A 144,179-nucleotide genomic window follows, 5' to 3' on the forward strand; every position below is an offset into this window, starting at 1 on the left:
TCTTCTGTTTCACCTTCCATTTTTCTGTCTCAGTTATTCTGCTATTGATTCCTTCTAGAGAATATTTAATTTCATTTATTGTGCCATTCATCATTATTTGTTTATTCTGTAGTTCTTCTAGGTGCTTGTTAAACATTTATTTTCTGCATTCTGTTTCCAAGATTTAGGATCATCTTTACTATCATTCTGAATTCTTTTTCAGGTAAACTGCCTATATCCTCTTTATTATTATTTTTTAACATCTTTATTGGAGTATAATTGCTTTACAGTGGTGTATTAGTTACTGCTTTATAACAAAGTGAATCAGTTAAACATATACACATGTTCCCATATCTCTTCCCTCCTGTATCTCCCTCCCTCCCACCCTCCCTGTCCCACCCCTCTAGGTGGTCACAAACCACCTAGCTGATCTCCGTGTGCTACGTGTCTGCTTCCTACTAGCTATCCACTTTATGCTTGGTAGTGTATATATGTCCATGCCACTCTCACACCTCGTCACAGCCTCCCCCTCCCCCTCCCCATATCCTCAAGTCCATGCTGTAGTAGGTCTGTGTCTTTTTTCCCGTCTTAGCCCTAGGTTTTTCATGACCTTTTTCTTAGATTCCATATATATGTGTTAGCATACGGTATTTGTTTTTCTCTTTCTGACTTACTTCACTATGTATGACAGACTCTAGGTCCATCCACCTCACTACAAATAACTCAATTTCGTTTCTTTCTATGGCTGAGTAATATTCCATTGTATATATGTACCACATCTTCTTTATCCATTCATCCGTTGATGGACACTTAGGTTGCTTCCATGTCCTGGCTATTGTAAATAGAGCTTCGATGAACATTTTGGTACATGACTCTTTTTGAATTATGGTTTCTCAGGGTATATGCCGAGTAGTGGGATTGCTGGGTCGTATGGTAGTTCTCTTTGTAGTTTTTAAAGGAACCTCCATACTTTTCTCCATAGTGGCTGTATCAATTTACATTCCCACCAACAGTGCAAGAGTGTTCCCTTTTCTCCACACCCTCTCCAGCATTTATTGTTTGTAGATTTTTTTGATGATGGCCATTCTGACTGGTGTGAGATGATATCTCATTGTAGTTTTGATTTGTATTTCTCTAATGATTAATGATGTTGAGCATTCTTTCATGTGTTTGTTGGCAATCTGTGTATCTTCTTTGGAGAAATGTCTATTTAGGTCTTCTGCCCATTTTTGGATTGGGTTGTTTTTTTTATTATTGAGCTGCATGAGCTGCTTGTAAATTTGGGAGATTAATCCTTTTTCAGTTGCTTCGTTTTCAAATATTTTCTCCCATTCTGAGGGTTGTCTTTTTGTCTTGTTTATGGTTTCCTTTGCTGTGCAAAAGCTTTGAAGTTTCATTAGGTCCCATTTGTTTATTTTTGTGTTTATTTCCATTTCTCTAGGAGGTGGGTCAAAAAGGATTTTGCTGTGATTTATGTCATAGAGTGTCCTGCCTATGTTTTCTTCTAAGAGTTTGAGAGTTTCTGGCCTTACATTTAGGTCTTTAATCCATTTTGAGTTTATTTTTGTGTATGGTGTTAGGGAGTGTTCTAATTTCATACATTTATATGTATCTGTCTAGTTTTCCCAGCAGCACTTATTAAAGAGGCTGTCTTTTCTCCACTGTATATTCTTGCTTCCTTTATCAAAGATAAGGTGACCATATGTGCGTTGTTTTATCTCTGGGCTTTCTATCCTGTTTCATTGATCTGTATTTCTGTTTTTGTTCCAATACCATACTGTCTTGATTACTGTAGCTTTGTAGTATAGTCTGAAGTCAGGGAGCCTGATTCCTCCAGCTCCATTTTTCGTTCTCAAGATTGCTTTGGCTATTCCAGGTCTTTAGTGTTTCCATACAAATTGTGAAATTTTTTGTTGTAGTTCTGTGAAAAATGCCAGTGGTAGTTTGATAGGGATTGCATTGAATCTGTAGATTGCTTTGGGTAGTAGAGTCATTTTCACAGTATTGATTCCAATCCAAGGTATATCTCTCCTTCTGTTTGTATCATCTTTAATTTATTTCATCAGTGTTTTATAATTTTCTGTATACAGGTCTTTCGTCTCCTTAGGTAGGTTTATTCCTAGATATTTTATTCTTTTTGTTGCAATGGTAAATGGGAGTGTTTTCTTGATTTCACTTTCAGATTTTTCATCATTAGTGTATAGGAATGCCAGAGATTTCTGTGCATTAATTTTGTATCCTGCTACTTTACCCAATTCATTGATCAGCTTTAGTAGTTTTCTGGTAGCATCTTTAGGATTCTCTATGTATAGTATCATGTCATCTGCAAACAGTGACAGCTTGACTTCTTTTCTGATTTGGATTCCTTTTATTTCTTTTTCTTCTCTGATTGCTGTTGCTAGAACTTCCAAAACTATGTTGAATAAGAGTGGTGAGAGTGGGCAACCTTGTCTTGTTCCTGATCTTAGTGGAAATGGTTTCAGTTTTTCACCATTGAGGATGATGTTGGCTGTGGGTTTGTCATATATGGCGTTTATTATGTTGAGGAAAGTTCCCTCTGTGCCTACTTTCTGCAAGGTTTTTATCATAAATGGGTGTTGAATTTTGTCGAAAGCTCTCTCTGCATCTATTGAGATGATCATATGGTTTTTCTCTTTCAGTTTGTTAATATGGTATATCACGTTGATTGATTTGTGTGTATTGAAGAACCCTTGCATTCCTGGAATAAACCCCACTTGATCATGGTGTATGATCCTTTTAATGCGCTGTTGGATTCTGTTTGCTAGTATTTTGTTGTGGATATTTGCATCTAGGTTCATCAGTGATATTGGCCTGTAGTTTTCTGTCTTTGTGACATCTTTGGCTGGTTTTGTTATCAGGGTGATGCTTGCCTCGTAGAATGAGTTTGGGACTGTTCCTCCCTCTGGTATATGTTGTCCCTCTGGTATATGTTGGAAGAGTTTGAGAAGGATAGGTGTTAGGTGTTCTCTAAAAGTTTGATAGAATTCACCTGTGAAGCCATCTGTCCTGGGCTTATCCTCTTCATTTGTTTAGTGTGGGAGGTTTTTTCCTTGCTCCTTCATCTGCTGCGTATTTCTTGTCTTCTCATTTTGCTTACCGTACTGTGTTTGGATTCTTCTTTTATCAGGGTGCAGATTTGTTGTTTCCATTGTTTTTGGTGTCTGCCCCCATTGGCTAAGGTTGGTTCAGTGGGTTGTGTAGGCTTCCTAGTGGAACGGACTGGTGACTCTTCTGGTGGGTGGGGCTTGATCATGTCATTTTGGTGGGCAGGGCCATTTCCAGTGGTGTGTTTTGGGGTGTCTGTGATTAGTATGATTTTAGGCAGCTTCTGCTAATGGGCGTGGTTGTGTTTCTGTCTTGCTAGTTGTTTGGCATGGGCCATCCAGCACTGGAGCTTGCTTGCCATTGCTTGGAGCTGGGTCTTCGCATTGAGATGGAGGTCTCTGGCAGAGCTTTTGCTGATTGATGTTACATGGGGCTGCGAGGTGTCTTGTGGTCCAATGTCCTGAACTCGGCTCTCCCACCTCAGAGGCTCAGGCCAACACCGGGCCAGAGCACCAAGACTGTGTCAGCCCCATGGCTCATAAAGGAGAAAACAAGAAAGAAAAAAAATTATAAATAAGGAAAAACTAAACTTAAATAAAATTATTAAAATAAAGAATAATCATAAAAAATAGAAGAGAGCAACGAAAACAATAAACCAATCCACCAATGATAACAAGCACTAAAAACTATGCTAAGATAAACATAAAAATCAGAAACATGTGAGGCTCACACAGCAAACCAAAGTCTATAGTTGCTCCCAAAGTCCACTGCCTCTATTTTGGGATGATTCACTGTCTATTCAGGTATTCCACAGATGCAGCGTACATCAAGTTGTTTGTGGGGATTTAATCCGCTGCTTTTGAGGCTGCACAGAGGAATTTCCCTTTCTCTTCTTTGTTCGCACAGCTCTTGGTGTTCCACTTTGATTTTGGCCCCACCTCTGTGTGTAGGTCGCCCTCAGGCATCTGTTACCCACCCAGACAGGACAGGGTTAAAACAGTGGCTGATTAGGGGGCTCTGGCTCACTGAGGCCAGGGGGAGGGGGGTCAGCAATGCAGGTCGAGCCTGTGGCGGCAGAGGCAGGCATGACTTTGCAACAGCTGAGGCGCACTGTGTGTTCTCTCGGGGAACTTGTCCCTGCATCACGGGACCCTGGCATTTGCATGCTGCACTGGTTCCTGGGGGTGTGTGGATAGTGACCTGTGCTCGCACACAGGATTCTTGGTGGCTGCAGCAGCAGCATTAGCATTTCATACTTGTGTCTATGGTCCCAGCTGATAGCTGCGGCTTGTGCCCGTCTCTGGAGCTCGTTTAGGCAGTGCTCTGCCTCCTGTGGGCAGATAGGGAAGGAATCCCCTCTCCTCGCGCACCCGGAAACAATGGTCTCTTGCCTCTTAGGCAGTTCCAGACCTTTTCTTGACTGCCTCCCGACTAGCTGTGGTGCGTTAGTCCCCTGCAGTCTGTGTTCATGCATCCAACCCCAGTCCTCTCCCTGGGATCCGACTGAAGCCCAAGCCTAAGCTCACAGCCCCCACCTGCCCAGGTGGGTGAGCAGACAAGCCTCTCAGGCTGGTGAGTGCTGGTTGGCACCGATCCTCTGTGCTGGAATCTCTCCACTTTGCCCTCTGCACCCCTGTTTCTGTGCTCTCCTCCATGGTTCTGAACCTTCCCCCCCCCCGCCCATTCCCCCACTGTCTCTGCCAGTAAAGGGGCTTCCTAGTGTGTGGAAACCTTTCCTCCTTCACAGCTCCCTCCCACTGGTGCAGGTCCCGTCCCTATTCTTTTGTCTCTGTTTTTTCTTCTTTCTTTTGCCCTACCCAGGTACATGGGGTTTTTCTTGCCTTTTGGGAAGTCTGAGGTCTTCTGCCAGCATTCAGTAGGTGTTCTGTAGGAGTTGTTCCACCCATAGATGTATTTTTGATGTATTTGTGGGGAGGATGGTGATCTCCACGTTTTATTCCTCCGCCACCTTGAAGGGTCCCCCGTTACTTGCCTTATTGACTTTTGCTATTGTTTTTCTCTCAGTTGTTGGCTATTTTTAAAACAAAGAAATAACATATTTTAATCTAGGAGAGTTTAATGTTTACTTAGTTAAGGAAAACATTGCACATATGAAGATACTGATGCTGCATTACTGATGAGATTAGCTCCCTAGCTCTGCGATTCACTCTTCATCTTTCAACTTCACACAATTAAAAACTGCTACATATCATAGGCCTTTGGGATTGCTTGAAAACAGTTAAAACCATAAATATGAACCCTACCAATGCCAAAGGGTTCTATTTTCAGTTTTGTATTAAGATTTGTATTTTAATAATGATTTCTCATGTAATTATTACAAATTCATTCGCCAGTTGGAGAATGTCTTCAAGTAACTTTTTCAAAGAAGTATTAGTTACAGCAGAAACTAATGCAACATTGTAAAGCAGTTATGCTCCAATAAGGAAGTATTAAAAAAAAAAGATTAGTGGGTACTATCTTTACTAGTTCTGTAGGAAAGTGTTTTGAATAACTGTTTGATTGGGTATAAAATTTGGGCTAACAATCTTTATTCTCATAGTACCAAAATTCCAAAGGTTGCTCCATTGTGTTCTAGCATTTATTGTTGAAGGAAATTAATTGTCACCAGTCTAATATTAATGCCTCTGTACATAAGCTCTGCATTTTTCTTCCTCTTGTCAGTGGTACTCATAGGATATTTTCCCCCTTTATAGTTCAAAAATTTTGCCTGACTATATCTAGGTGTAGAGATCATTTTATTAATTTTACCTATATATGTAAGAATTTTTGGTCATCCCGATGTGAGATCTTTTCTTAAATCCAGAAACATTTTCAATAATATTTTTTCTAATTTAATCTGGTTCCCATAGTTTGGGTTCCCTTTTCAGAAGCACTTTTAAGTATCTGGTAAAGCTGCTGCCTTCTATTATGGACGTTCATAGTCTTCTTTCTCATTTTCCCTATTTCCTCTGCATATCTGAAGAGCTTCTCATGTTACACTTGCAAACTGTGATTCACTTTTTTTCCCTTCAGCATCAATTCTATTCCTAGGTGCCTCTGATGCAAACTCAAATTCTTCTACAGGAAACCTTGATTTATAGTTACTAGACTTGTACTTCCCCATTACCACAATTTTTATGATATTTCTTTTAATGATCACAGTAATGATCTAAACTAGTATTAAAGATCATCTAATGACTGTGAATGACACCATCACTAATGCTGTTGCCATGCCAACTCAGTTATCACACTTGGTTAGCTAGTGAAGTATATCCTGCAAACACGCTTGAGCTGTGAGAATCTCATTCACATAAGCTCTATAATGAGACTCTTATTGAAATAAAAGAGCAAAGAATGAGCAGAGGAGAGATAGAATATGGGCATCTCCTCTGAGGGAACCACTTAGAGGAATGCACTGCCTCTGAGAAGACCTAGCCCTGAAGATGAGCAGAAGGTACCTTTGGTTGGACATAAACTCATGCCAAAGAGCATAGCTTGGGGAATGGAGCTAGATACCAGCTGGATACCAGCTCCTGGATACCAGCTCCTATTTGCCCCCTTGGCTGGGTACCTGTGCTGTGTACATAATGTGCAAATGCACATAACAACTCTGGTTCCAGTTTCTCCTAAGGCCAGAGCTGTCATTTCATGATATGGTTGTATGAGTAAATAGATCCATTGTTTGTTTGCTTAAAAGAATTCTGTCACTTGCAACTAAATAAAATTGATTTGTCTGTACATATGATATATTTATTCCTTCAAAAGCTAACAAATAAGGTGCAAAAAGTTTTGGAGTCAGCGATTGGATGAGGCAGAATAGGAAGTGTGAGAATTGCCATTGTTGGTACAGCCTTAGGTAGTCTTACTAATGGGCACAGAACATGTTGAGGTGTAACCTGTGAGCTGAGTATACACACATCAGTCAAGGAACCTGCTGTCAAGACAATGAGTCCCTGAGATACCATCTCACAGTATCTTAAGTTTGAGAATGAGGGCTACTTCCTTGATTATAGGGGCCAAGTTGATAACACAGAGTACAGTGTATTTATACCACCTTGAACATTCAGAAGGGAAAGGACTTAAAAACAGATCTTGCAGTTCACAATGAAGACATTCTTGGTGACTACCTAGACCCAGTGAATCAGTCTAATCACTGGGCCCCCCTGCCTTTCCCCAGTGTGGGGGGGTGGGCATCCTGAAACAGTCCAGTCTGACCCTTTCTGTCAACAATTGAAAGGAAGAAAGGAGGAAGGAAGGAACTGAAACACAATAAGGTTTAATTATTGATATCAGATTAAAGTGCAACTTCTCTCAGAGATAGCTATGTATTAAATAAGGTGGGGGGGAATGCTAAGCTACTGGAATTAAGCTAAAAAGGCAAACTCCTTGAAGGAACCGAGTATGTCATGCCTAGCAAAGCACATAGCATAGAGTACATTTCCTGAGTAGGAAAATCCATGTTGAATGCACCAGCATGAGCTCAGGAATAACTGTGGCAGTGCCTACTTGATAATCCTGAGTCCACACCTCTTCAGTGAAGCTACCGATGCCTATGTCTCAGAGGTTTGTGATTTACCCTTTGTGTTCTCAACAGATGCACACACCTCTATTAGCACTTATATCTACTGTAATATTTTCCTCTATGTATGTCCTCAAGAGTTTGAGTTTTTCTCTTTGCTCAGTACCTGTCTGCTAAAAGTGAGTTTTTAAATTTTTTATCTTTTTAATAAAACAATTTTAATTTAATTAGTGTATATATGTCAATCCCAATCTCCCAATTCATAACACCACCACCACCACCCCTGCCGCTTTCCCCCCTTGGTGTGCATATGTTTGTTCCCTACGTCTGTGTCTCTATTTCTGCCCTGCAAACTGGTTCATCTGTACCATTTTTCTGGGTTCCACATTTATGCGTTAATATATGATATTTGTTTTTCTCTTTTTGCCTTACTTCACTCTGTATGACAGTTTCTAGATCCATCCACGTCTCTACAAATGACCCAATTTTGTTCCTTTTTATGGCTGAGTAATATTCCATTGTATATGTGTGCCACATCTTCTTTATCCACTCGTCTGTTGATGGGCATTTAGGTTGCTTCCATGACCTGGCTATTGTAAATAGTGCTGCAGTGAATATTGGGGTGCATGTGTCTCTTTGAATTATGATTTTCTCTGGGTATATGCCCAGTAGTGGGATTGCTGGGTCATATGGTAATTCTATTTTTAGTTTTTTAAGGAACCTGCATACTGTTCTCCACAGTGGCTGTATCAATTTACATTCCCACCAGCAGTGCACGAGGGTTCCCTTTTCTCCACACCCTCTCCAGCATTTGTTGTTTGTAGATTTTCTGATGATGTCCATTCTAACTGGTGTGAGGTGATACCTCATTGTAGTTTTGATTTGCATTTCTCTAATAATTAGTGATGTTGAACAGCTTTTCATGTGCTTCTTGGCCATCGGTATGTCTTCTTTGGAGAAATGTCTGTTTAGGTCTTCTGCCCACTTTTTAATTGGGTTTGTTTTTTTAATATTGAGCTGCATGAGCTGTTTATATATTTTGGAGATTAATCCTTTGTCCGTTGATTCGTTTGCAAATACTTTCTCTCATTCTGAGGGTTGTCTTTTTGTCTTGTTTGTAGTTTCCTTTGCTTTGCGAAAGCTTTCTAGGTCCCATTTGTTTATTTTTGTTTTTATTTCCATTACTCTAGGAGGTGGATCAAAAAATATCTTGCTGTGATTTGTGTCAAAGAGTGTTCTTCCTATGTTCTCTTCTAATAGTTTTATAGTGTCCAGTCTTACATTTAGGTCTCTAATCCATTTTGAGTTTATTTTTGTGTATGGTGTTAGAGAGTGTTCTAATTTCATTCTTTTACATGTAGTTGTCCAGTTTTCCCAGCACCACTTATTGAAGAGTGTCTTTTCTCCATTGTATATCCTTGCTTCCTTTGTCATAGATTAGTTGACCATAGGTGCGTGGGTTTATCTCTGGGCTTTTTCAGTTTATTAATCTTTAATAAATTAACCGACAAATGAAAGAAGGGAGGGAAGGAAGGAAGGAAACCTCCTAGTCTGTCCATATAAAACATATAAACAGTTAGCAGAGTTCATGTAGCTCTGAGAGTTGAGATGTGCAGTTTGGAGCTCCAGCAGCTAACTCTGAGCACCCTTCTCCTAAGTCTGTGAAAATAAAAAAATAAAAATCTATTCAGTTGGGAAGCTGTGAGAATTAGTTTTTTTCTGTGTAATAAACTATCACCAAAATTAATGACGTAAGACAACAAAACAGCCATTTACTTAGCTGTCAAGTTTGATTGATCTAGATGGGCCTTAGCAGAGATGTTTGGCTAGTCTTGGCTTGTACCTTCACATGCCTTTGGCTACCTAGGGGTCAGCTGGCCTAGGCTATCTAAGGCTGGGACAGTGTCTACTCCATGTGCCTCTAATTATCATCCTAGAATTAGCAGGCTTGCTCATCTCATGGTAATGGCAGAATACAAGGGGAAGCCTAATCACGCAAGCATTTTTAAGGCTCTGCTTGAGTTACACTTGCTAATATCTCACTGACCAAAGGGTTGAAGAACTGTGGCCATTAATGCAATCCACCTAATTGCATTAATCTAGTTGACCAATGAAGAGGCTCTTCATTGTTGTGAGAGCAAATAATTATTTTAAAAGCACATTGTAAACATACCATTGTTTGGCACAGACATAAATACTTCTGGGGAAAAAAACAACTTCTAAACTTCCCTAGAAAGTCAAATTACCAATCAAGAAGTTAAATCTCCTTTCATAAATCCAGAAGTGGTAATATATTGGTTAATAGCTTGACAGGCCTAAGATTTTACCCTACTTGCACACTAACAAGTAACAAGTTAGCCTGCCATAGTTTCATGGATGCTGGCAGAAGACATGAGACTGCTGGCTCAGAAACAAAGGATGTTTTATTACTCACAGCAACAGCAGCTACCAGAGTATCAACTTTTTTTGCATCAGTTCCCTGAGCCCAATTCCCATAAGGCAATGCTGAGAGGGCCAAGTGACATCTGTGTACTCAGTATTTTGCATTTCTGGAGAGGAAAACTGAGCTTACGAAACCCAAACCTTGTATAATAGATAATAAGCATGCCTACCCCTGCTAGGAGGGAAAGCAACACTATATCCATTCTCCAAGGCTTTGACTATACAACATCACTAAAAAGATAGGTAGGAATAAAGGCAGTCAGTGCTTCTTTTCACAATACTTATGGAAATACAAGAGATCCATGGAGAATTGCATCCTGACCAACTAAAATAATCCTGGCTCTTCTGTATGGACCTCGGCCACAGCCAGGATTCCATGCATTACATTCCATGCTTTAATTTCTGGTTTTGGTACATACCCTAGCTGTGGACCCAGGGACACATGCATAGACAGAATAGTAGAGGCAAATACCAATCAACCTCTATCCTATGATCTATGTTCACTAACTCCATTTAAGTCTGTGCTCTGCCACTGACTGGTGGGATAGCTGAAAGCAGAAGCTTCACTTTGAGTCTCAGGTTTCCCCATCTGAAAATAGAGGGTAGGGTCAACACCTCTGTTTACCTGCTAGATCCTCTATCCTGGGTTATAATACTCTTTCCCAGCAGCTGTGAGTGTTGGCTGGTGATCTTCTCTGGGTAATTGTCCACAGCCAGACCGAAGCTGCTTCACCCAAGATGTTAAGCCTTGCCCACCCCTGCCCTAAGGGAAGTCAAAGACTGTTTGAAGGGAGAGCAATGTACAAAAAAGCAACCCCTTCACTTCAAGGTAGAACAACTCCATGGTGTAATTTATGTTGCAGAGCTCCCATGGGATCAAACTGAGACCAAATGCTTGCTTACTTCTTTCCCTCACTGTGTGACTTTCCCTCACTGAGTGACTTCCCTCACTCACTTTCTCCTGAGAACATCCCTTCTATAAATCATATGCACTCAGATCCCTGACTTGGGCTCTGATTTTAGGAGACCTAACCTAAGACAGAGAATAATAGCTGCCCCAGAGCACCATGATGAAATATAACTTGGTATAGTTCAGAGGTACAAGAGTTGTAGTAGTTTTCCTACCACTTCTGACCGTAGCTCACAAAATTATATTGTACCCTAACTGTCCTGGTTTATGCAGCTGATCTTGCCATTTAAGTTGACTTTTCTTGGTCCACCAGGCTCAAAAGTATCTCAGACCCCTGCTCCCTATTTAGATGGTCCTGATCTATTCTAAAATAGGCCATATCGTGTCTATTCTAAAATAGGCCATATCGTGTTCTGTGGTGACCTGTATCAGCAAAATTCTGGGTCATCAGATAAGTTTTATAGCCTCCAAACAAAGTCATGTGACCTGCAGGGGTCTGTATGTGTGTACAACAGAGAAAGAGAGAGAGAAAGAGAACCTGAAACCTGTCCTGCCACAGCAGTGCATATAACTGCAGTAGATAAACTAAAGGAAAAAATAATTTACCAGGTTGAGCCTGGGAATAATGTCAGGAAAGACTAGTTGTTCATTGAGACTGCTCTTAGTGTTCCGGTCACTGCCCTTATCTGCTGCTACTACAACTTATACAGAAATCTATGCAGATACTTACTAACAATGCCCCTGGCAATGGCAGTTCCCAGAAAGCTGATTTCCATCTTCATTGGCACCAATGCCACCATTAATGCTAGGCTGCTGCTTCTGGATGAATCAGCTTCTGCTTTGGTTGCGGAGTCAGCCATTTCTTAACCTATGTAGTTGAATGCTTGGATGTAAGTACCAAACGAGATAGATTCTACCCAACTTTGAGTCATTTTTAATGGTTTTTAAATTTCTATTTCCATCACCATTCTGAACTCCAAAATAAGTTCATATGACCTTCTTTTTGCCATGATAAATGGCTGGTCCATCCCCAGAACTCATCTTGACTGCCACATTTCTGCCTAAAACCTGCTCTTTTGCCCTCTCTCTACCTTCTTCCAGTTAGCTACCTCTCTCTTGAGTTCAGTAAGCCCATCAGACTCATTAGAATTTTTTTCTGACACTTTTGCCATCTAAATAAAGACTATTCTGGGCACAATATACTGAAACTTTCAGTGTGACACTCCAACTAGCATTTTTTATTAGTACAGAAGCCATGTCCCCAAAGCCAAACTAGCCAGTGGTGAGCCATGAGAATCTAGCTCACATCAGCAACTTCCTTCCACCCCCCACATCCCCCACATCCCCCACATGTGCAAGGGCTGTGTTCAGTCTTCACTAGTCAAAGAAGGCAGAGAACTGGCATAATCATCTAGATATTTGGGTCAAGGCCCGTCTCTCATACACAGCCATATATTTCCAATAGGGTCTCAATTCAAGCACAAGTAAAATAGCAGAAAAATGGGCGTGGAATCACATCCCTTCCATCCTGATAGATTCAGGAAGCATATCTGACTCTTCAGTAGAGTCCAATTTTAGAAGTGCAGAAGCTAGTCACGAAAATGCAAATGCTTCTACTTAGAATGTTCTTTGACTCAACAAGGCAGCATGTGCATATTAGGAGACTTGCTAGCACAAATTTATTTCAGAAGAGAAGAAGAAATTTGTGAGCAATTGGTGCTCAGAGTCTTCTTACTTCCCAGGGCCTCAAATGGAATCAGAGCTGTGGCAAGGAGACAAGTACAGATGCCGCTCCAGTGCTTCCTCATTTAGAACGTTCAGATCATCAGAACACTGAGATGCATTTAGTTGCTGCTCTGAATTGTTGGGTTTTTTTTTTAATCTAAAAATATTTACTCTTTTGTCAGGCCTCAGAGAATCAAGTTTTGAAAGCCCCTCCTTTCCCCCACCCCCATTTCTATAAACATTCACAACAATTCATGAACAGACAGGGATGAAGAGACAAATGGACTATTCTGTGGAAAACAATGCAGTGACAAAGGTTTCAGATTCTAGTTCTTGTAGTCAAGGAACAGAATTAAATGTAAAACAACCGCCTGCACATCTAGTAACAAGGCAAGGAATTGTCACCAGGGAAGCTGCCTCAGAGGCATCAACATAGAGCAGAAGAGCTTTTCTTTAATCTCATTTTACTTGGGTGTATGAGCATGGCTAATACCCAATTTAAGACATCTATTTATGCCATCGAGAAGAAGACATTTGTCCATATCATCCTGAAAACTAGAATGGTTCATGAAATATTGATGAGATTGTAATATTAGAAGGTGAGAGTCTGTAGAGTTCAGAAAGCAGAAATAGTTGAAGAGTCTGTCCACCACTGTCCAAGAAAAAAATGATACTGTAAATGTTGAACACCATATTCAGTTCCTGGAGAGCTGTGCTCTAGAGGAAAGCAAGAGCAGTGTACAGTCCTTGCACATTTCATGTGTAATTTCACCCACTCTTGTTACTTCATTTACAGATATATGCTGATGACTCTCAAAGCAAGCTCCAGACCTGCTGGACATTGCCATTTGGATAGCCCATAGACGTTATACAATTCATAAATCTAAAACTAAATTCAGTGCCTTCTCTTCCATGACCAAAATTTGGAGTTTCTTCTCCCTCAACTACCACAGCCAATCAGTCAAATTCTGTTAGTTCTTCCTCTGTAATATGGTTCAAACTCCATCTCCAATATAAATCTTTCCATCATAAATGCTACTACCTTTAAGTCTATCTCATGAATTATTTCAACAATTTTCTAAATGGTTTCCCTGCCTCCAACTTAGTTTCCATTAGTTTATTCTTCTTCAAACCTCTCTCCTCCCACCCACCCAAATGATGATGCCTTTGCCGGCAATGATTCATTATTTCCTTCAGACTAACTCCCAAATGCTTTATAAACTGTCTCCCCATCATGTCTATCCAAACTGACATCTTACCATTCCCCTCCTTGTAGTATATATTCCACCATGCTGGACAATTTGTGGTTCCCTGGAGAAACTACTCATTCTTTTTCTCACCACCTGCTCTGGCCCCTCCTCTTCTCTTTTACCTAACTGCATCTCACTCATCTTTCAAGAGTCAACTCAGGCACACCTGATTTGCAACATCTAGCATTATTTAATATTAAATATCACATATTGTAAAGGTCCTCTCTGACTAGGCTAAGCTCCTGAAAATAGGTATCATGTCTTGGGTGGTGCATAACAATTGCTCAATAGCAATATGCAAAAATTCTGTCTTTTGTAGAGTATGTGACTTCTCTTCTAAAACTTTTCCACTCCTTTTTAGTCTGTACTCTCTGAGAAACTTCAAATTACTATTCCTGTACCCCGTTACCTTGATACTGGGAAGAAATCTACAGGGTAAAAACATCCCTAATACTATTAATGCATATTTTCAGTATGAAAAATAATCTGAGTTATCAACAAAATCTATGCTTAATCTCTCACCCTATATCAATTCTAGAATTGCTTCCCTGAGAAGAACGAATGAAGGTGAGAGGCTGAAACATCAAAGGAAAAGTCACACTCTGTACTATGGTATACATCCCTAGGACATAGGTCATGTGACCTTGCCAGACTGTTTTACTGTTTTGACCTGTGTCCTATGGCTAACTAGCTTTAGGTGGCTGGTATCACAAAAGGTGAGACAACAGAGCAAGCTCTGCTTAAAGTCAAGCAGTGAGGGAAATGGTGGCTGGAAGGGGGAATGAGGCAACAGACTTGCAGAGCCTTCTACCTTTACCTCTGGAAACCATTCAGAGGTTTACATTTGATTTCCTGCCGCTACAAATGGGATCTCAAAGTAAACACCTCCCATTCCTCTCACAGATGTTCAGTCAGTGGGAATCTGTCAGATACAAAGGAAGCCATCTGTCTTTTCCACACATGGCTATTGTTAGGAAATCTTGAGGGTCCTCTTAGCATTTGGCCCACTATGCCCACAACAACATGACAGGGGTAGTTTTTCTGGATCTGACCCTGAGCTCTTGGAGAAGGCATTGAAGAAAACCACACAAATAATAAAGACACAAGCTTACATGTGTCAAAAAAGATAATGTCTGCAAAAGTAGCAAATTACCTCACCTACCAATGCCAAGTCTCAGCCAGGGAATGTAGGTATATACAGACAAGAAACCAAGAGTTTCCAAATCTACCTCTTAGAGAGGCTAAAAGAACATCTTATATTGAGGATTATTAAATTTTAGAATGATTCATCCAGTGTAAGAAATACAGTCTCTTATTTCTGAAAAGCTATAAAAAGAGAAGAGAGCCAGTCTACTTGGGATGCCAATTGTTGACCTGCCTGAGTCATGGGAATGGACTTTATGAGCTCTTAGGTTCCCTCCTGCCCCCATGGTTCTATAAAACCTTCTAATAGAAGATTTTCAGATATACCAAATGATTTGTTTTTACATTATCCTCTAAGGAAAAAAATGCTAAAAATCACTGGCAGGTGGTTCCTCTGAAAGCCAAGTTTTCAGGAGAAAGGAGGCTTTTCCTTATCTGTATAATATCCAGTGACCATCCTGAAGACTTGACTGACACCTGCAAATGAGAGCCTAGAATAGAATTATAAATCAGGAGAACATATATGGAGCAGCCATTCTTCCTAACAGTGACTAGGAACACACTCATGCCATCAGGCAACCTGACTGGGTTGGTGCATGATCATAACAATAATGTATTTGTTGCTAAAAATTAAACACTAAGACTTTGGAAGTTGAACAGAACCAAATATGAAAGACAATGGGAAAATCAGTAAAAATGCCCAGACTCATAGAAGGAGAAAGGATTATGCCAGATTCTTCTACTCTTAGGGGAAAACATAAAAGATATTTCCAAGAGAAATCCATTGTGTGAAAGTGTGACTTTCTCATTCTAAAGCTTCATGAGGTAGGCTGTAAAAGACCAATAAAACATAAAATTCCTAGGGAGAGGGTTCATGATGACAGTGTAGGAAGATCCTGAATTTACCTCCTCCCACAGACACAACAAATCTACAACTACATATGGAATAATTTCCTCAGAAAGGGAATGAAAACTGGATGAACAGAGCCTCCACAGCAAAGGGTAAAAAGATAGCATCAAGATGGGTAGGAGAGGCAGAGATACGGGCTTCCCAAGGAAAAGCCCACACCCTAGCTGCAGGGATCCACAAAGGTAAAGATCTTTTCCCTGAAGAGTAAGAGATGTGTCCCACATCAAGCATCTCAACCTTTTGATCCTTTATTGGATAGACGAGCCCCTAGAACATCTGACTCTGGAAGCCAACAGAGAATATGCCCAGGAAAACTACAGAAATTCAGGGAAGAGAAAACCTGCTCTTAAAGGGTTCACATGCAGACTGAACCCCAAAACCAGTGCAAAACACCAGATTGAAAAGCACAGAGACCATAGGTGAAGGGGACACACTTATAATTTTGAAGTGTCTGCCAAAGAGGCAGGAGCCATGTGGGTCACTCCCCAGGGAATGAGTCAGTGGTGGGGACCACTTATGCACTCTCAGGCTACTTGTTAATACTGGCACTAACAGGAGCCATTTTGGAATTCTCCATCTAAACTACTATGCCAGTGGGGGCACCCTGCTGAGAGCCCTGCCCACCAGCACTCTGTGGCAGCTGCTGCTGGACCCCACAGCTGGTCTGGGCCAGCCCCATCCACCAGTGCTCCATGACAGCTGCAGCTTCATAACAACAGGAGGGCACATGAAGCCCACATAGGGGACAGACCTTGAGTGCCTGGCTGTGGTGGATAAGCAGGATTGAGCTTCTGAGCCCTACAGGTCATCTCCTAATAAGGCCACTCTTTCAAGATTGGAAGATAGTTGATATACCTAATAATAGAAAAAAAACCCTTGAGAATTAAGCAAAATGAGGAGACAGAGGAATATGTTCCAATCAAAAGAACAAGACAAAACTTGTCTCCAAAATGGAGACAAGCAGTCCCTCTGATACAGAGTTCAAAGTGATGGTCATAAAGATGCTCACTGAACTCAGGAGAAGAATGAATGAATATAGTGAGCACTTCAACAAAGAGACAAAAAATATGAGAAAGTACCAAACATAAGTTGTAACGAAACTGAAAAACACACTAGAGGGGTTCAGTAGCAGACTGGATGAGATAGAAGAATAAGTCAGTGAGCTGGAAGACAAAACAATGGAACCCATCCATGCAGAGCAGCAAATTTTTATCAGTTTTTAAAAAGTGAAGAAAACTTAAGGGACCTTTGGGACAACATCAGGTAGAATAACATTCACATTATAGGAGTCCCAGAAGGAGAAGAAGGGAATGGCCATAAAAATTATTTGAAATGATGTTGGCTGAAAACTTACCTAATCTGGGGAAAGAAACAAACATCCAGGTCCAGGAAGCCAAGAGAGTTCCAATAAAAAGAACCCAAAGAAACAGACAACGAGACATATTATAATTAAGATATTAAAAGTTAAGGTTAAAGAGAGAATCCTAAAAGAAGCAAGAGAAAAACAACTTGTTATGTACAAAGGAAATGCTGTAATGCTACCAGCAGATTTTCATCAGAAACTTTACAGGCCAGAAGGGAGTGCATGATGTATTCAAAGTGCCAAAAGAAAAAAAAAAAACTTCAAACCAAGAATTCTCTACCAAGCAAGGTTATCATTCAGAATTGAAGGAGAGAGCGAGAGTTTCCCAAATAACAAAAGCTAGAGTTCATCAGCACTAAACCAGCTCTACATGAAATATTAGAGACTTCTTTAAGCTAAAAATAAATGTCACTAATTAATAGTAAGAAAACACAAAAATAAAAATCTTACTGGGAAAGGTAAATATATGATAATGGTAGTTGATCAGTCACTTATAAGACAAGCAGGGTGGTTAAAAGACAAAAGTAGTAAAGATAACATTTACAACAATCAGTTAAGAGATGTATAAAATAAAAAGAAGTAAAATGTGTCATCAAAAGCATAAAACATAAGTATAGAGCTTTAGAATGTGTTCATATTTAAGTTGCAAGAAACTTAAAACAGGCTGCTACTTACATAGGATATCATATGTGAACCTCACAGTAACCACAATGAAAAAATTTATAGTAAATACACAAAAGAAAATAAGAAAGGAATCTAAACATAACAATAAAAACTGCCAAAACACAAGGAAAGTGAGAAAAAGAAGAAAGAAACAGAGAGGAACTACAAAAATAACAAAATGTCAATAAGTACATACCTACTAATAATTACTTTAAGAGTGAATGGACTAAACTCACCAATTAAAAGACATAGAATGGCCAAATAGATTTAAAAAAATTAAGATCCATCTATATGCTGCTCATAAGAGACTTCAGAAGAAAAAACACAGACTGAAAGTGAAGGGATGGAAAAAGATATTCCATAAGCAAATAGAATGAAAAGAAAGTTGGAGTAGCAATACTTACATCAGACTTAATAGACTTTAAAAATAAGACTGTAATAAAAGACAAAGAAGAGCTTTACATAATGAGAAAGGGGTCAATCCAGCAAAAGATACAACATTTATATATATATATATATATATATATATATATATATATATATATATATATATATATATACACACCCAAGAGATGATCATCAAGATATAGAAAGCAAATATTAATAGACTTAAAATTGAAAGCAATACAATAACAGTAGGGGACTTTAACATCCCACACATCAATGGACAGATAATTCTAGACAGAAAATAAGAAAACACTGGCTGTAACTAACATATTAGATCAGATAGACATAGTAGATCTATACAGAACATTTCATCCAAAAGCAGCATAACATGTTCTTCTCCAGTGCATATGGGACATTCTCCAGGATAGATCATGTGTTAGGTTGCAAAACAAGTCTTAATAAATCCAAGAAAACTGAAATCATATCAAGAATTTTCTCCCACCACAATGGTATGAAATCAGAATCACAAGGGAAAAAAAAAACCCAGGAAAAACCACAAAAAACATAGAGATTATACAACATGCTACTGAATAACCAATGGATCATCTAAAAAATCAAAGGAGAAATCAGAAAATGCCTACAGGAACTTCCCTGGTGGCACAGTGGTTAAGAATCCAGCTGCCAGTGCAGGGGACACGGGTTTGATCGATGGCCCGGGAAGAACCCGCATGCCATGGAACAGCTAAGCCCATGTGCCACAGCTACTGAGCCTGCACTCTAGAGACCACGAGCCACAACTACTGAAGCCTGTGTGCCCTAGAGCCCATGTGGTGCAACTACCAAAGCCTGCATGCTCCAGGGCCCGAGTGCCGCAACTACTGAGCCCATGGGCTTTGATTGCATGCCTAGAGCCTGTGCTCTGCAACAAGAGAAGCCACTGCAATGAGAAGCCTGTGCACCACACTGCAACGAAGAGTAGCCCCTACTTGCTGCAACTAGAGAAAGCCTGCACGCAGCAATGAAGACCCAACGCAGCCAAAAACAAAAACACAAAAATACATACAAATGAAAACAGAAATTTTACATACCAAAATCTAAGAAGGAAGTTTATAGCAATACAGGCCTACCTCAAGAAATAAAAATTCTAAATAAACAATCTAACTTTATATCTAAAAAATAGAAATAAAAGCTCAAAATTAGTAGAAGAAAATAACAAAGGTCAGCATAAGTAAAGACTTACAAAAGATCAGTGAAACTAAGAACTGTTTTTTTTGAAAAGAAAAACAAAATTGATAAATCTTTAGCCAGACTCATCAAGAAAAAAAGAGGACTCAAATAAAATCAGAGATGAAAGAGAAGTTCAACTGATACCACAAAAAATACAAATGATCATGAGACTACTACAAATTATATGCCAATATATTGGACACTAAAGAAATGGATAAATTCCTGGAAATATGTTATCTTCTAAGACTGAATCATGAAGAAATAGAAAATCTGAATTGACTGATTACTAGTAAGGACATTGAAACAGTAATAAAAATCCCCCAAAAAAGAAAAGCCCAGGACCAGATGGCTTCATTGGTGAATTCTACAAAACACTCAAAGAAGATATACTTCCTGTCCTTCAAAAACTCTTTAAAAACTGAAGAGACGAGAGACCTACCAAACTTTTATGAAGCCAGTATTACCCTGATACCAAAACCAGATGAGGATACTACAAAAAAAGAAAATGGCAGGTTAATATTCTTGATGAACATAGATGCAAAAATCCTCAATAAAATATTAGCAAACCAAATCCAATAAGCCATTAAAAGGATCATATACAACAACAGAGTAGAATTTATTCCAAGGATGCAAGTATGGTTCAACATCCACAAATCAGTCAACATAATACATCACATTAACAAAATGAAGGAAAAAATCATACGATCATCTTAATAGAAGCAGAAAAAGCATTTGACAAAATTCAACCTCCATTTATGATAAAAACTCTCAACAAAGTGGGTATAGATGAAACCTACCTCAACATAATAAAGGCCATGTATAAAAACCCCACAGAGATTTACTACAAAAATTAACTCAAAATGTATGAAAGACTCGAATGTAGGACCTGAAACAATAAAATTTCTATGAGAAAACGTAAGTGATGACTTCTTTGACTTTGGTCTTAGTGATGCTTTTGTGGAACTGACTCCAACCTACTAAATGGGAGAAGATATTTATAAATTGTATATCCAATAAGGGGTTAATATCAAAAATATATAAAGAATTCCTACAACTCAACAACAACAAAAAGACAAAAAATGATTAAAAATGGGCAGAGGATCTAAAAAGACATGCCAAGTGATATAAGTCAGATAAAAAACCAGATTATTATTTCACTCATATGTGGAATCTGAAAAAACAAGACAAACAAAATAAAACAAATAAACTCAGAGAACAGATTAGTGGTTACTAATCTTAGTTGGAAGGGGGTTAGAGTATGGGCAAAATGAATGAAGGGGGTCAACTGTATGGTGATGGATAGCAACTAGACTTGTGGTGTATACAGATGCCAATTTATAATGCTGTACCACCTGGAATCTCTATTTTAAAATTCTTAGAATTAGGAGGAGGAGCTCACTAAATTTTAAGGTATATTTATAGATGTTTGACCATGATGACTAAAGTCCTACAAAATGTGAAATCATTAATGTATTCTGTACTAAGCATTTTTAATATGTATTTTTAATATTGCATGTAGTTATTTGGATACCCTTACATCTATTCAGTAATTACTGGCAATGAGGCAAAGCATCACCAGAAAAATATCCAGCTATTATGAAGATGTATTACTTTAAAAACATAAATTAGAGGTTAACATATATGTATCTGACAAATATACATGAAATATTATGTCTAACTGGTAAGGGAATTTGTTTTAATAAATCCTTGAGGGACTTCCCTGGTGGCGCAGTGGTTAAGAATCCACCTGCCAATGCAGGGGACACGGGTTCGAGCCCTGGTCCGGGAAGATCCCACATGCTGTGGAGCAACTAAGCCCGTGCACCACAGCTACTGACTCTGCGCTCTAGAGCCCGCAAGCCACAACCACTGAGCTCATGTGCCACAACTACTGAAGCCCGCGTGCCTAGAGCCCATGCTCCGCAACAAGAGAAGCCACTGCAATGAGAAGACCACGCATGGCAATGAAGAGGAGCTCCCGCTTGCTGCAACTAGAGAAAGCCTGTACAGCAACGAAGACCCAATGCAGCCAAAAATAAATAAATTTAAAATAAATCCTTCAGTTTGTAGTAAATCTCCGTTTCAAGATTTTTGAAGTACTTTTCTAACATTACTGGTTAATTGCCACAAAACCAAAATTTGGAAGAAGGAAAGAATTCACTTCAGTTTTTAGGTGAGAAAACAGTGTTGATCTGAATTCACTGGCTTTGTTCTACCTCAGTAAAATGGGGCTTTGAAGAAAAATTAATTAGAGGTTGAAGAAGACAACAATCCCCCTAGGGAACCTGTTCTGCCACTCTCCCCCGTCTCCGTGTACTTACAACCCAGTCTTGGAGTGCACCAGGGGTTCAGAAATTCTGGATAAGTTCTTAATTGGTCCAGAAGGCATAGCCCTATTTTAGAGAGCTGTGCCAAACCTTGCCATCCTCACAGTCTAACTGAGCCCAATCATCATGCTATTCCACAGCCGCTGAAAACCCGTCAGCCACAGAAGGGCTAAACAAATTCTAGGAACGCTGGACTGTGGAAGTCTATGCAGCAGTTATAAATAAACAAATCGAAGTGTATTGACATACAAAGATCTCTTGAGACATTGCTGGGTGAGAAAAAGCAAGTTACAGTATGATATATATATTATGACATTAGTAATGTTAAAAACAATACAAGATCCTTCTGCACATAGCTGGTTTATTGAAAAATCCAATTCATTGGGATACAAATATGGGATTGCTTTATGTTTTTCAATAACTATCTTTAATGATGTTGAATCTCTGTGTTCCAACCTTTAATGATACGCAGGATAGAACACATAGCTTTCTGATTGTTTTCACATATTAATATTCCAGCTTAGTCTTATACCTGTATCCCAGTTTATATTTTTTAGTTTTTTCTTTTAAGATTCAAACAATTTAATTAGCAATTTTGAACCCCCCAAATAGAGATTATTTCTTGTACTAGTTTGTAAACCTTTGAAGTTGAGTGTATTTTATTATTAAGATTTATATTCCTGAGTGTACCTAGCATGTTTATTTTGATGGGTGGGTGACCTAAATAGACATTCCTCCAAAGAAGACATACAGATGGACAAGAGGCACATGAAAAGATGTTCAACATCGCTAATTATTAGAGAAATGCAAATCAAAACTACAATGAGGTATCACCTCACACCAGTCAGAATGGCTATCATCAAAAAATCCACAAAAATAAATGCTGGAGAGGGTGTAGAGAGAAGGGAACCCTCCTACACTGTTAGTGGGAATGTAAATTGGTGCAGTCACTATGGAGAACAGTATGGAAGTTCCTTAAGAAATTAAAGATAGAGCTACCATATGATCCTGCAATCCCACTCCTGGGCATATACCCAGAGAAAAACATGGTCCAAAAGGATACATGCATCCCAGTGTTCATCGCAGTACTGTGTACAATAGCCATCTTGTCCATTGACAGATGAATGTATAAAGAAGATGTGGTACTAATATACAATGGAATATTACTGAGCCACTAAAAAGAATGAAATAATGCCATTTGCAACAACATGGATGGTCCTAGAGATTGTCATACTGAGTGAAGTGAGAAAGAGAAATATCGTACGATATCGCTTATATGCGGAATCTTAAAAAAAAGATACAAATGAACTTATTTACAAAACAGAAACAGACTTACTTTGAGAATGAACTTATGTATCCCAGTTTAAATCATCAATCTCACACCTTTCCTTCTACCTCATTTAGCTTGACCCTGGCTGGGGAACTTAGAGTGGGGAGGATGCCTGGTCTGTTATTTTGCTTCTTCCCCTCCTCCTCCCTCTTCTAGGTCTCTTATTTCAGCTCCAGTATACAGAAGTAGAGAGCTAGAATTAGAGTTTCTGTGCCTTTGAAATCTTCTCTTGGTTGACACAGGCTGGCCTCTGAGGCCATTGAGCTGACAGGCATCTTTCTTGAGAAACGTGTGACTTTTTCCTGAAAGAGATGAAAGGCTCTGATTTGACCCCTACTGACCCACCTTCCAAGTGGTCCAGACCACCTTCTCTTGTTGACAGGGTCTCCTCTTGTGGAAGTCAGCACCTCAGTCAGAGTAACAACAAGAGTGTTCCAGTAACCTTCCTCCATGTCCACTTGAGGCATAGAAAACTCTTTTATCCTTGCCAAACCAAACAACACGAACTGCTTCCTTTTGCCCTCTCTAGCCAATTTTCTTTTCACCTGGCCCAAATAAGTGCTGAGTGAATATCATCAAGTCCATTCCCTGAGATGTCCAGTCAGGGAATTAGAAGTTAGACTCCTCTTCTTGTAGATACCCTCAAGATATAAAAGTGGTTTTCTTGGAGCTTTCCTCCTTTGACTTAAGGATTAGGCTAAAACACCTCCTCTGATTTCCCATAGAGATGAAAGGGAAAACCCACAGTACTCTCTCTAAACCAACAAATCACAACTCCACTTCCATTCTTAAACATCTTGAGGAGGGACTTACAGGGTGATGGTAGCAGGGTCAGTTCTGCTTCTTAAAAAAGCCTGCACGGAGGTTCCCAGTAACACCTCAGCTGCACGCCCATTTATCATCCTGTAACATACAGCTATATGTTTGTAAAAACTAATTGATTTACAGTGTTCTCTGGATAAGAACATGGGATGATAAGCTGTGGTAAATTGGCTTTAGTTTGTCTGTATTATTTGGGTTTTTGCAAAGAAGAATGTTTTTATGCATGTCATTAAATCATTCAAAAGAAAATTGGCTTGCCTCTAACCATACCATGTATGGTTTAACCAAGGAAGCTGAGGCTGGAGTCTCAAACCTGACCACCATATTATGCTAAGTACTATTGACTCTGCACTGATAAGATTTTCTCAAAGTTTGATGGAGGAGTTGCACTTTCCCCAAGAGTATAAACTGGCAAGTAGAGCCATGGAACACTGCACAGACTCTCTTCACCCACGTTGCTAAAGGGACATAGACTACAAGTCAATGTTTCCCTGCATGTTCCACCTGCTACAATTCTGTGTGATCATCTGCTAGACTCTGGCTAACGAGAGCAGCAGAAACCCTGCAGGATGGAAGGGGCAGTCTGGCAAGAGCATACAGAGGGAGAAGACAGCCTTGTTCTGCCATGCTGAGTGCCACATGGAGTTTTACCACTTGTTAGGGCTTCCTGACAAGCATTTAGAGGAGGGCTGGGAGGGGATTTAGTTAGCATGCAAGAGGCCTGGGATGCTCTCCTGTGTGTTATTCTGCACATCCAAAGTGAGAGAAGGTTCCCAAGGCACCTCTATTGGCAAGGAGAGGAAGTAATACAGCCAGCTTCTACCAGGGTGACAATGGTCACGTGAAAACATTGTTTTTACATCTTTGCGCTTTGACTCTCCAATCTCGGTGTCTGGAATGGAGAGGAGTCTAATATCACTAGCAAGTTTCATTGACATTGGACAGAAGAGAGAGAGAAAAACAGAAATCTGAGAGTTTCAGATAATAGCACAAGTAATGTGATTTTAGTTCAAGACAAGTTTACCCTAGAGAGTACAGATCTCTAAAAACTGTTCCAGAATTTTTCCCATGAACTTGTCCTTTAACATCAGATTACAAGAGAGCTGTGGATGTTTTTGCTTTAGAAATTACAACAGGTGCTCTTTCATCGCTATCTTACTATCTAGGTTTCCATTATGATACCTCTTTGATCTAAGACATACAAAATTTGGTGCTGGAAAGAATCTTAGAGGTAACCCAGTACAGCCATCTCATTCTGCAGATATGAAAAGGGGAGATGTTAAGTTAGCTGCCTGAGGGCTCACTGTGTTATAGCAGGAGAGGCGGCTAATCAAATCCAGCTCCTCAGATTCCCAGGTCCATCATCTTTCACCACAAAAGTCTGCCTCTAGTGGCACAAAGGAGTAGTTCTGAAAGGTATAATTTACCTTCAGGATCACTGTTCAAAATCAATGCAGATGGTAGAGAAATAGTAAGAGTATCTTAAATGTTTACAGATCATCACAATTACAATACTTTCCCATACAAAACCTCATTTGATTGCAACTCTGAGAGTCAAGCAGCACCACCATGATTAGGCCCATTTTACAAATATGGTGACTGAGTTCAAGAGATTATATGGTTTGCCTAAAATGATGCAGAAACTGTCAGTTCTAACTCTTAGTTTAACTTCACTTCCAGATCATCAATCACAAGTCTTTGTATTTTCCACAAATTTTTAACAGCATAATCGACTACTTCACACCTGAACTTGATGTTTTATTCATCTCCACATGGATAAGCATAAGACCAACCATGTGTTTATTTTCCAGTGTGTCTGCTAGGATTTTATTATGAGAATATGGTGTATTGAAATTAACACTCAGAAGCCACACTGACTCAAAGAAGTTCAATATTTTGTACTACTTTTCATTTTCTTAACTTGGGCTGGACATCTTTGGGGAAACATTTCAGTCTATGCAGACTCAGAGATTCGATAGGAAGAGCATCGTCAATGACCCACAGAGGGTACTCCCAGCCCCTCTCCTCCTGCTTCACCCTAAAGGCTTCTGCCTATCTTCCACTCATTGCCCTCAATAAACATCCACAAAAGCACCCTCAATTGGCCCTGTGAACAGTAAAACAGGTGTAGCTATACACCAGGCAGGACTTGACACGTGGCTTGCTCAGCCTCTGGTGCCTCTTGCTTCTTCCCTTCAATATATACCACTTGGCCATATTAATTTCTGTCACGGGGTGGGGGGAGATTGGTCAGTGAAATCTAAATGGGCTTTTTCTATTTACTGATAGAATTTTGTAGCAAGAGCAATTTTCAGAGCTTATTTTCCACTCCATTGAATCCCATGTTACTGCAAATGAATATATTCCTCGGTCAGTGCAATGGCAAAACAGTTGTAAGTGCTTTATGCTTCATTTGGATAAAGAGTTCAGGATATTACCAAATATAAAAGGAAGTTCAGGGCCATATTTCATTAGAAAGCTGTCTCCGCTGTTAATAAAACCTGAGGTTGGTGGTAGATGTGTAAAAAACCAGAGCAGAAACTTGTGGCTCTGACTGGTATTTAGTAAGGCAGTACAGTGGTTGCAAACAACACATGAGGAGCACACCGCATCTCCAGTAAAACCAATATCAATACTCCAGCCCAGGTATCAGGAAGAAACTGGATGGTAAATTGGATGTTTCATAGAAAATTGAAAATCCCACCCCAAGGGCAAGTTATGTTCTTCATCAGGTGATAGCTTTTATTTATTTATTTTTAATATTCAAGAGAATTTAATTATAATAAGAAATGCCACATGAAAACAAAAGACAAACTGATTTCAACCAAAAGCTCTAAATGCATTGTCATTGAATAATCCAGTCATTTTTTTTTTTTACATCTTTATTGGAGTATAATTGCTTTACAATGGTGTGTTAGTTTCTGCTTTATAACAAAGTGAATCAGCTATACATATACATATATCGCCATATCTCCTCCCTCTGGTGTCTCCCTCCCACCCTCCATATCCCACAGAGCTAGGTGGTCACAAAGCACCGAGCTGATATCCCTGTGCTATGCAGCTGCTTCCCACTAGATGTCTATTTTACATTTGGTAATATATATAAGTCCATGCCACTCTCTCACTTCATCCCAGTTTACACTTCATGCTCCCCATGTCCTCAAGTCCATTCTCTACATCTGCGTCTATATTCCTGTCCTGCCCCTAAGTTCTTCAGAACCACTTTTTTTTCTATATTCCATATATATGTGTTAGCATATGGTATTTGTTTTTCTCTTATTTTTAAAAAAATTATTACTTTCTTCATGTCTTTAAAAAAATTATTTTACACCTTTATTGGAATATATTTGCTTTACAGTGGTGTGTTAGTTTCTCCTTTATAACAAAGTGAATCAGTTATACATATGTTCCCATATCTCTTCCCTCTTGCATCGCCCTCCCTCCCACCCTCCCTATCCCACCCCTCTAGGTGGTCACAAAGCACCGAGTTGATCTCCCTGTGCTATGCGGCTGCTTCCCACTAGCTGTCTATTTTACATTTGGTAGTGTATATATGTCCATGCCACTCTCTCCCTTTGTCACAGCTTACCCTTCCCCCTCCCCATATCCTCAAGTCCATTCTCTAGTAGGTCTGTGTCTTTATGCCAGTCTTACCCCTAGGTTCTTCGTGACATTTTTTTCCCCTCAGATTTCATATATATGTGTTAGCATACGGTATTTGTCTTTCTCATTCTGACTTACTTCACTCTGTATGACAGACTCTAGGTCTATCCACCTCACTACAAGAAACACAATTTCGTTTCTTTTTATGGCTGAGTAATATTCCATTGTATGTATGTGCCACATCTTCTTTATCCATTCATCCGATGATGGACACTTAGGTTGTTTCCATCTCCGGGCTGTTGTAAATAGAGCTGCAATGAACATTTTGGTACATGACTCTTTTAGAATTATGGTTTTCTAAGGGTATATGTCCAGTAGTGGGATTGCTGGGTCATATGGTAGTTCTATTTTTAGTTTTTTAAGGAGCCTCCATACTGTTCTCCAAAGTGGCTGTATCAATTCACATTCCCACCAACAGTGCAAGAGAGTCCCCTTTTTCCACACCCTCTCCAGCATTTATTGTTTGTAGATTTTTTTGATGATGGCCATTCTGACTGGTGTGAGATGATATCTCATTATAGTTTCGATTTGCATTTCTCTAATGATTAGTGATGTTGAGCATTCTTTCATGTGTTTGTTGGCAATCTGTATATCTTCTTTGGAGAAATGTCTTTTAGGTCTTCTGCCCATTTTTGGATTGGGTTGTTTTTTTTATTATTGAGCTGCATGAGCTGCTTGTAAATTTGGGAGATTAATCCTTTTTCAGTTGCTTCGTTTTCAAATATTTTCTCCCATTCTGAGGGTTTTCTTTTGGTCTTGTTTATGATTTCCTTTGCTGTGCAAAAGCTTTTAAGTTTCACTAGGTCCCATTTGTTTAGTTTTGTTTTTATTTCCATTTCTCTAGGACGTGGGTCAAAAAGGATCTTGCTGTGATTTATGTCATAGAGTGTTCTGCCTATGTTTTCCTCTAAGAGTTTGAGAGTTTCTGGCCCTATATTTAGATCTTTAATCCATTTTGAGCTTATTTTTGTGTATGGTGTAGGGAGTGGTCTAATCTCATACTTTTACATGTAGCCGTCCAGTTTTCCCAGCACCACTTATTGAAGAGGCTGTCCTTTCTCCACTGTACATTCCTGCCTCCTTTACCAAAGATAAGGTGACCATATGTGCGTGGGTTTATCTCTGGGCTTTCTATCCTGTTCCATTCATCTATATTTCTGTTTTTGTGCCAGTACCATACTGTCTTGATTACTGTAGTTGTAGTAAAGTCTGAAGTCAGGGAGCCTGATTCCTTCAGCTCCGTTTTTCGTTCTCAAGATTGCTTTGGCTATTTGGGGTCTTTTGTGTCTCCATACAAATGTTAAGATTTTTTGTTCTAGTTCTGTAAAAATGCCAGTGGTAGTTTGATAAGGATTGCATTGAATCTATAGATTGCTTTGGGTAGTAGAGTCATTTTCACAATGTTGATTCTTCCAATCCAAGAACATGGTATATATCCCTCCATCTATTTTTATCATCTTTAATTTCTTTCATCAGTGTCTTATAATTTTCTGCATACAGGTCTTTATCTCCTTAGGTAGGTTTATTCCTATATTTTATTCTTTTTGTTGCAATGTTAAATGGGAGTGTTTTCTTAATTTCACTTTCAGATTTTTCATCATTAGTGTATAGGAATGCCAGAGATTTCTGTGCATTAATTTTGTATCCTGCCACTTTACCAAATTCATTGATTAGCTCTAGTAGTTTTCTGGTAGCATATTTAGGATTCTCTGTGTATAGTATCATATCATCTGCAAACAGTGACAGCTTTACTACTTCTTATCTGATTTGGATTCCTTTTATTTCCTTTTCTTCTCTGATTACTGTGGCTAAAACTTGCAAAACTATGTTGAATAGGAGAGTGGTGAGAGTGGGCAACCTTGTCTTGTTCCTGATCTTAGTGGAAATGGTTTCAGTTTTTCACCATTGAGGATGATGTTGGCTGTGGGTTTTTCATATATGGCGTTTATTATGTTGAGGAAAGTTCCCTCTATGCCTACTTTCTGCAAGGTTTTTATCATAAATGGGTGTTGAATTTTGTCGAAAGCTTTCTCTGCATCTATTGAGATGATCATATGGTTTTTCTCATTCAATTTTTTAATATGGTTTATCACATTGATTTGCATATATTGAAGAATCCTTGCATTTCTGGAATAAACCCCACTTGATCATGGTGTATGATCCTTTTAATGTGCTGTTGGATTCTGTTTGCTAGTATTTTGTTGAGAATTTTTGCATCTATGTTCATCAGTGATATTGGCCTGTAGTTTTCTTTGTGACATCCTTGTCTGGTTGTGGTATCAGGGTGATGATGGCCTCGTAGAATGAGTTTGGGAGTGTTCCTCCCTCTGCTATATTTTGGAAGAGTTTGAGAAGGATAGATGTTAGCTCTTCTCTAAAAGTTTGATAGAATTCGCCTGTGAAGCCATCTGGTCCTGGGCTTTTGTTTGTTGGAAGATTTTTAATCACAGTTTCAATTTGAGTGCTTGTGTTTGGTCTGTTCATATTTTCTGTTTCTTCCTGATTCAGTCTTGGCAGGTTGTGCATTTCTAAGAATTTGTCCATTTTATTGGCATAGAGTTGCTTGTAGTAATCTCTCATGATCTTTTGTTTCTCTGAAGTGTCAGTTGTTACTTCTCCTGTTTCATTTCTAATTCTATTGATTTGAGTGTTCTACCTTTTTTTCTTCATGAGTCTGGCTAATGGTTTATCAAATTTGTTTATCTTCTCAAAGAACCAGCTTTTAGTTTTATTGATCTTTGCTATCGTTTTCTTCATTTCTTTTTCATTTATTTCTTATCTGATCTTTATGATTTCCTTTCTTCTGCTAACTTTGGGGTAGTTTTGTTCTTCTTTCTCTAATTGCTTTAGGTGCAAGGTTAGATTGTTTATTCGAGATGTTTCCTGTTTCTTAAGGAAGGATTGTATTGCTATAAACTTCCCTCTTAGAACTGCTTTTGCTGCATCCCATAGGTTTTGGGTCATCGTGTCTCCATTGTCGTTTATTTCTGGGTATTTTTTGATTTCCTCTTTGATTTCTTAGGCAGTCATTTCGTTATTAAGTAGTGTAGTGTTTAGCCTCCATGTGTTTGTATTTTTTACAGATCTTTTCCTGTAATTGATATCTATCTCATAGTGTTGTGGTCAGAAAAGATACTTGATACAATTTCAATTTTCTTAAATTTACCAAGGCTTGATTTGTGACCCAAGATATGATCTATCCTGGAGAATGTTCCATGAGCACTTGAGAAAAATGTGTATTCTGTTGTTTTTGGATGGAATGTCCTATAAATATCAATTAAGTCTATCTTGTTTAATGTATCATTTAAAGCTTGTGTTTCCTTATTTATTTTCATTTTGGATGATCTGTCCATTGGTGAAAGTGGCGTGTTAAAGTCCCCTACTATGAATGTCTTACTGTCAATTTCCCCTTTTATGGCTGTTACTATTTGCCTTATGTATTGAGGTGCTCCTATGTTGGGTGCATAAATATTTACAATTGTTACATCTTCTTCTTGGATCGATCCCTTGATCATTATGTAGTGTCCTTCTTTGTTTCTTGTAATAGTCTTTATTTTAACGTCTATTTTGTCTGATATGAGAATTGCTACTCCAGCTTTCTTTTGGTTTCCATTTGCATGGAATATCTTTTTTCATCCCCTCACTTTCAGTCTATATGTGTCCGTAGGTCTGAAGTGGGTTTCTTGTAGACAGCATATATATGGGTCTTGTTTTTGTATCCATTCAGCCAGTCTGTGTCTTTTGGTGGGAGCATGTAATCCATTTACATTGAGGGTAATTACCGATATTTATGTTCCTATTCCCATTTTCTTAATTGTTTTGGGTTTGTTATTGTAGGTCTTTTCCTCCTCTTGTGTTTCTTGCCTAGACAAGTTCCTTTAGCATTTGTTGTAAAGGTGGTTTGGTGGTGCTGAACTCTTTCAGCTTTTGCTTGTCTGTAAAGGTTTTAATTTCTCCATCAAATCTGAATGACATCCTTGCTGGGTAGAGTAATCTTGGTTGTAGGTTTTTCTCCTTCATCACTTTAAATACGTCCTGCCAGTCCCTTCTGGCTTGCAGTTTCTGCTGAAAGATCAGCTGTTAACCTTATGGGGATTCCCTTGTGTGTTATTTGTTTTTTTTCCTTGCTGCTTTTAATATATTTGCTTTGTATTTAATTTTTGACAGTTTCATTAATATGCATCTTGGCTTGTTTCTCCTTGGATTTATCCTGTATGGGACTCTCTGTGCTTCCTGGACTTCATTAACTATTTCCTTTCCCATATTAGGGAAGTTTTCGAGTATAATCTCTTCAAATATTTTCTCAGTCCCTTTCTTTTTCTCTTCTTCTTATGGAACCCCTATAATTTGAATGTTGGTGCGTTTAATGTTGTCCGAGAGGTCTCTGAGACTGTCCTAATTTCTTTTCATTCTTTTTTCTTTATTCTGCTCTGCAGTAGTTATTTCCACTATTTTATCTTCCAGGTCACTTATCCGTCCTCCTGCCTCAGTTATTCTGCTATTGATCCCTTCTAGAGTTTTTTTAATTTCATTTATTGTGTTGTTCATCGTTGCTTGTGTCCTCTTTAGTTCTTCTAGGTCCTTGTTAAATGTTTCTTTCATTTTCTCTATTCTATTTCCAAGATTTTGGATCATCTTTACTATCATTATTCTGAAATTTTTTTTCAGGTAGACTGCTTATTTCCTCTTCATTTGTTAGGTCTGGTGGGTTTTTACCTTGCTCCTTCATCTGCTGTGTGTTTTTCTGTCTTCTCATTTTGCTTATCTTACTGTATTTGGGGTCGCCTTTTCGCAGGCTGCAGGTTTGTAGATCTCAATGTTTTTGGTGTCTGTCCCCAGTGGCTAAGGTTGGTTCAGTGGGTTGTGTAGGCTTCCTGGTGGAGTGGAATAGTGCCTGTGTTCTGGTGGATGAGGCTGGATCCTGTCTTTCTGGTGGGCAGGTCCACGTCTGGTGTGTTTTGGGTTGTCTGTGGCCTTATTATGATTTTAGGCAGCCTCTCTGCTAATGGGTGGGGTTGTGTTCCTGTCTTGCTAGTTGTTTGGCATAGGGTGTCCAGCACTGTAGCTTGCTGGTCATTGAGTGAAGCTGGGTGTTGGTGTTGAGATGGAGATCTGTGAAGCTGGGAGGTTCCTTGTGGACCAATGTCCTGAAGTTGCCTCTCCCACCTCAGAGAGACAGCAGTGACTCCTGGCTATAGCACCAAGAGCCTTTCATCCACACGGCTCAGAATAAAGGGGAGAAAAAATAGAAAGAAAGAAAGAGGATAAAATAAAATAAAGTAAGATAAAGTAAAATAAAGTTATTAAAATAAAAAATAATTATTAAGAAAAAGTTTTTTTAAAAAAGTAAAAAAAAACGGACGGACAGAACCCTGGGACAAATGGTGAAAGCAAAGCTATACAGGCAAAATCTCACACAGAAGCATAAACATACACACTCACAAAAAGAGGGAAAGGGGAAAAAATCATAAATCTTGCTCTCAAAGTCCACCTCCTCAATTTGGGATGATTCGTTGTCTATTCAGGTATTCCACAGATGCAGGGTATATCAGGTTGATTGTGGAGATTTAATCCGCTGCTCCTGAGGCTGCTGGGAGAGATTTCCCTTTCTCTTCTTTGTTCGCCCAGCTCCCGGGGTTCAGCTTTGGATTTGGCCCCGCCTCTACGTGTAGGTCTCTGGAGGGTGTCTGTTCTTCGCTCAGACAGGACGGGGTTAAAGGAGCAGCTGTTTCGGGGGCTCTGGCTCACTCAGGCTGGAGGGAGGGAGAGGTATGGAGTGCGGGGTGACCCTGCGGTGGCAGAGAGCGGCGTGACGTTGCATCAGCCTGAGGCGCACCGTGCGTTCTCCCGGGGAAGTTGTCCCTGGATCCTGGGACCTTGGCAGTTGCGGGCTGCACATGCTCCCCGGAAGGGAGGTGTGGAGAGTGACCTGTGCTCGCACACAGGCTTCTTGGTGGCGGCAGCAGCAGCCTTAACATCTCATGCCTGCCTCTGGGGTCTGCGCTGTTAGCCATGGCTCGCGCCCATCTCTGGAGCTCCTTTAAGCAGCGCTCTTAATCCCCTCGCCTTGTGCACCAGGAAACAAAGAGGGAAGAAAAAGTCTCTTGCCTCTTCGGCAGGTCCAGACTTTTTCCTTGACTCCCTCCCGGCTAGCCGTGGTGTCCTAACCCCTTCAGGCTGTGTTCACGCCGCCAACCCCAGTCCTCTCGCTGCGCTCCGACCAAAGGCTGAGCCTCATCTCCCAGCCCCGCTCGCCCTGGCGGGTGAGCAGATAAGCCTCTCGGGCTGGTGAGTGCTGGTTGGCACTGATCCTCCGTGCGGGAATCTCCCCGCTTTGCCCTCCGCACCCCTGTTGCTGCACTCTCCTCCGTGGCTCCGAAGCTCCACCACTGTGCCATCCGCAGTCTCCACCCGCGAAGGGCCTTCCTAGTGTGAGAAAACCTTTCCTCCTTCACGGCTCCCTCCCACTCGTGCAGGATCCGTCCCTATTCTTTTGTCTCTGTTTATTCTTTTTTCTTTTGCCCTACCCAGGTACGTGGGGAGCTTCTTGCCTTTTGGGAGGTCTGAGGTCTTCTGCCAGCATTCAGTGGGTGTTCTGTAGGAGTTGTTCCACGTGTAGATGTATTTCTGATGTATCTGTGGGGAGGAAGGTGATCTCCATGTCTTACTCTTCCACCATCTTCCCCCTCCGCTCGTTTTTCTCTTTCTGACGTACTTCACTCATTATGATAGACTCTAGGTCCCTCCACCTCACTACAAATAACTCAGTTTCATTTCTTTTTATGGCTGAGTAATATTCTATTTATATATGTGCCACATCTTCTTTATCCATTCATCCATTGATGGACACTTAGGTTGCTTCCGTGTCCTGGTTATTGTAAATAGTGCTGCAATGAATATTGTGGTACATGACTCTTTTTGAATTATGATTTTCTCAGGGTATATGCCCAGTAGTGGGATTGCTGGGTCATATGGTAGTTCTATTTTTAGTTTTTAAGGAACCTCCATACTGTTCTCCAAAGTGGCTGTATCAATTTACATTCCCACCAGCAGTGCAGGAGGGTTCCCTTTTCTCCACTCCCTCTCCAGCATTTACTGTTTGTAGATGTTTTAATGATGGCCATTCTGACTGGTGTGAGGTGATACCTCATTGTAGTTTAACTTGCACTTTTCTAATGATTACTGATGTTGAGCATCCTTTCATGTGTTTGTTGGCAATATGTATATCTTCTTTGGAGAAATGTCTGTTTAGGTCTTCTGCCCATTTTTGGATTGGGTTGTTTGTTTTCTTGATATTGAGCTGCATGAGCTGCTTGTAAATTTTGGAAATTAACCCTTTGTCAGTTGCTTCATTTGCAAATGCTTTCTCTCATTCTGAGTGTTGTCTTTTGGTCTTGTTTATGTTTTCCTTTGCTGTGCAAAAGCTTTTAAGTTTCATTAGGTCCCATTTGTTTGTTTTTATTTCCATTTCTCTAGGAGGTGGGTCAAAAAGGATCTTGCTGTGATTTATGTCATAGAATGTTCTGCGTATATTTTCCTTTAAGAGTTTTATAGTGTCTGGTCTTGCATTTATAACTTTAAACCATGTTGAGTTTATTTTTGTGTATGGTGTTAGGGAGTATTCTAATTTCATTGTTTTACATGTAGCTGTCCTGTTTTCACAGCACCACTTATTCAAGAGTCTGTCTTTTCTCCATTGTATATTCTTGCCTCCTTTATCAAAAATAAGTTGACCATATATGCGTGGGTTTCTCTCTGGGCTTTCTCTCCTGTTTCATTGATCTATATTTTGGTTTTTGTGCCAGTACCATACTGTCTTGATTACTGTAGCTTTGTAGTATAGTCTGAAGTCCAGGAGCCTGATTCCTCCAGCTCCATTTTTTTTTCTCAAGATTACTTTGGCGATTCGGGGTCTTTTGTGTTTCCATGCAAAGTGTGAAATGTTTTCTTCTAGTTCTGTGAAAAATGCCATTGATAGTTTGATAGGGATTGCATTGAATCTGTAGATTGCTTTGGGTAGTATAGTCATTTTCACAATGTTGATTCTTCCAATCCAAGAATACGGTATATCTCTCCATCTGTTTCTATCATCTTTAATTTCTTTCATTAGTGTCTTATAGTTTTCTGCGTACAGGTCTTTTGTCTCCTTAGGTAGGTTTATTCCTAGGTATTTTATTCCTTTTGTTTCAGTGGTAAATGGGAGTGTTTCCTTAATTTCTCTTCCAGATTTTTCATCATTAGTGTATAGGGATGCAAGAGATTTCTATGCATTAATTTAGTATCCTGCTACTTTACCGAATTCATTGATTAGCTCTAGTAGTTTTCAGGTAGCATGTTTAGGATTCTCTATGTATAGTATCATGTCATCTGCAAACAGTGACAGCTTTACTTCTTCTTTTCTGATTTGGACTTCTTTTACTAAAACTCAAGGGACAATATCACGACAAGCTATCTTACCTATGGAAGGATACAAATTTTCCCAAACATTGGTGTTAAATCTAAATCTGGATGAGATCTAGCTACAAGCTGGTTTTGATGTGAATGCTTCCAAACTACTACACTTTGAATGAAATTCACTAAATCCTGAAGCCGAGAAGATTAATTTCTGGCTGGTTTTTCTCTGGTGAATTGTGACTGTGGGAGGAAATGGCATCAGAGAGTTAGCCTGAGCAACTATGCTTGAACTGTAAGCAAAGACCAGGTTGAATATTCAGGGAAAAGGGAAGGATATAACGTTTATCTGGTCCCTATTAAGAACTGGGCGTCTTAAGTCATGTCCTTCCTAAATAGCTGTATACTATAGGTATTATTATACCATTTTACACATGGGGAAAATAAGGGTCAGAGAGTTGAGAAAACTTGCTCAGAGCTAGGTTTTGCACCTGAGGTCACTGTGTGGAGGGTTTGGACGTGCTGAGAGTCATGGCAAGGGCTGAGATCCTAAATTAGAAGGGCTTGCTTGATGTTCAGACAGCCCAGTTGGACAGTCCTTAACTTGAAGACTCTTTATCTCTGTGGGGGAAACCAAGATGTAAGAGAGAACTTTCATGCCATTCATTAAATGTGACAGGACAGTAAAATGACTCTTTGATGTAGGCATCTGGAGAGTTGTCTGTTTTTCAAGTGAAGCCCCAAGTCACACCTTAGGGGCTGATAGTTTATACTCCCAATCATCAACTATCGTATGTAATGAATCCAGTATTTTCCCGAAGAACTGCAATATGTTGAAAAGCCTAATGAGAAAAGGACATTCATGTGAGTGTCATGAAGGAGACTTGTCATGAAGGAAGGATGGGGCTTGGACCATGATGGGAGTGTGAGCATCAGCAGAGGAGCAGTGGGTACAGTGGCGGATGAATTCCTCCTCAGCAATGGTGAGCAAGATCAGGGAAGAACCATAGACAAAAAATTACCAGGAACAATTTGAGTGCTTGACATTTAGACCTCCTTTCAATTAATTAAGGGAGAGGAAAACATCCTAAACTGACTGAATATTTATTCAAAAAACTTGAGGGGAAGAAGAATGGTGGAAGTGACTTTGTTATCTTACATAGGTCAAATTAAAATTTCTCCCATTGGTAGCATTTGAGATTTATGAACTGAGGTAAATTCAGATATAAGGAAATTAAGTTGCATTTACTTGGTAGAGTCTGTAACCATGAAATTCACGCCATCTACATAATCATAGTGGGGTTTTTTTGGTTGGTTTGTTTGTTTTTTACTGTACTAGACTGAGCTCCTTGGAAGAAAGATTTAGATTTGTTCATCTTTTGAAGAGTGGGCAGAGTATGGACTTTAGGAATAAGTCAGGCATTTGAGGTTTAGCTGTGTCCTGTATTTTCTGTATAAACTTTTGGAGTCTCTGTTTCCTCATCTGAAAACTGCAGAGCATGTAAGTTACCATGTATTAAAGAAGTTGTGAAAATTTAATTAAATAATATGCAGAAGGTACCTGGCACTCAGGTGCTCAATTCATATTTTTTCCCCTGTATCTCCTCTTTCCTCGGCACACAGCAAAGAACATAATACATACCAGACACTCAAGAAACATGTGGCTTTCCCCTGCTTGTAGCACCCTCCCCACTTGCATTGCCCAGCATGATCCTGGAACAGCATCTCTTTTTTTTCTCCCCTAGTACATTTCAAGTGGATCTAAATTAGATTCACTATGTCCTCCCAGCAACTAAATGAAGTTGTTAATGTTAATATCCCCATGTTTCAGTTCCAGAAATTGAGGCACAGGATGGTTCAGTAACATAAGTCACACAGCTATTAAGATAACAGAAACAAGGCATTTCCAACTCTAGAGTCTATACCTCTAATTACTTTCCTCTCCTGATTCCAGGTCCATCCAATTCCAAGCTCATACTCTTCCCCACTACCACAGTCCTCCCTTTCACAGATCAGTTTTTCTTCTTATAAATTCCTCATTTGGTTTAAGACAGCTTTGTTAAAGTTAAACTTTAAACTCCATGGGAAAGAATTTTGTGATTCTGAGCTCCACAGAGCACTCTGGCCTGCAGGCACCCTTTTAAATTTCTGCTAAATCAGCCAGTAAGCTCTTAGTGAGACCCAATATTTGGTCTTAAGTTCTGAAGGCTTCTGGAACTCCAACTGAGGATCTTGAGCCATGAAGACAGATGGGACAATGAAATTAGCCTAATCAATGACATGCAGTTCTTTTAGATTTCTGTTTTCTCCATGGAGAGTGAAGCACCAGCTCAGGTGCTGTGCTGTGATAGTGCTTGGCAGGCCAATTCAAGGAGAGAGAAGCATCCAAAGACAATTCCCTTCTCAGACAAAAACTTCCTTGGATCTTCTCTCTTAGGAGATGACAATCAGCAGTGTTTCCTTGTGTACCTTGAATGTCAAAGTGAGGATCCCTCGTCCACTAGGGCAGCCATTACCAGCACATTGCAAGCTCTAAGAGAGCACGGCCCATTCTCAGGTACCTTAAGTGCCTAGCATAGGGCTTAGCACACTGTAGTTCTCAATATTCATTGGATTAATAGATGAATTAAAATGGCAGCATCTAGTGACTTTGAGCAGAGTGGTCATCAGTGAAGTGATAAAACTTGGTGTGATTAACAACTGTTAAGTCTTTCTTTAAAAATTAAGAAAACTAGTCTATCATCTGAAAATTCCAAACAGTGATTACACTGAGAAGATAAAAAGCACGGCCATATCACCAATTAGTCTGTATATATGAAAGGGTCAGAACTTACCCAATTCAAACCAGTCCAGAATTTGCCAGAGTTACTTCGCTGGTGATGAATGTCTAGGATGTGATGACTTGGTTCAGAGGTACCCTTCACTGCAGTGGCTGGTCTTTGGCAGCCCTTGGGCTGATCCTAGTAGAACATCCAATATAGGTGGGTTTTGGAGAGAAGGTGTAGCAAAGTGTTTAAGAGCTTTGGAGCTGGAATGACACTGCCTAGATATGAAATGTAGATCCACTGCCTATTAGATATATGACTTTAAATAAGTTGTTTGTGCTTGAATTTCCCATTCATTGTCCATAAGATGGGAACAATAATATCACTAACCTCAGAAGGATGTTGAAATAATTAAATATATTAATATATATAAAGCATTAGAACAATGCCTGGTACATAGTAAGTACTAAAAAATGTTACACCTACTGTTAATCATAATTAGATTAAACTGTCTAATAACACAGTTGAAGAGGGAGCAAACCATGAAAATTAGTGTATTAGCCTTCATGAGAACTGTTCCACAAGTACAATGGAAAAATCATTGACTTAGAAATTACTTCCAGCTGTGCTATCTTGGACTCACTACCTTACCTCTGTAAGATCCGGTTTCTTATCTGTAAAACAGAGTGGTAATATCTACCTCATGGAGTTGCTAAGAGGACTAAATAACATCCTGTACAGGAAACACTGTGATTGATACGCAATGACCAATGGATGTCACTTGCCTTCCCCTGCCCAGCCCAATTGAGCCACTATGCTCAAAGTAACTAGATGCTGCCATTTTAAGATACTTCAGAGAGTCAATGATACAGCTCAACCCACTGACATAATGTACTATAAAGTGGCTCAAGATGTGGATCAGACAGAATAGTTAAAATTTCAGATGCATAAAATATGGGAGCAAAATCCTCTGGGTAAATAAGAGAAGACCAGAGTTAGGTGGAGATGAATCAAAGTGCAGAAGAATCTCCATTCAATTTCTTCATCTATGCACCTCCATAAAAACTCTACTCCTGCTGTATCCTCAAAGCTAAAAATGAGAGTAATTCTTAAGTAGGAAACTGAAATTTAATTTTCTGGTGACCTATTATGTGAATACAATAAATAAAATTTTTATTTTTATTGTAACCATCTGATAAACATGAGGAATAGTATTTTTCATTAAATTCTCGAGTGACCTGAAGATTTAACTAAATTATGCTGGGAATGGGTCTAAAAACATTTTTTTCCCATAGAGAGCAGCTGCTTTTTGAAATTAAGGGCACTGACAAGCAGATGAAGTCTCTGCAATTAGCCTGAAATTAAAGAAGATTATCTAGCACATAATAGGCAAGCTTTTCCTTTGAAGCCATCCCTATTCCTGGGTCAGGCCAAACAGGAGCTATAATGAAGGGATTCTTCTTCATGTCTGTTCTTGTAACACAGCTGGAACAAGGAATAGGCATTTTCTGCCACTAAGGGTTAATTCTCCCTGGTCCACAAAGACCTTGCTCTCTTTTCATTTTCTTTTTGCTCCCTCCCTCCCCTCAGCTATCACCACTCCCCCCTCCACCAACCCAAGGCAATGCACTCAGATAACCCGCATTCTAGAATGACAACAAAGACCCTCTAGGTTTCTCAAAGACTCTTAATTCCAGGCAGCTTTGAGGTTGGAGTCAGTGTGAACCACAGTCTCACAAATACTCAGAAAGAAACTTTAGAAATATTGCTCCCAGTGAATAGAACAAGCCAAAACCTGACAAGTCTAAAAAACCAGCCATATGCTCTCTTCTAGCATCCACAAATCAGGTTGAATTGGACATAAAGAAGCACCATTCCTGTGTTAAGTAACCAGATGATCTCGGACAAGCCACTTCACTTCTCTGGGTCTCCACTTCCTGATCTGTAATGAGAGGACATTGGATTATTAGATTAGATGGATGATCATGGATTTATCTTCCTCAAACATACTATGATTCTAAAGATAGGCACATTGCTTCATATTTGTAGATTCAAAAATTCATATTTATTCACAAAACTGGAGGACCCTAAGCCATTTTATTTTTTAGCACAAACATGCCTATATACTCCAACGTATCTAAGCATTAGGGATCATGTTCTTGGTGGCAGATAGGGTTAAATTTAGATTTTGTGTTTTTATACTGGGTGATGAGTAAGATTCTTTAAAAACAACATGATACATTTGGAAACGGGTGGTTTGGAAGGATGGATGAAGGAGATATTCTTGGTGCAAATGTCCAGGAAGGAAGGTTACAGTTGACAGTGGCAGGTGACCTATATTTACAATTTATTATTTACTACTGAGGTTCATCCAACCTGTTGGAAGCAGGTGCGTGCATTCCTATCTTAAGGAGCAGATCAAGGACAGTGATAAATAACATTGACTTATGTCAGTGTCATCAGTTCTAACTAAAACATGAGCACTGGGTCAATTTAACAAGCACATTGACCAACACAGTACAGTGTCTGCACAGAGGGACTTGGTGCGATTATGAAAGGATAGAAAATTTTCCTGAAGCTTTGCTGAGATTTACAAGAGATGGTTTATGGGCAGAGGAGAGAGCTAGCTTTGCTGAATATACAAGATACATGCTACATTGAATACAGGTTTCTTCTTAGCACATTACCAACGTTGCTTACATAAGTTTGGGAAGATTGGAAGGTTCATTGAGTTAATATCAAGAATTATGAAAGTAGTTGAACCCAACAAGTAGACCATAAATATGGCCACAGCTATTCTGAAGTCTAGACTATATTGCTGCAGTGGTCCCTCGTGTGCTATTTGGCATTCCTTTTAATTTCCCTCCAGGTGTAATGAGATAACCAGGGTTTATAATACAGTAAATGTATAATTAAATGCAGATGATACAGTATTCCTGGCAGTACAATTCAAGATGCTGGGTTTATACTACAAAATATCATGATCACTTTGAGCACAGATTTGTTGTTCAAAGAAATAAAATCTCTAGTAAATGGGTCACTTAGAAAAGCCCACGCTATTAACCTTGGTGTTGATTGGGAAATTTAGCCATTTTCAAGCATCTTTTATTGATTAATTCACTTAATATTCACTGGACACCTACTGTGTGTCAGTCACTGTGCTGGGTCCTGAGCATGGAACAATATATACCCACATGCACCTCACATTCTATCAGGGAGACAGACAGTAAACAAATATATTAATACACAAAGAAGTTATATATCAGGATAAGTTCTATACAGAAGATAAGCAAGGAGATACGATAGGAATAATGGAGAAAGGCAGTGTTTCCAACCTGTGCTACCAAACCAAATTGGATGACTAAGGAAATTATCTAAGGAAACTGGTACAAGCCTTTTGGCTCCCTTATCTGAATCACTGAGAATACAGTACTGGTAGATGCCACAATGGCTGCCATGAGGGCTGGGGTAGGGCCTGAAATATAGTCAGGTTTCACAGAGAAGTAGCATGACACCAGGGTTATGAATCAAAATACCTGGACTCAATTTTTTTTTTTTTGCCACACCGTGCAGCATGTGGGATCTTCGTTCCCCTACCAGGGATTGAACCCACGCCCCCTGAAGTGGAAGGGTGGAGGCTTAACCACTGGATTGCCAGGGAAGTCCCCCTGGACTCAATTCTTGGGTCTGCTATTTGTTAACTGTGATTTAGGGCAAGTCGACTGCTTCAGTTATTGCTTTTCTCATACAAGGTGGATAACACCTGTTTCGCTTATTTCTATCATGGTGGAAGAGAGGAGCAAATTAACATGAAACTATAAAGTGGTATACAAATATTAGTTTGCTATTATTAATCAACCCTAGGAGTTTCACATCCTTTCTCATACCTTCCAGATGCCAGAAATGAAGACATTATCCTGTTCTTTTCCTTCTCTCTTTCTACATAAAATGCCGGGAATATAACTTTGCCTTCGGGTAAAATGCACTCTCTGACATACAGTGTGTGCAAACTTCAATCTGCAAGTAAGAGAGGCGTCTTAAGTGCTCTGCACCTCAGGATTTGGGAACATGTTTGTGAGTCAGTTGTTTTAGATCTTGGCGGTAAGTTCTTTTTAGTGATCAAGTTATATAAGGAAATAATCAGTAAACAGAAAGATTGCCTCATTATGCAAAGTGAAATACAATCTGCCTTAGAAAGGAGAATCATGCGGAGAAGCTTGCCGAACAGACTCTGCCTCCAATTAAGCTTCTATTACAGAACTGTACTTTACTTGAAAATCCATTCTCCAGAATGGCTTAGATTTCAAGGGACATGGTCAACATGATAATAATAATAATGATATCATGCCGTTTTCTATAATTCCTTTTCCCAAGGAACTCAGAGTAGCATCCTGACATTGTCTTAGCTTTTATCTTCAAACCCAGTTGGGAGAATGAGGGGCAGAGATTCTTTTCTCTATGCTTCCAGACAGAACCAATGGGGGGAAAACTCCTGTGGGGTTTGCCTGAGGAGCCAGGTTAGGAATTGAGGCCAGGTTCCAGGTGCTTCCTCACCAGTCTTATTGGTTAGTATCTTTGAAGTACTGATGGGTATGTGGTGTTATACCAAAAGTTATAAACAACAGAAAAGCTGGTTTGGTCTTTGAGACAACAAAGATGTTAGTGGGAAAAAAAGCACCTGAATTAACATTGAACAAATACACAAACGAATCCTGGAGCATACAAGAGGCATCACATAAACATTATTGCTGTGTCCTACCAACCATGGTCCAAAAAGCCAACAATATATCAATACCATGTTTCATGAAACTGAAGGTGACAGCCAAGACACACAATTATCTTTCTTTGCCACCAAGGAAAAAAATTCTGCAACTGGAACTTTGACACATTGCTTTCTGAACATCAATTGTAGGACATATATTGATTTTAGAGATGTTAAAACGTGGGGGAAATGTGTCTTAGATTATTTGATAAATTTGTTGATTTTAGCATACCCCTAGAAAGACACACAAGAGCTAGGGAAAAATCTCAGGAAATTGTGTAGGTAATTTGGTAACAAAATTTGAGGGTCTTCTCTATAAGGAAAAACAAGGACTCTTCAGAAAAAATAGGAACTTGAGGGTGGATATGAAAGACACCTGCAAAATCATGCAGGGTACATATAAGGCACACAACCCAAGGACCTACTCACCAAGTCCTAGAAACCCAGAATTAGTGGGAATTCCTATAAGCTTAAAGAAAGAAATTTCAGAAGCAAAAGGATGTGTTATTCCACATATCAGGCAGTCCACGTAAGGAACTCATTACTCCAAGAGATAGTGCAAACTAAAAAAAGATAATTTGGTTCAACATGGTTTTAGGTAAATTCATGGATGATAGATCCATAATGGAGTTCATCCTCTATACACTTAAATACTCTTATTAAGTCATCACTTCAGCTTTTTCTTTCTGTGCTAAATAATAGTGTTTCCTCTAGCTCTCCCAAATAGCTCCCATTTTCCAGTCCTTCAATTTTACCTGTCCTCCTTTAAATAAGTGGTCCCTTTGAATGAGTTTTCCCCCTTTTAATGAGTCCTTGCAAACATCATGGGAAGTTCACGTATCCCAAATCACTATCAGAGTTTAAAGCTCATTGAAGGCAGAGGCATATCATCTTTATCTTCAAAACTTCACAGCACCCAGCACAGTGCCTGGGATAAATTCCCCTTGGATGGATAAGCAAATGAATGAGTGGTTGTGTGTAACTTCAGTTCTCTGGAACCCTTATTGAGACCCAGGTTGCCTAGGTGTCCCCATGCTCTGTGTGGATTGTTTATGTGTGTGACGGCAGATGTCTGGGGTGGGTGTTGTGGGGAGGGGAGGGAAAATAGGTTTAAATTAAGAGGGATTTGAGTCTGCTGCCATATGCCCTGGATTCCCAAGTTTGGTTATAACTTCTACCACAGCCATCTTAAGGGGAGCTTAGGGAATATGGGAGCTCAACCTAAGCCTCATAGTCAGGTGTCTGTTCTTGCCATAGGACTCAAGTTAAAAGAACACAGTAGATAGACAAGGGGTAGATTAGGTGTGAGAAAGGGTTAAAAACACTAGGAGATAATAGACTTAGAAGATTGGCTTCACTTCCTCTTCAAGTAGAGGGTGTCCCTTTTGTTCATGGGCGTGGAGTGTTGATGGAAGTTCTCTTAATTAGAAAGACCATCAGTAACCCAAAGGTGACTTGGTGACCTGGACAAGAGTCTTCCAACAAGCCTGAACTGTATTCCAGTAGTACCCAGGTGTGGCCTGCTATAAGCACATCAGTGACATCATTTAGGACACACATAAAGCACATCAGTGACATCATTTAGGACACACATAACGCTTCTGTGAACTCAAGGATCATGTCCCTTTAGCCTTCTTATTCAACAGTCTAGATTCCTGCTGATGGGGAAAAACTGAAGGAAAAATAATTATTCATGTATATACATGCATATGTGTATATTTATTTCTTCAAAGCAGTTTTGTAATATCCTTTTGAGACAAGTTCTAAAACCTCACCTTGACAACAAAAGCTCCTTTATGAACACAATTTGCCTTTTCCCCAGTGACCTGAGTTAGTACTCATCATTGTTGTCTTTATATACCATATTTATGGAAATGGCATCATGTGAGAATGAAGTGCTTTATGGCTGGTAATCTCTGTCTTGTTACATAGGATTTATGAGACCAGAGAGGCAGCCCTCCTCACTGGCCTCGGAGCCTGAAGTCGATGTTTTATGCATTTTCCTTTCTTCCTTGTTAAGGAATTGATTCATTTTATCTCATGTTATCTATTGATTTTCCTTTCCTTCTGCCATATTTGCTAAATATTTTTTATAATAGATGAATACTGCTTATGCACATCTTTTGTGATGTGTACATGGATCTGTGTGCATGTCTGTCCCTATGCACCTGTGTTGTGTGTGTGCACACACTTGCCTGAGCACTTGCATGTCTGTGTTTCTAAGTGGTTCGGACTACTTGGGGCCACACAAGGGACAAATACTAGTGCCAGATTTAAAAAACAAATCATTTCCTCTAAGCACCCATCCCTTTCATCCACTGTACACCTGAAGCAGGTTTACATTCTTCAGGAAGCACAGAAGAAGCACCTCCTTCTTTATACACTGGCCACATTTGTGAATTTCCTAAACCTTCCCTCACACTGAGTACCATTTATCTTCACAGACATTTTGCCTCCACTATCACTCTTTGAACATCCTTGTTGCTGTCAGTTTCTGCATATTTTATAGGGCAATGCCAGATCATTGGGTGTTCCTGAGCTTCTAGACGTAAGGTTTGTCTTCTGTTAGGGCCAAAGATAGCTAGGGCTCAGTCTAGTAGACCAGAACAAGGAACTGTTCAAGACATTAATATTTATGGAATATCCTTCAAATATAGTGTGAAGAAAGAGGGAAGAGACAGAAAAAATATGGAGACCTGTTGAGTTCCAACCTCTAACTGCTTGCCTTGACAATCTTCATAGGGACAAAACCAAACTTCCTACAGTGTGCAAGGAACTGTTTTACATTCTCAGAGAGCTTCCGTATTTACTACTATACTAATATAAAATGGCATTTTTAGTCCTCAATTTATGCATCTATATTTTCTTACCTACATGTTATAGATGAAGAAACTGAAGTGCAGAAAAGTTGAATGGCTGGCCGAACAGCAATAATGGAGAATAATGGCAGAGTGTGGATTCAGTCCCAGTCAAATCCCAGTCAAAACGATAGCTAGGAGCATGGCACCCAGAATCCAGTGTGCTCAGATGCCACAAGTGCTGTCTACTAACTTCTTCCCTAATGGGAGGTCTCTGAGTCTCAGTTACCTGGTAAGTGGAATCACTAATGAGAATAGTTTCCACCTCATATGAGCTAAAGAAATAACTGAATGAGACAGTGAATGTAGCATCTTAAGCAGAGTGCCCAACCCATATTAAATTTACAGTAATAGTTATTGATATTTTATATTGTTATTCTCAAAGAGAACCTTTGAAAGTTTCACATTATCCCAAGATATCAAATGTTCATTTTGATAAAGTACATAGAATTTGCAGATTATTCGGAAGAAATGGAACGGTAATTTTTCTGTGATAAATAAGCTTAGCATAAGGTGCTTATGAGCTGAAAATGTTTAATAAAGAGGTAATCACCAAGTCAGTTGTTACCTGGGGAAATAAAAAATTGAAGGAATGTCTTTAATTACATCTGTAAGCTTCTAAATTCTAAAGGTTACTGGGGTCTAGCCTTCTTTGCATCCCTTAAAAATTAATCCTGTTGTGTTCTACATTCCAAACAGTAATGGTTTGATCATTTTCCTCTGCTTTCATGAAATTTTCTACTCTGCTCTAATGCATGGAACATTTTTACTTTAAAATTTGGCATCACCCAGCTTCAGGGGAGGCCTAAGGAGGTTTCTAGAAAAATAAAGACCAAAATACTTATCCTTCAGATTTAGATCATGCTTCAGTTAGCTTTCAGTGCACAATCAACCACCCCAAAAATCAGAGGCTTAGAAACATCAACATTTTTCTAACTCATGATCCTCCTAGGTGGTTCTTTTAGCCTGGGCTGGGGTAGGTTCAGTGAATCTGAGCTATGATTGCCACATTATACTCAAATGAATGATCTGTTACCCTGCCTCACCTCTCACAGTGCCTGAGGGATATAAATTGAAAGCTGGTAGATGTTTTTTGAGTTAATAAATTAATGAGTTAATGAATTAATGGATGAATAAGCAAAGTTATCTGCACTTGGCTCTTCTTGGACACTGTGTGGTAGGGCTCTCTCTTGGAGAATTGCAAAGAATTTATTTTCCCCAGCAACTTCCCAATGCTCTTTATCTCCCAGGTTGATCCAGTATATTCTGTCTCCCACTTAGACACATGCCTAGACCTGCCATCCCTGAGTGCTGTGCCAAGTAAATCACAAACTTCTCCCAATCATGACTTCTCCCAAGTATTCCCTTCCTTCTTTCCCTTTAAAATTCCCATTCTTTCAATGCTGTGAGAAAAAGTCTTCCCTGCTTTATGGGAGGAACCACTAGGTCACACTGCAAGGAAATGGATACTAAGAGGACACTGTGGCCATTTCTGTAATCCACCACAGGTCACAATTTATGGATTCCAAAGTGCACCATGCCATCCCAGATCACCAGGTAGCATAGAAATGTTGCTGTGTAAAAGCAGGCATCTCTTTCTGATACTCTTCTTGCTATTAAAAATAATAATAATAAAGTTCTTCTGGATGTCAGCAATTCTCAACCTAACATAGATGCCTCAGCCCCAAACAGCCTTTAAGCTCTTTAAAATGCATTCATCACAGACCGGAGAAGTGACAGACACACTCTGGAAAGGAAATCCCAACACCAAAAGAGTTATCTGTCACTTCTGACAGAGCATGGCATGATGCTGGGAGGGAGAGCATAAGTTGAAGAGGATGACCCTATGGAGAAGTCTGTTCCAGGTCACCGCCCACTGCTCTATGGGGGAAGCAGGGCGGCGAACCTGTGGCCTTGCAGAGAATGTGAGAAATTGGAGACCCTGTTCTTTGAAAGTCTGCTTTAAATGAGCTCAGTTTCTTAGAGTAAATAATGGACTGGGCATGACTGATGGTGAGATTGGTCCTTTATTTAACTGACTGGAACTGGAAATAATGCTTGGTCACCCTCCCAGAACCTGAAAGTAGGTAGACCATCAACAGCTACCTATACTAGGAAGGTTTTAATAGAAGGAGTCAAGTGACCAAGCTCAAATGACCTGTACTTTTCAGCTTCTGAGAGGCATTCTCAGAAGTATGTCACACATACACTTCTATATTCAGTCATGAAGGTCCATACTATCAACTTGTGCAGACTCTGTTAGCTCTGCTCCCTTCTCTGCATCCCCAGTGCTAGCCCACTGCCTTACTTCATGTCCTCATAGCTGCTGTTCACACTTCTAACTGAGCTTCCTGCCTCCAGACCTCTTTCCTATCAATTCAGCACTCTTTCTAAATTGTAGTTCTGACCATGTCACTGTCACCGTTTTCAGGTCCCACATAGCTCTCAGGATCAAGTTCAGATATTTTGGCTATGCCTTCCCCAGTTTCTCTCTACCCCCCACCCCACACTCACCTCTCTTCCTTCCACCCACCCTTCACCACACATTTTCAAAACAGTCATTTGAAACTACTTGTGATTCCTTAAAATACAACAGGCTGCTTCAGGCGTCCAAGTCTTTGCACATATTGTTCCCTCTTCCAGGAAAACACTGTCTCTGCCTCCACGTCATCTAAGACTAACTCATTCTTCTAAATTCAGCTCAGGCGTCACCTCTTCCAAGAAATCTTTCTCGAGATTCCTATTCTGATATAGATACTCCTCCTCTGTGCTCCTTTCATAGCCTTGCTACCTCTGTCACAGCTTTAACACATTATACTGAAATGGATGTTCTGTTGGCCTGTCTCTGCCACCATTCTGGGTGATTTTGCCTTACTCAAGTTTCCTGGGGTGGAACACAAAGTGAAAGCTGGCTAAATGTTTTTTTAATGAATGAATGAATGAATGAATGAGTGAAGTCACTAGCACTTGGATCTTTTAGACACTGTATGTATGGTCTACGGATCTCTCTTGGAGAACTGCAAGGTAATTAATTTACTGTTTCCAGATTCTCCACCACCAATGCACTATCTCTCGAATTTATCCAGTATAATCCCCCTCCCAGTTAGGCACATGTTCAGACTCACCCTTGACGCTAAATCATGTAATTACTCCCAAATTATCCTTTCCTTTCTTTCCTTTAAAACTTTCATTCTTTCAGTATCCCGCAATAAAGAAAGAAAATTGACAGGTAATATTATTAACAATATTTACAATGAGGTGGGAAAAGCTGAAAATAATAACCCTTACAATTATATAGCATTTTATAGTTTATGAAATTTTCATATTCATTGCCCTTATCTTTATTATTTTTATTTAACATCTTCATTGGAGTATAATTGCTTTACAATGTTGCATTAGTTTCTGCTGTATAACAAAGTGAATCAGCTATATGAATACATATATCCCCATATACACTCCCTCTTGCGTCTCCCTCTCACCCTCCCTATCCCACCCCTCTAGGTGGTCACAAAGCACTGAACTGATCTCCCTGTGCTATGCAGCTGCTTCCCACCAACTGTCTATTTTACATTTGGTAGTGTGTATATGTCAGTGTTACTCTCACTTTGTCCCAACTTATCCTTCCCTCTCCCCATGTCCCCAAATCCATTCTCTACGTCTACAAGAGACGTAGAGAATGGATTTTGTTTTTCTCCTGTCCTGCCCCTAGGTTCTTCAGAACCATTTTTTTAATTCCATGTATATGTGTTAGCATACGGTATTTGTTTTTCTCTTTCTGACTTCACTCTGTAGACAGACTCTGCGTCCACCCACCTCTCTACAAATAACTCAATTTTGTTTCTTAGTATGGCTGAGTAATATTCCATTGTATATATGTGCCACATCTTTATCCGTTCATCTGTCGATGGACACTTAGGTTGCTTCCATGTCCTGGCTATTGTAAATAGTACTGCAGTGAACACTGTGGTACATGACTCTTTTTGAATTATGGTTTTCTCAGGGTATGTGCCCAGTAGTGGGATTGCTGGGTGATACAGAAGTTCTGTTTTTAGTTTTTTAAGGAACCTCCATACAGTTCTCCAAAGTGGCCGTATCAGTTTACATCCCCACCAACAGTGCAAGAGGTTTCCCTTTTCTCCACACCCTCTCCAGCATTTATTGTTTGTAGATTTTTTGGTGATGGCCATTCTGACCGGTGTGAGGTGATACCTCACTGTAGTTTTGATTTGCATTTCTCTAATGATTAGTGATGTTGAGCATTCTTTCATGTGTTTGTTGGCAGTCTGTATATCTTCGTTGGAGAAATACGTATTTCTACCTTCTGCCCATTTTTGGATTGGGTTGGTTTTTTTTTCATTTTGAGCTGCATGAGCTACTTGTAAATTTTGGAGAATAATCCTTTGTCAGTTGCTTTGTTTGCAAATATTTTCTCCCATTCTGAGGGCTGTCTTTTCAACTTGTTTATGGTTTCCTTTGCTGTGCAAAAGCTTCTAAGTTTCATTAAGTCCCATTTGTTTATTTTTGTGTTTTTATATCCATTTCTCTAGGAGGTGGGTCAAAAAGGATCTTGCTGTGATTTATGTCATAGAGTGTTCTGCCTATGTTTTCCTCTAAGAGTTTTATAGTATCCAGCCTTACATTTAGGTCTCTAATCCATGTTGAGTTTACTTTTTTTATGCTGTTAGAAAGTGTTCTAATTTCATTCTTTTACATGTAGCTGCCCAGTTTTCGAAGCACCACTTACTGAGGAGGCTGTCTTTTCTCCACTGTATATTCTTGCCTCCTTTATCAAAGATAAGGTGACCATATGTGCGTGGGTTATCTCTGGGCTTTCTATCCTGTTCCACTGATGTATATTTCTGTTTTTGTGTCAGTAACGTACTGTCTTGATTACTGTAGCTTTGTCGTATAGTCTGAAGTCACGGGGCCTGATTCCTCCAGTTTTTTTCCTCAAGATTGCTTTGGCTATTCGGGGTCTTTTGTGTTTCCATACAAATTGTGCAATGTTTTGTTCCAGTTCTGTGAAAAATGCCGTTGGTAGTTTGATAGGGGTTGCATTGAATCTGTAGATTGTTTTGGGTAGTAGAGTCATTTTCACAATGTTGATTCTTCCAATGCAAGAACATGGTATATCTCTCCATCTGTTTCTATCATCTTTAATTTCTTTCAGCAGTGTCTTATAGTTTTCTGCATACAGGTCTTTTGTCTCCTTAGGTAGGTTTATTCCTAGGTATTTTATTCTTTTTGTTGCAGTGGTAAATAGGAGTGTTTCCTTAATTTCTCTTTCAGATTTTTCATCGTTGTATAGGAATGCAAGAGATTTCTGTACATTAATTTTGTATCCTGCTACTTTACCGAATTCATTGATTAGCTCTAGTAGTTTTCTGGTAGCATTTTTAGGATTCTCTATGTATAGTATCATGTCATCTGCAAACTGTGACAGTTTTATTTCTTCTTTTCAGATTTGGATTTATTTCTTTTTCTTCTCTGAGTGCTATGGCTAAAACTCCAAAACTATGTTGAATAATAGGGGTAAGAGTGCACAACCTTGTCTTGTTCCTGATCTTAGTGGAAATGGTTTCAGTTTTTCACCACTGAGAACGCACGATGTTGGCTCTGGGTTTGTCATATATGGCCTTTATTATGTTGAGGTAAGTTTCCTCTATGCCTACTTTCTGGAGGGTTTTTATCATAAATGGGTATTGAACTTTGTCAAAAGCTTTTTCTGCATCTATTGAGACGATCATATGGTTTTCATCCTTCACGTTGTTAATATGGTGTATCACATTGATTGATTTGTGTATATTGAAGAATCCTTGCATTCCTGGAATAAACCACACTTGATCATGGTGTATGATCCTTTTAATGTGCTGTTGGATTCCGTTTGCTAGTGTTTTGTTGAGGATTTTTGCATCTATGTTCATCAGTGATACTGGCCTGTAGTGTTCTGGGGTTTTTGGACATCTTTGTCTGGTTTTGGTATCAGGATGATGGTGGCCCCTTAGAATGAGATTGGGAGTGTTCCTCCCTCTCCTATATTTTGGAAGAGTTTGAGGTTAGGTGTTGGCTCTTCGCTAACTGTTTGATAGAACTTACCTGTGAAGCCATCTGGTCCTGGGCTTTTGTTTGTTGGAAGATTTTTAATCACAGTTTCAATTTCAGTGCTTGTGACTGGTCTTTATATTTTCTATTTCTTCCGGGTTCAGTCTCGGAAGGTTGTGCTTTACTGTGAATTTGTCCATTTCTTCCAGGTTGTCCATTTTGTTGGCCGATAGTTGCTTGTAGTAATCTCATGATACTTTGTATTTCTGCAGTGTCAGTGGTTACTTCTTTTTCATTTTTAATTCCGTTGATTTGAGTTTTCTGCCTTTTTTTCCTGGTGAGTCTGGCTTATCAATTTTGTTTATCTTCTCAAAGAACCAGCTTTTAGTTTTATTGATCATTGCTATTGTTTATCTTATTTCTTTTTCATTTATTTCTGATCTGATTTTTATGATTCCTTTCCTTCTGCTAACTTTGGGGTTTTTTTGTACTTCTTTCTCTAATTGTTTAAGGTGTAAGGTTAGGTTGTTTGTTTGAAATTTTTCTTGTTTCTTGAGGTAGGATTGTATTGGCTATAAACTTCCCTCTTAGAAATGCTTTTGCTGCATCCCATAGGTTTTGGGTTGTCGTGTTTTCACTGTCATTTGTTTCTAGGTATTTTTTGATTTCCTCTTTGATTTCTTCAGTGATCTCTTGATTATTTAGTAGTGTATTGTTTAGCCTCCATGTGTTTGTATTTTTTATAGTTTTTCTTCCTGTAGTTCATATCTCATATCATTGTGGTTGGAAAAGATATGTGATATGATTTCAATTTTCTTAAAGTTACCAGGGCTTGATTTGTGATCAAGACATGATCTATCCTGGAGAATGTTCCATAAGCACTTGAGAAGAAAGTGTATTCTGTTGTTTTTGAATGGAATGTTCTATAAATATCAGTTAAGTCCATCTTGCCTAATGTGTCTTTTAAAGCTTGAGTTTCCTTATTTGTTTTCATTTTGGATGATCTTTCCATTGGTGAAAGTGGGGTGTTAAAATTCCCTACTATTATTGTGTTACTGTTGATTTTCCATTTTAAGGCTGTTAACACTTGCCTTACATATTGAGGTGCTCCTGTGTTGGGTGCAGAAATACTTAGAATTGTTATATCCTCTTCTTGGATTGATCCTTTGACAATTATGTAGTGTCCTTCTTTGTCTCTTGTAATAGTCTTTATTTTATTTATTTATTTTGCGGTACGTGGGCCTCTCACTCTTGTGGCCTCTCCCGTTGCAGAGCACAGGCTCCGGACGCGCAGGCTCAGTGGCCATGGCTCACGGGCCCAGCCGTTCCGCGGCATGTGGGATCTTCCCAGACCGGGGCACGAACCCGTGTCCCCTGCATCAGCAGGCGGACTCTCAACCACTGCGCCACCAGGGAAGCCCAGTTTTTATTTTATAGTTTATTGTATCTGTTATGAGAATTGCTACTCCAGCTTTCTTTTGATTTCCATTTGCATGGAATATCTTTTTCCATCCCCTCACTGTCAGTCTGTATGTGTCTGTAAGTCTGAAGTGGGTCTCTCGTAGACAGCATCTATACAGGTTTTATTTTTGTATCCATTCAAACAGTCTGTGTCTTTTGCTTGGAGCAGTTAATACATTCACATTGAAGGTAATTATCAATAAGTATGTTCCTATTGCCATTTTCTTAATTGTTTTTGGTTTGTTTTTGTAGGTCTTTTCCTTCTCTTGTGTTTCCAGCCTAGAGAATATCCTTTAGCATTTGCTGTAAAGCTGGTTTGGTGGTGCTGAATTCTCTTATCTTTTGCCTTTTTTAAAGGTCTTAATTTCTCCCTGGAATCTGAATGAGATCCTTGCTGGGTAGAGTAATCTTGCTTGTAGGTTTTTCCCTTTTATCCCTTTAAATATGTCCTGCCACTCCCCTTCTGGCTTGCAGAGTTTTTGCTAAAGATCAGCTGTTAACCTTATGGGGATTCCCTTGTATATTATTTGTTGCTTTTCCCTTGCTGCTTTAATAGTTTTTCTTTTTTTCCTTTTTCATCATTTATTTTTCCACCTTTGGAATATAAGCTACACGAAGGCAGTGACCTTATTGGTCTTTTTTTTTTTTTACATCTTTATTGGAGTATAATTGCTTTACAATGGTGTGTTAGTTTCTGCTTTATAACAAAGTGAATCAGTTATACATATACATATGTTCCCATATCTCTTCCCTCTTGCATCTCCCTCCCACCCACCCTCCCTATCCCACCCCTCCAGGCAGTCACAAAGCACCGAGCTGATCTCCCTGTGCTATGCGGCTGCTTCTCACTAGCTATCTACCTTACGTTTGGTAGTGTATATATGTCCATGCCTCTCTCTCGCTTTGTCACAGCTTACCCTTCCCCCTCCCCATATCCTCAAGTCCATTCTCTAGTAGGGCTGTGTCTTTATTCCTGTCTTACCCCTAGGTCCTTCATGACATTTTTTTTTCTTAAATTCCATATATATGTGTTAGCATATGGTATTTGCCTTTCTCTTTCTGACTTACTTCATCCTGTATGACAGACTCTAGGTCTATCCACCTCATTACAAATAGCTCAATTTCGTTTCTTTTTATGGCTGAGTAATATTCCATTGTATATATGTGCCACGTTTTCTTTATCCATTCATCCGATGGTGGGCACTTAGGTTGTTTCCATCTCTGGGCTATTGTAAATAGAGCTGCAATGAACATTTTGGTACACGACTCTTTTTGAATTACGGTTTTCTCAGGGTATATGCCCAGTAGTGGGATTGCTGGGTCATATGGTAGTTCTATTTTTAGTTTTTTAAGGAACCTCCATACTGTTCTCCATACTGGCTGTATCAATTCACATTCCCACCAGCAGTGCAGGAGGGTTCCCTTTTCTCCACACCCTCTCCAGCATTTATTGTTTCTAGATTTTTTGATGACGGCCATTCTGACTGGTATGAGATGATACCTCATTGTAGTTTTGATTTGCATTTCTCTAATGATTAATGATGTTGAACATTCTTTCATGTGTTTGTTGGCAGTCTGTATATCTTCTTTGGAGAAATGTCTATTTAGGTCTTCTGCCCATTTTTTGATTGAATTGTTTGTTTTTTATTGAGCTGCATGAGCTGCTTGTAAATTTTGGAGAATAATCCTTTCTCAGTTGTTTTGTTTGCAAATATTTTCTCCCATTCTGAGGGCTGTCTTTTGGCCTTGTTTATGGTTTCCTTTACTGGGCAAAAGCTTTGAAGTTTCATTAGGTCCCATTTGTTTATTTTTGGTTTTATTTCCATTTCTCTAGGAGGTGGGTCAAAAAGGATCTTGCTGTGATTTATGTCATAGTGTTCTGCCTATGTTTTCCTCTAAGAGTTTGAGAGTTTCTGGCCTTACATTTAGGTTTTTAATCCATTTTGAGCTTATTTTTGTGTATGGTGTTAGGGAGTGGTCTAATCTCATACTTTTACATGTAGCTGTCCAGTGTTCCCAGCACCACTTATTGAAGAGGCTGTCCTTTCTCCACTGTACATTCCTGCCTCCTTTATCAAAGATAAGGTGACCATATGTGTGTGGGTTTATTTCTGGGCTTTCTATCCTGTTCCATTGATCTATCTTTCTGTTTTTGTGCCAATACCATACTGTCTTGATTACTGTAGCTTTGTAGTATATTCTGAAGTCAGGGAGCCTGATTCCTTCAGCTCCGTTTTTCATTCTCAAGATTGCTTTGGCTATTCGGGATCTTTTGTGTTTCCATACAAATTGTGAAATTTTTTGTTCTAGTTCTGTGAAAAATGCCAGTGGTAGTTTGATAAGGATTGCATTGAATCTGTAGATTGCTTTGGGTAGTAGACTCATTTTCACAATGTTGATTCTTCCAATCCAAGAACATGGTATATCTCATCATCTATTTGTATTATCTTTAATTTCTTTCATCAGAGTCTTACTGTTTTCTGCATACAGGTCTTTTGTCTCCTTAGGTAGGTTTATTCCTAAATATTTTATTCTTTTTGTTGCAGTGGTAAATGGCAGTGTTTTCTTGATTTCACTTTCAGATTTTTCATCATTAGTATATAGGAATGCCAGAGATTTCTGTGCATTAATTTTGTATCCTGCTACTTTACCAAATTCATTGATTAGCTCTAGTAGTTTCATGGTAGCATCTTTAGGATTCTCTATGTATAGTATCATGTCATCTGCAAACAGTGACAGCTTTACTTCTTCTTTTCCCATTTGGATTCCTTTTATTTCCTTTTCTTCTCTGATTGCTGTTGCTAAAAATTCCAAAACTATGTTGAATCATAGTGGTGAGAGTAGGCAACCTTGTCTTGTTCCTGATCTTAGTGCAAATGCTTTTAGTTTTTCACCATTGTGGACGATGTTGGCTGTGGGTTTGTCATATATAGCGTTTATTATGTTGAGGAAAGTTCCCTCTATGCCTACTTTCTGCAGGGTTTTTATCATAAATGGGTGTTGAATTTTGTCAAAAGCTTTCTCTGCATCTTTTGAGATGATCATATGGTTTTTTTCATTCAATATTTTAATATGGTTTATCACATTGATTTGCGTATATTGAGGAATCCTTGCATTCCTGGGATAAACCCCACTTGATCATGGTGTATGATCCTTTTAATGTGCTGTTGGATTCTGTTTGCTAGTAGTTTGTTGAGGATTTTTTCATCTATGTTCATCAGTGATACTGGCCTGTAGTTTTCTTTCTTTGTGACATCCTTGTCTGGTTTGGGTATCAAGGTGATGGTGGCCTCATAGAATGAGTTTCGGAGTGTTCCTCCCTCTGCTATACTTTGGAAGAGTTTGAGAAGGATAGGTGTTAGCTCTTCTCTAAATGTTTGATAGAATTGGCCCGTGAAGCCATCTGGTCCTGGACTTTTGTTTGTTGGAAGATTTTTAATCACAGTTTCAATTTGAGTGCTTGTGATTGGTCAGTTCATATTTTCTTTCTTCCTGATTCAGTCTTGGCAGGTTGTGCGTTTCTAAGAATTTGTCCATTTAATATTTTTTCTTCATATTTAATTTTTGATAGTTTTATTAATATGTGCCTTGGCATGCTTCTCCTTGGATTTATCCTGTATGGGACTCTCTGAGCTTCCTGGACTTGACTATTTCCTTTCTCATGTTAGGGCACTTTTCAAGTATAATCTCTTCAAATATCTTCCCAGTTCCTTTCTTTTTCTCCTCTTCTTTTAGGACCCCTATAATTCAGATGTTGGTGTGTTTAATGTTGTCCCAGAGGTCTTTGAGACTGTCCTCATTTCTTTTCTTTCTTTTTCTTTATTCTGCTCTGTGGTAGTTATTTCCACTAAATTTTTATCTTCCAGGTCACTTATCCGTTCTTCTGCCTCAGTTATTCTGCTATTGATTCCTTCTAGAAAATTTTTAATTACATTTATTGTGCTTTTCATCATTGTTTCTTTGCTCTTTAGTTCTTCTGGTTCATTCTTAAACCTTTCTTGTATTTTCTCCATTCTAGTTCCAAAATTTTGGATAATCTTTACTGTCATTACTGTGAATTCTTTTTCACGTAGACTGCCTATTTCTTCTTCATTTGTTAGGTCTGGTGGGTTTTTGCCTTACTCCTTCATCTGCTTCATATTTCTCTGTCTTCTCATTTTGCTTAACTTACTCTGTTTGGGGTCTCCTTTTCTCACGCTGCAGGTTCGTAGTTCCCATTGTTTTTGGTGTCTGCCCCCAGTGGGTAAGGTTGCTTCACTGGGTTTTGTAGGCTTCCTGGTAAAGGGGACTGGTGCCTGTGTTCTGGTGTGTGGGGCTGGATCTTTTCTTTGGTGGGCAGGGTTGCATCTGGCAGTGTGTTTGGGGTGCCTGTGAACTTGGTATGATTTTAGGCAGCCTCTCTCCTAATGGGTGAGGTTGTGTTCCTGCATTGCTAGTTATTTGGCATGGAACATCCAGCACTGGAGCTTGCTGGCCATTGGGTGTAGCTGCGTCTTAGCCCTCAGATGGATCTCTGGGTGAGCTCTTGCTGGTTGATACTACGTGGGGCTGGGAGTTGTCTGGTGGTCCAATGTCCTCTACTTGGCTCTCCCACCTCAGAGTCTCAGGCCTGACACCAGGCCAGAGCACCAAGCCCCTGTCAGCCACACGGCTCAGAAGAAAAGGGAAAAAAAAAGGAAGAAAAATAAATTAAAAAAAAATTAAGTTATTAAAATTAAAAAAATAGAAAAAACATTATTAAAATTAAAAAGTAATAGTAATTAAAAAAAGAAGAGAGCATGTATACTGTTAAACAAATCCACTAATGATAACAGCACTAAAAACTATACTAAGATAAACATAAAAATCAGAAACAAATCAGTTGCAGCCAGCACACCCCAAGTCTACAGTTGTTCCCAAGTCTGCTGCCTTAATTTTGGTATGATTTATTGTCTATTCAGATATTCCACAGATGCAGAGTACATCAAGTAGATTATGGGGATTTAATCCGCTGCTCCTGAGACTGTATGGAGAAACTACCCTCTCTCTTCTTTGTTTGCACAGCTCCTGGGGTTCAGCTTTGGTTTGGGCTCCACCTCTGCATGTATGTCACCCTCAGGCATCTGTTTCCTGCCCAGACAGGATGGGGTTAATGCAGCGACTGTTAGGGAGCTGTTGCTCACTCATTCCTGGGGGCAGGAGTGGTACAGTAGTTACAATTGGAATGCAGGGCGAGCCTGTGGCGGCAGAAGCTGTTGTGACCTTGCAACAACCTGAGGCACTCCATGTGTTCTCTTGGGGAAATTTTCTCTGTATTATGGGACCCTGGCAGTGGTGGGTTGCACAGGCTCCTGGGGTGGGGTGGTTTGGATAGTGACCTGTGCTTGCACGCAGGATTCTTGGTGGCTGCAGCAGCAGTGTTAGCATTTCATGCCCATCTCTGTGGTCTGAGCTGATAGCCACAGTTCGCACCCGTCACTGGAGCTCATTTAGGCAGTGCTCTGCCTTCTGTGGGCAGACGGGAGGAATCCCCTCTCCTCGCACACCTGAAATAATGGTCTTTTGCCTCTCAGGCAGGTCCAGACATTTTCCTGGACTCCCTCTCAGCTAGCTGTGATGCATTATCCCCCTTTAGGCTGTGTTCAAGCAGCCAACCCCAGTCCTCTCCCTGGGATCTGACCTCCGAAGACTGAGCCTCAGCTCCCAGCCCCGCCCGCCCCGGCGGGTGAGCAGACAAGCCTCTCAGGCTGGTGAGTCTTGGTTGGCACCAATCCTCTGTGCAGAAGTCTCTCCACTTTGCCCTCTGCACCCCGATTGCTGCGCTTTCCTCCATGGCTCCGAACCTTTCCCCCCACCCACCCACCTTCTCTGCCAGTGAAGGGGCTTCCTAGTGTATGGAAACTTTTTCTCCTTCACAGCTCCCTCCCAGAGGTGCAGGACCCATCCATATCTTTTGTCTCTGCTTTTTTCTTTTTTCTTCTGCCCTACCCAGGTACGTGGGGAGTTTCTTGCCTTTTGGCAAGTCTGAGGTCTTCTGCCAGCGTTCAGTAGGTGTTCTGTAGGAGTTGTTCCACATGTAGGTGTATTTTTGATGTATTTTGGGGGAGGCAGGTGATCTCCATGTCTTACTCCTCCACCATCTTGAAGGTACCCCCTCCACTGCCTTTATCTTTACAACTATTTTTGTGAGGTGGGCCACTCAGGTACTCTCATTTCATTTTATACCTAAGAAAACTTCAGCTCACAGTTGTTTTGTAACTTTGCCAGAACCATATAGGTAATAAGCAGTAGAACTTCAATTCATACTCTATTTTTCTATTTCATTTTTCAAAAAATGTATATAGTGAGAGTTAGTCTTTAAGCAGTGTTCATGGAATAAGAGATGTTGGAAACGCTGTACAAAACCGCATTAATATGTTGATTAAGCATCTTGGCTGATGCTCTGAGGTCCACGGCCTGCTCATCAAAAACCCACAACTTCTCATCATGCATAGATTTCTCCCAGAGCCTGCATCCATGTCCATGACACAGATATGCTGGGAGGCCACCCTAACCCTCAGGCCAAGTGTATGTGCAGTAAGAACCAGGGGGTCTAGAGTAAGTCAGTGAGTGGAAGAGGATGGAAGGAGAGAAGAAACAGGAATGGGTAGCTGAAAAACTCTAAGAAAACGAATTCCAAACTCTAATCATTAACCCTACACCAAAGGTGATTATAGAGATTATCACCCACATCTATCAAAAGACTGTAAGCCAAGGGGGTGTGTCCTTTCTCAGCCACCTACACCACATCCCTCCCACCATGCTTCACCACCCCTGTCAGCATCTGAGGCTGCACTCAACACGTATCATCATTTACTTACTGAACCCCATTTCATTCTGTAAAGGAATTTAGGTCATTTCTGTGAACGATTGTCGAAAACCTGAGCTGAGATGATTCTCTAACTCTGGGGTGTCGTACCTTTATAGGTGGGTATCACCATTCCTGAAGAGAAAGATACTGGTTAACTGTAATAGATTCTGTGTGCTTGTTGTTCATCTGTTTGTTTGTTTGCTTATAACTTCTGTAGACCCTGTCAAAGATTAGGTAGTCAGGAAAACAAACTTTGAGATGGAGTTTTTAGCAGGCAGAATGTTTATTAGGAGGTGCCTTTGGGATAACAACAGTGGAAAGAAGAGAAGCAAGTTGGATGGGAAGAGGGGGAAATTGGGCTCTAATGGTGGCCTGAACAACCGCCTCAGCCTACTCTACAGGGTAGCTGTGCAGCTCAAGTGACCCGTCAGATTTATCCCACATTGGGCTAAAATGGCTGAGCCTTTATATCATTTCTGCTATCAGTCACTGAGTGTGGAATGCCTCAGAAAGAGCGTTACCTTGAGCAAAGTGGATTTCTGCAGCTCAGGCCATCTCTGAAGAGGCTGGCAGCTGAAGACTGCTCACAGCACTCCCTGCTACTAGTGCAACAAGAAACTCTTCACAAGAAATCTGGAGGGTACATGTCCATGTCCACTATAGTCCACCCCGTGTATCCCTTGAACCAACTTTTACATATCCTTTTGTGGAATAGCTTCTCTAGCATTTCAGTGGGCCTTTCTTCCTGTGGGAAATTTAGAATGTACATTTAGTAGCAGATACAAGAATAGGGTGGGGTAAGAAAGATAACTAGGGCACAAAATTTAAGGGGTTAAAAAAAAGTGCCTCCTTCAGTTCTTCACCCTAGATGCCTCACTCTCTTATGTTTGGACAGTTTTATTTATAATTCACACACCACAAAATTCAAACTTTTAAAGAGTACATCTCAGTGGTTTTTAGTTTTGGTGTTTAGTTTTTAGTTTTTGTGTGGACATATGTTTTAGTTTTTCTTGGATGCCTGAGTAGAATTTCTAGACCATGTGGTAACTCTAAATTTAGCTTTTTGAGGAACTATAAAACTATATTTTAAAGTGGTTGCACCATTTTACATCCCCAAGGGTAATGTACAAGGATTCCAATTTTTCTGCATTCTCACCAAAACTTCTTAATGTCCATCTTTTTTTATTATAGCTATCTTAGTGTGTGTGTATAGTGATCTCTCACTATGTTTTTTTTTTTTAATTTTTTATTTTTGGCTGCGTTGGCTTTTTGTTGTTGCGTGCGGGCTGTCTCTAGTTGCAGAGAGCGGGGGCTACTCTTCCTTGTGGTGTGCGGGCTTCTCATTGCAGTGGCTTCTCTTGATGTGGAGCACAGGCTCTAGGCATGTGAGCTTCAGTAGTTGTGTCACGCAGGCTCAGTAGTTGTGGCGTACGGGCTTAGTTGCTCCATGGCATGTAGGATCTTGCCAGACCGGGGCACGAACCCGTGTCCCCTGCATTGGCAGGTGGACTCTCAACCACTGCGCCTCCAGGGAAGCCCTCTCACTATGGTTTTGATTTGCATTTCCTTAATGACTAATGATGGTGAGCATCATTTCATGTACTTATTGGCCATTTGTTCATCTTTGTTGGTGAAATATCTACCCAAATCCTTTGCCCATTTTAAAACTGTATTGTCTTTTTACTGTTGAATTGTAAAAGTTCTTTGTATATTCTGGAGACTAGATCCATATCAGATATATAATTTGCAAGTATTTTCTCCCATTATATGGATTGTCTTTTCAATTTATTGATGATGTCCTTTAAAGCACAAAAGGGTTTTGTTGTTGTTGTGTTATCATTTTAAATGATATCTAATTTATCTATTTTTTCTTTTGTAGATTTTGTTTTGGTATCATATCTCAGAAACCTTGCCTAATCCAAGGTCATGATTATTTACCTTATGTTTTCTTCTAAGAGTTTTGTATTTTTAGCTTTTACATTTAGGCATCACCTCAGTCTTCAGACAATTTATGTATTGAGTTAATGCTGGCCTCAATGCTGGGTTGAGATGGATACTCTCCACTTCTAATTTATGGAAAGATTTTGTGAAGGTTTGGTGTTAATTCTTTAAACATTTTTCAGAGTTCACCAGTGAAGACACCAGGGCCTGGGGCTTTTTTTAAACCAATTTAATCTCACTACTTGTTTTACATATATTCGTATTTTTATTTCTTGAGTTAGTTTCAGTAATTTTTATAGGAATTTACTCAATTAGTATAGGTTAATTTAATTTGTTGGCATATAATTATTTGTACTATTTTCTTATAATCCTTTTCACTTCTGTGAGACTGTAGTGTTGTCACCTATGTCATTATTGATTTTAGTAAATGAGTCTTCTCCTTTTTTCACTTGATCAGTCTGGCTAAAGATTTGTCAATTTTCGCTACAAGGGCTTAATTTCCAAAATATACAAACAGGTCATACAACTCAATAATAGCAACAGCAACAACAACAACAAAACCAAAACAACCCACTCAAAAAATGGGCAGAAAACCTAAATAGGCATTTCTCCAGAGAAGACATACAGATGGCCAATAGGCATGTGAAAAGATGCTCAACTTTGGTAATTATTAGAGAAATGCAAATCAAAACTACAATGTGGTATTACCTCACACTGGTCAGAATGGTCATCTTTTAAAAGTCTACGAATAAGAAATGCCAGAGAGGATGTGGAGACGAGGGAGCCCTTCTGCACTGTTGGTAGAAATGTAAATTAGTGCAGCCACTGTGAAGTATAGTATGGAGGTTTCTTTTTTTTTTAAAGTATGCATTCAGACATAATGTACAATGTGGTAACTATAGTTAATACCGTATTGCATATTTGAAAGTTGCTAAGAGAATAGATCTTTTTTTAACATCTTTATTGGAGTATAATTGCTTTACAATGCTGTGTTAGTTTCTGCTGTATAACAAAGTGAATCACTTATACGTACACATATATCCCCATATCCCCTCCCTCTTTTATTTATTTATTCATTCATTCACTCCTGGCTGTGTTGGGTCTTCATTTCTGTGCGCGGGCCCTCTCCAGCTGAGGTGAGCGGGGGCCACTCTTCATCGCGGTGCACGGGCCTCTCGTTGTGGACCACAAGCTCCAGATGTGCAGGCTTAGTAGTGGCTCACGGGCCTAGTTGCTCCGCAGCATGTGGGATCTTCCCAGACCAGGGCTCGAACCTGTGTCTGCTGCATTGGCAGGCAAATTCTCAACCACTGCGCCACCAGGGAAGCCCCCCCCCTCCAGTGTCTTCCTCCCACCCTCCCTATCCCACCCCTCTAGGTGGTCACAAAGCAACAAGCTGATCTCCCTGTGCTATGTGGCTACTTCCCACTACCTATTTTACATTTGGTAGTGTATATATGTCAAGGCCACTCTCTCATTTAGTCCCAACTTACCCTTCCCCCTGCCCATGTCCTCAAGTCCATTCTAAGAGAATAGATCTTTTTTATTCATTTATCTTTAATTTTTTGGTTGCACTGCACAGCATGTGGGATCTTAGTTCCTTGACCAGGGATCGAACCCACACCCCCTGCATTGGAAGAATAGAGTCTTTTTTTTTTAACATCTTTATTGTATAATTGCTTTACAATGGTGTGTTAGTTTCTGCTTTACAACAAAATGAATCAGTTATATATATACATATGTTCCCATATCTCTTCCCTCTTATGTCTCCCTCCCTCCCACCCTCCCTATCCCACCCCTCCAGGCGGTCACAAAGCACCGAGCTGATCTCCCTGTGCTATGCGGCTGCTTCCCACTAGCTATCTACCTTACGTTTGGTAGTGTATATATGTCCATGCCTCTCTCTCGCTTTGTCACAGCTTACCCTTCCCGCTCCCCATATCCTCAAGTCCATTCTCTAGTAGGGCTGTGTCTTTATTCCTCTCTTACCCCTAGGTTCTTCATGACACTTTTTTTTCTTAAATTCCATATATGTGTGTTAGCATACGGTATTTGTCTCTCTCTTTCTGACTTACTTCACTCTGTATGACAGACTCTAGGTCTATCCACCTCATTATAAATAGCTCAATTTCATTTCTTTTTATGGCTGAGTAATATTCCATTGTATGTATGTGCCACATCTTCTTTATCCATTCATCCGATGATGGACACCTAGGTTGTTGCCATCTCTGGGCTATAGTAAATAGAGCTGCAAAGAACATTCTGGTACATGACTCTTTTTGAAATATGGTTTTCTCAGGGTATATGCCCAGTAGTGGGAATGCTGGGTCATATGGTAGTTTTATTTGTAGTTTTTTAAGGAACCTGCATACTGTTCTCCAAAGTGGCTGTATCAATTTACATTCCCACCAACAGTGCAAGAGGGTTCCCTTTTCTCCACACCCTCTCCAGCATTAATTGCTTCTAGATTTTTTGATGATGGCCATTCTGACTGGTGTGAGATGATACCTCATTGTAGTTTTGATTCGCATTTCTCTAATGATTAGTGATATTGAGCATTCTTTCATGTATTTGTTGGCAGTCTATATATCTTCTTTGGAGAAATGTCTGTTTAGGTCTTCTGCCCATTTTTGGATTGGGTTGTTTGTTCTTTTTTTATTAAGCTGCATGAGCTGCTTATAAATTTTGGAGATTAATCCTGTGTCAGTTGCTTCATTTGCAAATATTTTCTCCCATTCTGAGGGTTGCTTTTGGTCTTGTTTATGATTTCCTTTGCTGTGCAAAAGCTTTGAAGTTTCATTAGGTCCCATTTGTTTATTTTTGGTTTTATTTCCATTTCTCTAGGAGGTGGGTCAAAAAGGATTTTGCTGTGATTTATGTCATAGAGTGTTCTGCCTATGTTTTCCTCTAAGAGTTTGAGAGTTTCTGGCCCTATATTTAGATCTTTAATCCATTTTGAGCTTATTTTTGTGTATGGTGTTAGGGAGTGATCTAATCTCATACTTTCACATGTACCTGTCCAGTTTTCCCAGCACCACTTATTGAAGAGGCTGTCCTTTCTCCACTGTACATTTTTGCCTCCTTTATCAAAGATAAGGTGACCATTTGTGCGTGGGTTTACCTCTGGGCTTTCTATCCTGTTCCATTGATTTATCTTTCTGTTTTTGTGGCAGTACCTTGCTGTCTTGATTACTGTAGCTTTGTAGTATAGTCTGAAGTCAGGGAGCCTGATTCCTCCAGCTCCGTTTTTTGTTCTCAAGATTGCTTTGGCTATTTGGGATCTTTTGTGTTTCCATACAAATTGTGAAAGTTTTTGTTCTAGTTCTGTGAAAAATGCCAGTGGTAGTTTGATAGGGATTGCATTGAATCTGCAGATTGCTTTGGGTAGTACACTCATTTTCACAATGTTGATTCTTCCAATCCAAGAACATGGTATATCTTTCCATCTGTTTGTATCATCTTTAATTTCTTTCATCAGAGTCTTATAATTTTCTGCATACAGGTCTTTTGTCTCCTTAGGTAGGTTTATTCCTAGATATTTTATTCTTTTTGTTGCAATGGTAAATGGGAGTGTTTTCTTGATTTCACTTTCAGATTTTTCATCATTAGTGTATAGGAATGCCAGAGATTTCTGTGCATTAATTTTGTATCCTGCTACTTTACCAAATTCATTGATTAGCTCTAGTAGTTTTCTGGTGGCATCTTTAGGATTCTCTATGTATAGTATCATGTCATCTGCAAACAGTGACAGCTTTACTACTTCTTTTCCCATTTGGATTCCTTTTATTTCCTTTCCTTCTCTGATTGCTGTGGCTAAAAATTCCAAAACTGTGTTGAATCATAGTGGTGAGAGTGGGCAACCTTGTCTTGTTCCTGATCTTAGTGGAAATGCTTTCAGTGTTTCACCATTGTGGACGATGTTGGCTGTGGGTTTGTCATATATGGCGTTTATTATGTTGAGGAAAGTTCCCTCTATGCCTACTTTCTGCAGGGTTTTTATCATAAATGGGTGTTGAATTTTGTCGAAAGCTCTCTCTGCATCTATTGAGATGATCATATGGTTTTTCTCATTCAATTTTTTAATATGGTTTATCACATTGATTTGCATATATTGAAGAATCCTTGCATTCCTGGAAGAAAGCCCCCTTGATCATGGTGTATGATCCTTTTAATGTGCTGTTGGATTCTGTTTGCTAATATTTTGTTGAGGATTTTTTCATCTATGTTCATCAGTGATATTGGCCTGTAGTATTCTTTCTTTGTGACATCCTTGTCTGGTTTTGGTATCAGGGTGATGGTGGCCTCGTAGAATGAGTTTGGGAGTGTTCTTCCCTCTGCTATATTTTGGAGGAGTTTGAGAAGGATAGGTGTTAGCTCTTCTCTAAAAGTTTGATAGAATTCGCCTGTGAAGCCATCTGGTCCTGGGCTTTTGTTTGTTGGAAGATTTTTAATCACAGTTTCAATTTCAGTGCTTGTGATTGGTCTGTTCATATTTCCTATTTCTTCCTGATTCAGTCTTGGCAGGTTGTGCATTTCTAAGAATTTGTCCATTTCTTCCAGATTGTCCATTTTATTGGCATAGGGTTGCCTGTAGTAATCTCTCATGATCCTTTGTATATCTGCAGTGTCAGTTGTTACTTCTCCTGTTTTCATTTCTAATTCTATTGATTTGAGTCTTCTCCCTTTTTTTCTTGATGAGTCTGGCTAATGGTTTATCAATTTTGTTTATCTTCTCAAAGAACCAGCTTTTAGTTTTATTAATCTTTGCTTTTGTTTCCTTCATTTCTTTTTCATTTATTTCTGATCTGATTTTTATGATTTCTTTCCTTCTACTAACTTTGGGTTTTTTTTCTTCGTTCTCTAATTGCTTTAGGTGCAAGGTTAGGTTGTTTATTCGAGATGTTTCCTGTTTCTTAAGGTGGGCTTGTATTGCTATAAACTTCCCTCTTAGGACTGCTTTTGCTGCATCCCATAGGTTTTGGGTCATTGTGTCTCCATTGTCATTTGTTTCTAGGTATTTTTAAATTTCCTCTTTGATTTCTTCAGTGATCACTTCGTTATTAAGTAGTGTATTGTTTAGCCTCCATGTGTTTGTATTTTTTAAAGATCTTTTCCTGTAATTGATATCTAGTCTCATAGTGTTGTGGTCAGAAAAGATACTTGATACAATTTCAATTTTCTTAAATTTTCCAAGGCTTGATTTGTGACCCAAGATATCTATTCTGGAGAATGTTCCGTGAGCACTTGAGAAAAATGTGTGTTCTGTTGTTTTTGGATGGAATGTCCTATAAACATCAATTAAGTCCATCTTGTTTAATGTGTCATTTAATGCTTGTGTTTCCTTATTTATTTTCATTTTGGATGATCTGTCCATTGGTGAACGTGGGGTGTTGAAGTCCCCTACCATGAATGTGTTACTGTCGATTTCCCCTTTTATGGCTGTTAGTATTTGCCTTATGTATTGAGGTGCTCCTATGTTGGGTGCATAAATATTTACAACTGTTATATCTTCTTCTTGGATCGATCCCTTGATCATTATGTAGTGTCCTTCTTTGTCTCTTTTAATAGTCCTTATTTTAACGTCTATTTTGTCTGATATGACAATTGCTACTCCAGCTTTCTTTTGGTTTCCATTTGCATGGAATATCTTTTTCCATCCCCTTACTTTCAGTCTGTATGTGTCTCTAGGTCTGAAGTGGGTCTCTTGTAGACAGCATATATAAGGGTCTTGTTTTTGTATCCATTCAGCTAATCTGTGTCTTTTGGTGGGAGCATTTAGTCCATTTACATTTAAGGTAATTATCGATATGTATGTTCCTATTCCCATTTTCTAAATTGTTTTGGGTTCGTTATTATAGGTCTTTTCCTTCTCTTGTGTTTCTTGCCTAGAGAAGATCCTTTAGCATTTGTTGTAAAGCTGGTTTGGTGGTGCTGAACTCTCTCAGCTTTTGCTTGTCTGTAAAGGTTAATTTCTCCATCAAATCTGAATGAGATCCTTGCTGGGTAGAGTAGTCTTGGCTGCAGGTTTTTCTCCTTCATCACTTTAAGTATGTCCTGCCAGTCCCTTCTGGCTTGTAGGGTTTCTGCTGAGAGATCAGCTGTTAACCTTATGGGGATTCTGTTATGTGTTATTTTTTGTTTTTCCCTTGCTGCTTTTTATATGCTTTCTTTGTATTTAATTTTTGACAGTTTGATTAGTATGTGTCTTGGCGTATTTCTCCTTGGATTTATCCTGTATGGGACTCTCTGTGCTTCCTGGACTTGATTAACTATTTCCTTTCCCATATTAGGGAAGTTTTCAACTATAATCTCTTCAAATATTTTCTCAGTCCCTTTCTTTTTCTCTTCTTCTTCTGGAACCCCTATAATTCGAATGTTGGTGCATTTAATGTTGTCCCAGAGGTCTCTGAGACTGTCCTGAGTTCTTTTCATTCTTTTTTCTTTATTCTGCTCTGCAGTAGTTATTTCCACTATTTTATCTTCCAGGTCACTTATCCGTTCTTCTGCCTCATTTATTGTTATTGATCCCATCTAGAGTACTTTTAATTTCATTTATTGTGTTGTTCATCGTTGCTTGTTTCATCTTTATTTCTTCCGGGTCCTTGTTAACTGTTTCTTGCATTTTGTCCATTCTATTTCCAAGATTTCGGATCATCCTTACTATCATTATTCTGAATTCTTTTTCAGGTAGACTGGCTATTTCCTCTTCATTTGTTAGGTCTGGTGCATTTTTATCTGGCTCCTTTATCTGCTGTGTGTTTTTCTGTCTTCTCATTTTGCTTATCTTACTGTGTTTGGGGTCTCCTTTTTGCAGACTGCAGGTTTGTAGTTCCCGCTGTTTTTGATGTCTTTCTCCAGTGGCTAAGGTTGGTTCAGTGGGTTGTGTAGGCTTCCTGGTGGAGGGGACTAGTGCCTGTGTTGTAGTGGATGAGGCTGGATCTTGTCTCTCTAGTGGGCATGTTCACGTCTGGTGGTGTGTTTTGGGGTGTCTGTGGCCTTATTATGATTTTAGGCAGCCTCTCTGCTAATGGGTGGGGTTGTGTTCCTGTCTTGCTAGTTGTTTGGCATAGGTTGTCCAGCACTGTGGCTTGCTGGTCGTTGAGTGAAGCTGGGTGCTGGTGTTAAGATGGAGGTCTCTGGGAGATTTTCGCCGTTTGATATTATGTGGAGCTGGGAGGTCTCTTGTGGACCAGTGTCCTGAAGTTGGCTCTCCTACCTCAGAGGCAGAGCCCTGACTCCTGGCTGGAGCACCAAGAGCCTTTCATCCACTCGGCTCAGAATAAAAGGGAGAAAAAGTAGAGGGAATTAGTAGAAGTACGAGGAAAGAAAGAAGGAAAGGAGGGAAGAAGGCAAGAAGGAAAGAAAGGAGGGAGGGAGGAAGGAGGGAAAGATGGAAAAAAGACAAAGAAAGAAGATACAGTAAAAATAAAATAAAGTATAATAAAGTTATTGAATTAAAAAATTCTTATTTAGAAAAAAAAAGGGACGGACAGAACCTTAGGACAAATGTTGGAAGCAAAGCTATACAGACAAAATCTTACACAGAAGCATACACATACACCCTCACTAAAAGAGGTAAAAGGGGAAAAATCATAAATCTTGCTGTCAGAGACCACCTCCTCAATTTGGGATGATCCGTTGTGTAAAGGAGGGAAGGAAGGAAGGAAAGAAAGAAAGAAAGAACGAAGGTAAAGTATAATAACGTTATTAAAATTAAAATTGATTATTAAGAAAAAAATTTTTTTAAAAAACCATGGCCGGATAGAACCCTAGGACAAATGGTGGAAGCAAGACTATACAGAGAAGATGTCACACAGAAGCATACACATTCACAAAAAGAGGAATAGGGAAAAAAATCATAGATCTTGCTCCTAAAGTGCACTTCCTTAATTTGGGATGATTGGTTGTCTATTCAGGTATTCCACAGATGCAGGGTATATCAAGTTGATTGTGGAACTTTAATCCGCTGCTTCTGAGGCTGCTGGGAGAGATTTCCCTTTCTCTTCTTTGTTCTCACAGCTCCCAGGGGCTCAGCTTTGGATTTGGCCCTGCCTCTGCGTGTAGGTCGCTGGAGGGCGTCTGTTTTTTCCTCAGACAGGACGGGGTTAAAGGAGCCGCTGATTCGGGGGCTCTGGCGCATTCAGGCCGGCGGGGAGGGAGGGGCACGGAGTGCGGGGCGGGCCTGCGGTGGCAAAGTCCGGCGTGACTTTGCACCAGCCTGAGGCCCGCCGTGCGTTCTCCCGGGGAGGTTGTCCCTGGATTCTGGGAACCTGGCAGTGGCGGGCTGCACAGGCTCCGCGGAAGAGGGGTGTGGAGAGTGACCTGTGCTCGCACACAGGCCGCTTGGTGACGGCAGCAGCAGCCTTAGCGTCTCCCGCCCGTCTCTGGGTCCGTGCTTTTAGCCGCGGCTTGCGCCTGTCTCTGGGGTCCACGCTTTTAGCCGCGGCTCGCGCCCGTCCCTGGGGTTCCTTTAAACAGTGTTCTTAAACCCCTCTCCTCACGCACCAGGAAACAAAGAGGGAAGAAAAAGTCTCTTGCCTCTTCGGCAGGTGCAGACTTTTACCCGGACTCCCTCCCGGTTAGCCGTGGTGCACTAACCCCTTCAGGCTATGTTCAAGCCGCCAACCCCAGTCCTCTCCCTGCGCTCCGTCCGAAACCGAAACCCGAGCCTCAGAGCCTCAGCTCGCAGCCCCGCCCGCCCCGGCGGGTGAGCAGATAAGCCTCTCGGGCTGTTGAGTGCTGGTCGGCACTGATCCTCTGTGCGGGAGTCTCCCCGCTTTGCCCTCCGCGCCCGTTGCTGTGCACTCCTCCGCAGCTTCGAAGCTCCCCCCTCCGCCACCCGCAGTCTCCGCCCGCGAAGGGGCTTCCTAGTGTGTGGAAACTTTTCCTCCTTCACAGCTCCCTCCCACTGGTGCAGGTGCCGTCCCTATTCTTTTGTCTCTGTTTTCTTTTTTTTTCTTTTGCCCTACCCAGGTACGTGGGGAGTTTTTTGCCTTTTGGGAGGTCTGAGGTCTTCTGCCAGCCTTCAGTAGGTGTTCTGTAGGAGTTGTTCCACGTGCAGATGTATTTCTGGTGTATCCGTGGGGAGGAAGGTGATCTCCGCATCTTACTCTTCCGCCATCTTCAAGGTCCCCCCCTCCATCTAGAGTATTTTTCATTTCATTTATTGTGTTGTTCATCATTGTTTGTTTCATCTTTAGTTCTCTAGGTCCTTGTTAAATGTTTCTTGCATTTTGTCTATTCTATTTCCAAGATTTTGGATCATCTTTACTATCATTATTCTGAATTCTTATTCAGGTAGACTGCCTATTTCCTCTTCATTTGTTAGGTCTGGTGGGTTTTTATCTTGCTCCTTCGTGTGCTGTGTGTTTTTCTGTCTTCTCATTTTGTTTATCTTACTGTGCTTGGGGTCTCCTTTTTGCAGGCTGCAGGTTCGTAGTTCCCGTTGTTTTTGGTTTCTGCCCCCTGTGGCTAAGGTTGGTTTAGTGGGTTCTGTAGGCTTCCTGGTGGAGGGGACTAGTGCCTGTCTTCTGGTGGATGAAGAAGCATAGAGTCTTAACCACTGGATCACTAGGGAAGTCCCAGTATGGAGATTTCTTAAAAAATAAAAATAGAGCTACCATATGATCCAGCAATGCCACTCCTGGGCATATATCCAGACAAAACCAGAATTTGAAAAGATACATGCACCCCGGTGTTCGTAGCAGCACTATTTACAATAGCCAAGATACAGAAGCAACCTAAGTATCCATCAACAGATGGATGGATAAAGAAGATGTACTATATATATACAGTGGAATACTACTCAGCCGTGACACAGAATGAAATAATGCCATTTGCAGCAACATGGATTTATCACACTAAGTGAAGTACATGAGACAGAAAAAGAGAAATATCATATGATATCACTTATATTTAGAATCTCAAAAAATGATACAAATGAACTTATTTAAAAAACAGAAAGAGACTCACAGACATAGAAAACAAACTAATGGTTACCAAAGGGGAAAGGAAGAGGAGGGATAAATTAGGAGTTTGGAATTAGAATATACACACTGCTACATATAAAACAAACAGATAACCAACAAGAACCTACTGTATAGCACAGGGAACTATACTCAATGTCTTGTAATAACGTATAACTGAATCTAAAAAAGAATATATATGTACAACTGAGTCACTTTGCTGTACACCTGAAACTAATACAACATTGTAAATCAACTATATAGTTCAATAAAAATTTTAAAAAATAGGAAAAACTAAAAATAGGTTGCCATATGATCCAGGAATCCTACTTCTGGGCATATATCCGGAGAAAACTCTAATTTGAAAATATACATGAACCCCAGTGTTCATAGCAGCACTATTTACAATAGCCAAGACATGGAAGCACCCTAAGTGCCCATCACCAAATGAATGGATAAAGAAGAAGTGGTATATAAACACAATGGAAGATTACCCAGCCATAAAAAAGAATGAAATAATGCCATTTGCAGCAACATGGATGAACCCAGAGACTATCATACTGAGTGAAGCAAGTCAGGCAGAGAAAGACAAATGTTATATGATATCGCTTATATGTGGAATCTAAAATATACAAACGAACTTATTTATAAAACAGAAACAGACAAAGAAATAGAAAACAAACTTACGGGGAAGTGGTGGGGAGGGAAAAATTAGGAGTTTGGAATTAGCAGATACAGACTACTGTATATAAAATAGATAAACAACAGGATCCTACTGTATAACACAGAGAACTATGTTCAATATCCTGTAATAAACCATACTGGAAAAGAATATGAAAAAGAATACATGTATATATAACTGAATCACTTTGCTCTACACCAGAAACTAACACTACATTGTAAATCAACTATACTTCAATTATCAATAATTTTTTAAAAGAAAATAGAATGGTACATGCACATAGTGAGCATTATAATAATGTTAACTATTTTTATTATTGTAAAAGTAATGTAGAAATTATCAGTCACGATGGCGGAAGAGTAAGACGCAGAGATCACCTTCCTCCCCACAGATACATCAGAAATACATGTACATGTGGAACAACTCCTACAGAACACCTACAGAGTGCTGGCAGAAGACTTCAGACCTCCCAAAAGGCAAGAAACTACCCACGAACCTGGGTAGGGCAAAGAAGAAAGAAAAAACAGAGACAAAAGAATACGGATGGGACGTTCACCAGTGGGAGGGAGCTGTGAAGGAGGAAAGGTTTCCACACACTAGGAAGCCCCTTCGCGGGCAGAGACTGCAGGTGGCGGAGTGGGGAAGCTTCGAAGCCAGAGAGGAGAGTGCAGCCACAGGGGTGAGGCACCCTATGTTCCTTTCTCCTTCTGCTGACTGATACACAGATATTGCATCTGGCTCTCACACTGATTTTCTGCTTTTCTCAGAGTCAAATCCCTCATTAGTAATGATTTGCAGTGTTATCTCTGCTGTACTCCCATTATGTTTCTGAGCATGATGAGTGGGTAAGCACCTATGGGAGGCTTTTAACATTATATTTGTCTTCAAAAGCAAATAATTACAGACTTGGGGTTGGGAACAAAAACCAACAGATAAATAAATTTAAAGCTTTGGTATAAATGGTCAGGAGGTTGACAAAATGGTCTTCTCTTTAGTGGGACCAAGAGAGCCATCCAGAGATAAGTAGGTAGCGCACAACCCAAGCTAATTTGTCTGGTGCCCTGGGTAAGTCTTCATGCTCTAACCCCACCTCCCAACCCCCCATCAGCCCATCTGAATATTGAGGAACAGAGCTTATCACCTCCACTTCTGTCCTTTGGGGGTTTCATGACCATCAAAGATGCATGTTCCTTTGAAAAGGTGATACACAAGTAATATTATTTTGAAGAAATAGAAAATATTGTAGAAGGGGAAGGAAGGATATTCAGGACAAAACTACAGAAGATGAGTTAGGTTTGAAATATGGAGGAAGGAAAAAGTAAATGAAAGATGAAGCTGGAGGAAATAGAATGGACAAAAAATAAAGTATGGACAAGGACACTGAAGAAAGAGAAGGAGAAAGAGAAGGAGGAGAAGCACAACTACGAAGAGGAGAGAGAAGAGGAGAAGGAGAAAAAGGAGGTCAGGGAAGACCAGCATGAGCTGTAAACTTCAAGCAGAGCAACACACTTCCTCTAACCATAGCACATGCAAATTGAGCCCGAATCTCATCACGGAAATGAAATTGGCAATCTAGAAAATGAAGGTAGATGAGGAAGCCAAGATCTTAGAATTTCCTCAGCTACAACTCTGTCTTGCTCCTTATTTATTTGTCTAATACAGCTTGTTGGTGGGGATGCAAGTCTCCCCAGAATTCAGAAGGATAACTTGAAATAGGTTCCTAGAAAAAAGAGAGAAAAAACAAAACACCCAAAACTAAAAACAGAACTCCAGCTTTGAACAAAGAATAGAACTCACAGAGGCAGGAAATTACGCATGTAGATTCAGATCTACATGGTTCTCTGGTTTCCCATCCCACTCACCCCATCATCTGAGCTTACACTGGAAAACTCAACCATTATCAGAAATTATTTTTAAGGTGAGGAGAGAGTTGCACATTACCTTCATCTGAAGATTTAATACTCAACGAATGCCATAAGAAATTTAAGATAACTGGAATTATTTTTTAAATATAGCTTTATTGTGCTCCACTTCCCTGCCAGCAGTGAAGTGGACTCCTTAAATAGGCCTTGTAAACGCAGACTATAAAATCAAAGATCCAAGAGAAACAGACACTTAAGCACCCCACTTGCTGTACCCAGGGCCGCCAAGGACCTCTGAATGTGCACCTTAAGAGCAAGCACAGGTTTTTATATTCACCTTGCCTCCATTATGCAGGTATCACAGTCCCAGTCAATCTCCTTCACCTTTGGCAGTAATTATTCCCCATCTCAGCGTTTACCCTCTTCTTCCCTTTCTTCTTGTATAATACTTTTAGCCCTCCAGGGTGCAATCATTTCTTTGATCCATAGGACAGAATCAAATTTGGTTTTATAAAGAATCTCTCATGGCTGGAGCTCAGAACACTTGAAAAGGCAATGCTGATGCACAATGGTGAGTGGGAGAAGGCTTCTAACACTCACTTCTCTGTGTTTACTTGGGTAGAAAAGATTACCTGACCCATTTTTACCCAGATGTTGGGGGCTGAGCACAGCACTGTAAGATACAGATTAACCCCTGGATGATCCTACACCAAGGAAATGGACTCTCCTTCCCTGGCATTGACTAGAAGGGAGCCAGTTGTATTGACTGTTTTCTCACTTCATTTACAAGGTCTTTGAAGTTCATAAGTTTGTGTAAGGAAATGGGATGGGGTGGAAAGGGGGAGGGGGTGTTTTAAAAGCTCTCTTAAAAGGAGAGAAATAGGATGAGAAAGTCCTGAGGGCAGTATGTATTGGAAAGTAATCTTTAACATTTCCACTTATTAAATGCCTGTTACGTGCCAGGCACTTTATATAAATGATCTCTACTCAAGGTAGAAGATTCAAGCCAAACCTGGGTCTTAATTTTAGCTCCAAATGTTATTAGCTATATGATCTTGACAAATTAGTTTGGCTCTCTGCACCTTGGTTATCTCATCTGTTTAAAGGGATAATAACGCCTACTTCACAAAATAATTGAGGAGGATTAGTGCCGCTTCATGGAAAATGATGGTAACTATCATTATTATCATCTTCAATCCAGCTCTTCTATCTATGCACTTTAAAAATGAGAAACCTGAGGCTCAAGAGAGTTTAAGTAACTTGTTCAAGGATGTAGAGCCAGTGAAGAGCAGACCTGGGATTTGAGCCCAACTCTACATGACTCTTTCCACTCTGTAATAACACCTCAGAGCACCCAAGATAGTATCCATGGCAACTGCAGAGCGACTTCGGTGGAGGTTTTTCTAGTTATCAGCATCATACCAGTTCAACTTCTAGGTGTAAACATCTCTATCCCCTATTCCTGTTTAGAGCTTGACTTAGTTCATTTCACTGACTTCCAGAGGTTTCTTTTGGTCTAGTGAGAAAAATACACCAGTGAAAAATGAGTGATGGATAATTTTCTATCTAATTTTCTTCCTTAAACATGGAAGGAAGATGGATGAAATATATGCCCAGTCACTGTGCTTGACCATTTTCCTCTACCAAGTCTCCTTTCTATTCATTTATTCGACTAATATTCACTGATCACTTACCACACGTCAGTCACTATTCTAATGCTGGGAATATGGCAGTAAACAAGAAGACAGGGTGCTTGCCCTCAAAACTAACAGGCATCATTGTAAAGACATACTAATTGAATATCAAGACAGGAGGGAACCTTTGAGATGTTGAAAAAGAAAAAAATCAGAGAAAGACCAAAAAAAATACCAAAAAACATATTGTTGCAAAAGATGTGACTTACAAATTCTGGAATTCTCAGCAACATCATAGCATCTGACAGTCTTCAATAAAAAATATGTAATTATAATAATTGAAGAAATGCAAAATTGAAGTAATTACAGGAGTTAAATGAGAAAGAAAGAAGGGTCAGAGATTTTAATAGCAGCATGATGGATGGATTCAGTTAATTAGATAAGGCATTCCCTTTACAATAATCCTTCCTAAAATGGGCTTGTCAGTCATGTAGCTTGCTACATTCACCATCCCTTCTAAGGAAAATTGTCTACCCACAGCCTTCTCCTGAGGGAAATTGTCCTGGGGTGTTTTATAAACAAAGATTGGCCACTGATTGAACAACATAGAAATCTGACCCAAGTGTGGTCAGTCTATATACACCGGTCACCAATCATCCCATACTCTTGTAAGAAAAGGTCTATGATATGATTACCGGGGGGAAGGGTGGAGGGGAGGGGTAGATTGGAGTTTGGGATTGACATGTACACACTGCTATATTTAAAATAGATAACCAACAAGGACCTACTATATCGCACAGGGAACGCTGCTCAATATTCTATAATAACCTAAATGGGAAAAGAATCTGAAAAAGAATGGATATATTTATATGTATAACTGATTCACTTTGCTGTACACCTGAAACCAATACAACGTTGTTAATCAGCTATGTTCCGATAGATTTTTTTTTTAATGAAGAAAAAAAGAAAACGAAAAGCTCTACACAATAGAGGTTAATGTAATTTTCCAAAACATTCAGTATCTTTCTCCAGATTTCGAATGGGGGAAACTGATAAAATATATTAGTAATAAGGGCTTTAAATATATGAACTCATTACTAATCAAAACAACCAATGAGGAAAGCACTATTATTATTCCCATTTTACAGATGAGAAGATTGAGGTAAAGTAACATGCACAGTTAGTAAGAAATAGAGATGGTGTTTGAAATCAGGTATTTTAACTCCAGCATCTATGCTGTTAGTCACTTTGAATCTCCAAAGAGTGGGAAGAGGAATGATAAAAGACACAAAAAGAAGAAGAAACAGAGAATAACAGAGCCTTGTTAATGGTGTCAGAGTGTAGATCTAAAAATTCTTGCTCCTAAGGGGACAACAGAGATGACACTAGTGCTCAGGACTATCTGGGAAAATGGGTGGTGGATGTTCCTTGATTCCTGTGAGAATCCTGTCTTCTCTATTGCCTCGTGTGCCCTTTCCAGAAACTTCCACTACTACTAAGATAACTTAAGCAAGTTTCCTGCAGCCCAAGTGCCTAACACTCTTTTCAACCATGAGTTCCCCATGCATAAAATTCTAGAATTCCAGAATTTGTAAGTCATATCTTTGCAACAATATGTTTTTGGGGTTTTTTTTTAGACTTTCTCGTATTTGTTTCTTTGTAGCAACTACAAATTGTGAATCATTCCTGATGAGGAGATCTAGGAAAAGAGTAAACTGGAGGGTAGCTGACTGCCTGGGGTTCTAGCTTTTATGTATTCAGCACATAGAGACCTGGCTGCTGACTACAAATCTGCCTAAGGATACTGGGCATCATTCTGCAGGAAACCTCAGCCAGCCAAACCAGCCACGCGGGCTCACACGTTTGTTACTCTTGGACACAGACTAAGATGTAAATCCTCTGGGCATCTTTCTGCTCTTCATTTCACATTCCCATGTCACTTTGCTTTGCTATCCCATACTCTTGACCCAGACTCTTACTACACTTTATTTTCCTATATTTTTGAGAGTGCCCTCTGAAGTTCATTCCTTATAAGTGAATTGCAGTTAAGTATATCCCTTTCTTCATGTATAAAATAGATCAATTAAATGGCAGTTGCTTCATCTTACTTGTTCTATCTTCTGAGTCTATTTTTTTTGTTAACCTTGCATACACAGTCTATACATACCACCTCCAACTTTCTTCAAAAACTCTTTTCAGATTCTTTATTCATTCTGAGAAGTCCATAGGTAATAACTACCATTTGCCTTTTCACAAAGGTATAGCTATATAGATAAAGGAAGATCTGAAGTTAGAATTTCATTTGTTCTTAAAAGTAGGGGAGGATTTTAGGGTGGAGAGGTAGCTTGAAAACAATCACTTCTTTTACTTATCATAATTGACTTCAATATTAGACCTGGGTACAAATTACTCTAATAGAAGCATTTATTGTTTGCAGGATGAGAACAAGCTTTATACATGACCCCTGATTACAATAGGAATATTTCTTTATCAGCAGGAATGGTGATATTGAAATCTCCTTAGGCAATACTTGATGTTATTAGCAAGGAGAATGAAAACATGTAAATAACAACTCCACGTTATTTTTCAAAATTAACTAACTTAAGAACTACAGTGAAAGGTTTATCCTTCAAATTTTCCATGATTTTTCTTTCTTAGGGAAGATGACAACACTGCCAAGTTTGAAGCTTACAGCTTTAGACCTTTCTGAGTTACACAATCACAAGGAGGAGATTGAAGTATTTTCTGTGAGAGGGGGACTTGAAGGGGGAAAAAAGCCTGTGTGGTCTGACTTAGAGGCAGAGAAATTGGTGGAATTGTATCAGTTCAAACTTTCAAAAGAGAAAAGAAACTCACTTCAGGATAAGCCATGAAGTATGGCCATTTCCAGACCAAGTCTTTTTGTGATGAGGAGGATGAATATCCTGAAATGTGAGAAGAGAAATGGCACATGGTTCATAATTATACAGAGTTTCTCTATTGTTCAAGATCCAAGTCCACAGTTAACTCTAGCTGACTCTAGCTGAAATCACTCACATAAAAAACACTGATTTCTAGGGAATCATTGTCTACAAGGTCTCCAGTATGATCCTCAAATCAACACTTGGATGTGGGTATTATTAAAGCCATTTTATGAATAAGGAAGCAGAAGCTCACCAAGATTAAATGACTTGCCTCAGGACACAGAGGTGTTAATTGGCACAGCTAAGAGTGGAAATCCAAACTTCTGACTTCAAATTCTGGGCTCATTTCATTAGGGCATAAAAGAATGAGTATACTAACCAACTAAGCCAAGTCATTGGATCACCAAAGTAAGATGCTACTCTGCATCTATCTAGCATCATAACTTAGGCTGTAAAACTCAAAGTAGATTTTTGGCCCATTAGAGAAGGACAAGAAAACTAAACGATTCATCTCAATGGTAGCATAACTACCTTTAGTTTGCTCTGCTCCAGATCAGACAAAGGGAGCAATAGTTTTCAAATGGAATACTGCAGCCAATGACTTTAGATTTCCATGACACTTCTTAATTTTTTATGTAAACTTTATAAATCCTAGAAAAACATTTTGCATTCTATCATTAATCAAATGTTAGGAAGTTCCAGCTATGCAACAGGCATTGTCATAAGTCCTAGGAATATAAAGAAGAATAAAAGGTATCCTGGTCTAAGAATACTTCCTAGTATTGTAGAAGAATGAAACCACTGAAACTCGTATTACACCATACAAGTGTAATTAAACAGAATGAATAAAGTACAGAGGAAAGACTCTTCCAGGGGAGTCAGAGAAGTCTTTGCAGAGGTGATATTTGACCTGAAACTTGAAAGATGACTAGGAAAAAGAGGTAAAGGTACATTATAGAAACTAGCTCTTTTATGTTATTTTGAATTATATTCAGGACCAAGTATGAGAAGTGGGGAGGGGTTAATTTCCTGGGTTACATAGCATGTTCATAAGTTTCCAATGGCTATCCCCTGTGTCATGATGTCAGGTTGGCTTCAGATTTATTAATTATTGTAAGTTTTGACCATGGCTTCAGGTTTTAAAGACCCACAGTGAATTTTATTTTATTTTCCAGCTTTACTGATACATAACTGACATAACATTTTGTAAGTTTAAGGTATAAAATGTTTTGATTTGGTATACTTACATACTACAAAATGATTACCACCGAAGCACTAGCTAACACCTTCCTCAGTCACATAATTATCATTTTTGTGGTGAGAACATTTAAGATCTAATACTCTCTTACCAATTTGCAAGAAAATGACACAGTATTATTAACTATAGTTATCATGCTGTACATTAGATCCTCAGAGGGTAGATTTTATTAATGGACATTTTTTAAGCATGGGAGCCCTTATTTTATAAAAGGTACAGTATCTTTTTGGATTAAGGAATTGAAAAAAAATATCAGTGATTTTTGAGTTTCAAAGGCTAAAAAGACCTGTGTCTGGAAGAGTTTCAAGGAATCAAGTTTGCTCAGGAAACAAACTGAATTTGCTTTAAAAATATGCATCACCTTATTATCATATCTGGAGCTCTGGGAGAAATAAGGAAAGCTTTCCTTAGGAGATCTTAGAGGACTGCCTCGACCCATGTGAATGTGAAAATACAATCTTGGGGGCCAACAGACAGATATGACGGGGAAAAAGAGATGTTCCTGGATTAGAAAAGGAGAGGAGAAGTTTTACGTGTTCTGGATGCAAAACAGTTGCTACAGTCCAAAGAAATCCCACAGAACAAAGCCCAGCCTTACCTGTCATTTTTCTCCAAAAGGAGCTTGGATCCAGGAACTGCTCATTTTAAAGCCAAAGATAGTCTTTACTTGTAAAGGGGATTGGGGAAATACTCTTGAAAGTTGGGGTAGTTATAAAAAGGATTTCAGAAGAAAAAAAATAGATAAAAAAGACCAACATAAATACTCATAGCATTACTGGGGTGAGTTTCAAGGCAACACATTTACTGTAGGTGGGGATGCAGTATTGTGATGGTTAATATTTAACAACCCACTCTCTGGAAAAAATAATAAACTTATTTGTAGTGTTTGCCAATTTCTGTGCTATGAATACCGCCTCCATAGCTGATTTCAAGCTTGCAGTACAGTATCACTGCACATGGATATGGGAATAGATGTACACAATCAGCTTTTGTGAGTCTGTGTGAGCCCACTCTGGCACCCCACTGGGGGCATGAGGTTATTGGAGTATGCTCAAATTGTGTGAAATTTGGCCTCAAAGGGAATGTGAGGAACAAATAAAACATACTAACAGGGACCTGAGAAAGACCACAAAAAGTGAGTCCTCGACTGCTTTAGATGCTGACCTTCTGCAACAATACTTCCTGGGTGAGGTTAACCAACTCGGGGTTAGGACGTCAAAGAGGATTTGCTTGAACGATAGATGATGTTATTGATAAGATTGCACTGAATTTGCATGTCTCACTGTAAGGGTTACCATAAGAAAAAAATATACAAGCATAAATTTTTTAAAAGCCAATGTCTGGGGCTGGACTGATATTCAGCTAGAATGCACTGGTATGTGACAACATGCGCACATGCCTTATTTACAGCCAGCACCTCTTTTGATTGGTTGCTGCCTGCACTACACTGAAGGTTAAATATTCGAGTATCATTCCTGTCTAGGCCAGAAGTCAAAGGAGAGAGGAAAGAGAGCACTTAATCTACGTGGTAGAGAAGGAAAGGAACTAATTACAGAAGGAGGTTAAACTGTCAGAACCTCAGCTGAGCCTTTCTAAAAGGCACAGGGGAACTAGCAAGAAAACGCACTAGAGGCCTATCCCATTATTGCAGGAAAGAATTATGGGAAAAAGAAATGTTACTTAAGCCCTGTAACACGCAAATGCAGAGGAAAAATAAGAATCACATGGCAGATGTGCTCAGGGGCACAGACTTCAGAAATGTCAACTGCAACTTCTCTTTAGGCGTTTTCCCAGGATAATGCTCTGGCTAAAAGGGATGTCAGGGCAAGGGTCAAAACCTTCTTAAAAGACGGATTTAGGATAAACAGTGCCAAAGGAAAAGGCAATGGTGGGGCCATGGAGGCACAGGACTGACAAATATCTGCACCTGAAGCTCCAAGAAGGTAATCGCTTTAAAAAGAGCCCACGCCCAATGTGGCTCTCAGGTGGCAGGTGTAAGAACTCCAATGGAAAAGAGCAAAGTAAGAGATTTTATATATGCAGGATGGGTGAAAAAGGAGGTCTCAAGCAAGACATGCTTGTGACTGCCACCATTGCATGTCTGAATTTATAAGAAGAAACCTGTCTTTTCTGAGTAAGGGGACTGCATGTATATTTGAGGTTTCTCTCAGCTCTGATGAATCCATGGCCATGATAGACTCCTTCAAGGGAATTTTTTTTCCCTGCTGGGTTTAAATTCATAGGCCATGGCATAAACTGACTGGCATCCTGGCAGAGTTGCAACCGTGATATTTCCCTTTTTAGTCTAGATTCTTTCAGATATGACTAAGTCTCAACTATAATCGTTAGCAGAAGCCAGCATCATCTGTACAGTTAGTCCATACTCCTTGGTAGTGTGTATCTGAAAGTTTGGCACTCTTGGTAAGGACACATTCCTGGCTCAATTCTAAGCTGGTTATTTAATCTAAGGTGCTACTAGATGTACTAGGTCAGACTTTCACAACCGGGATTCCTTAAAGATATTAAGACCTAATGAAGACCTACTGCCCTAAGGCAGGCAAACTTTATTAAAGGCTCAGAAAGAACATATTTTAGGCTTTGTGGGTGCATTGTATGCATTTTTAATTTTCTGCATATTATAATGTTTTGACATCTCAGAAAAATCTTTCTGGCTGGGGAGAGACTGCCTCTCCCAGGACTAGCCAGTTCTTAGAGAAAGTAAAGGGCCCAGCCAGGAGCAGGCCTTCCATATGTAGACTAAGCACTCCAGAACCTGGCCTCCGTGCACCCCAGGAGGCAATACTCTTCTGCCCTAACCAGAGCCAGGTATCAGACAATTAGAGACTACCTCAGTAGCCCAAAGTCTGCTGAAGCTATGCAGACTCATCAATGCTAAACTGTTCATTCTGCCCTGCTTTGCCTTTCTAGCAGAAATCTTAATAAAGGTGGCAAGTGACCTAAGCAATTCCAACCCCCCACCCCTGCCCCCACTCCTGTCTTCTGCTTCCTGAATACCCTGGTGTCTTTCCCATGTGGCCCTGTGGCGTGTTGTGCCTCTTATTTTTAGGACTTGTGAGTATTCTAAAATTTGTTTCCCCGAACCTCTCCTGTGTCTCCTCTTGTGGCAGCACCTGACTGACCATCTCATAAAAGAATACAAAACATTCTCTGTTCCAGCTACTCAACGCTACCATTGCAGCATGAATGTCGCCATGTGTAATATACAAACAAATGGGAGTAGCCATGTTGCAATAAAACTTTATTTACAAAAACAGGCAGTGGCCTGCCTCTAGTAATAGTTTGTCAACTCTTGCACTGAAGCATCCAATGTATATAAGAATTTAGCTGCTCTTCAGTGCATTTAGAATACTAGTTATACCAACCTGGAGGAAACTGAGAAAATAATTCCTCAAATTATTTTCAGTGCTCTATGCTTCAGACAAGGGTGGGAAAGGCTATACGTGATAGTGTAGATACCTTAATTCAAATAATCCCACACAAACTCTAAAATGTCTCTCAAAACATTTGAGCTGCACCCCCCCCCCACCTGCCATTCCTACAGCTCCCTCTATTTTTGCCTTACCCTGGATGTAGATCTTGGCACCTCTTCAAATTCCACCAGAGGAATTCAATCACCCCAAAATAGGGGCGGGCATCAACAAGTGATGCAGTAGGAGTTTTACATGTGATATCTCACCACAGACTTCTTAAATGTTCCCATTAGAATATATCTATACCTCAAATTCCCTTCTCAGCCATGTCAATCCTGGGGGTTTTGCTGCATGTAATTACACAACTGCCCTTTTGCCTGTTACTTAATCTTTCCCAGACCCCCGAACTTCAACTTTCTTTCTCCTTTATTATGCAAAGCGATTCTGCTTGGCTCCAAGACTGTACCTTCAACTTCGCATAACCAAGTCTATCCTAGACTTCAGAAAAACCAAGGCCTTGCTGTTGATACTATTAACCCTGCTTTGAGGCAGGCTAAGTTAAAGATGGAAAATAAACCTTCTCCTTATACAGATACAGTTTGTCAAGCATTCTAAAATTGTGTGTGTGTGTGTGTGTGTGTGTGAAGGAAAAAAGCAGGTATATTTTTACTACTCATGTTATCTACAGGCCATGCTGTTTGACCTTGGGACTCCAGCTGTATACACCACTCATAGTGTAGTTTGTCCTGACTCCTGGACAGATCTTCCAGGCTGGTGAAGGCCTGATGCACAAGATGTATGACTAGGATGCTGAGGTTGCTAGAGGGAGAGGTGAGCAGGAGATTCTGGTGTGATCTAGAAACGAGAAAATGAATCCTGGGTGAGTAACTAAACATACAGTGGTGTGAAGGAGCATGGGCAAACTATGTGAGAAGAAGCATGTAATCAGGTACCAATGATTCAGGTGCGTGATTATACATCATGTTTAAATTAACCTGAAAGATTTAGACTGGAGAGAAATCTAATTGTTACACCCTTCTGGGATAGTTCCAAAGTTAATGAATCTCTTATCAGAAGAAAATTGGCTGAATTGAAAACAAGATTATTTTGTTCTGTGTCACTTGTTTGTGACTTCAGTGCCTCCTCTTGACACCTGCCTAACTTCTCCAGGTCAATGGGACTTCATACTTTCGGTCTCTGTGTTAACATCACCCCCTTCGTTAGAGCTGCTTCTCTGGTAGAGTGGGTTAGGGTTTTGACCTTTATGGTCAAGGAATAAAGTCTGTACTTGGAGGATTTGGAGATAACTTTAGAGAAAGGGATGGCAAATAACTCAACTTGCATAATAACACGGATTGGTTAGTAGTGGCTATGTAAATGCTGTGTTGAGAGGGATTCTGAAGTCACATCAAGGGTAAACAGGCAAAAGGTTTTTCCCCTTTGATGTTCTAAAGTGCTGCTGGCCTGCCCACACTCTCACGGATTTTCAAGGAAGAGTTTGATAGACTAAAGAAAAAGTGACTGCTTTGGAGAAAGACAAGCCTCGGTTTGAACGCTGACTCTTCCACTTAGTATCTGTGTTTCAGGCAAAGAGCTTAAAAGCCTCTCTGAGTTCATACACCTTTATTTGTGAAACGGGGCAATAGCACCCACCCGTAGAGTTGCTAAAAGTGATTTATCATATGTTAAAATCTAGCACAGACCCTGGCACATGGCTAGTAACTCAAAGTATGCTAGTCCCCCTTCCTGACTACAAAGATACCATGCTCTCTCATCCAGAAATCTCAGATTTATCAACTGGTATCAAAATCATCTGACGGAAGGCTTGATTCAAGACTGTAGATCTTTCCAAGATATATACACCTCTGTGTTCACTGAAGCATTATTTACAAGAGCCAAGAATGGAAGCAACTGAGGTCTCCGTTGATAGATAAGTGGATAAAGAAGAAGTGGTGTATATATATATGAACAGGAAAATTACTCAGCTATCAGCAAGATTGAAATATTGCCATTTGTGACAATATGGATGGACCTAGAGGGTATTGTGCTAAGTGAAATAAGTCAGGCAGACAAAGACAAATGCCACATGATTTCCCTTATATGTGGAATCTAAAAAACAAATGAACAAACATAACAAAGCAGAAACAGACTCACAGACACAGAGAACAAACAGTGCTTGCAAGAGGTTGGGGCGGGTGGCGATGAGTGAAATAGGTGAGGGAGATTAAGAGGCACGAATTTCCAGTTATAAAATAAACAAGGGGATGTAATGTACACCATAGGGAATATAGTCAATAATATTATAATAACTTCATATGGTGACAGATGGTAACTAGACTTATCATGGTGATCATTTTGTAATGTATGAAAATATCAAATCATTATGTTGCACACCTGAAACTAATATAATATTGTAAGTCACTTATACTTCAATAAAAAATAAAATTAAAGATTGAAAAAAGACTGTAGATCTTTTCAGTCTGGGACAAAATGTTACAGAGACCAATGTGACTGTCAACAAGTTTGTCTCTGAGGGATACAAAATCGAGAAGCAAGAACTTGAAGTGAATGAAAATGTAATTTAATTCACAATCAAAGAAAAATTCTACAGCCTGAGAATCAGAATATCCTTGGAATGGACTCTTTTCAGTACCATAAATTTAACCAGCTGAATTCTTTAAGTATCCACCTTGTCAGCCTTTTGAAATGAAGGTTGATTAGGTTCAATGGGAAATCTGTATTTCATCATGAAAATGGAACACAATGTCCTTGGCTTAGTCTCCCAAGGAGTACCAATTTGGGGCACTATGTGCAAAGCATGAAGTAAAAACAGAGGTAGCAGATTTATTTCAGGCATGCCAAACGGAGGCATGCATATGCATAGTCCAAGAAGAATGAAAAGCCATAGCTTCCACTCTCACTGTACAGACGTCTGTAAAAGGAAAACTCCCTTAAGGGGCTTCTCTAGCCTTTCACATTACAAATAATAGTTTACAAAAATGGAGACATTACAAAGAAGGGAGACACTTTAGACTGAGTTGATTTCTTTAAATATTAGGGGAAGAAGAACACAATTATCAAGGGGTAAATGCAGCAATGGTAAGGCTTGTCAAAAGAAACCAAGCCCCATCGGGTGTTTCCCAAATCTTTGCTTCTTTGAAATGGTTTAATGCACAGCCCAAGAGAATTTAACTATCTAATAACCTGAACAGAGTTAAAAAGGTATAGTGGAATAAAAAGTGTGCGTATTACGCATCTCATTTCTAAAACAACAATGAATTGTGTGCTAGATTTATCAGGTTAATTAAGGAGTCTGTTAGCAGTGAAGTAAAAGCTGGCACATTCCCAATTCTGGCTGATACTAACCCAGACATAGACATAACTGATGTTTCTCCAGTACAACCAAGATGCTTCATCTAATCCAGAGACAACACATTATCTATAACAGGCTTAAAGTCAGATTGGAAGCCAAAATGTTGTCAACGTTTTTAGATCAAGTAATACACCTCTGAAAAGCTGAGTAAGCTGTTTGGCTGATGGAACAGTAAAAAAATGAAAGGATAGGAGCACCTTCAGGATGGCAGAGGAGTAAGATGTGGAGATCACCTTCCCCCCCACAAATACATCAGAAATACATCTACATGTGGAACAACACCTACAGGACACCTACTGAACGCTGGCAGAAGACCTCAGACTTCCCAAAAGGCAAGAAACTCCCCATGTACCTGGTTAGGGCAAAAGAAAATAGAAAAAACAAAGACAAAAGAACAGGGATGGGACCTGCACCTTGGGAGGGAGCGGTGAAGGAGGAAAAGTTTCCACACACTAGGAAGCCCCTTCACTGGTGGAGATGGGGTGCCGGGGGTGAAGCTTCAGAGCCACGGAGGAGAACGCAGCAATAGGGGTGCAGAGGGCAAAGCAGAGAGATTCCCACACAGAGGATCAGAGCCTACAAGAACTCACCAGACTGAGAGGCTTGTCTGCTCACCTGCCGGGGAGGGTGGGGGTTGGGAGCTGAGGCTTTGTCTTTGGAGGTCGGCTCCCAGGGAGAGGACTTGGGTTGGCTGCATGAACACAGCCTAAAGAGGACTAGTCTGCCACAGCTAGCTGGGAGGGAGTCCGGGAAAAAGTCTGGAACTGCGTAAGAGGCAAGAGACCATTGTTTCGGGGTGTGCGAGGAAAGGAGATTCAGAGCACTGCCTAAACGAGCTCCAGAGACTGGTGCGAGCTGTGGCTGTTAGCGCAGACACCAGAGACGGGCATGAGACGCTAAGCCTGCTGCTGTACCACCAAGAGCCTGTATACAAGCACAGGTCACTATCCACATCTCCCCTCCTGGGAGTCTGTGCAGCCCGCCACTCCCAAGGTGCCGTGATCCAGGGACAACATCCTCGGGAGATCACACGGCGTGCCTCACGCTGTTGGCAATGTTACACCAGCCTCTGCCACTGCAGGCTCACTCCACATTCCATACCTTTCCCTCTCCCTGGCCTGAGTGACCCAGAGCCCCCTAATCAGCTTCTAATTTAACCCCGTCCTGTATGAGCAAAGAACAGACACCCTCAGGTGATCTAAATGCAGAGGCGGGGCCAAATCCAAAGCAGAACCCCAGGAGCTGTGCAAACAAAGAAAAGGAAATTTCTCCCAGCAGCCTCAGGAGCAGTGGATTAAATCTCCAAAATCAACGTGATGTACCCTGCATCTCTGGAATACCTGAATAGACAACGAATCATCCCAAAATTGAGGTGGTAGAGTGTGTGATTTTGTCTGTATAACTTTGCTTTTACCATTTATCCTAGGGCTCTGTCTGTCCATTTTGTTTGGGTTTTTTTTGTTTCTTTATTTCGTTTTTAGTGCTAGTTTTCATTGGTCGATTTGTTTTTGCTTTAGTTGCTCTTTTTTTACAATGCTTTATAATTTTTTTATTTTTAATAACTTTATTTTATTTTTTTCTCCCTTTTCTTCAGAGCTGTGTGGCTGATAGGGTCTTGGGTGCTCCAGCCAGGTGTCAGGCCTGTGCCTGTGAGGTGGGAGAGCCAAGTTCAGGACATTGGTCTACCAGAGACCTCCCAGCTCCACATAATATCAAATGGCGAAAGCTCTCCCAGAGAGCTCCATCTCAATGCTAAGACCCAGCTCCACTCAATGACCAACAAGCTACAGTCCTGGACCCCCTTTGCCCAACAGCTAGCAAGACAGGAACACAACCCCACCCATTAGCAGAAAGACTGCCTAAAATCATAACAAGGTCACAGACACCACAAAACACACCACTGGATGCAGTCCTGCCCACCAGAAAGAAAAGATCCAGCCTCATCCACCAGAACACAGAAACCAGTCCCCTCCACCAGGAAGCCTACACAACCCACTGAAGCGACATTAGCCACTGGGGGCAGACACCAAAAACTACGGGAACTGCGAACGTGCAGCCTGCGAAAATGAGACCCCAAACACAGTAAGTTAAGCAAAATGAGAAGACAGAGAAACACACAGCAGATGAAGGAGCAAGGTAAAAACCCACCAGAACAAACAAATGAAGAGGAAATAGGCAGTCTTCCTGAAAAAGAATTCAGAGTAAGGAGAGAAAGAAGATCCAAAACCTTGGAAATAGAATGGAGAAAATACAAGAAATGTTTAACAAGGACCTAGAAGAACTAAAGAGCAAACAATGCTGAACAACACAATAAATGAAATTAAGAATTCTCTAGAAGGAATCAATAGCAGAATACCTGAAGCAGAAGAACGGATAAGTGACTTGAAAGATAAAATGGTACAAATAACTACTGCAGAGCAGAATAAAGTAAAAAGAATGAAAAGAATTGAGGACAGTCTCAGAGACCTCTGGGACAACATTACACGCACCAACATTCAAATTATAGGGATCCCAGAAGAAGAAGAGGAAGAGAAAGGGAATGAAAAAATATTTGAAGAGATTTTCGTTGGAAACTTCCCTAATATGGGAAAGGAAATAAAAGTCCAGGAAGCACAAAGTCCCATACAGGATAAATTCAAGGAGAACCACACCAAGAAACATATTAATCAAACTATCAAAAATTAAATACAAGGAAAAAATATTAAAAGCAGCAAGGGAAAAGCAGTACATAACATACAAGGGAATCCTCATAAGTTTAACAGCTGATCATTCAGCAGAAACTGCAAGCCAGAAGGTAATGGCAAGACATATTTAAAGTGATGAAAGGGAAAATCCTACAACCAAGATTATTCTACCCAGCAAGGATATCATTCAGATTCTATGGAGAAATTAAAACCTTTACAGACAAGCAAAAGCGAAGAGAATTCAGCACTACCAAACCAGCTTTATAACAAATGCTAAAGGAACTTCTCTAGGTAGGAAACACAGAAGAAGGAAAAGACCTACAAAACAAACCCAAAACAATTAAGAGAATGGGAATAGGAACATACATATCGATAATAACCTTAAATGTAAATGGATTAAATGCAACAACCAAAAGACACAGACTGGCTGAATGGATACAAAAATAAGACCCATATATATGCTGTCTACAAGAGACCCACTTCAGACCTAGGGACACATACAAGACAAAGTGAGGGGTTGGAAAAAGATATTCCATGCAAATGGAAATCAAAAGAAAGCTGGAGTAGCAATTCTCATATCAGACAAAACAGACTTTAAAGACTATTAGAAGAGACAAAGAAGGATGCTACATATTGATCAAGGGATCAATCCAAGAAGAAGATATAACAATTGTAAATATGTATGCACCCAACATAGGAGGACCTCAATACATAAGGCAAAGGCTAACAGCCATAAAAGGGGTAATCGACAATAATACAATCATAGTAGGGGACTTTAACATCAGCTTTCACCAATGGACAGATCATCCAAAATGAAAATAAATAAGGAAACAAAAACTTCAAAGGTTACATTAAACAAGATGGACGTAATTGATGTTTATAGGACATTCCATCCAAAAACAACATAATATACACTTTTTTCAAGTGCTCATGGAACATTCTCCAGGATAAATCATATCTTGGCTCACAAATCAAGCCATGGTAAATTTAAGAAAATTAAAATTGTATCAAGCATCTTTTCTGACCACAACGCTATGAGACACGATATCCATTACAGGAAAATATCTGTAAAAAATACAAACACATGGAAGCTAAACAATACACTACTTAATAACGAAGTGATCACTGAAGAAATCAAAGAGGAAATCAAAAAAATACCTAGAAACAAATGACAATGGAGACACAACGACCCAAAACCTATGGATGCAGCAAAATCAGTTCTAAGGGGGCAGTTTATAGCTATACAATCCTACCTCAAGAAACAAGAAAAATCTCAAATAAACAACCTAACCTTACACCTAAATCAGTTAGAGAAAGAAGAACAAAAAACCCCAAAGTTAGCAGAAGGAAAGAAATCATAAAAATCAGATCCGAAATAAATGAAAAAGAAATGAAGGAAACGATAGCAAAGATCAGTAAAACTAAAAGCTGGTTCTTTGAGAATAAACAAAATTGATAAACCATTAGCCAGGCTCATCAAGAAAAAAAGGGAGAAGACTCAAATCAGTAGAATTAGAAATGAAAAAGGAGAAGTAACAACTGACACTGCAGAAATACAAAGGATCATGAGAGATTACTACAAGCAACTCTATGCCAATAAAATGGACAACCTGGAAGAAATGGACCAATTCTTAGAAAAGCACAACCTTCTGAGAGAGAACCAGGAAGAAATAGAAAATATGAACAGACCCATCACAAGCACTGAAATTGAGACTGATTAAAAGCTTCCAACAAACAAAAGCCCAGGACCAGATGGCTTCACAGGTGAATCCTTTCAAACATAGAGAAGAGCTAACGTCTATCCTTCTCAAACTCTTCCAAAATATAGCAGAGGGAGGAACAGTCCCAAAGTCATTCTACAATGCCAGCATCACCCTGATACCAAAACCAGACAGAGATGTCACAAAGAAAGAAAACAACAGGCCAGTATCACTGATGAACATAGATGCGAAAATCCTCAAGTAAATTGTAGCAAACAGAATCCAACAGCACATTAGAAGGATCATACACCATGATCAAGGGGGGTTTATCCGAGGAATGCAAGGATTCTTCATTATATGCAAATCAATCAACGTGATAAACCATATTAACAAATTGAAGGATAAAAACCATACGATCATCTCAGTATATGCAGAAAAAGCTTTCGAGAAAATTCAACATTTTGATTAAAATGACAAAAACCCTCCAGAAAGTAGGCATAGAGGGAACTTACCTCTACATAATAAAGGGCATATGTGACAAACCAACAGCCAATATCATTCTCAATGGTGAAAGAATGAAACCATTCCCTCTAAGATCAGGAACAAGACAAGGTTGTCCACTCCTACCACTATTATTCAACAAAGTTTTGGAAGTTTTAGCCACAGCAATCAGAGAAGAAAAAGAAAAGGAATCCAAATTGGAAGAGAAGAAGTAAAGCTGTCACTGTTTGCAGATGACATGATACTATACATAGAGAATCCTAAAGAAGCTACCAGAAAACTACTAGAGCTAATCAATGAAGTTGGTGAAGTAGTAGGATACAAAATTAAAGCACAGAAATCTCTTGCATTCCTATACACTAATGATGAAATATCTGAAAGAGAAATTAAGGAAACACTCCCATTTACCATTGCAACAAAAAGAATAAAATATCTAGGAATAAACCTACCTAAGGAGACAAAAGACCTGTATGCAGAAAATTATAAGACACTCATGAAAGAAATTAAAGATGATACAAATAGATGGAGAGATGTACCATGTTCTTGGATTGGAAGAATCAACATTGTGAAAATGACTCTACTACCCAAAGCAATCTACAGATTCAATGTAATCCCTGTCAAACTACCAATGGCATTTTTCACAGAACTAGAACAAAAAATTTCGCAATTTGTATGGAAACACAAAAGACCCCGAATAGCCAAAGCAATCTTGAGAACGAAAAAAGGAACTGGAGGAATCAGGCTCCTGCACTTCAGACTATACTACAAAGCTTCAGTAATCAAGAAAGTATGGTACTGGCACAAAAACAGAAATATTGATCAACGGAACAGGAGAGAAAACCCAGAGAGAAACCCACGCACAAATGGTCACCTTATTTTTGATAAAGGAGGCAAGAATATACAATGAAGAAAAGACAGCCTCTTCAATAAGTGGTGCTGGGAAACCTGGGCAGCTACATATAAAAGAAAGAAGTTAGAACACTCCCTAACACCATGCACAGAAATATACTCAAAACGGATTAAAGACCTAAATGTGAGGCCAGACACTATCAAACTCTTAGAGGAAAACATAGGCAGAACACTCTCTGACATAAATCACAGCAAGATCCTTTTTGACCCACCTCCTAGAGAAATGGAAATAAAAACAAAAATAAACATATGGGACCAAATGAAACTTAAAAGCTTTTGCACAGCAAAGGAAACCATAAGCAAGACAAAGAATCAAATGGCAAAGGATTAATCTCCAAAATTTACAAGTAGCTCATACAGCTCAATATGAAAAGAAAAACAACCAACCCAATCCAAAAATGGGCAGAAGATCTAAATAGACAGTTCTCCAAAGAAGATATACAGGTTGCCAACAAACAGATGAAAGGATGCTCAACATCACTAATCATTAGAAAAATGCAAATCAAAGCTATAATTAGGTATCACCTCACACCCATCAGAATGGTCATCATCAAAAAATCTACAAAGAATAAATTCTGGAGAGGTTGTGGAGAAAAGGGAACCGTCTTACACTGTTGGTGGGAATGTAAATTGATACAGCTGCTATGCAGAACAGTACTGAGGTTCCTTAAAAATCTAAAAATAGAAGTACCATGTGACCCAGCAATCCCACTACTGGGCATATACCCTGAGAAATCCATAATTCAAAAAGAGTCATGTACCACAGTGTTCACTGTAGCACTATTTACAATAGCCAGGACATGGAAGCAACCTAAGTGTCCATCGACAGATGAATGGATAAAGAAGATGTGGCACATATATACAATGGAATATTACTCAGCCATGAAAGGAAACAAAATTGAGTTATTTGTAGTGAGGTGGATGGACCTAGAGTCTGTTATACAGAGTGAAGTACGTCAGAAAGAGAAAAACAAATACCGTATGCTAACACTTATATATTGAATCTAAAAACAACGACAATAAATAGTTCTGAAGAACCTAGGGGCAGGACAGGAATAAAGACGCAGACATAGAGAATGGACTTGAGGACACGTGGAGGGGGATGGGTAAGCTGGGATGAAATGAGAGAGTGGCATGGACATATGTACACTACGAAATGTAAAATAGCTAGCTAGTGAGAAGCAGCTGCATAGCACAGGGCGTTTAGCTCAGTGCTTTGTGACCACCTACAGGGGTGGGATAGGGAGGATGGGAGGGAGATGCAAGAGGGAGGGTATATGGGGATATATGTATACATTTAGCTGATTTACTTTGTTATACAGGAGAAACTATCAGACCATTGTAAAGCAATTATACTCCAATAAAGATGTTAAAAATAAATAAAATCCATAGGAGTTTTAGATGTAAAAAAAATTTAAAGGATAATTCAGTGTGCTTATACAGTTAGAGAATCATTTATTCAAGTTCATGACATATTCTTCCTCAGTCCTGCACCTTTAAATCAAGTTGACCTCCCTTGGATGAGGTAGCTAAGGCCAGTTACGATGAGAGGTGCAGGTAACCCATTCCCTGCAGTGGTTTTGGCCCTCAGCACCTCTGCAGGACTACTAAGTTTTTGGAACACTAGAGAAAAGTACAACAAGCTGGACACCCAATTTGTACTGTAGCCCACATGTATTAATGAGCACCCAGTATGCATCTGGCTCTATGCTTGGTATTGTGGATACATAGGTAAATGAAACATGACTCTTCCTGCAAAGAGCTTGTTGGTAAGTGGGGAAAACAGATGGGAAACAAACAGTTATGTTGCAAAATGGTAACATTGGATATAAACAACTACAGAAACTGAAATGTGAAAGGATAGCTATTTCTGAATCAAGAGGGCAACGTGAGGGTCAGGGAAGACGATTGAAAAGTGGTGATCTTTGAACAATGACTGAGTTGTCCTGTGGACAAAAAGGAGGGTGCATTTTAAGCAATGCAGACAAGAGCCAATGTGTGGAGGCATGGCTAAGGAATAACAGTCAAGAGTTTTTGGCATGGCCAGAGTGGAGAAGCTGTGTCCTAAATCTGAGATTTTGGCCTTTGGGACAGGGACGGGCATCTTGACCCTTTACACAGTGCTGTGTAACATCCCCACCCCCAGCACCTCACCCAGGTGAGACTCTAGTCCTAAGGAGGTGAAGTCAGTGCTGACAGCATCCTGTGTTCGTCACTCGAGATCTGATGAGATCTAATTTTTATTTTTTTTCCCTTGAGCAAGTATTTCCTTTCAGTAAATATGCATTGAGCATACTGGTATGCTAGTATTATGAAAGGCACAGAGAAAGCAGTATTGTCATTAACTGGAATTAGCATAGGTTAAAAGTGAATGTCTGAAATCAGACTGTCTGGGTTCAGAGTTTGGTTTAACACTCACTAGCTGTGTCATTTTAGATAAAGGACTTCATTTCTGTAAATGAGATAATACTGGTATTTCACTGTAGCATGGCTACAACGGTTAAATGAAACATAGTATGTATAATACTTAAAACACTGCCTGATACAAAATAAGTGTTAGGTAAACGTTGGCTGTATCCATCATCTTTGGGTGCTAGAATGAGTACTGCACAAAGTAACTCGCAACATAACTGTTACCCTGCGTGCCCCTCGGCATCCTCTGTTCCATCCATGTTTCATTCCCTGCAATAGAAGTAACCCTTTTACACAGCTCCAGAGAGTTTCCTCTGGACTTTTGAAGAGCTCACTTTGTTGGCTATTTCTCCTAGGAAATCACATTCATTCCTCACAGAGCATCAAGCCCCCCCCCCCAAATCAAAACATGTCCTTCTCAACTTCATCCCACACTCATATTCCCACTGACAGACAACAAATGCTATCTGCAACCCCTGCAAAACTCATTTATTTCAACATGAAGTCAGCTTGTTCCTGATGAACTGCAACAAGAAAGGTAAGGACCACAGGACTGTTCAGAGGTTGGTGGTTCCCTGAGTGTTACGAAGGACTAGAAAGTTAGGAGAGAGAGGGGAGGGGACAGGAGCTGGGGGACAGAATGAGAAAGGAGTCAGTGAGACCCACAGGGTCAGGCTGCTCATGGCAGAAACCTAGAAATCCTAGGATTAGCCTTCAAGGAGGTGCTGCTTTGATTCCTAAACCTAAGTGATTCAGAAGGAGCCCAATGCGTGGGGAAAGAAAGGAGGAGAGAGAGGAAGATCTGACAACTATCCTTGGCAATAAGGGAAAAATCAGTACAAGCAGCATAATGGTTGAAAATCTGTGCCAGCCTCTATAGTTGCATGCTACCTGCAAGCTGGTCACTGTGACATTGTGAGAACAAAACTACAAGGAAGCGTTCATGGCAACCAGCGGCTGCAGGACTCTGGGATATGGCAACCTGGGCAGAAAGGAACCTGTGTCACCAAACAGCTCTCAGGCACAGCGGTGTGTCTGGGGGTGGCCAGTGTCCCACGGACAATAGATGATTGAGCTACAGCCTTCTGATTAACCTGCCAGAAGGTGAAATATAAGATCAAGGAGACAGACAGGGATGTACTAATGAAGCAGTGATTTAAAAAGAAAACCCCCAGTCAGTCAGTCTTAGACGAGTAATGTGCTTTCCCTGCCACAGTGCAGCCTCATCATTCCCTCACTCCTCCCCTAGGGAGAGGTCACAACAACAAAAAAAGATATGGGAACATATGTATATAACGGATTCACTGTTATAAAGCAGGAACTAACACACCATTGTAAAGCAATTATACTCCAATAAAGATGTTAAAAAAAATTACCTAGCATCCAAGGAGCAGGTCAAATTTCTAGTCACACATAATATAGCTGTTTTTCAAAGGAGGAGGAGGCTAGGAGGGAGGAAGCCAGAGGAGTAGCAGGGAAGGGTGGCATCCTGAGGTAGTTTTGACTATGATTGATGGGCCTGTGCTGTATCCTCACTCATGTAGAAAATTAGAGCGAGATCGTTCCAGATACTGGCCCATCTGAGTTCCTTTTTGGGTCCATCCTCTGCACCCAGTTACTCTCCTGGGAGCCCTCTGTTCCTGCCTGAGGGCCTCATTATTCAAAATCCCTAGCAGAAGAAAGGAAAACCGCTTGTTTCTTTCCTATTCTCTCTCTTTTACTGTGCGAAATAAAATCATCATTTTGAGGAGTTCTTCACTTAGTGAATTAAGGGAAAAGTCATTTCTCTTGGAGCTTCAGGTTATTTTTCTAGGAGGTTCAAAAGCGACAGTGACAATTACTTCTGAGGGTGTCTTCATCAAATTTGCCGTGGTGCCATCTCTGCTGAATTGGCCTGTCTCTCCGCCCCTCCGCTGGACTCCCCCGTGCCCTCCTACACGTAGCCTGCTTTGTACCAGGCAGGGTTTATTGTATAACTCTGCCTCTCCATTTAATTAGTCTGCTACAATTTTAGGCAGATCTTACACGGTTTCAGTTTCTCTCCTAAGGGGCGGAGCAACTGAACATCCATATTTTTCACAGGGTCTATACTGTGACCAAACATGCCCTCAATCCAACCAAGGGCAGACATCTACAAGCTGCTTTCATAAGATGCCTCCAGGAAGAAGTAAGGTAGAATGTTGTAGCATCATTCAATTTTAAAAGGATGTCATTCTATGAATGACATTCAGTTCACTCACATTTATTTTTACAATCTCTGTTAATATATCACCTTTTATAAAAACCCAGTCCACTGCAAAATTTGGAAAGTATGTATATTTAAAGTTATAATTGGCTACCACTTTGTTTCAACATGGAAGGCTGAAACACCTACCCAACCCAGTCAAAAGGGGATTATATTTACCGAAAGTTACATTCGTGCCAACCAGCAGATAAATGAAAAATGCACATCCAATCAGCTACATATTAGTCTGATTTGAGACAACCAAACCATATTTTCACTCTGTTCAGGATAAGTTTTCTTTTTAAAGGAACCTCGTCATGAATTCTGTAGTGAAGCAGGTAAGTTGAGATACCAGTCTTCTGACCTCACTGCCTAAAAACAAGCAATGTGTTTGCAGCACTGCAGGGATTGAACCCATGGGAAGGAAAAGGGGGGATAAGAGTTACCTCTTTACCCCCACCCCCTCCCCAGTGTCCTTTTACCCCACATCGAAAACACCAGCTCTGTTCTCAAATTCAAATCAGCAGAAGGAATATGGTTCCATCCAGCTGGGATGCGCAGTGTTGGGGTGACCTTGGAAAAAATTAGGCTCCACGCTGTTACAACTTTATAGATTAAACCCAGCAACTTGAACTGCATGAGGGAGAGAGGTGAGGCAGTGACGGACAGTGGAGCTAAGACCACCCTGGACTGGACAGGCAGAAATGCCACTGGAAATACCAAGTGTGTCTCCAGTCAACCTTATTTTTAACACAAAGGCCTTTCTCTGTGGGAGGACACTTGCCGAAACGTGATCTAAACTCATATCCAGAAGAAAAGTGCATTCCTGGAATTGAAATTGAGATCTTTCTCTCCCCTCTGGAGGCCCCTGGTCCTCATGGCAGGTGACTACTTTGAGCTTTGTTGGAGGCCAGCACGGGAGGTGATACCTCCCCTAGTTCCTGGCTAATTCTCCTTTCTGCCCTTTCTCCCAGCCCAGACTTTCCCTGCTGTTCACTTCAGTACCTGCTGCCCAACATGGCTTTGGTCTAGCTTCTGGTGACTGTAGCAAGCTTTGGTTTCTCTCACCAAACGGGCCTTGATATTGTTAAGCCTGGAGTCTTTTTTCGGAGTCTGCCTGCCTCCTCTGCTCCCCTTTCTGTTCCTTTCACTGTATGGGTCACTTTTGTGGGTTTTTCCCAAAGATCTGGCAGTAGTGTGGGAGTTAGTCTGTCGAGCTCTCTCCTCTTCCTTGTTTTCTCCAAGGTAACTATAAAGGCCCTTTTGGTTTTAAGGGTTTGCTTTTAATACCTACAGAAAAAAAAAGCAGGCAAAAACCTAATAGTGATAATAAATACAGTGAAGTTACAAGTCTTAAGAAATCCTTCAAAGTCTCTACAGCACTGGTGTCCAGGCTACAGTTGTGGCTCCCCTTAAGATGGTAACTGAAAACTACACTTGATTTCCCCAGGAGTCTGCCTGCTTCCCTCTGCTCCCCATCCCCATCCCATCTCACACACTGATAACCATTTAGTGAAAGCATGGACCACGTTAGTCCCTAAGGACCTTCCACACTGAGGGGCCTTCATGTCTCTCAGCCTCCATCTCATGTAGTCTTTGGTCACAGATATTTAAACAAATCTTTAATCTCTAAGTTCCCATCTTAAACATCCCAATTTAATTTGGTTTATTTACACCAAGGGGCTAATTTTTTAAGCTTATTTACACCAAGGGGCTAATAACTACGTACTATGTTACCTATCTAGGGGTATTTACATTTAAAAAATATAACATTCCAGAGAGAAAGAGAAATAAAAGGAATGACACTCTAGTGGGGGAACTTAAGGCATATATTGTGGAAAGCCAGAGGGAAAACTGACTAATACACTTGAACTGTCACAGTACCTGGGATGGAAGACCCTGGTTCAGCTCTGTCTCTGTCCACTGTTAGAAGCTTTTTTTTAATATTAATGTGGATTGTAGTCAAGAGCTGTTCCAGCACATTCTTCACACCAAGATCAGAAGACTGTGGGTTATAAAATGGGATCTAAATTCCAGTGGATTTGAATTGTGGTTAAATAAACCCGAGAGGAGCCAAATCAAAGAGCTGCCACCTGGGCTCAGTCTGGCTTCCAGTCAGTGTGTGCGGGGCACACCCAGTCTGCTCAGCACCGTTCTAAGCACGGAACAGATCACACAGAGCCTCTTCTCTTTCTGGACTTAACTGAGGATGCACAATGGACAAATATAGAGTCAACGCTTGATTATACATGCTAACGTTGGGAAGCAATGGTGCAGATAATCAAAAGCAGCAGCTCATCGGAAAATTATACATGCCCTGCTCCCTACCAGGGCTGTGGGAAGCAAAAGGAAAGAGAAAAGGTAGCACCAGGCAACACAAGCAGAATAAGCTGGAAGGAAACAGATAGGGGATGTGTTGGGCAATAATTTGCATCACAGCAACTGTCTTGGCAAACTGGTGTGCGGGGATGTTTTGTATGTTTAATTATATGTGTTGGTTAAAGGATATAACTGTTTAATATATATCAGTTGTACTGGGGTTTTTAAAAATTCAGGTGGTAGAGTCACTTGTTCAGAGAAACCCTGAGGGAGACAATGATGATAATAATTACAACAACAACAACAACGAAACAACAGATAAAAGCCAAGGCCTGGAATTTGGGCTACGATGACTTTACTAAAATACTCTCTCCACTTGGTATTTTATGGTTTACAGACTTATTAAAGGAATTGGTTAAAGAATTGTCACCTTGATTTCTCAGTCCATTTCAAACTGAGGGAGTGGACTCAAGCCAAGACCAAGAATTCCCTCGGCTGAAAATGCACTAGTGTCACCACTAGTGGCCTGGGGCTAACCAGGGCCTTACTGTGTCCACTTCCCTCTGTGTGTCAGGGCAACTTAATGAAAGTAGTAAAAGAAGAGTCATGGTCTCCAGACCTTAGTCTCCCTTTACCAAGGCCCTGGCCCACGTCCATACCACCCACATCTCTGCCTTTCCCCACTCAGAGCCTTCCTCCATTCGTTTCTACTGAGGGCGCCTGCGCCTCCTTCCCCAGATGAAAGGAGCTTTTCCCACCCAGGGGGAAAGATGCTCCTGCATCTTGGTTCAGTTGCCAAACGTTTGCGACTCCACTGACCTCTGAGCTGGGCCAGGTAGAGAAGGATTGGTGAAAGCCAGAACTCTTGCTCATCTGCTCCTTACCCTGGGATGTGAGGTCCAGCACAGTCCTCCAGCTTTTCCCACATCAGGATACATTTTCTGACTTCCTGGGATACCTTCCCAAGGGATTGGAGGGCAGACTTTGTCCTCACCTGCCTTCCCATGGTTCTCCAAAGTTCCCATCACTGTGCCTCCCGAGAGACTTGGGACACTTCAAGAAAACAGAACCCCACATAACCTGCTATGGCATCACAGAATTCCTGAGGTAACTATGCAGATTAGACCCCTCTACGATCCTGGGTGACTTTCATTTAAGGCAACATGCTGATTAAATGCTAAAATGAGTGGTACAGGCAGCAAGTGCCCAGGGAGCTCAGAGTAGGGAGAAAGTTCACATCCCTCTCTGTTCAATTTATAAAGAAGGCCAAGGAATTTTCTCCTCTTTGCCTTTGAATTGTCTCCTTATTCCCTTCTTAAACACACCCCCCCACACACAAGCAAACACATACACACACACACACACACACACCACAATTTTTTGCAATAATATGTGACTATAAGCCCCAGGAAGTCCAAGAGAATATTCTCAATCTAAGCCCTGAAACTAGGCAGCCAAAGTAAAATCTAGTCGTTTGGAAAATATGCAATGAACACCTACTATGTGTCAAAGCAGTGTGCTTGACTCAGGGAATTCAAAAATTAATACGATGAACCCGTTGTTTTTATGAAGGCTATAGGTGGGGAAGGGGGTGGTTGAGAATGTCAGCAGGCCACGAGGTTCAGGTTGAGAAGTGCTTCAGTTGTGGCACATACAGGCTGCTGGGGAAGGAGAGGAGAAAAGGAGGGACCAGGAAGGCTGCAGGAGGTAACACTGCACACATCAGGTGCAGATGAACAATACTCTTCCCCAACATTTAAACTCCTGAACCCAGAACACCCTCTGGAAACTCAAAACAGAATGAAAACACAGGTGGGTAAATACACATACCTAGATTTGATGTAAAGGTGGGGGCCAAAAGATCTCAGATTAAAAAGATCCGCTAAAATGGAATTAGTGTGGAGTGATAAAGCAAAATACTTTTCCAACATTTTGTGGCCAGTAAAGACATATGTTGGTGAGCATTTGTACTGAAAAAAGTACGGTAAACTCTAATAGTACACACTTCTCATAAGATCTGTATCCTTCCATTGTGATTTGAGGTGGAAACTTCACATCGTGATGATTTAGAGAAGTAGGATTTTTAGGGCACAATAGCAACAAGCAAATAAATGCCATAATTAAAAGTAACGGTGACTCAAAACCTAAAGATGAAGAATGTGCCACAAAATTATTGTGAACAGCTGCCAACATGAGCGTCAATATCTAAATTCCAGACTGAGACCCTTCTGTGACTCTGGAAACATGACCACAAAGGCCAGCATCTTTTGTATGTGGCTGTAATAAATTATTTGGTTAATGGGGAATAAAAAGGAAACTACCCCAAAATGCTGACATCACAAATATCTGAATGATTTGATCAAGTTATAAACACACACACACAAACACACACATACACTTCCTATCAGGACTTAGTTAACAATTCAATCAAGATATATGGGTGATTGAAACACCCATGTCAGGGACATATAGGGAGGTCCCAGCAATGGGGCAGTGGTCTCTGAAGAACTCACAAAAGCAGCCACATATGAGAAAACCAAAGCCAAAATCAGAACCACTTGGGTTTGAACTGGCTACTTTTTCATCATTTTTCTATGTAACCTCAAAATTCTCTTCTCAAGGTATATTGCTTGACATAATCATAATAAAGAACATATTTTGGAAAATAATGATTTACACTCATCATCCCCTTTACTGCCCTTTGCTCCTCAACAATTTTATTCCTGACATCATCATTCTATTGACACCACCTATTCTATTGACACAATAATTATATCTGCAGTTCTCTTGCCTGACTTGTCCAAGATATTTGACACTGTTGGCTACTTCCTCCTTCCTGAAATTTGTCCTTTGACATCTGTGGCAGATCTTCTGTCCACGCTCTCTTCCTCCGCTTCTGTATTCTCCTGATGGACACTCCTGGATATCCCCTTACTTTAAATGTTGTTGGCACTGGCGTTCTATCCTTGGTTCTATTTTCTTCTATCCTGCATACTCTCTAGTGGTCATTTGTTCCAATCACTACCTTCCTTCTCATTACTTCCTGGCACAGGAGGCAAAATAAATGCATATGTGAAATGGCTTTTCTCTATTTTCCCTAGTGAATCAATCTCTTTTAACCTCTTTCAGTGTAAAGTCCTATTATTAGGATGAAGTGAAAACAGAAGTATTGGCCTAAACACCCATCCCAATGATGGGTTCCAGAGCATGGCCTGGTGAAGCTCTAGTGATAGGTGGGATTTGCAATGGTTCTTCTGAAGGTATACTTTGGCTTCTTCTGGTGCCTTCTTTGACAGCAATTTAGGGGACCAATGCAAAGTGAAACTCATCTAAACAAGCAGTACTCACTCCCATAGCTTGAAACAGGGACTCAGTCTGCTTGTAAGGGACCCAATCCTCCATGATTTGCACCCCCATGATTGCTACAACACTATATAATGCTTGCTAGATCACCTCAGAAGTGGAATCTGGTGATAAAGACAGAGAAAGGACTTAATACAAGTGTGGCAAGATAACAATTTGGGATATTAATTGTGGTTCCCCCCACCACTTCCAATAATCTTATTGCCATTCCCTCCTCCATTTAATACAAATACCCATTTACCTCAAGGAAAGATTGTTACAGCAGAAACACTAAAAGACGGTATAGCTGTTGAGTCTCAAAAGAGTGTTCTGAAATGATTGCCAGAGACAACTGTTACAGTAAAAAGGGCTTTTATGTTCCAAAATCTTGGCTTTTGAGTATCAAAACCAACGTTTTGAAAGGCTCTGAGGCTAAAGTTTGTTCCAAAAAAAACAATAGGATCCTAGAAGTTGTGAGTAATCTTATATGATGACCAAGTCCCTCAGGCAAGTCCAACATACCAATTTCTAAATCGCCAAGCTTTAGACACCCTACCATCAGTATAACTTCCAACATCTACTCTCTTCTCCTGCCCTCTTTCCCCAAAAGGCAATCCAGATGACTTGAAGTATGTGAGAAATGAGGGTAAATGCTGATTAGGTGGGCAGAGTCTGTCCCCCACACCCCCAAATGCCCCCAGAGTCATGGTCTGAATGTAGTAGCTTCTATACTTATTTAATAAAAATCTACTGGGCAGAATGGAAAAAACACTGCACAAAATGAGCAATCACAGATCCCTTTCGGGACACTTGTTCTGTTGCTTTCTGTCTCAGAGCTACTGCTGAGTTGGGAGAAGAGGGCATTGTTAGCTCTGAGCTGTTAGCAATGGCCCTCCCCTGTCAGTCCTGCTGCTATAGCTGCTGTTGTTGGCAGCTCTGCCTGTGGCAACTGCTCCCTTCTCCCACTGTGTGCCCACACTCGCAACCTATCCTCCAGCCTTCTCAGAAAAAGCTGCAGAATCAGGCTCTGTGGCCTTCCACCGGATCAGACCCCTGCTCTTCTGCATCCCCGGATCCCAGGACTTCTAATTGGTCTCTCCTGGGCCATAGGAAGCTAGCCTCAATCTCATGAATTAGACTCTTCTTGTGGCTGAATTCTTCCAACTTTGAAACAGTTTTAACTTTCTCAAAGCACTTGCTAAGACTGAGAAGTCAAAAAGAGTGAAAGAACCCTAAAATGCAGGGTTTAGTATTTGGGGCCAGCTGTAAGCTAAATTCAATTTGAATTTTAAAATCTCAGTCTCTCAGAGCTAAGCAGGAGTTCCATCTCCTTAAAAAAAAAAAAAAAAAGGATATTGTTGGCCAGCTGCATTCCCTTGTGGTATGGTGAGGATTAAGTTAAATTTGATTAATGGAGAAAACAAAAATCTGTTGGTTATAAAGTGATGTTTAAATAGAAGTTGTTTCAACATTAAATCTGAAAGTTGTCCTCTGCTGCTTAAAATAAGTAAGAAATATATGATGTAGTTGGATTAAAGATATATTAATCTTTTCTAAAATAACTAATCACAGCTGGGACAGGTAAAGGGTTTACGGAAAACAAAGACTGCCTTGAATATTTTCCCTCTATCCAAATTTAAATGGAATGTTTGCAAGCTAATTAACTTTAATATTAGCAACTTGCTTGCTTCTGAATTTCTTTCTTCTGTCCCGAATAGGAAAAGAAAACGTTGATGAATTTTGTGGACCGGGAATCCACTTCACTGACATTTAGGGACATTCTCCAGGGGCCAGGCAATGCTAGGGATACAAAGAGGTTTAAAACACAGGCTGAGTCTTTAGAGAACTCAAAACTACAGAAAGGTACACCCCACAAATGTGTATAGTATAATGGAAAGGATGTAGCAGTTATAAGAGTACTTTATAATTGGAATCCAGGGAAAGGTGCAATTAATCCACCCAGGGGTGGGTCAAGGAAGGATAGAGAAAAATATGTGACATTACAAGTGAAGCCTCCCAGGGTATGCAGGGGTTTCTCCAGAAGACAAGCAGAGAAAAGCATACTTGGCAGAAAGAACCACAAGCAAACTCATGATATGAGACATCCTTGGTAAGCTCCATCTCTTCAATTCTTGGGGAATCATGGCTAAAGCCAAAGGTACATGGGACAGAGTGATGATAGTATAAGAGGTTGAAGAAGTAGATTGGCGCCTCCATACAGAAGAGACCTGTATGCCAGACTAAATAGTTTCGTTTTTATTCAGAGGTGTCCTGGATGCTTTTAATGAGGGCAGTGACTTGATTAAAGGGAGGACAGGGGATCAGATAAAGGCAGAGAAATCATATAGGAAGCTATTACAATAGTAGAGGCAATATGAGAAAAGGGGTGATTTTTTTTTCTGGCTTAATCTAGACGCAGCAGAAGAACGCTTCGCCAAATAACTGATTAACAATATTTATTAGTCGGCTAACATAAAATAGTTTGAACCATATGTAATCGCCATTTTTGTAGGTCAACAATGGTTGAGCATGAGCAATTTCATATGATTCAGTCCAATATAAAATGACTGCCCATAGCTCCTCTTAATTCAGGAGAGGTACAAGGAGCACGTACCTTAGTAGAATTAAATGTCTAGTACTGGGGATCATAACTGTATAACTTACTTTGTACATACCTACGACAGTATTGCCTATAACTAGATTTGTAACGCTCTGATAAGGGAAAAATCTGTCAAAAATATTGCTTAATATTTTGCTATTTCTCCTATCTCCCCATTGTTGTTTATTTAGGAGTATGTCATACAAGAAAGAAAAATATCACAATATACGTATAATGAGAAAGAGAAAGGAAAGTGAGATTCAAGGTAGTAGGAACAAGGGCAAAATAAAGAAATTGAGGGCAGAGTTTGCTAACTGCAACTAGAGAAAATGAGAGTTACATTGTGCGGGTAGATTTGCCTGAGGAAATTCAAAGAAGATCTCTCTGGATTTCAGCTAGAGAGAGGAAAGAAATCTGAGACCAGTGATGGGCAAAGGAGGATGACATTCTGAAGGAACTCATGGTGTAGGAAGAGGACTTGGGAAGATTTGGGGTGAATATTTCTTCTACCAGAGATGCAACATGATTTCGTCTGAATCCAGTCTCAGTAACAGCAACCTCCGCCCTGACAAACATTTGTGCACATGCATGCATACACACACACAAACACACACACGCACATCCATACACAAATACACAGCTCCTCTTTGGCTGAAAATTAACATTAAACTGTTCTATTCAAGGAACCAAGGTTTTTCTATCACACCCGAAGAAGTGACAAGTTGCAATTTCCCACCATGTGGTGCTACCCGGATTGGGAAGGAGGGACAGCAATCTGAGGAGGCAGAATGCAAGTGGGCCTGGAGATACTGAGGTTATGTTCTCACTTCCCCCCCCACCGCCCCTCACCCATGCCATATGGCGGGCTACACCTGTTCAGAGAACGAACTTCCACACAGAACACACCCCCTTGGCTCTCCCCTGAAACTGCAAACATTACAACCAACAGAGGGAGTAAGTGGTCCCACATCAAAGAACATTTCCAGATGAAGAGAAAACTTTGAAAAGCCAGCAGAGCTGTTAGCTTTCACAGTGAGGTCCAGTGGTCTGAACTCCTCCACTGACTCACCTGGATCTACCACCAGAGTTAACCGCAAGCCTCCACCATGACCTAGTGTTTAGAAAATTGGGAGTGCAGTGGCAGAAAACATGCAATAGGGTCCTGATGGAGAGCCCATGATAGACTGCACAGCCTGCGGTTACACTGGAGGCTCGTCTGCTCTGTTACACCAAAGAGGTTGCAAAATCGGCAGTAACACTTTGCAGGTCCTCCCAGAAAGAGAGGTCTACTTCCCTAACCCTTGAATCTGCCGGCATTGAGAACTGCTCTGACTAAAAGTGATGTTGTGTGTTCTCTGAGACTCAGCTTCAAAGGCCCTTGGGAACCAGAAACCATCACCCCATGAACCAGGTCAGCTAACCTGCTGGATGACAAGGGACAAATGCCTACCTCAGCCAATAGCCAGATGACCGCCAGACAATGCAAGTGAGGCAATCCCGCCTGCTGAATCTTGGTGCAGGAGTGAGGTCAGCTGAGACCAGCAGAAATTCCCAGCTGATCCTAGCCCAAGTTGTGAACTAAAAAACAGTTGCTGTTTGAAGCCACTAAATTTAAGGTGGACTATTATTATGCAAAACCTAATGATAGAAAGGTGGTTGGAAAATGTGCATAATAAAATCATTATCTAGAATTCCTACAGAAGATCATTTTGAGTTATTATGAGTTTTCTGGTTGGTTTTCCTGTTTTTTGTTTTCTCTTACTGTCTAGGTTTAGCTCCTATATCTCATTTCTCTCTGCTAGCTGCTTCTAGAAATCCTTTTTCTCCCCTTATTAATGCGTTAAATCAGCTGCTGTTTAAGAAATCATATAATCAAGCATAAAATAAAGGGAAATGAGTCCAGAATAAGGGTCTAAGGACTCTTACCAGTAAAGTAAATAAAATGCAATGATTGTACTAATATTATGGTGGACTAGCCACTCTGAAGGCCTTTCCAATATGAGAGAACTATACCATATATAAACTAAAACAAACATTACTTTAAAGGCATTGCTGGACTCTCATAGAAGTAGCTGAGGAGCAGAGAGGGAGCGCTGAAGCTCAAACGGTGAATGGAAGCCAACAGCAAATTTAAGTGTACCCTGGGGACAAATGGCAACAATAGCACTAGAACTAAGAGACCACAGCTGGGGTGTGCTGCAAAGTGCAGAGCTCATCTTGAGACGCCAGCATGAAGACAGGATGCTCTAAGGGGGCTAAGGAAGTCCCAGGACACAGGGTCCTCTAGCATCTGAAGAACTTAAGAAAAGCCCTGCCTGGAAGAAAGCAAATCAAAGTTAGGTACTCTGGGGCAGAGACCTTCAGGAAGGCGGAAGAGTAAGACGTGGAGATCACCTTCCTCTCCACAAACACATCAGAAATACATCTACTGGTGGAACAACTCCTACAGAGCACCTACTGAACGCTGGCAGAAGACCTCAGACCTCCCAAAAGGCAAGAAACTCCCACGTACCTGGGTAGGGCAAAAGAAAATAGACAAAACAGAGACAAAAGAATAGGGATGGGACCTGCACCAGTGGGAGGGAGCTGTGAAGGAAGAAAGGTTTCCACACACTAGGAAGCCCCTTCGCGGGTGGAGACCACAGGTGGCGGAGGGGGAAAGCTTCGGATCCATGGAGGAGAGCACAGCAACAGGGGTGCAGAGGGCAAAGTGGAGAGATTCCAGCACAGAGGATCGGTGCCGACCAGCACTCACCAGCCTGAGAGGCTTGTCTGCTCACCCGCTGGGATGGGTGGGGGCTGGGAGCTGAGGCTCGGGCTTCGGAGGTCAGATCCCAGGGAGAGGACTGGGGTTGGCTGTGTGAACACAGTCTGAAGGGGGTTAGTGCGCCACGGCTAGCCAGGAGGGAGTCCGGGAAAAAGTCTGGACCTGCCTCAGGGAAGAGACCATTGTTTCTGGGTGTGTGAGGAGAGGGGATTCTAAATGAGCTCCAGAGATGGGCATGAGCCACAGCTATCAGCACGGATGCAGGAGACTGGCATGAAACGCTAACACTGCTGCTGCAGCCACTGAAAATCCTGTGTGGAAGCACAGGTCACTATCCACACCACCCCACCCTGGGAGCCTGTGCAGCCCACCACTGCCAGGGTCCCATAATGCAGAGACAATTTCCCCAAGAGAACACATGGTGTGCCTCAGGCTGTTGCAACATCACGCCAGCCTCTGCTGAAACAGGCTCATCCCACATTCCTTACCCCTCGCTCCCCCTGGCCTGAGTGAGGCAAAGCCCCCAAATCAGCTGCTATTTTAACCCCATCCTGTCTGGGTGGGGAACAGATGCCCTCAGGCGACCTACACTCAGAGACAGGGCCAAATCCAAAGCTGAACCCCAGGAGCTGGGCGAACAAAGAAGAGAAAGGGAAATCCCTCCCAGCAGCCTCAGGAGCAGCGGATTAAATCTCCACAATCAGCTTGATGTACCTGCATCTGTGGAATACATGAATAGACAACGAATCATCCCAAAATTGAGGCAGTGGACTTTGGGAGCAACTGTAGACTTGGGGTTTGCTCTCTGCATCTAATTTGTGTCTGGTCTTATGTGTATCTTACTTTAGTATTTAGAGTTTATTCTCAATGGTAGATTTGTTTATTGATTTGGATGCTCTCTTTTTTTGTTGTTTTATATATATATATATATATATATATATATATATATATATTTTTTTTTCCATTTTCTCCTTTTGTGAGTGTGTATGTGTTTGCTTCTTTGTGTGATATTGTCTGTATAGCTTTGCTTTTACCATTTGTCTTAGGGTTCTGAATGTCCATAGTTTTTTCTTTTTCGTATAGTTTTCAGCACTTGCTATTCTTGGTGGTTTTGGTTTTTGGTTTGGTTGCTCTCGTTTTTCTTTTCTTTTTTTAAAATTTTATTTATTTATTATTTTTGGCTGTATTGGGTCTTTGTTTCTGTATGAGGGCTTTCTCTAGTTGCCGTGAGTGGGGGCCCCTCTTCATCGTGGTGTGCGGGCCTCTCACTGTTGCGGCCTCTCTTGTTGTGGAGCACAGGCTCCAGACGCGCAGGCTCCAGACGCGCAGGCTTGGTAGTTGTGGCTCATGGGTCCAGTAGCTCCGCGGCATGTGGGATCTTCCCAGACCAGGGCTCGAACCCATGTCCCCTGTACTGGCAGGCAGAGTCTCAACCACTGCGCCACCAGGGAAGTCCTGTTTCCTTTTTTTATTACTTTAATTTTTTTATTGTTAATAATTTTATTTTATTTTAATAACTTAATTTTATTTTATTATACTTTTTTCTTTCTTTCTTTTTTTCTCCCTTTTCTTCTGAGCTGTGTAGCTAACAGGGTCTTAGTGCTCCAGCCAGTGTCATGCCTGTGCCTCTGAGGTGAGAAAGCTGAGTTCAGGACATTGGTCCACCAGAGACCTCCCGGCTCCACATAATATCAAATGGCGAAAGCTCTCCCAGAGATCTCCATCTCAACATGAAGACCCAGCTCCACTCAATGACCAGCAAGCTACAGTGCTGGACACCCTATGCCAAACAACTAGCAAGACAGGAACAAAACCCCACCCATTAGCAGAGAGGCTGCCTAAAATAATAATAAGGTCACAGACACCCCAAAACACACCACTGGACATGGTCCTGCCCACCAGAAAGACAAGATCCAGCCTCATCCACCAGAACACAGAAACCAGTCCCCTAAACCAGGAAGCCTAACAGCTCACTAAACCAACCTTAGCCACTGGGGGCAGACACCAAAAACAACAGAAATTATGAACCTGCAGACTGAGAAAAGGAGACCCCAAATACAGTAAGTTAAGCATAATGAGAAGACAGAGAAACACACAGCATATGAAGGAGCAAGGTAAAAACCAATGAGACTAAACAAATGAAGAGGGAATAGTCAGTCTACCTGAAAAAGAATTCAGAGTAAGGAGAGAAAAGATGATCCAAAACCTTGGAAATAGAATGGAGAAAATATAAGAAATGTTTAACAAGGACCTAGAAGAACTAAAGAGCAAACAATGATGAACAAGACAATAAAAGAAATTAACAATTCTCTAGAAGGAATCAATAGCAGAATAACGGAGTCAGAAGAAGGAATAAGTGATGTGGAAGATAAAATAGTGGGAACAACTATCACAGAGCAGAAAAAAGCAAAAAGAATGAAAAGAATTGAGGACAGTCTCAGAGAAATCTGGGACAACATTAAACATACCAACATTCGAATTATAGGAGTCCCAGAAGAAGAGAAAAAAAAAAAGGGGTTGAGAAAATATTTGAAGACATTATAGTTGAAAATTTCCTTAATATGGGAAAGGAAATAATCAAGTCCAGGAAGCACAGAAAGTCCCATACAGGATAAATCCAAGGAGAAATATGCCAAGACACATATTAATCAAACTGTCAAAAATTAAATACAAAGAAAACATATTAAAAGCATGAAGGGAAAAGCAACAAATAACATACAAGGGAAACCCCATAAGGTTAACAACTGATCTTTCAGAGCAGAAACTCTACAAGCAAGAAGGGAGTGGCAGGACATATTTAAAGTGATGAAAGGAAAAGACCTTCAACCAAGGTGACTCTACTCATCAAGGATCTCATTCGGATTCAACAGAGAAATTAAAAGCTTTAAAGACAAGCAAAAGCTAAGAGAATTCAGCACCTCTAAACCAGCTCTACAACAAATGCTAAAGGAACTTCCCTAAGCAGGTAACACAAGAGAAGGAAAAGACCTACAATAACAAACCCAAAACAATTAAGAAAATGGTAATAGGAACATACATATTGATAACAACCTTAAATGTAAATGGATTAAATGCTCCAACCAGAAGACACAGATTGGCTGAATGGATACAAAAACAAGACCTGTACATATGCTGTCTACAAAAGACCCACTTCAGACATAAGGACACATACAGACTGAAAGTGAGGGGATGGAATAGGATATTCCATGCAAATGGAAATCAAAACAAACTGGAGTAACAATTCTCATATCAGACAAATAGACTGTAAGATAAAGATTATTACAAAAGGCAAAGGACACTACATAATGATCAAGGGATCAATCCAACAAGAAAATACAACAATGGTAAATATTTATGCACCCGATATAGGACCACCTCAATACAGAAGGCAAATGGTAACAGCCATTAAAGGTGAAATTGACAGTAACACAATCATAGTAGGGGACTTCAACACCCCACTTTCACCAATGGACAGATCATCCAAAATGAAAATAAATAAGGAAACACAAGCTTTAAATGATGCATTTAAAAAGATGGACTCAATTGATATTTATAAGACATTCCATCCAAAAACAACAGAATACACTTTCTTCTCAAGAGCACATGGAACATTCTCCAGGATAGATCATATCTTGGGTCACAAATCAAACCTTGGTAAATTTAAGAAAATTGAAATTATATCAACTATCTTATCCGACCAAAACACTGTGAGATTAGATTTCAATTACAGGAAAAAATCTGTAAAAATACAAATAAATGGAGACTGAACAATACACTACTAAATAACCAAGAGATCACTGAAGAAATCAAAGAGGAAATCAAAAAATACCTTAAAAAAATGACAATGAAAACACGATGACCCAAAACCTATGGGATGCAGGAAAAGCAGTTCTAAGAGAGCAGTTTATAGCAATACAATCCTACTTCAAGAAACAAGAAACATCTCAAATAAACAACCTAACCTTACACCTAAAGCAATTACAGAAAGAACCAAAAAACCCCAAAGTTAGCAGAAGGAAAGAATTCATAAAGATCAGATCAGAAGTAAATGAAAAAGAAATGAAGGAAACAGAGCAAAGATCAATAAAACTAAAAGCTGGTTCTTTGAGAAGATAAACAAAATTGATAAGCCATTAGTCAGACTCATCAAGGAAAAAAGGAAGAAGACTCAGATCAATAGAATTAGAAATGAAAAAGGAGAAGTAACAATTGACACTGCAGAAATATAAACGATCATGAGAGATTACTACAAGCAACTCTATGCCAATAAAATGGAGAACCTGGAAGAAATGGACAAATTCTTAGAAAAGCACAACCACCCGAGACTGCACCAGTAAGAAAAAGAAAATATAAACAGACCAATCAGAAGCACTGAAATTGAAACTGTTATTAAAAATCTTACAAAAAACAAAAGCCCAGGACCAGATGGCTTCACAGGCGAATTCTTTCAAACATTTAGAGAAGAGCTAACACCTATCCTTCGCAAACTCTTCCAAAATATAGCAGAGGGAGGAACACTCCCAAACTCATGCTATGAAGCCACCATCACCCTGATACAAAAACCAGACAAAGATGTCACAAAGAAAGAAAACTACAGGCCAATATCACTGATGAACACAGATGCAAAAATCCTCAACAAAATACTAGCAAACAGAATCCAACAGCACAATAAAAGGATCATACACCATGACCAAATGTGGTCTATCCCAGGAATGCAGGATTCTTCAATATACGCAAATCAATCCAAGTGATTAACCATATTAGAAAACTGAATGAGAAAAACCATATGATAATCTCAATAGATGCAGAAAAAGCTTTTGACGATATTCAACTTCCATTTATGATAAAAACCCTCCAGAAATTAGGCATAGAGGGAACTTACCTCAATATAATAAAGGCCATATATGACAAACCCACAGCCAACATCGTTCTCAATGGTGAAAAAAGGAAACCATTTCCTCTAATATCAGGAACAAGACAAGGTTGTCCACTCAACACTATTATTCAACATAGTTTTGCAAGTTTTAGCCACAACAATCGGAGAAGAAAAAGAAATAAAAGGAATCAAAATCAGAAAAGAACTAAAACAGTCACTGTTTGCAAATAACATGATACTAAATATAGAGAATCCTAAAGATGCTACCAGAAAACTACTAGAGCTAATCAATGAATTTGGTAAAGTAGCAGGATACAAAACTAATGCACAGAAATCGCTAGCATTCCTATGCACTAATGATGAAAAATCTGAATGAGAAATTAAGGACTCACCCCCATTTACCATTGCAACAAAAAGAATAAAATACCTAGTAATAAACCTACCTAAGGAGACAAAGGACCTGTATGCAGAAAACTATATGACACTGATGAAAGAAATTAAAGATGATACCAACAGATGGAGTGACGTACCATGTTCCTGGATTGGAAGAAACAATAGTGTAAGAATGACTCTACCACCCAAAGCAATCTACAGATTCAATGCAATCCCTATCAAACTACCAATGGCATTTTTCACAGAACTGGAAAAAAAAACTTCACAATTTGTATGGAAACACAGAAGACCCCTAATAGCCGAAGCAATCTTGAGAATGAAAAACAGAGCTGGAGGAATCAGGCTCCTGGACTTCAGACAATACTACAATGCTACAGTAATAAAGAAAGTATTGTACTGGCATAAAAACAGAAATATAGATCAATGGAACAGGATAGAAAGTCCAGAGATAAACCCGTGCCCATAAGGTCACCTTACCTTTGATAAAGGAGGCACGAATATAAAATGAAGAAAAGAAAGCCTTGAAGAGGAACCAAGATGGCAGAGTCGAAGGATGTGCTCTCACTCCCTCTTGTGAGAACACCAGAATCACAATTAGCTGCTGGACAGCCATCAAAAGGAAGACACTGGAACTCACCAAAAAATATACCCCACATCCAAAGACAAAGGAGAAGCCACAACGAGACAGTACTAGGGGAACAATCACAGTAAAATCAAATCCCATAACTGCTGGGTGGGTGACTCACAGCCTGGAGAACACTTATACCACAGAAGTCCACCCACTAGAGTGAAGGTTCTGGGCCCCACGTCAGGCTTCCCAACCTGGGGGTCCGGCAACGGGAGGAGGAATTCCTAGAGAATCAGACTTTGAAGCTTAGTGCGATTTGATTGCAGGACTTCGACAGGACTGGGGAAACAGAGACTCCTCTCTTGGAGGGCACACACAAAGTAGTGTGTGCATCGGGAGCCAGGGGAAGGAGCAGTGACCCCAGGGGAGACTGAACCACACCTACCTGCTAGTGTTGGAGGGTCTCCTGCAGAGGTGGGGGGTGGCTGTGGCTCAATGTGGGGACAAAGACACTGGCAGAAGAAGTTCTGTGAAGTACTCCCTGGCGTGAGCACTCCCAGAGTCTGTCATTAGCTCCACCAAAGAGCCCAGGTAGGCTCCAGTGTTGGGTAGCCTCAGGCCAAACAACCAACAGGGAGGGAACCCAGCCCCACCCATCAGCAGTCAAGCAGATTAAAGTTTTACTGAGCTCTGCCCACCAGAGCAACAGTCAGCTCTACCCACCACCAGTCCCTCCCATCAGGAAACTTACACAAGCCTCTTAGACAGCCTCATCCACCAGAGGGCAGACAGCAGAAGCAAGAAAAACTACAATCCTGCAGCCTGTGGAACAAAAACCACATTCACAGAAAGATGTACAAGATGAAAAGGCAGAGGGCTATGTACCAGATGAAGGAACAAGATAAAAGCCCAGAAAAACAACTAAATGAAGTGGAGATTGGCAACCTTCCAGAAAAAGAATTCAGAATAATGATAGTGAGGATGATCTAGGACCTCGGAAAAAGAATGGAGACAAAGATTGAGATGATGCAAGAAATGTTTAACAAAGACCTAGAAGAATTAAAGAACAAACAAACAGAGATGAACAATATAATAACTGAAATGCAAACTACAGTAGAAGGAATCAATAGCAGAATAACTGAGGCAGAAGAACGGATAAGTGACCTGGAAGACAGAATGGTGAAATTCATTGCTGAGTAACAGAATAAAGAAAAAAGAATGAAAAGAAATGAAGACAGCCTAAGAGACCTCTGGGACAACATTGAATGCAACAACATTCACATTGTAGGGGTCCCAGAAGGAGAAGAGAGAGAGAAAGGACCCGAGAAAATATTTGAAGAGATTATAGTCTAAAACTTCCCTAACATGGGAAAGGAAATAGCCACCCAAGTTCAGGAAGTGCAGCGAGTCCCATACAGGATAAACCCAAGGAGAAACATGCCGAGACACACAGTAATCAAACTGGCAAAAATTAAAGACAAAGAAAAATTACTGAAAGCATCAAGGGAAAAATGACAAATAATATATTAGGGAACTCCCATAAGGTTAACAGCTAATATCTCAGCAGAAACTCTACAAGCCAGAAGGAGTGGCATGATATACTTAAAGTGATGAAGGGGAAGAAACTACAACCAAGTTTACTCTACCCAGCAAGGATCTCATTCAGATTCGAAGGAGAAATCAAAAGCTTTACAGACAAGCAAAAGCTAAGAGAATTCAGCACCACCAGATCAGCTCTACAACAAATGCTAAAGGAGCTTCTCTAAGTGGGAAATACAAGAGAAGAAAAGGACCTACAAAAACAAACCCAAAACAATTAAGAAAATGGTCATAGGAACATACATATCAATAATTACCTTAAACGTGAATGGATTAAATGCTCCAACCAAAAGACACAGGCTCGATGAATGGATACAAAAACAAGACCCATATATATGTTGTCTACAAGAGACCCACTTCAGACCTAGGGACACAAACAGAATGAAAGTGAGGGGATGGAAAAAGATATTTCATGCAAATGGAAATCAAAAGAAAGCTGCAGTAGCAATACTCATATCAGATAAAATAGATTTTAAAATAAAGAATGTTACAAGAGACAAGGAAGGACACTACATAATGATCAAGGGATCAATCCAAGAAGAAGATATAACATTTATAAATATATATGCACCCAACAAAGGAGAACCTCAATACATAAGGCAACTGCTAAGAGCTATAAAAGAGGAAATCGACAGTAACACAATTAAGAGTGGAGGACTTTAACACCTCACTTACACCAATGGACAGATCATCCAAAATGAAAATAAATAAGGAAACACAAGCTTTAAAGGATACATTAAACAAGATGGACTTAATTGATATTTATAGGACATTCCATCCAAAAACAGATTAAACTTTCTTCTGAAATCGCATGGAACATTCTCCAGGATAGATCACATCTTGGGTCACAAATCAAGCCTCACTACATTTAAAAAAATTGAACTCATATCAAGTATCTTTTCTGATCACAACGCTATGAGATTAGAAATGAATTACAGGGAAAAACATGTAAAAATCACAAACACACAGAGCTAAACACTACATTACTAAATAACCAACAGATCAATAAAGAAATCAAAGAGGATATCAAAAAATACCTAGAGACAAATGACAATGAAAACATGATGATGAAAAACCTATGGGATGCAGCAAAAGCAGTTCTAAGAGGGAAGTTTATAACTTTGCAAGCCTACCTCAAGAAACAAGAAAAATCTCAACTAAACAATCTAACCTTACACCTAAAGGAATTAGAGAAAGAAGAACAAACAAAACCAAAAGTTAGCAGAAGGAAAGATATCGTAAAGATCAGAGCAGAAATAAATGAAATAGAAACAAAGAAAACAATAGCAAAGTTCAATGAAACTAAAACCTGGTTCTTTGAGAAGATAAACAAAATTGATATATCATTAGCCAGACTCATCAAGAAAAAGAGGGAGAGGACTCAAATCAATAAAATCAAAAATGAAAAAGGAGAAGTTTCAACAGACACTACAAAAATACAAAGCATCCTAAGAGACTACTAAAAGCAACTCTATGCCAACAAAATGGACAACCTGGAAGAAATGGAAAATTCTTAGAAAGATATAACCTTCTAGACTGAACCAGGGAGAAATAGAAAATATGAACAGACCAATCACAAGTAATGAAATTGAAAATGTGATTAAAAATCTTCCAACAAACAAAAGTCCAGGACCAGATGGCTTCACAGGTGAATTCTATCAAACATTTAGAGAAGAGCTAACACCTATCCTTCTCAAACTCTTCCAAAAAACTGCAGAGGAAGGAACACTCACAAACTCATTCTATGAGGCAACCATCACCCTGATACCAAAACCAGACAAAGATACTACAAAAAAAGAAAATTACAGACCAATATCACTGATGAATGTAGATGCAAAAATCCTCAACAAAATACTAGCAAACAGAATCCAACAACACATTAAAAGGATCATACACCATGATCAAGTGGGATTTATCCCAGGGATGCAAGGTTTCTTCAATATACGCAAATCAATCAATGTGATACACCATATGAACAAATTGAAGAATAAAAATCATATGATCTTCTCAATAGATGCAGAAAAAGCTTTTGACAAAATTCAACACCATTTGTAATAAAAACTCTCCAGAAAGTGGGCATAGAGGGAACCTACTTCAACATAATAAAGGCCATATATGACAAACCCACAGCAAACATCATTCTAAATGGTGAAAAACTGAAAGCATTTCCTCTAAGATCAGGAACAAGACAAGGATGTCCACTCTCACCACTCTTATACAACATCATTTTGGAAGTCCTAGCCATGGCAAACAGAGAAGAAAAAGAAATAAAAGGAATACAAATTGGAGAAGAAGAAGTAAAACTGTCACTGTTTGCAGATGACATGATACTATACATAGAGAATCCTAAAAATGCCACCAGAAAACTACTAGAGCTAATCAATGAATTTGGTAATGTTGTAGGATACAAAATTAATGCACAAAAATCTCTTGCATTCCTATACACTAATGATGAAAAATCTGAAACAGAAATTAAGGAAACTCTCCCATTTACCATTGCAACAAAAGAATAAAGTACCTAGGAATAAACCTACCTAGGGAGACAAAAGACCTGTATGCAGAAAACTATAAGACACTGATGAAAGAAATTAAAAATGATACCAACAGATGGAGAGATATACCATGTTCTTGGATTGGAACAATCAATATTGTGAAAATGACTATACTACCCAAAGCAATCTACAGATTCAATGCAATCCCTATCAAATTACCAATGGCATTTTTTATAGAACTAGAACAAAAAAATCTTAAAATTTGTATGGAGACAGTAAAGACGCCGAATAGGCAAAGCAGTCTTGAGAGAAAAAAACGGAGCTGGAGGAATCAGACTCCCTGACTTCAGATTATAGTACAAAGCTACAGTAATGAAGACAATATGGAACTGGCACAAAAACAGAAACACAGATCAATGGAACAAGATAGAAAGCCAAGAGATAAACCCACACACCTATGGTCAACTAGTCTATGACAAAGGAGGCAAGGATATACATGGAGAAAAGACAGCCTCTTCAATAAGTGGTGCTGGGAAAACTGGAAAGCTACATGGAAAAGAATGAAATTTGAACACTCTCTAACACCATACACTAAAATAAACTCAAAACGGATTGGAGACCTAAATGTAAGACTGGACACTATAAAACTCTTAGAGGATAATATAGGAAGAACACTCTTTGACATAAATCACAGCAAGAATTTTTTAATCCACCTCCTAGAGTAATGGAAATAAAAACAAAAATAAACAAATGGGACAAAAATAAACAAATGGAAATTTAAAAAATAAACAAATGACTAATAAGAACCTGCTGTGTAAAAAAATAAATACAATAAAATTCAAAAAAACCCCACTAATACTAAACTTTCTTTGGGTTATTTGTATGGAAATATGTTAATATAAATGTTTCAGACATTACATGAAATTCCTAAGAATCTTATATGTTCTGGTATAATGTTATAAGTCATAATTCTAGTTATTACTTTAAAATGTATATCTTAGAAGTAACTAAATTTCCTTGTCAATTGCATTATTATGAACTTTCATCAACTCTTTAACCGTGGTCATTTTTAAGTCTTTTGTCATTTACAGACAGTTCTGGGTGTACTCTGATGTTCTTGCAAAAATGTTCCTATAAAAGGGGTTTCATCTTCAAGGAATTCATGGAAAAGACTCTGACAAGTACAGGTTTCTGGTAAGTGACTATACTGAACTGAATGAATAAGCATTTTCAGAACTCTAATGGAAAATGGATGAATTCATAAAATTGCTAACAAAAGATGAAGATGAAAACAAAATTAATTACATGGGACTGAGTGAACTCATGCGGATATTTATAATTTTTGTGACTTTCTGTTTGAATTTAAAAAATGTGATATAAATTTATGTAAAAATAACAATGTAAAACAATGCTACTTTTCTCATATATTTTCCTTGTTTTGGAAAATATAGATATTTTCTGTTAAAAAAAAAAAAAGACAGCCTCTTCAATAAGTGGTGCTGGGAAAACTGGACAGATACAGGCAGAAGAATGAAATTAGAACACTCCCTAACACCATACACAAAAATAAACTGAAAATGGATTAAAAACCTAAATGTAAGGCCAAACATTGTAAAACTCTTAGAGGAAAACATAGGCAAAACACTCTATGACATAAACCACAGCAAGATCCTTTTGAATGGAAGTAATGGAAATAAAATGGAAATTAAAAAAATGGAAATAAAAAAATAAACAAATGGGACCTAATGAAACTAAAAAGCTTTTGCACAGCAAAGGAAAACATAAACAAGATGAAAAGGCAGCCCTCAGATGGGAGAAAATATTTGCAAATGAAGCAACTGACAAAGGATTAATCTCTGAAATATACAAGCAGCTCAATATGAAAAATAAACAACCAACCCAATCCAAAAATAGGCAGAATATCTAAATAGACATTTCTCCAAAGAAGATATACAGACTGCCAACAAACACATGAAAGAATGCTCAACATCACTAATCGTGAGAGAAATGCAAATCAAAACTACAATGAGGTATCCTCTCACACCAGTCAGAATGGCCATCATAAAAAATGTACAAACAATAAATGCTGGAGAGGGTGTGGTGAATAGGGAACCCTCTTGCACTGTTGGTGGGAATGTAAATTGATACAACCACTATGGAGAACAGTATGGAGTTTCCTTAAACACCTAAAAATGGAACTACCATACAACCCAGCAATCCCACTACGGGGCATATATCCTGAGAAAATCGTAATTCAAAAAGAGTCACGTACCACAATGTTCACTGAAGCTCTGTTTACAATACCCAGGACATGGAAGCAACCTAAGTGTCCATCGACAGATGAATGAATAAAGAAAATGTGGCACATATATATGATGGAATATTACTCAGCAATAGAAAGAAATGAAATTGAGTTATTTGTAGTGAGGTGGATGGACCTAGAGTCTGTCATACAGAGCGAAGTATGTCAGAAAGAGGAAAACAAATACCATATACTAACACATATATATGGAATCTAAAAACTAATAATAATGGTTCTAAAGAACCTAGGGGCAGGACAAGAATAAAGACACAGACGTTAAGATTGGACTTGAGGACACGGTGAGGGGGAAGGGTAAGCTGGGATGAAGTGAGAGAGTGACATGGACAGATATACTCTATCAAATATAAAATAGATAGCTAGTGCGAGGCAGCCACATAGCACAGGGAGATCAGCTAGGTGCTTTGTGATCACCTAGAGAGGTGGGATAGGGAGGGTGGGAGGGAGACACAAGAGAGAGGAGATATGGTGATATATGTATATGTATAGCTGATTCACTTTCTTATAAAGCAGAAACTGACACACCATTGTAAAGCAATTATCCTCCAATAAAGACGTTAAAAATAAATAAATAAAGTAGGCCATTTACATTTAACATTAAAAATAGAAAAACTTAGGCCCTCTGGAATAAAACAAATTAAACTAAATCAAGTATGGGTTCAAAGTTTTTATAAAGTCACCAAACATGCATGGAAAGAAGCTACTAGGACTAAAATACAATCTAGAGAGGGAAAAAAACAAAGAACTTAAAACCTCAAGAACTTCAGGTACTAGAATTATCTGATTGGAAATATAAAATAACTACAAATGAGATTTTTTTAAAAAGATAGAATAAAAATAAACATGGAACAAAATCCAATCGAAATTACCAGGAAAATGTACAAAATGAAATAAATAGAAGTTTTAGAAGTGAAACAAAAAAAATCATATAATCATTGAAGTTGAAAACACACTGGATAGACTGATTATAGATGAAGAGAGACTTACCGAAAAAGCAGCAGAAAGACAAGAACAAAGAAATTTGTGAAGGAGAAAATAAAAAGCAAGGAGGATACAATAAAAAAGAATAACCTGTCATGAAAATCTCAGTGAATATAGTAGGAGGAAATATCTGAAAAAATAGTGACTGATACTTTTCTAAAAATTATGAACAGCGAGAATCCAGAGATAAAGGAAGAAAAGCATATACAAGCAAGTTAAATATGAAGAAAACCTCATGTAAATATTGAGTTAGCCAAAAAGTTTGTACGGGTTTTTCCGTAACATCTTATGGAAAAACCCAAACGAACTTTTCGGCCAACCGAAGATATGTTAGTAAAATAGATTAACACCAAACACAAAAGTAGGTCCTAAAAGAAGCAAGGGAGAAAAGACAGATCACTTACAAAAGAATGAAAGTTAGACTGAAAGCAGAGCTATACTTGAAGCTAGAAGACATGGAATTTCTGAATTTCTGAGAAAAAAATGTAGACACTCTCAGGTAAACAAAACCTAAGAAAGCTTACCACTAGAAAGCTTTCCTTGAAGAGACTTCCAAAGGATATTCATTAAGAGGAAGCAAACGGGGGAGTTCCTTGGTGGCCCAGTGGTTAGGTAGGATTCCAGGTTTTCACTGCCACAGACCAGGTTCAATCCCTGGTTGGGGAACTGAGACCCCACAAGCCATGCAGCACAGCCAAAAAAAAAAAAAGAATAAGAAAATGGTCTCAGTGAGAAGGTCTAAGATATAAGAAGTAGTGGTGAGGTTTTGTCATAAATGGATGTTGAATTTTCACTAAAGTTTTTTCTGCATCTACTGAGATGATGATATGAGCCAACAATTCCAGTCCTAGGTATACATTAAAAAGAAACCCAAAAATACTAATTTAAAAAGATACATGTATCCCAATGTTCACAGCAGCATTATTAACAATTTCTAAAATATGGAAGCAAACTATGTGTCCAGCAACAGCTGAATGGATACCAAAGATGTGGTGCATGTGTATGTATATATATATACAATTGAATATTACTCAGCCATAAAAAAGAATAAAACATAATAAAGGTCATATCTGGCAAACCTACAGCTAACATCATACTCAATGGTGAAAACCTGAAAGAATTTCATTTAAGATCAGGAACGAGACAAGTATGTCCATTCTTGCCACTTGCATTCAACACAGTTTTGGAAGTCCTAGCCATGGCAATCAGTGAAGAAAAAGAAATAAAAAGGAATCCAAATTGGAAAAGAAGTAAAACTGTCACTGTTTGCAGATGATATGATGCTATACATAGCCAATCCTAAAGAAAACTATTAGAGCTCATCCATGAATTTGGTAAAGTGACAGGATACAAAATTAATACACAGAAATCTGTTGCATTTCTGTACACTAACAACAAAAGATCAGAGAGAGAAATTAAAGAAACAATCCCGTTTACCATAACATCAAAAAGAATAAAATACCTAGGAATAAACCTACCTAAGGAGACAAAAGACCTGTACTCCAACAACTATAAGACACTGATGAAAGAAATTGAAGGTGACACAAACAGATAGAAAGGTATACCATGTTCTTGTATAGGCAGAATCAATTTTGTCAAAATGACTATACTACCCAAAGCAATCTACAGATTCAATGCCATCCCTATCAAATTACCAATGGCATTTTTCACAGAACTACAACAAAAATTTTTTTAATTTGTATGGAGACACAAAAGACCCCAAATAGTCAAAGCAATCTTGAGAAAGGAAAACAAAGCTGGAGGAACCAGGCTCCCTGACTTCAGACTACATGACAAAGCTACAGTCATCCAAACAGTGCAGTTCTGGCACAAAAACAAAAAATACAGATCAGTGGAACAGGATAGAAAGCCCAGAAATGAACACATGCACCTATGGTCAATTAATCTATGACAAAAGAGGGAAGAATATATGTTGGAGGAAAGACAATCTCTTCAATAAATGGTGGTGGGAAAATTGGACAGCTACATGTAAAAAAATGAAATGAGATCACTCTTTAACACCACACACAAAAATAAACTCAGAATGGATTGAAGACCTACATATAAGACCAGCTACTATAAAAGTCTTAGAAGAAAATATAGGCAGAACACTCTCTGACTTAAATTGCAGCAATATATTTTTTGACCCATCTCCCAGAGTAATGGAAACAAAAACAAACAAATGAGACCTAATTAAACTCAAAAGCTTTTGTACAGCAAAGGAAACCATAAACAAAATGAAAAGACAACCCACTGAATGGGAGAAAATATTTGCAAATGATGCAACTGACAAAGGTTTAGTCTCCAAAATGTACAAACAGCTCATGTGGCTCAATACCATAAAAACAAACAACCCAATCAAAAAATGAGCAGGAGACCTAAATAGACATTTCTCCAAAGAAGACATCCAGATAGCCAAGAGGCACATGAAAAAATGTTCAACATCACTAGTTATTAGAGAAATGCAAATCAAAACTACAATGAGATATCACCTCACACCAGAATGGCCATAATCAAAAACTCTACAAACAATACATCCTGAAGAGGGTGAACAGAAAAGGAAACTCTCCTACACTGCTGGTGGGAATGTAAATTGCTACAGCCACTATGGTGAACAATATGGAGGTTCCTCAAAAAATCTAAAAATAGAACTACCATATGACCCAGCAATCCCACTCCTGGGGATACATCTGGAGAAAAACTTTGTTCGAAGTATACATGCACCCCAATGTTCACTGCATCATAATAGCCAAGATATGGAAGCAACCTAAATGTCCTTTGACAGATGAATGAATAAAGATGTGGTACATAGTTACAATGGAATATTTCACAGCCATTAAAAGCAATGAAATAATGCCATTCACAGCAACATGGATGGACCTGGAGATTATGATACTAAGTGAAGTACGTCAAAGACAAATATCATATGATATTGCTTATATTCAGAATCAAGAAAAATATGCAAATGAACTTATTTACAAAACAGAAACAGACCCACAGACTTGGAGAATGAAATTACCAGTACAAGGAGGGAAGGGTAGAGGGAGGGATAGACCGGGAGTTTGGGATTGACATGTACACACTGCTATATTTGAAACAGATAACCAACAACACCTACCATATAGCACAGGGAACTCTGCTCAGTATTCTGTAGTAACCTAAATGGGAAAAGAATTTGAAAAAGAATAGATACATGTATATGTACAATTGAATCACTTTGCTGTACACCTGAAACTAACACAATATTGTTAATCAACTATATTCCAGGATAAAATTTCAAAACTTTAAGAAAAGAAAAAAAAGAGTAAAGTTTTTCCATTTGTGGCAACATGGATGGACTTGGAGGGTATTACGCTAGGTGAAATAAGTCAGAGGAAGGCAAATACTGTATGAGATCACTTATATGTGAATCTAAAAAATTTAACAAACTAGTGAATGTAACAAAAAAGAAGCAGACTCACAGATACAGAAAACAAACTAGTGGTTACCACTGGGGAGTGGGTAGCGGGAGGGGTAATACATGGGTAAGGGATTAATAGGTACAAAACATTATGTATAAAATAAGCAAGAAGGATATATTGTACAATATGGGGGATATAGCTTATATTTTATAATAGCTATAAATGGAGTATAACCTTAAAAATTGTGAATCATTATATTGTACACATGTAACTTATATAATATTTTATATCAACTATACTTCAATAAAAAGAAAAGAAGTAGTGGTGAGAAAAGAAATAAATACATATTTAGGTAAATCAAAATAAATATTTTCTGTCAAAAATAATAGTAATAACAGGAAAAACATTATAGAATAAATACTTAGAAGAAAGGAGAAAAAGATAGAAACAAATATTAATGATCAGAAAACAAGAATAAATGGAAATGATGGTTCTTTGAAAAAACTATTAAAAAGACAAACTTCTGGTGAGACTGATAAAGAAAAATAATATTAGGATGGAAGGTGGAGGATAACTATAGAAAAAGAAGACATTAAAAGCAATAATAGGGCTTCCCTGGTGGCGCAGTGGTTGAGAGTCCACCTGCCGATGCAGGGGACATGGGTTCGTGCTCCGGTCAGGGAGGATCCCACATGCCGCGGAGCGGCTGGGCCCATGAGCCATGGCCGCTGGGCCTGTGTGTCCGGAGCCTGTGCTCCGCAACGGGAGAGGCCACAGCAGTGAGAGGCCCTCGTACAGCAAAAAAAAAAAAAAAAAAAAAGCAGTAAGAAAGTGGTATGAGAAGGGATCAAGATGGCAGAGTAGAGGGATGTGGAGCTCACCTTCTCACACAAATACATCAAAAATACATCTACATGTAGAACAGTTCTCACAGAATACCTACTGAAAGCTTGCAGAAGACTTCATACAAACAAAGCAAGAAAAATCCCCACGTAACTGGATAGGAGGAAGGGAAAAAGGAGAAAAAGAGGAATTGGGATGGGACCTGTGCCCTTGGGAGGGATCTGTGAAAGAGGAAATGTTCCCTCACCCTGGGCACCCCCTTCCCTGGCTGGAAGGTCCATAAGCACAGACAGGGAGCTTCAGAGGCTCGAGAGCAGTGTGCAGGAGCTGGTCTGTAGCCCCACAGGGTAAAGAGAGACCAGCATAGATGATGATCCTTGCCATGTCACCACACTGCCCAGCCTGAAATGCACACCTGCTGGTGTGCACAGTGACTGGGTGCTGACCTTCTGGCTTCAGTGGGCAGACCCAGGGAGAGGACTCTGTTTGGCTGTGCAGAGACAGCCCCAAGGACCAGAAGTATGGCCTGCAAATCGGGGTGCGTGCAGGACAGAGTATGGGTCTGCCATAGGAGCCCCATTTTCAAGATAGGAAGGGAGGAGCATGGGTCCACCATAACAGCCTCATGATCAGAGTGCTCACAGTGGGCAAGGCTCCAGCCACCCTGGGTTCTTCAAATTTTGTGGATGCACACGTATGGAGGTGGGGTGACTTCCCGGCTCCCACTGCAGGTACAGGGACACAGCTTCAGTGGGTTTTCACACCACTGGTTGTGTGAGTGCACATGCATGCCTGAGGGTTCTCTGAGCTGATTACCAGTGCTCCCATGATGGAGGCAGCCCCCAAGGGCAGTGTCAGCAACAGTGATCTCTGTGGATGCACACCAGGTAGCAGGCAGCATCACAGAGTCACACATCCTGGAAGACAGTTCCTGGGGAAGAACATACAGTGGCCCCTTCCCCAGAGGGAGCACTCCAGTCCTTCCTACATCACACCACAGCTTAGAACCAGATCTGGGGTCTCCTACTCCAACAACACGGGAGCAGGATCTGCCCTCAAAAGGGTTGTGACAACCACAGAGCAAAGAGGAGACCCTGCCCAACACTCACTCCAGGCTCTGGTCACCACAACACCAAACACACCTCCTATCAATGGGACGAGAGCCAACACATACTGAGAAAAGATATGGCAAGCATCTATACTAAATAACAGCCCTCACAACACGAATATTGGACTCATGCAGTCTACACAGGTTGCTCCCACATAAAAACAGCCCTTCAAGACCACAGTAGATAACTGTTTCTCCTAAATTCATAGAGTCAGAGAAATATAAATAAAATGAAAAAGGAGAGGAACTACTCCCAATTAAAAGAACAAGAAAAATCCCCTAAAAGAACAAACAGTGAAACAGACCTCTCAAGTCTACCAGACCCAGGGTTCTACCATATGACCCAGCAACCCCACTCCTGGGCATATACCAGAGAAAACCATAATTCAAAAAGATACATGCATCCCAACTTTCATTGCAGTACTATTTACAATAGCCAGGACAGGGAAGCAACCTAAATGTCCATCAACAGAAGAATGGATAAAGGAGATGTGGTACATATGTACAATGGAATATTACTCAGCCATAAAAAGAAACGAAATTGAGTTATTTGTAGTGAGGTGGATGGACCTACTACCTACTACAATGAGAACCTACTGAGAACTTACTGTATAACACAAGGAACTCTACTCAGTGTTCTGTGGTGACCTAAATGGGAAGGAAATCCAAAAACCAGGAGTTATATATATACATATAGCTGATTCACTTTGTTGTACAGCAAAAACTAACACAACACTGTAAAATAACTATACTCCAATAAAATTAATTAAAATGGGGGAGTTATAAAAATGCTGAAGGAATTAAGAAAGACTCTCAATAGAAATGCAGATCACTGCAATGAAGAACTAGAAACCATAAACAGGAACCAATAAAAATTCGGCAATTCAATTGCCAACATGAAAACCAAGCTAAACACAATAAGTGGCAAACTGAATAATGCAGAAGACCGAATAAGTGATCTGGAAGATAGAATAACAGAACTCACTCAATAAGAACAGCAAACAGCAGACAAATGAAAAAAATAAAAAGAAAGCAACATATGAGATCTATGGGATAATATAAAGCATGCTAATCTACACATAATAGGAATTCCAGAAGGAGAAGAAAGAGAAAGAAGGGTTGAAAATGTATTTGAAGAAATTATGTCTGAAATCTCCCCAAACCTAAAGAAGGAAACACACATCCAGGTACAGGAAGCACAGGGGATCCCAAACAAGAGGAACCTAAACAGATCTACTCCAAGACATATCATAATCAAAATGGCAAAAGTTAAAGGTAGAGGACTCTAAAAGCAGCAAGAGAAAAGAGTCAGTTACAAGGAAACCTCTATTAGGCTATCAGCTGATTTTTCTACACAAACTTTGCAGGCCAGAAGAGAGTGGCAAGATATATTCAAAGTCCTGAAAGGGAAAAACCTGCAACCTAGGATAGTCTATCCAGCAAGATTATCACTTAGAATGGAAGGAGACATAAAGAATTCCTCAGACAAGCAAAAAGTAAAAGAACACAGCAATACCAAACCTATCCTAAAAGAAGTATTGAAAGGTCTTCTGCAAATAGAAAAGAACCTATAGGATATGGAATACAACAATAGGAAAGGTAACTATATAAAAGGATTGAAGATCACTTAAATAAGCCATTACATAGATTAAAAAACAATATAAAAAAAGTCTATGAAAGCAATTATAAGTAAAATGAATAGTGAAAGGATAAACATAAAAGATATAAAATGGGACATCAAAATCACAAAATGTGGGGGAGGGGAGTAAGAAAATTTATATCTTTTAGGATGTGTTTGAGCTTATATGACTACCAGTCTAAAGCAAGTGGATATAGTAATGGGTTAACATGCTTGAAAACTAGGGTAACAGCAAATCAAAAACATACAACAGATTCACAAAAACCAGAGAAAAAAAGAGAAGTATAATACAAAAGAAAACCATCAAACCGCAAAAGGAAAAACAAAAAGAAGGAAAAAGAATTACAAAATCAACTGGAAAACAAGGTTTAAAATGGCAATAAATACATACTATCAATAATTACTTTAAATATCAATAGACTAGTGCTCTGATCAAAAGACACAGATTGGCAGATTGGATAACAAAACAAGAACAAACAGGGCTTCCCTGGTGGCGCAGTGGTTGGGAGTCCGCCTGCCGATGCAGGGGACACGGGTTCATGCCCCGGTCTGGGAGGATCCCACGTGCTGTGGAGTGGCTGGGCCCATGAGCCATGGCCGCTGGGCCTGCGTGTCCAGAGCCTGTGCTCCGCAGCGGGAGAGGCCACAGCGGTGAGAGGCCCGTGTACCACAGAAACAAAAACAAACAAAACAAGAACAAACAATATGCTGCCTGCAAGAGACCCACTTTAGGGCGAAGGACACACATAGATTGAAAGTGAGGGGATGGAAAAAGATGTTTCATGCAAGTGGAAATGATAAGAAAGTGGAGGTAGCAATACTCATATCAGAAAAAATAGACATTAAAACAAAGACCATAAAGAAAGACAAAGAAGGACATTATATAATGATAAAAGAATCAATACAAGAAGAGGGTGTCACACTCTGAACATATATGCACCCAATATAGGAGCATCTAAATACATAAATACTAACAGACGTAAAGGGAGAAATTGACAGGAATCAAAAAATAACAGGAGACTTTAACACCTCACTGGCATCAATGGATAGATCTTCCAGACAGAAAAGCAGTGAGGCAACAGAGGCCCTAAATGAAACAATAGAACATTTAGATCTAATTGATATTTACAGGACACAACATCCAAAACAAAACCAAAAAGAATACACTTTCTTTTCTAGTGCACATGGAACATTTGCTATGATAGACCACATACTAGGACACAAAACAAGTCTCAACAAATTCAATATGATAGAAATTATATTAAGTATCTTTTCTGACCACAACGGCATGAAACTAGAAATCAAGCACAGAAAGAGAAAAGAGGTAAAATGATTACATGGAGACTAAACACATGCTACTAAAAAACCAATGGGTCAACAATGAAATCGGACAGAAAATGAAAAAATAACCTCAAGACAAATGACAATGAAAACACAACTATACAAAATCTATGGGATGCAGCAAAAGCAATTCTAATAGGTAAGTTCATAGTGATACAAGCCTTGATCAAAAAATAAGAAAAATTCCAAATAAACAACCTAACCTACCACCTAAAAGAATTAGAAAAAGAAGAACAAACAAAATCTAAAGGCAGCAGAAGGAAGGAAGTAATAAGGTCAGAATTTTTTTTAAAAAATAGAGATTAAAAAACAATAGAAAAAGATCAAAACCAAGAGCTGGTTTTCAGAAAGGATAAACATAATTGAGAAACCTCTGGCCAGGCTCACTGAGAAGAGAGAGGACCCAAACAAACAAAATAAGAAATGAAAGAGGAGAAATAAAAACCAATACCACAGAAATATGAAATACCATAAGAAAATATTATGAACAGTTATATGCCACCAAATGGACAACCTAGAAGAAATGAACAAGTTTATAGAAACATACAGCCTGCCAAAACTGAATTAGGATGAAGCAGATAATTTGAACAGATGGATCACTAGACGTGAAACAGAATCTGTAGTTAAAAAAACACACACACACAAAACAACTCCCTGCAAACAAAAGTCTACGACTGAATGGCTTCACTGCAGAATACTACCAAACATACAAAGAAGAACTTATACCCGTCCTTTCAAACTCTTCCAAAAGACTGAAGAGGAGCAAACATTCCCAAAGTCATTCTAGGAAGCCACCATCACCCTGATACCAAAACCAGACAAAGACACTGCCAAAAAAGAAAATTACAGGGCAATATCTTTGATTAATATCAATGCAAAAATACTCAACAAAATATTAGCAAACCAAATCCAACAACACATAAGAAGGATCATGCACCATGATCAAGTTGGAGTCATTCCAGGATCACAAGAATGGTTCAACATACACAAATCAATCAATGTGATATACCACATCAACAACAGCAAAAAATGACATGATCCTCTCAACAGATGCAGAAAAAGCATTTGATAAAATTCAACATCTATTCATGATAAAACTTCTCACCAAAGTGTGTACAGAAGGAACATATCTCAAAATAAAAAAAGTCATTTCTGACAAACTCACGGGAATACTCAATGGTAAAAAGCTAAAATCTAGAAAAAGACAAGGATACTCACTCTCAGCACTTCTATTCAACATAGTACTGGAAGTCCTAGCCACAGCAATCAGACAAGAAAAAAAAAAGAAAACGTAGCCAAATCAGAAGGGAAGACGTAAATTTTTCATTATATTCAGATGACCTGATACTATATATAGAAAACCCTAAAGTCTCCACACAAAAACTATTAGAACTGCTGCATTTCTTTACACTAACAATGAAATATCAGAAAGAGAAAGTAAAAAAATCAATCCCATTTAAAATTGCATCCAAAAACTGTCTAGGAATAAATCTAACCAAGGAGGTGAAACACTTCTATGCTAAGGACTATAAAACATCGATAAGAAAACCAAAGATGATTCAAGGAAATGAAAAGATATCCATGCTTCTGGATTGGAAGTATTAATATAGTTAAAATGGCCGTACCACCCAAAGCAATCTACAGATTTAATATGATGCCTATCAAATTACTCATAACATATTTTATAGAACTAGAACAAACAATCTTAAAAATTTATATGGAACCACAAAAGACCCAGAATTGCCAAAGCAATCCTGAGGGAAAAAGAACAAAGCTGGAGGCATAACCCTCCAGACTTCAGAAAACACTATAAAGCTACAGTCATCAAAACAGCATGGTATTGGCACAAAAACAGACATATAGATCAATGGAACAAAATAGAGAGCCCAGAAAAAAACCTACACAGCCATGGTCAATTAATCTTTAACAAGGGAAGCAAGAATATACAATGGAGAAGAAATGTTCTTTTTTTAAGACAATCTCTTCAGCAAGTGGTGTTGGGAAAGCTGGACAGCTGCATGTAAATCAATAAAGTTAGAAAACTCCCTCACACCATACACAAAAATAAACTCAAAGTGGCTTAAAGACTTAAGTATAAGACATGACACCATAAAACTCCTAGAAGAGAACAGAGGCAGAATATTCTCTGACATAAATCATAGCAATATTTTCTTAGGTGAGTCTGCCAAGGCAAAAGAAATAAAAGCAGAAATAAACAAATGGGACCTAATCAAACTTAAAAGCTTTTGCACAGCAAAGGAAACTATAAAAAAACCCCAAAAGGACAGCCTATAGACTGGCAGAAAATATTTGCAAATGCTGCACCAACAAGGGCTTAATTTTCAAAATATACAAACAAGTCAATATCAAAAAACAAGCAACCCAATCAAAAAATGGACGGAACATCTAAATAGATATTTCTCCAAAGAAGACGTGCAGATGGTCAACAGGCACATGAAAAGATGTTTAACGTCACTGATTATTAGAGAAATGCAAATTAAAACTACAATGAGATATCACTTCACACCAGTCAGAATGGCCTTCATCAAAATGTCTACAAATAATAAATTCAGGAGAGGGTGAAGAGAAAAAGGAACCCTCCTACACTGTTGGTGGGGATATAAATTGTGCATCTACTATGGAGAACAGTATGGAGGTTCCTTAAAAAAATTAAAAATAGAGTTACCATATGATTCAGCAATCCTACTTCTGGCTATATATCCAGAAAAGACAAAAACTCTAAGTCTAAAAGATACATGCACCCACATGTTCATAGCAGCACTATCTACAATAGCCAAGATATGGAAGCGACCTAAGTGTCCATCAACAGATGAAAGGATAAGGAAGATGTAGTATATATATACAATGGAATATTATTCAGCAATAAAAAAGAATTTGCAGCAACATGAATGAAGCTAGAGATTATCATACTAAGTAAGTCAGAGAAAGACAAATATTTTATGATATCACTTATATGTGGAATCTAAAATATGGTAGAAATGAACTTATTTACAAAACGGAAAGTAGGCTCAGACATAGAAAACAGAGTTACGGTTATCAAAAGGGAAGGGGGAGAGGGTAAATTAGGAGTACTGGATTAACAAATACAACTATATATAAAATAAACAACAAGGATTTACTGTAAGGAACAGGGCACTATATTTGATATCTTGTAAAAACCTATAATAAAAAAGAATTTAATAAAAAGAATATATATATAACTGAATCACTGCTGGACACCTGAAAGTTATACAATATTGTGTTGGGCTGGCCAAAATGTTCATTCGGGGTTTTCAGTAACATCTTACGGAAAAACCCGAACAAATTTTTGGTCAACCCAATAAATCAACTATACTTCAATTTTAAAAAAGAAAGTTGAATGAGTAACTTATTAACAAAAAAATAGAATTAAAATTTGAAAAATTAGCTGAATTGGGTAAAATCATGGAAAATATAACATGAAAATCTACCCTACAAGGCTTATAACCTTTAAAGAAATTAAATCAGTAGTTAAAATATTTCCACAAAATACTGGAAAAAATTAACGCAGAAGTGTATAAAAATATGATGTCATAAACAGGTTGGAAGAATTTTATTATAAACCAGGAAAAAGATGCAACTATACCTGACTCTGTTCAATATTCTACTGAATGTTCGAGCCAGTGCAATAAAAAGAGGGTAAAAATATAAAGGTTGGAAAAGGAGCAAAACAAACATTTCACAGATAATATGGCTATCTACAAAGAAATCTATGATAAGTTATAGACAAATGGTTAGAATTTTTTGAAAAGTTTAACAAATCTGCCAAATGTCTAATTAATATCTAAAAAACTGATTTCTATACAGCAGCAACAATTGTGTTTCTTAAATCTTTTAAAGATACTCTTAACACTAGCCAAAAAAAGTGCCTATCAAGGATTTGTAAAATATTTATGGAAAATATTTTTTAAACTTTATTGAAAGATATTTTAAAAGACCTAAATAAATGTGTGTATATATATGTGTGTGTGTGTATGCATGGTCATAAATAGGAGTCTCAATATAATAAGACATCAATTCTCCCCAAATTAATCTTTATATGCAATATAATTCCAATAAAATATTCAAGTTCTTAGAAAGTCTGTTCTAAAATGGTTCAAAAGGATACATGCACCCAGTGTTCTTGGCAGCACTGTTTACAATAGCCAAGACATGGAAGCAACTTAAATGTTCATCAACAAATGAATGGATAAAGAAGCTATGGTACATACATATAGTGGGATATTACTCAGCCATTAAAAAGAATGAAATAGTGCCATTTGCAGCAATGTGGATGGACCTGGAGATTATCATACTAAGTAGACAGAGAAAGGCAAATATCATATGATAACGCTTATATGCGGAATCTTAAAAAAATGGTATAAATGAACTTATTTACAAAACAGAAACAGACTCACAGACTTAGAGAATGAACTTATGGTTATCAGGAGGAAAGGTGAGGGGGAGGGATAAATCGGGAGTCTGGGATTGACATATACACACTGCTATATTTAAAATAGATAACCAACAAGAACCTACTGTAAAATAAATGAATGAATAAATAAAATTTAAAAAGTAAAATCTATACGGATGAACAAAGACTGAAGAATAGCTAGGACACGCCTGTAGAAGAGAAAAATAGAAATATCAAGATGTGTTTAAAAGCTGTGTAAGTAAATTGGTGTGGTATTGAAATTGATAGTTTAACTAAAGGAACAGAATACAGAACTCACAAATAGACCCATGCAAATATGAAAGCTTTATGTATGACTTAGGTGTCACTGCAAATCAATGTGTAAAGACTGAATGAGTCAATCAATACAGGGATTCAAGGCTATTAGGATACATGCATATTCACCTAGAAAAAAATATGATCCATACCTCATACCATACTTTGACTTACAAAGACTTCAACGTGAAACCCCAAACTTTAAACATTTTAGAACATAGGAGAATAAATTTGTAACTTGGGCTAAAAAGAGTTTCCTAAACAAGACACAAAGAGCAGTAAGCCTATGAAAAATACTGACTTGATCACTTTACAATTAATACCTTCTATTTCAAAAAAATCACAAAGTAAGCAAAAAGGCATATCATAGAGTATAAGCTTATTACAACATATTTAACTGACAAAAGATTAGTATGAAAACATACAAAGTACAACAATATCTTGCAATATCCTGTATATATATGTATGTATATATCCTGCATATATATGTACCATATATATGGTACATATATATATATGTATATACCAACTCGAAAAATGGGCAAATGATGTAAAGAGTTATTTTATAGTGGAAGACACCTGAAGGTTAAACATTTGAAAAATGTTCAATGTTATTAGAAATTCTGGAAATGCACTCAAATAAACCATATTTTACCCCATCTAGAATGCAAAAATTTACAAGTTTGACAATACCAAGTGATAGCAAGGATGTGAACAGCAAGACCTCTTATTTTCCACTAATAGAGGTATAAATGTGTGCAACCATAACCATGCTGTGAAGCTGAATGTACTCAAGCTCTATGATATGGCAGTTCTACTGGTGGTATATTCTCTAGAGAAACTCACACAGGTATAATACAGCACATGAATAAAAATGTTCAAATCAGTATTATTTGTAACAACAGAAACCTGGATATCAACCAAATGCCAATCAACAGGAGAATGGATTAATAAATTATACAGTTGTCTACCCTTATCCACAGGGGATATGTTCCAAGACCTTGGTGGATGCCTGAGGCCACAGATAGTACTGAACCCTATATAAACTATGTTCTTTCTATACATATATACTTTATGATAAAGTTTAATTTCTAAGTTAGGCACAGTAAGAGATTAACAGTAACTAATATTTAAATAGAACAATTAATATACTGTAATAAAAGTAATGTGAATATGGTCTCTCTCTCAATATATCTTAATATACTGTTCTCATCCTTCTTATGATGATGATGATGTGAGATCATAAAATGCCTGTGTGATGAGACAAAGTGAGGTGAATGACATATGCAATGTAATGTAGCATTTGGCTACTACTGACCTTCTGATGACACCTCAAAAGGAGGAGCATCCTCTTCAGGTGATCCTAGACTACTGAGACGCGATGATGTGGATGGTTGGATGTCAGGAGCAGACAATGTCAATGATTGAGTATCCTCGGTGGGATGAAGCAAGACTGCAAAAGATTTCATCACACTCCTCAGGATGGCGAACAATTTAAAACATAAATTGTATATTTCTGGAATTTTCCATTAAATGTTTTCAGACTGTGGTTGACCACAGGTAACTGAAACTGTAGAAATCAAAACTATGCATAAGGGGAAACACCTGTATGTAAAATATATATAGCAGTAAAAATGGATGAATATATATTTTCTTTAACAAATATATGAAGCATGATCTATATACCAGGAACTGTTCTAAGTTATTTCCAAATAGTAACTTGTTTAATTGTTATAAACATACAGTAAAATAGTGAAGCATTATTACTTCCATTTTGCAGAGAAGGACACTGGACACAGAAAGTATGTATAACAAACTAAATTTTAAAAAAAAGCAAGTTCAGAAGACTACATACAGAATGATAGTTTATTTTACTAAAACCAAACAATGCTCAAGATTATGTTGTTTAGGGATATATATATATATAAGAAAAAAATTTTCAAAGAAAAAGTGTATTATATGGCCAAAAATTTGGAGAGTAATTAACTCCAGAAGATTAGCAGGCCTGCAGATGGGAGATAGCTTTGAAAGCATTAGCAATTATCTAGCTTTTATGACAGGTGGTGGATTCATAGTTGATGATTATATCACTGTGCATTACGTATAGTTTTGCTTATATTAAAATTATACTTTAAGAAGTTTAGCACCTGCATTTTCTGACATTTAGGTTCACCGTTCAGAGGACTATTTTGCTTATTTGCTGGTTTCCAGCTACACTCTTAAGAGGTGGGATTGCTAAATAGTTGCCTTCCAGAGAAGCAAAGCAAAACCATATATTTTTTTCTTTCAGTGTGTGTAGTCATTCTTAAGATAAATCAGGTTCAAATGAATGCTTATAGGAGAATAAATGGTCAAGACCTGATCTTTTCTTTTTAGCACACTAAATGCAAAAAACAATTTGACCACTGAGAAATATAAATAAGCAGCTGCGACATCATCTCTCTCAAACCAATATGCCCACGTTATTGTGAAAGTTGGAATAATAATAGTAATAAAAACAAGAATAACACTCCCAGTTTGAGCTCCAACATGTAAAAAGTTGAGCATTTATCACACTTGTCCTTAAGACAAGATAAACTAAAAATCAATGACTTTTGTTGAACGCATCAGAGAGCTGAGTTTGTAGGGCTAACTGCCAGTCCACAATCTGGACATGCAGCCTCATTCACAGAGACATCCAACATCTGCTTACCTAGAGCAGAAGCTGCTGGAGCAACTGATGGGAACACTTAAATAGTAATTTTGATGAATTGTTGAGAGTGTGGACTAGCATGAGAGTGAGGAAGTTCTGGAGATCACAGTCTAAGGGGTTCACCACGTGTTCATACATCCCACCATGTTCTCAAAGTAAAGATTCAAGAATACACTTGTGGCTCTGGCAGGGTTGTGGATGGGAGAAAAATCATTGTAAAATGCACTCAGAGCATTCTCCATTAGGAAGACCTACCCTCCAGGGAAAAAGACTTTACCAAATCCTTATCCCAGCTGAGGAAGAACATTTCGCCCACTCTCACCCCCTCTACACTTCCTGTCTCATTTTAAGAGTAAAAGAAACTATACCATTGGGAAAACATTTGTAAGAGCCACAGCCCAGAGCCACAAACTTAGTAAAAAACTGAGATTTAGTCACAGGATCATAGAATTCTTCTTCTCCCCCACATCTGACCACCGCCCCAGTGGGGATTCAGAGTACAGTGGCTTATAGCTTAAACAGTTGCAAGATATAGACTCTCTCCACAGAAGAATAAGAAGGGCATCCAAAAATCAAGAGGAGTCATGTACCAAAATGTTCATTGCAGCTCTATTTACAATAGCCAGGAGATGGAAACAACCTAAGTGTCCATCATCGGATGAATGGAATAAGAAGATGTGGCACATATATACAATGGAATATTACGCAGCCATAAAAAGAAATGAAGTTGAGCTATTTGTAATGAGGCGGATAGACCTAGAGTCTGTCATACAGAGTGAAGTAAGTCAGAAAGAGAGAGACAAATACCGTACGCTAACACATATATATGGAATTTAAGAAAAAAAATGTCATGAAGAATCTAGGGGTAAAGCAGGAATAAAGACACAGACCTACTAGAGAATGGACTTGAGGATATGGGGAGGGGGAAGGGTAAGCTGTGACAAAGCGAGAGAGTGGCATGGATATATATACACTACCAAACATAAAATAGATAGCTAGTGGGAAGCAGCCACATAGCACAGGGAGATCAGCTCGGTGCTTTGTGACCGCCTGGAGGGGTGGGATAGGGAGGGAGGGAGACACAAGCGGGAAGAGATATGGGAACATATGTATATGTATAACTGATTCACTTTGTTATAAAGCAGAAACTAACACACCATTGTAAAGCAATTATACTCCAATAAAGATGTTTAAAAAAATCAAACATGGACACTTTCATGGTGTCCATGGTCTATTGTTTAAAAAGAAAAAACAACTTCAGAAAGTGTTAACCAAGTACAAAAAAAAAAAAAGAGAGAGAGAAAGATAATAATAAGGACATCAGAGGAATTTGAAGTCTCTGGCAACTACAGCTCCAGCTAACATTGAACACAAACTTATAGCCAGATTAACACAGATTCTCACATCAGTGTCCTCTATACTTCAACACTGGTTACTTGATACATGTACATCTTTCAACAAAAGATTACAAGGCATGAGGAAGGAAGGAAGGAAGGAAGGAAGGAGGGAGGGAGGGAGGGAAGAAGGGAGGGAAGAAGAAAACTTTAAAGAGATAAAGCAAGCATCAGAGTTAGACTCAGTTATGACACAGATATCAGAATTACCAGATAGGAAATTTAAAATAACTATGACTACTATGTTAAGGGCTCAAATGTAAAAATAAACTGTAGGCAAGAACAGATGGGTAATGTAAGTAGAGTGATGGAAACACTAGGAAAGAATCAAAAGGAAAATGTGAGAAATCAAAAACACTGTAACATAAATAAATAATGCCTTTGATAGGTTTATTAGTAGACTGTACATTGCCAAAGAAAGAATCAGTAAGGTTGAAGATAGGTCAGTAGAAACTTCCCAAACTGAAATACAAAGAAAACAGAACAACAACAACAAAACTTTCTAAGAAATGTGGGACAACTGCAAAAGACATAGCATATGTGTAATGAGAATACAAGGTGAAGAAAGAGAGACGAGAGCAGAAGAAATGTTTGGAGAAATAATGAACTTTCCAAATAAAGACAACAAACCACAGATCAAACCATCTCAGAAGATGCCAAACAGGATAAATAAGTACAACAGCAACAAAACCCACTACACCTAAGCCTGTTATATTCAAACTTCTGTAAACCAAAGACAAATAGGAAATCTTTAAAGAAATAAGAAAATATCACCTTACCTAAGAATTACAGTGGGCTTCTCATCACAAACCATGCAAGAAGAAGAAAGTGTTGAAAGAAAAAGACACCAACCTAAAATTAAATAGCCAGTGAAACTGTCCTGTAAAAGTAAAGGAGAAATAAAAGCTTATTTTTTTTAATTAAAAAAAAAAAGAGGAAATTCACCTTCAGTACATCTACCCTGCAAGAAATTTTAAAAGTTCTTCAGAGAGAAGAAAAATTATATACATCAAAAAGAAATCTACATAAAGCAATGAAGCAGATCAGAAAGGGAATAAATGAAGGTAAAACAAAGTCTATTTTTGTTCTTAATTGATCTGAAAGTTAACTGCTCAAAGTAATAATACTAACAATAAATTGAGTAATTGTAGCATATGGGTAAGTGAAATGAATGGCAACAATCATAACAGATGGGAGGGAGGAATTGCAAATACTCTGTCACAAGGTATCTACACTACACGTGAAATAGCATGGTGCCACTTGAAAGTGGACTTAGATTAGTTAAAAAATGTATATTGCACAGTCTAGGCAAACACTAATTTTTAAAATAAGTATAATTAATATGCTAAGAGATTAAATGTTATCATTTTAAATGCTCAATTAAAACTGAGATAGCAGATAAAAAGAACAAATGCAACTTACAGAAAATAGTTACAAATATGGCAGATATTAATTCAACTGTATCAATAATGACTTTAAATGTGAATGGAGCAAATAAATCAATTAAAAGACAGATTGTCAGACGGAATTTTTAAAAGATATAGAGACCTTGTAGACAGCTGTATGTTATATATAAGAAACCCATTTTGAATATAAACACTCAAAATGATATAAAGAAGTGGAAATAAATATATACCATGCTAACAATAATCAAAAGAAAGCAGGAGTAGCTATTTTAATATCAGTCAAACCAATTGTCAAAATAAGGAAAATTATCACTGGTAAAGAGGAGCATCTCAAGATTAAAAAAAGATCAATTCTCCGTAAGACAGGGAAAAGCTAAATGCGCATGCACATAACAACAGCGTCAGAACATGATATAACTCAAAGGAGAAGTAGTGAAAGTCACTACTACAGTTAGAGACTTTAACACCCCTCTTTTAGCAATTGAGAGATCAATAAGCAGGTAATCAGTAGAGATATAGTTAACCTAAACACCATAAATCAACTTTATAATTGGCATTTACATAATATGTCATCAAACAGCCGCAGAATATACATTTTACACACACACATATGGAACATTCACCCAGACAGACACTTTTCTGGCCATAAAACATATTTTAACAAATTTTCAAAAATAGAAATTATACAAAGTATATTCTTAGACTATAATGAAATTTAACTAGAAATCCATAACAAAAATACAGCTGGATAATCTCAAAATATTTTGGAAACTTAGCCACATACTCCTACATAACACATGGGTCAAAGAAGAAATCTCAAGATAAATTATAAATATATTTTACTAAATGAAAATCAAAATATAACTTATCAAAATTTGTGAGGTACAGAGGGAGCAGTGCTTAGAGGGATATTTGTAGCATTAAGTTTATATATTATAAAGGAAGAGAGATCTAAAATAAATAACCTGAACTTCCACCTTAGGAAAATAGAGAAAGAAGAGCAATTCAAGACTAAAGCAAGAAGAAAAATAATAAAAAAATTAGAGTATAAACCAATGAAATTGAAAACAAGGGTAAAAAATTTAAAGAAACTAAAAGTTGATCCTAATTCATCTAAATAAGGAATGGGTAACCTATCCTTCTCAAACTAGTCCAAAAATTGAAGAGGAAGGAACACTTCCAAACTCATTCTATGAGGTCAGTATTATACTAATACCAAAACCAAAAAAAGACACTAGAAAAAGGAGCAAATTACAGACCAATATCCCTGATGAACATAGATGCAAAAATCCCCAACAAAATATTAGCAAACTGAATTCAACAAGGCATTAAAAGGATCATACACCAAGATCCAGTGAGATTTATTCCAGGGATACAAGGATGATTCAATAACCACAAATCAATCAATGTGATACACCATGTTAACAAAATGAAAAATAAAAATTATACAATCATCTCAGTAGATGGAAAAAAAGCTTCCAACAAAATTTAACATCCATTTATGATAAAAACTCTCAAAAAAGTGGGTATAGAGGGAACATACCTCAACATAATATGGGACATGTATGATGAATCCACAAATAACATCATATTCAACAGTAAAAAGCTAAAAGCTTTTCCTCTAAAATCAGAATGGAGAAATGGATGCCCACATTTACCATTTTTATTCAACATAGCACTGGAAGTCCTCATGATAGCAATCAGAAAAAAAGAAAAAGAAAAATTATTCGAAGTGGAAAAAAAGAAGTAAAACTGTAACTATTTTCAACTATTTGTTACTATTTATAACTATTTTCTATATATAGAAAACCCTAAAGACTCTGCCGAAAAAAACTTAGAACTAATAAATGAATTCAGTAAAGTTGCAGGATACAAAATTAATATACAGAAATCTGTTGTATTTCTATATACTAATAATAAGCTATAAGAAAGATAAATTAAGAAAACAATCCCATTTATAACTTCATTAAACATATCTAGGAATAAATTTAACCAAGGAGTTGAAAGAGCTGTACTGTGTAAACAATAAGATGTTAATGATAGAAATTGAAGAAGACACAAATACATGGAAAGATACACAGTGCTCATGGATTGGCAGAATATTGTTAAAATGTCCATATTACCCAAAGCAATCTATAGACTCAATGCAATCCCTATCAAAATAAATGACATTTTTAAAAAAAGAACTAGAACAAATAATCCTAAAATTTCTATGGAACTATGAAGACCTCAAATAGCCAAAGCAATCTTGAGAAAGAAAAACAAACTTGGAGGTATGAAGCACCCTGATTTCAAACTATGCTATAATACTATAGTCATCAAAACAGTATGGTGCTGGCACAAAAACAGACACATAGATCAAAAGAACAAAACAGAGATCCCAGAAAGAAACCCACACTTATATGGTCAATTAATCTATGACAAAGGAGGCAGAAATAGACCATGGGGAAAAGACAGCCTCTTCAATAAATGGTGTTTGGAAAACTGGCCAACTATCTGCAAAAGAATGAAACAAGACAACTTTCTTATACCATATATAAAAATAAACTAAAAATGGATTGAAGACAAATGTAAGACTGAAAACATAAACCTCCTAGAAGAAAACAGAGCCAGAAAGCTCTTTGATATTGGTCCTAAAATATTTTTTTTGATCTATCTCCTCAGGCAAAGGCAACAAAGCAAAAACTAGTTGTCCCAACAAATGGGACAACATCAAACTAAAAAGCCTTTCCACACCAAAGGAAACCATCGACAAAATGAAAAGGCAACCTACTAAATGGGACAAGATACTTGCAAATGCTATTTGCAAATGCTATGTCTCATAAAGGGTTAATGCCCAAAATACACGAAGAACTCATACAACTCAATATCAAAAAACCCACAACAATCCAATTAAAAAATAGGCAAAGGATCTGAATAGATATTTTTCCAAGGAAGACATACAGATAGCAAAAAGGTACATGAAAAGATGCTCAACATCATCGGTCATCAGGGAAATGCAAATCAAAACTACAGTGAGACATCACCTCACACCTATCA

This window comes from Pseudorca crassidens, chromosome 2 (assembly GCF_039906515.1).
Source record: "Pseudorca crassidens isolate mPseCra1 chromosome 2, mPseCra1.hap1, whole genome shotgun sequence".
Taxonomy (NCBI): Eukaryota; Metazoa; Chordata; class Mammalia; order Artiodactyla; family Delphinidae; genus Pseudorca; species Pseudorca crassidens.